This window comes from Felis catus, chromosome D2, assembly GCF_018350175.1.
Source record: "Felis catus isolate Fca126 chromosome D2, F.catus_Fca126_mat1.0, whole genome shotgun sequence".
Lineage (NCBI taxonomy): Eukaryota > Metazoa > Chordata > Mammalia > Carnivora > Felidae > Felis > Felis catus.
The window spans coordinates 23,941,045-24,074,083 of NC_058378.1; the positions used below are offsets into that span (position 1 = coordinate 23,941,045).

Genomic DNA, 133,039 nt, shown 5'->3' on the forward strand with positions numbered 1-133,039 from the left:
CAGTTCTTTTAATGTATAGAAGTTTTAATCACATGACCTTGGCTTCCTTACCAATCACTGGTGTGTGTGTGTGTGTGTGTGTGTGTGTGTGTATATATATATATATATATATATATATATATATATATATATATTATATATCCATATATATAGATAACCATATATATAGATAACCATATATATAGATAACCATAATAGAATATGTCTTAATCCAGATACTTGACCTAAATTTAATTAAAAAGTAAAAATGAGAAGCACCTGGGTGGCTCAGTCCATTGAGCACCCAACTTCGGCTCAGGTCATGATCTTGCAGTTTGTGAGTTTGCGCCCCACATCAGGCTTGCTGCTCTCAGTGCATAATAGCCCCCTTCTGATCTTCTGTCCCCTTCTTCCTCTGTCCCTCCCCAGCTCATGCTCTCTCAAAAATAAATAAAACATAAAAAAATTAATGAAAAATAAAAATTACAGGGGCGCTTGGGTAGCTCAGTGGGTTAAACCTCCTACTCTTGATTTCTGCTCAGGTCATGATCTCACAGTTTTGAGATCAAGTGCCATGTGGGCTCTACGCTGATAGTGTAGGGCCTGCTCAAGATACTCTTTTTCTCTCTCTCTGCCCCTCCCTCGCTTGCACGAGCTCTCACTCAAAATAAATACACTTCAAAAAAATAAAATAAACATTACAAAAATGCCAATTATACAAGCATGTCATAGAAAATAACACACACTACCATATTTTCAAATGAAGTCTTTTAAAACTTCAAAGGTAATACCCTTTCTAGTGTTAACTAAAAATATGCATGATCCCAGATAAACTTTTTCATGACTATTATTAGCAGAGTTACATTAAACATGTAAACATTTAAAAATAGTGATGCTTTTGAAATGCACAAAGTCAACTCTGTCTACTTTATAGTTTAAGACTAATAGATCCCTGTATAAATGGTCATCAGTTAAAGTTTAATTACTGTTCAATAATTCACTCTTTAAAAAGACAAGGATTTTGATAAATTCTGACCACAGGGACAGATATTTTCCTGCCAAAGCATTTCTCTTCTTGTTCATGGTATAGCACTTTATCTAGTACAGTTGCCCCTCATTCATGGTAACACAGGTGATTACATTCAACTGGCATTTAACATAAATTGCATCAAACTGCCCTATAATTTCATTTTGGACTGAATTAATTAACTTCTCAGTAGGTGACTAAGGTGCTGAACATAAGCCTAAGGAAATACTTGACTGCTTAACCTACCTTAGATGAATTGTCTCTAACTCAAGGCAGCTTCCATTTTTAATAAATACTAGAAAAATGTATTTAGTAGGATCTTAAAGGGTAAAGATAAGGCATTTATAATAAATGGAATCAGTTTTCCACATACATGCACATCCATTTAAAAGAAGTCAGGGGGCACTGAAGACAGTTAAGGAGGATTTAACCAAACTCCCCAAGAGTTGGCATGCCTGATATTTTGAAAGACTGTTTACCTTAGGAGGTGTGTGTTTCCAGTAACAAGATGCCTTCTTTGTCCTTGGCAAGATGTTTAAATAAAAAGCTCACCACTTTGTAGCAAGTAAAAATAATACTATTTTAATGCTGTTGTAATTTATATCCCAGAGTTTGAAATGTAAATGTAATTTTCTAAGACATTATCTTCAGATCACCAGAATTATCATAATATCATAAAATATCTATTCTTTTTTCTCTAATTATAATATTATTATCAAGATCTGACAGCTAACTCTTTGTTTTCAAGTTTATGGTCTTCATCTACCAAGAAACAAATTAAAAGGACAAAGAATGTGAAAAGCCAGCTCATAAAAAGCTGAAATGTCTTTCATTACACGGCATATTTTTATATGTCATAAACTTCCGGTTTAGGAAATGCGAAAACAAATACTTCTTTTGACGAACTCCTTGACAAAGTGTTTAAGTATTTTTAGATTTTTTTTAACTGTGGAAGGAAGGAAGGAAGGGAGTAAGATGGAAAGAAGGAAGGGAGGGAGCCCCAACTCTGTATTATACCTTTTGGGGGGAAGTGAATGAACATTTAATGAGCACAACGTTAAAGGAAGTGAAGCTGGAAACTTCAGCCTGAGTGCAAAGGCTGCATAGCGTACAGTGAGACGGGCCCCCAGAAACGGCCTGAATAATTGCGGGAGGGAGGTGGCTCTTGGTCAGGCTTCACATAGGGTTCTAGCAGGAAGGGCTTCAGCCTTGTTTCAAAGTGCCCCACTGAGGGCACAACTGCTACGTAGGTTCTCTAGGAGTACATTCTCTTTCCAGTACACCTTAAATCTTTCTTGATATAATATGCATGAGGAAATGACAAGAATATAATTTGGAAGTTTTAACACCGGTTGTTATAAGGAAGGCTTCCACTAAAAAAAAAAAATGCTTAGATGCCAGTTTCAGAAACAATTTTGCCTGCAGCATCTTCTAGCTCAATAATTTAGTGGCAATGACAGTCACAAATGCTGTCAAAAACAGCAGTGAGGTTTAAAAAATAAACAAAAATTCAAACCATAATATCCTGTAGATTTTTAATATGTCCTTTACTGATTTGGCAACCACAACAGACATTGAGGAGAGCCTCCTAGTTAGAAAAAACAAATTAATCCTACCTTTGCAGGTTTTCATACACGTGACTGTCTCTACACCCTCTAAGGCATGCATACGGGGCTTCCTTCTCATCAAATACTATGTCTGTCCTGGTGTTCGTGGTCACAAGAGACCTTTTGTATCATTACTCCCTCGAGTTGCAATTCTGACTAGGAGGCCCAGGCAAACACAAAAGTAACCTGGTAGTTACATCATTCTCTATAAATGAAAAAAGACTGCTATCTAAAAATAATGAAAGGCTCCATTTAAATTAATGTTATTTTTTGTCAAGTGTTCATTTTACTTTGTAATAATGTAGTTCTGATCCAAATAGAGTTCTCATGAGCTTTAAAAAGATCTCTAGAGATTATACGCAGGCCAGTAATTTAATTCTTGAATTTTTATTTCTTGCAATGACATTTAGGGTTCAGTGTGATTTCACATTTTTTGGTGCTGTTGCTGACACCTTATGGAAACTGTTTTATTTGAAAATTCTGACTTGATTTTTAAAACTGTTCAGTTCTTGTTTAGAGGAATCATTATTATTTAAAAAATGGATTTTTTTGTTCCTTAAGGCATGCATCCTCTTGCTGTTGATTTCATAATCCTGTTTGGGTCACTGTGATTAGTTGCTATGGAAATTACCTCCTATGGAAATGATTCCGATGTCATTGTTGTAAGAATATGACTTTTAATGAATAATATCAATAGCAGACATCAACCCTTACTAGAAAAAAGGAAATTTAATTAAAATGTTTTAAAAGGATTAATTCTGAAAATTATTATCATGGCCAACTTTTCTGATATTTTTCAATCGGCCATCTGCTTTTTAAATAAGCATTAAATGAATTTTAAGGTGTTAATCAGCTACTCACTTCCCCAAATTCCAATGTCACAATGGAAATTAGCACCATGCATAGAAAAGTGGAAATAAAGAACATTTCATTTACCTTTTCTCTAAACTAATAAATGTTATGCTTCACTTTATGAGTTAATGTCAACAGGATTTCAGGGCTCATCAAGGAAACAACTTTGAATAGCACATTATAAATCCCCTTTAAAGATGAAGAATTTAATATTCCAAAATTTATCCCAGGAATTTGAAAGGTCAGTGAGTTAACTAGTGAGTTAAACAATAGATGAGAGCCAGTGAACCATTAGATGAGAATTCCAGAATGCTAAGAAGAAATTTTCTTGGGTGGATTCTATAATTTGTGGTTTGAATAAAACTTTTGAAACATTCCATTAGTATTAAAATTCTCACAATGAGAATATGGCTCAGATTTAACACATTTTAAGTTACTAGACAGTCTCTCCCCAAAGAAATTTTAATGCCTTCTTCTGCCTAGTGCTTGCTCACTGCTGGTACTAATTTAGGAATAAATTAACCCTTCCAACAATTAGGATATTGTCTAGAAACTGCCTCTTGCACTCTACTGGGGAAATCACTTACGTTCTGAAAATCAGAAGTAAAAGAGAAATCCATTTCTTCATTATAAAACATTTTTTATACCTAATAGCTTATTAATTATTGATGTAAATCACTATCATATTTACCAACATAATTATGTATTACTATATCACCAGTGCTTCTGAATTAAGCCTAACAGTTATAGATTTTCTTAAATGTTTTATACATTAAGGGTTTTCTATACTTGTGCTTGCAACCATGATCGAGGATCCAAAATGTCTTTGATAGATTTCTGCCTTGGAGCTGGCACTGGCTTGGCTTCAAAATTGGTTTTAGTGTCTGTGAGTTCGCCATCAGTTAAATTATTTTTCCTGGCAGGGAGAAGTTTTCGAGGAGCAGCCATTGGTTTCTGTAAGTGATGCATTAGGGTTGATAATTTGGTATCCAAAGGCGAGGCCCAAGATACACTTGTTTTTTCCCAGTTGTCCTTAACCAATTGATCTGTGTTGCTCTGTGTTTTTAAGCTGAATGGAGCTTTATCAGAAGGAGGAAGGGGAGCACGTCTCTTTTTCCCTTTCCCGTCATGTAACTGCTTGCTTGCAGGAGATAACACCTTTTTCTGGATAACCACTTCATGATTACCATCAAAGAGGCTGGCCCAAAGAGGTGGTGAGGGTTCTTCATGCTGACCAATAAGAAACTGTCCATTTGTCTCTTCAAGTTTTTTTTGTATGGTCTCAGTTAAACTTTCAAGTTTTATAGGTGAATCAATGCCTGTAATGATTTTGAGAAGAAAATGCATGGGAAAATTCAGAAGCTGTGTGCACTTTGAGTCAGTTATTGTTTTCTAAACCAACATCTATAACGGTCATCAAAACACACTGGATAAGCAAGTGATTTGGAGTTGTTTTTCTTTTTCTTTTTTTTTTAAGCATTTGCTTGTAAAAATAACCCTTCCCCTACCAACAGAACCAAAAACTAAGGAGCTCATTCACTGTGCGCCACACATGCACGCACACGCGTAAATGTTCCTAAATAAACGCGTAAAACTCAGCTTTCAAAGGAGTAGTTACATCAGGATTTTTTTTTCAATTCTGTAGATTAAGTACTTATTAAATAACTTTTCTTGGATTTAAAATCTATTCTGATTTCTAGGTTAGAGTGGATTTCCTTTTTATAAAAGCCTGATATGTAAACTGGGACAAATGTAACTGGATTAGTATCCTTTCCTGTAGACTAGCAAAAGTCTCTGATCATAGAGAAAAAATTCCAAAACCAGAAACCCAAGGAAACATTTTGGTGATAAGGGTTCTGGATGAATTTTTCCTTGGGAAAAATAAGAGAATAGAGATAATGTCTATTAAATGAATCACTGGTATTTTCAAATGTGTAAACCCAAATCTATCATTTTTAATCTAACATTTTAAAGTAAGTGTAAAGTATATATTGGTGGCAAAACAGACTAGAATTTAGTGTTGACCTGTGTTCACAGCACTGTTCACTCAGGCAATCCTACAAAGATAAATAATTACCCTTCAAAGTGTGGGAAAATGGAATATTAATGAGTCCAGAAATTTAAAATTTTCCAAAGCATTAAACTTAACCAAATTTTTGACCTGAGATGAAAGAACACTTCCATTTACTAGTATTCATTTATCAACATTACTTTAAGACAAATTTAATAAAATACAGAAAAAATTATAGAACGTGATTATATTTTAGAATCTGCAAGTTCACATTTTCAGAATTTTCATCAGCTACTCAGCTAATATTTATTTTCAGTGCACCTTTATTCATTTTGAAGCCTTAACATTTTTGTTTGATCTTAAGCATTCAAACTATGAAAAATGTGTATTCATTAATTTTGTATTAATTCATCTATTAAACATGAGTTCCTCAGTCTATAATCATAGTCTTTTTTCATTCGTTTTGACTGCACCCTGAAAATTTTAGCATTTTAATGTCAATAGAATAAGCTGCTTGAGTATGGACAATGTTGTTTTTGTTACCCCGAAGCTTAGAAAAGACAAACCCCACTTACTCATATCATGGTAGACTGAGGTCGCCTCTTTTGTCAAGAACAAAGGTGGTTTCCGTGGTGACATAATCTCAATTTTCATAAGTTCTTCACAACAATGCTTCCATTGGCCTAAGAAAGACAGAAAAAGGCAGGCTAGTTTAAAACATAAATGTGAAGACGTATACTTCATTTTCAATAGATATCAACATATTTTTTTTTGCTGTGAAAAATAACAGTGAATTTATAAAGCATTGCCTTAAGGAAGCCACAAAAACCTAATACTACCAATGATTTTACAGTCCACGTCTCAACACAAAAGTAATCTATTTTAAGAATAAGTTCTGTGCACAGATATAAGAAGCTAAGATCTCTAGGCTATTAAATACTGTACTATTTCACTGGCACAGTAATGATCAATAACTAAAATTTCTATTCATGGCAAAAGTTGGCACAAGTTCTCCTCTGTTAAATATTAAATAAAAATACCCAGTATTTAAGACATTTGAAAGGTAAAAATCAACCAAAATATAGTTAGAAATAATGCTTCTCAAAAATGGCTTTAATTTTGAAAATTCTAAGAAATAAGAATTGTTTATTTAACAATTATTTCTTCAAATGATTATGCTTTTCAAAAATCACATAACTAGAAAAATGCTGCATTTTCAGTCAAGTAAAAGGTATATAAAAGCCCATTACAATAAAAACACATTACTCCAAATTCTAACTGGATCTAATTTATTCAGGAAGGACACTTTAAATAAAGCCAGTAGTTACTAGGAATAAAAAGTACTCTTAAATAAGTTGTTTCAATTTTTAAGTTAAAATTTTGAAGTGTGAGCATTAATTTTTCTTTTAATTATGTTTTATTATTTTCATCTTAAAATTCTCAGATTAATCTCTTCTGAGTGGTGGATATAAACAACTTAACCTTTCCATATTTATTGTGCACCTACGCGCTGGGTAACAGCTGTGCTAGAAACCATGCGTCTCTCTGTTCATATTATAAAAGCAGGTTACTGGGGTTCGCTATGCTTATACTCTATCTTACATCTGTAGAAAAGTAAATGTCATACACGTATGTGTCTTTTTGGAATGATTTATGATCTATATTTCTCTTCCTTTTTATTATATTCTCAATATCCAATTTAGTTATTTTCGATAGCTTAAAAATGAAAGACATTTCACGTTTAGTTAAATTATCTATTCATTTCTTTTGTTTTAAATCTAATATACAGCCACGGCTATATGGTAATACGCATAAATTTTAAATCCATCACTTTAAATAGTTAAGAAACATAAAAAACCTTTTAGTGTGTTTTATTACAATGCTAAGTATAGAATATGGCAAAAATTTCAAAATAGCCCACATAGCATCTCAGAGAGAGAACAAAATCTTGAGTTTGAGGCTTCAAAGGTTGCTCTGCAGAATTTAAATCTAGTAGGATCTGAGATCTGATAACTTATTCCTCCCCTCCACTTCCTTTTTTAGATAAATATATAAAAGCCAGCTTTTCCTTCTTGGGGCAGAAAAAAATTAAGGTCTTATCTACTGGAAAAATAATGAAATACTTTAAGCTAGCAAACATTTCTCTGTCAAATCTTAGGGAAATTACAAAGTGCCGTATTTTCTCTATATTGATAGATTAAAGCTGTTCATTGTTAAAGTGGTAGCAGAATATTAATCATGTTGAAAACTGGAATATAAAGCCATGTTATCCATGTGTAACTGAAGTCAGAGGTACAAGTGTGGAATGTTCACTGGTCAATTTTACAATGGAAACATTTATTTTACCAGTGAATAAATTAGTATGCAAAGTTATACATGATACCAACATGTTAACATAAAAAAAAGGCCCCAGTATGAAATATTAAATGGCTATGTTGTCTTCACATAAAATCTGTCTACTGGAGGTGTTTACCACAATAATATTTGTTATAATGTTCCCAGTCAAATGATCTGTTATGCTAAGCTGCTTATGTTGACTCAATATGTATATTATTAAATACTTGAAACAAATTTATCTTTGACCCACTACTCCTACCCCTTTTGATTATCCAGAACAGTGTCATTCCTTTTACGTGTTTTTCAGCTCTCAAATATTAAAAATTAGCTATCACATCCCCCTTGGCTTCCAACCTCCACTCTTCATTCGTCTCTGTTCTTCTGCAGGCTTAGTGCCATTAATGTTTTCTTGTGATTTTTAATCTCACTCTTTCAATTTTCTACTCTTACACAGAGTCAAATAATTGAAATTTGCTCTAAATATTAAATTACTCTTAGTTTATTCTGCCTTGAATATCCATCCTCTACTATGTTCTACATATCACATTTCACCTAAGATCACAACAGGCTACACTTACCATGAGGAAGATAAAACATTTAAAGTACAAGTCAATCTTTAGGATTTCCATCTTTGCTTCATATCTTCATACACAATGAATTCTTTTTAAAAAATGTTTATGTATTTATTTTGAGAGAGAGAGCAAGAGAGGGAGAGGGAGAGGGAGAGGGAGAGGGAGAGGGAGAGGGAGAGGGAGAGGGAGAGGGAGAGGGAGAGGGAGAGAGAGAGAGAGAGAGAGAGAGAGAGAGAGAATCCCAGGCAGGCTCCATAGTGTCAGCGCAGAGCCTGAAGCCCGATGCAGGGCTTGAACCCACCCATGGAACTGTGAGATCATGACCCGAGCTGAAATCAAGTCAGATGTTCAAGTGACTGAGCCATCCAGGTGCCCCATACACAATGTATTGTAAAATGTGAATCTAATAGAATTTATACTTCAGAAACTAGATAGATTGGCAGATTTTATCCCAAATCATTAAATACTAAAGAAATAGCCAGATCTAAGAATCTAGTTGTCATCGCTTTCTTATTTCGACAGTTGTATCACGAGATTTATATCCCTCCAACTTCCTATTTTAGCATGATAAATTACTTTATGTAATCTGGACAATAAAAACATGAGATCATCTAGTAGTAGTTGATATCCAGACTATAATATTCTGCATTTTTACCTCCTCTTACCCTGTTCCTGTTTTTATACACATAAACATTTTTATAGAATCACTTCTAAAAATAATATAGTCTTTGTAAGACAAACTCTCTAAAGCAGAGCATTTAGGAAAGCAGTTAAAATTTCAGATGTGATCAGCAAACGAAAGGAAGTTGTTGTCTTTTAAGTTACACATCTAAGATCAGCTGAAGTTTAAAAAAAAAATGTAGTGCATGCTGATAAGCATGGAACAAATATTCAAACGCCTATTGAGTGCCTAGGGATAGTACTTAAGGAAAACAAGTCCTAAAGAACTCCAGAAGGCTATAGAGGGAGTCCTCTAGTTTCCTGCAGTAAACCAGACATCTCTTCAGGCCTCAATTTTCTCAACTTAGAGCAGAGGGAAATAATTTCTGCCCTGCTGGGCTGTTGTGAGAAATAAATGAAGCCATATGGTATGTTGAAGGTAATCAATACGTTCAGTTCCCTTTTTGCGTCCTCCCCAACCATCACTATAATACTTGACCAGGCCATGGATCACACTGGTGACAGGAGGTATTAACTCTTTTATAAAGCTCCCCAAAATAGCTCATTAAGAAGTCCTAAAATTTCTGTTGGATTATTTCTAGGGGTTGAAGAAATAACTTTGATTGTTTGGAAATGGCTATCCTTTGTAATTCTATAAAAAAGCATTCTAAAGATATAAAATGCTGGTTGAATCTAACAGTAGGCTTAGTTTGACTAGAAATAGCCCTTATCAATAGTTCACATTTACACAAGTGCCCTCCTTAATACCCATCACCCATCTAGCCCATCCCCCATCTCCCTCCCTCCTATCTCAATATATCATTTCAATATTTTCTTGTTGATAAAATTCCTCCTTAACTTGAGAATACTAGATCACATATTTTACATAGTAAAACTCTTGTTATATTACTATCACATTGTTTTTAAAATCATGGGCTGTACTATTGAAGCTGAAAAACCACATGTATGGTTTAAAAAAATTTTTTGGGTGATGTCCAAAATGATATTATAACGAATCTGGAGTTAACAGAAGGTTACATAAAAATGAATTTCCTTCTGAACATTTCAACATTTTAGAATCATCACTAACCTAGAGAAGTGTTTCACTCCTCAAATGGATTGTTATCCCTTTGATTAAACACACTGCTTTAACCAATTAAAACCTAATATTTTGAAAAAATGTGGTCTAGTTGTTTTAGGGACCAGAGGAACTTAAAAAGTAACAGGTAGAGATACTAGGAATTCAAAGGTATAATAAACTATAGTTAAAGTCAGGCATTGGGGAAAAGTTGAGAGAAAAAGTGATCAATGCATTGATGATATACTATCATTTTATTCAAGAGCATAAAAAAATTCTTGATACAAATTATAACATTATAATTTTAATATTTAGATTGCTTTGTGCATCCTTTCATGATACATATATATAATACTGGCAAATCCAAAAATTAACTTACTAAGATCAAAAAAATGCTGCCAGAAGGCTTCCATCCATTTCTGGAGATCTTCTCTACTGTCCACTGCAAAAATATGAGTTACAGACTGTCCAGCAACAGGGTTGATAACAGAAAAATTATGAATTTTTTTCTTGGCATCCTTATCCATTGCGCGAATTCTGGTTTCCTAAAAATTAAGACAAAATTAATGTTTTACAAGAGAATATTTTTGTAATTAACAAATAAGTATTTTACTGCTCACTACCACACTTAGAGCAGATACATTTATAAATCTTGCTGCTGATCATTTAAAATATGGAACTTTGAGAATTTTCAAAATTCAGACTCAGATCACCGAGTTAAAAAATGCTTTGTAGTAAAAATACTGAACAATGTTTCAAAGCATGCTACATATAGAACTTACATTAAATTACATGAGATTAAAACATAACCTGTTTTGATCCTTTTAAGTAGGAGTATGCTGTCTTTTATATACATCTTAAAATTTGCAATAAAACAAGTATGGCATGTCATAACTGTAATGTGAATTATATTAACTACATTTCCAACAGTAATAAAATAAAAGAATCAGTAAAGAATGTTTGTTATTCTAATATTCAAGCATTACATACGGTGTTATCACTTAAAGCAGTAAAATCATAACTTAGTGTTTACTGCAGCAAAGCAGTTAGGTTTTTCCCATTAACATTTATTTCATGTGTAACATTCATTTACAAAGCTCATAGCTAAAGATCCACGAAGTACTATAACCTTCATGATGGTAACAATTATTTTTTTAAATGCTGAATGCAACACTCTACAACAAAGGCAATGGTTTCATTCATGTTGATAGTCTTAAGCTTTTTTTCTGAGTGGTACTAGGTACGACATTATGGTGCTTACTGTGTCTACATGTAGCAAGTCTGTTCCCAAGTGACACAGGCACCACCATGCCACATGACAAGCTAGCAACTACATGTAGTTTCCAAGGAGTTTTGGGGAAACAATGGGGATTTGGCTGCCTGGATAATGAGTGATATTATTCTAGAGCAGTGCTGTCCTGCACAAGTGAGCCACATCTGGGGTGCCTGGGTGGCTCAGTTGGTTAAGCATCTGACTTTGGCTCAGGTCATGATCTCGTCATGGTTTGTGAGTTCCAGCCCCATGTCGGGCTCTGTGCGGACAGCTCGGAGCCTGGGGCTTGCTTCGGATTCTATGTCTCCCTGTCTCTCTCTGTCCCTCCCCTGCTCACACTCTTTGCCTCTTTCTCTCAAAAGTAAATATTAAAAAAATAAATAAATGAGACACATGTGTAATTGAAGATTTTCTAGTATCACATTAGAAGGTAAAATGAAAACTGGTGAAAATAATTATGTAATAATTATTACAATATTTTGAAATAACGTTTTTATGGGCGCCTGGGTGGTTTAGGCAGCTGAGCATCCAACTCCTGATTTCAGCTCAGGTCATCATGATCTTCCAGTTGGTGGGTTCAAGCCTCAGCACAGAGCCTGCTTGGGATTCTCTCTCCCCCTCTCTCTGCCCCTCACCCGCTCACACTCTCTGTCTCTCTCTAAATAAATAAACACCTTTTTAAAAACTTAAAAACAATAAAATAAAAGGGGCGCCTGGATGGCTCAGTAGGTTGAGCGTCCAACTTCAGCTCAGGTCACGATCTTGCGGTGAGTTCGAGCCCTGCATCAAGCTCTATGCTGACAGCTCAGAGTGTGCAGCCTGCTTTGAATTCTGTGTCTCCCTCTCTCTCTCTCTCAAAAATAAACATTAAAAAAATAATTAAAAAAATAAAATGTTCTTCTGCAACCCAATGCATCCAAAATATTATTTTAATGTGTGATTGAAAAACTTTTTTTTGAGATATTTTACACTTTTTCATTCTAAGTCTCCCAAATCCAGTGTCTATTTTATACTTAAAGCACATCTCCATTTGGACCAGTCACATTATAAGTAACAGCCACTGGTAGCGAGTGTCTACTGTCCTGGGTAGAAGAGTTCTAGAGGAATACGTTTTAAATCTACTGTAGTGTGTGCAGAAGAGGATTTAGTTGGCAGTTTCAAAAGCTGATTAGGAGTGAGAAGAAATTCCTCACTTCTTTCAGTACTGAGTGAAGAGAAATTGCATGTATTCTCACATACCAAAACTAACATATACATATAATGATGTCTATGGACAGGAGCAAAGACTTACAAAGAAAAGCTATACATTCCCTGAAGCATGGGAAAATACAGACAGGTGAGCACCATATAAACACTAGCTCCCCCTTATCCTCAGTCTGCGTTTTCTGCAATTTCAGTTGCCCCAGTCAACTGTGGTCCACAAGCAGATGATGCTCCTCCTGACACGCCATCAGGTCAGCAGAGCCTACTGCTTCTACGTCATCATAATGCCTACGTCACCCACCTCACTGCATCTCATCACACAGGCATCCTATGGTCTCACATCCATCACAAGAAGGGTGAGTGTGGCATAATAAGATATTCTGAGAGGCAGAGAGGCCACATTCATGTAACTTTCATTACAGTACATTGTTATAACTATTCTATTCTACTATTAGTTATTGTTGTTAATCTCTCACTGTGCCTAATTTATAAACCAAATTACCACAGGTATGTATGTATGTATAGGAAAACACAGTATATATAGGGTTAGGTACTGTCCACAGTATCAGGCATCCACTGGGGGTCTTGGAACATATGCCCTGCAGTTAAGAAGGGACTACTGTGGATGACAGAAGTTCTTTCCTGAAGGAAGGAATTCTTATTCAAAAATCACATGAGAAAAAATGTATGCTGCATGAAGTAGCAACCTAACTTTGAAACTCTGGAGTATCACAAAACATAAGGATTAGTAACCATCTTAGAGACACTGTCATTTTTAAAATGTAGGAGTAAGTGTCTTCAGAGGATTATAATGGACTTATGGTCAACATTGTAATTTAACATAATGGTCTTTTTACATTCCTATGCCATGGTAATAAACTTTGTGAGTTAACTCTTTTGAGCAATTATTTATACAATATAAAAACAAAATGGTACCCTAATTGATATCCTTGCAGGCTGAAAATGCATGTAATCAACCTCTTTAAGTATAACGCTTATTATCACCAGCAGAGAATGACTGAAGCTCCAGAAAGAATCTTTAATATGCTCTCAGTAAGACTTACTGAAGGCTGACTCAGTGGGGGAGGAAGGCAGGAGAACCCTCTATTCTCTCAGTATTAAAAAAAAACAATAAAATATGAATTATTCTTGTTGTTGAAATTGTGCTTTTGTCTCCATTCAAATCTATCGGAATACAAATTTCTGACTACCTTTTGTATGTAGGATTAAAATGGATTCAACTTTTAAATATCGAAAGTGTGATTTTTATAGATGAATATGTACATTTTTAATAATACCAAGATATCATTTCAAATGAAAATAGCTATGTAGAAAATCTGATGAACTGGATCATTTATATCTTTCTAAGAGAATATAATGCAATAATATATAAATACTGTACACTATACACTCCATTAGCTCTGAGGACCATAAATACCACTAAATTTTTAAAACATGAGAAGCTTTTAAAAGGTGCAAATGAAACGCAGAATAGATCATTTGAATTAACTTCTATATTTTATCACCCCAAATAATTTAACTAATGGGAATTTTTTCAACCAAAAACTGGATGTCAAAGAAAAAGTCATTAAATAAAGTTTCTGATAATGTCAGAAAGTCCATGCAAGCTGTTTTTCATTCTGGGAAAAGTATCAATAAGAGTTCTTAAAACTTCAATGAGGAATGGATTAGAAAACACAAGGTGAATTTTAGGACTGTTATCATTATGGGCTCACATGACGCTTAGATGAGGGCAGTGTCTCCTCTTAGCAGGGTTTGAAAGCAAGAAACAGGCATTTCTGCTCCCACTATTTCTCCCACCTAAAATACTGCCTGGCACTCACTAAGTGATTGAAAAATATATGAAGAATAAATTAATGAGATAAGAGAAGAACAACTCAGATAATGACAGTTTTAGGTTGACATACGAGGATCGCAGATATAGTCCTAATCCAACACTTTATAGATGAGGAAACTTATGTCCCAAAATAAGTTTTCTATCTAAAATCAGAGTTTCCTGCCTTGCTTTTTGCTAATCTCAAACCATTTAGTTGATTAGGGAGGTTTTACAGTCAACTTTTACTGCTCTGCGGATAAATCTGAGACTTCATTGTGAAATTTTAATCCTTGGCTGGATCTCCTTTTATCAGTCAACACATACTGAACTGGAACCTTCCACTGAATGAGATGGCGGGTACCCAGAGAAGGCCAACTGAAGTCAATAACAGATATAATCTGAGAAGTCAATTTTGTAACAAAATATAATTAACTCTGAAATCAAAGGAAAGTTTCTTTTAGGCTGTTCATTATTTTAAATTAAAACTGTACTTCAACCTATTTCTGTGGTAATGGAAAATTACTAAATTGGGACTAGATTTATGCACTGTTTCTTACCTTACTTTTGACTATACAATCTTTAAAAAATCTACTCCATAACCAGATTATGGGTTCTAAATATTATTTCCTACTAAAAGGAATCAGAGCTCTTTATAGACATGGCTAATTCTTAGCTTGGGCCAGAAAATATATAGGATAATCCCTGAACTTCTTATCCTACCAAAAATCAAAGATTAATAGGATTGTATCAAAAGGACTCGAGAGCCAAACTGAAGAGGCTTCCAGTAGCCAAAGATGGGACTATCTAAATGTCAATAAGAATCCAATGGTAATGGATTAATGCATGAAATGTCTTTAAACCCATAAATTCTTAATGATATTTAAAAATGAACTCATTTGGGGGTAACTGGATAGCTCAGTCAACTAAGCATCCAACTCTTCATTTCGGCTCAGGTCAGGATCTCACGGTTGTGAGATCAAGCCCCGTGTCAGGCTCTGTGCTGAGTGTGGAGCCTGCTTAGGATTCTCTTTCACCCTGTCTGTCTCTCTGTCCCTCCCCCCACTCACTCACTCTCTCAAAATTAAAAAAAAATGGACTCACTTGTCACTTTTGAAGGATGCTAAGGAACCACCTCATTGTTTTGGCAACTAGTTAAATCTTAAAGTCTTTATTCTGTCTTTCCTATAAGAATTGTACCTCAACCAAATAGCTGATAATATAGAGGTATCCCAGCTAATAAATGAAGAAAGAATGTTAAAATACCACCAATTTGCAATCCCTAATGAAATAAAAGATGCAATCAATACTCACCTATGGATGTTAACATGATTAGAAGACCCAGGCAATTAAATGTCTCCCAATAAAAGTACACAATATTTCCTAAGATATATTGTTACTAACCAATCAACCAACAAACAAAAATCTGATCCAAAAATAGGAGAAAAAAAGACAACTCAAAGATGCAATCAGCAAAATTCAGAGTATGGAAAACTCTGTAGGATAAATGACTCAATTTCTTCAATAAATTGTGTGTGTGTGTGTGTGTGTGTGTGTGTGTGTGTGAGAGAGAGAGAGAGTGTGTGTGTGTGCATGAGACCAAGAGACAACTCCAACAGAGTTACAGATTTAAGAGATCAAATCAATTAAATGCAATATATAACCATTATTTTAAAATCCTGATTCAAAAGCTATTTAAAAAATTACAAGGCTGGAAAATTTGAACACTGAATTTTTGATGATATATTGACTATATATATGACTATAAATTTTCGTTAAGTATGATAATTGTAATAATTATAAGTAAAATCATATAGCCTCCAGGATTTGCTTCAAAATAATTTTATGATGGACAATGTACGAGGATACAGACAGGTTTATTTCTATCATTCTCTTTAAAGATTATCTTTAAATGTCCCCTCCCCAAATTAAAAATAAGCTACAAGTACAAAGAACTAAGTGCCTGCTTTCCTACCTATAATGCTGAGATAATATTACTTCACTCACAGCTTCCTCATGAACATGTTGTTAAGAATAAATGAGTTCTTTGAAAGGTGCTGGTCTAAAGTCTTGTTAATCAGGAATGAAGACAAAATGTTGCTGACGAAAAACAAGCTTTAGACCTCATACACACTCTAGTAACAAAGAAAGCATACTTTCACAATATTTGGCAAGGAATGTTGGAAATACATAAACCATAACCATAAATCAAACCAAGCATTAGGAAGGATTAGTATTAGTGTGATATAATTATTTTCAATTTATGTCAATGAAATCAGATGTAAACTCCTAAAGGAAAAGGCTTAAGTAACTATTTTTGCTGTATTTAATAAACGACAATCTAAATAGTTGATAGGATTGAGACATTAAAGGACTAACATAATCAGAAAAAAAATCCCATATGCTTCATAATAATTTTGCTTGTTAGGGTCCATGACAAACATAATGGTTAAAGCAATTTCAAGATAATTTAACAAAGATCTATCAGACCAAGTAGTAATATTGATTTGGTTAGTACAAATTTTATTATTCATTATTGAAATGATGTACAGTATCTAAATCAAGAAAAAACTTTTGATCTCAAAGGCCCACACCACTTTTCCATTCCACTACTCACCCCACTGGCAATGGATAAAACTGGCTAATAAAATGTTTTCTACAATATATAGAAGATTCAATGGCTCTGTTAAGTATCCCTTATTGGGAATGTCTTGCTCAACAACATTAATAGTGAAGTTTTTTGAAGTTGAAGCAATCACTTTGAAGTAAATCATCCTTTCAAATTTGGATTGAAAACAGGAGGGGAATAGCTCAGGCTTTTCTTCCCTTAATGTGACTATTTCCACAGATGGCTCCCTATGAAAATTAATAAACTGACTTAGCTTTACAGGAAATGCCATTTAGAAAAAATTAGAGTTAGAGAACAGATTCTGTGGTCAAAATAACAGAATTATTGTTTATACACCTTAGCAACTGCAAAATTTATGATTTCACATAATTTTTATAGTAGCATTAAGCAAAATTATTATTTTCTAAATCATGAGATGAGAAGAAAGACAGCAAAGAGAAAAGAACTCTGATTTGTACTTAATATTTAACAGTATTAAGCATAAAAAGATGTTAGAGACCCAGAATTGAAAATATACTAAAAACTGAAACAAAACCATTCTTAAAAGTTTTATTTGGGGGCACCTGGGGGACCCAGTCAGTTAAGCGTCTGACTTCAGCTCAGGTCATGATCACATGTTTATGGGTTTGAGTCCGACGTCGGGCTCTGTGCTGACAGCTCAGAGCCTGGAGCCTGCTTCAGATTCTGTGTCTCCCTCTCTCTCTGGCCCTCCCCCTGCTCATGCTCTGTCTCTCTCTCTCCAAAATAAAAAATAAACATTAAAAACAAAATTTTTTTTAAAAAAGGTTTATTTGGTGCTTACCTGCTCTACATATCAGAAAATACCAAGTTGGCATTTATCAAAGATCCTGTTTAGCATGTATCCCATAGAAATTTCCAAAGTCAAACAATTAAAATACCTACCTTATATCTTAAGATCAAGTAATTTAAAGCATTGAATAAATAAAAATCTATGAGTTTACCATTAATCCGGGGGGAACACAATAGACACAACATTCATTTGCTTCTTCTGGAGGGAGTAATGCTGCTCCGATACATACTGCCAATATCAATACAAGACCAAAATACCAACTCCTTACTCTGAAAATTGGTAATTAAAACAGTAAGCTTTTATCCTGCCATTTCAGGAGGGACTGGAATTCATTGTTACTTGATGAGAAAAAGTCCTTCTTTATAAAAGAATGCCAGCTAATACATGTAGAATGAAGGGTATTGTGAGAACAACATATGCAATCTCCAGTGTGATAACCAATTCAGACAAGGGCAATCCGGTCGCTAAAACCATTATGTGAAAGACTACTGGACAACAAAGATATACAAACAGTGCCAAACTATCACCTCACTGATTACTTGCTAATAGTAAAGAGGATGTCTTACCGTTATGCAGGAGAGAGTTAGTGGTCACCACCTTAACCAAGTCATTAAATGTGGCATTGCCAAAATGAGACAACCCAGCATCATGTACCTCTGAACAGAATGCTCTGTAAAGTATTTGTCATTATGCATGAAATATTCTTGTAAATAATGTTTAGAATGAATCTAAGCAAACCTCCAGACCTAATTTACAGTTGAGAAGAATGCACAATCCTTGAATGTTCCTAGATTGAAAGTAAAAGCTAAAAGGACACTTTAGGGGAAATGGGGAAATTTGAATATGGACTGGATATTAGAAGTTATAAGAGAATTATTGTGAGTTTGGCTAGCTGTGACGATGGTATTGTAATTTCATCTACACAACACACTTTTTTTTAGAGGCTCCTATTTTTAAGAGTTGCATGTTGAAGTATTCAGGGATAAAGTATCAATGTTGGAGACTTATGTTCAAATGGTCAGCAAAAAATATAGATAAGAGACTTTACAGACTTATAGCTGTAAGATAAATAAAATCTGAGGGTGACTATAGCTGATAACACTACTGTATGATTAAAATTTACTAAGAGAGTAGAACTTAAATGTTGTCACAAAAAAAGCTTAAAAAAACCTATAATCCAATACTGATTGTAGTAATGATTACACAACTGTATATTATCAAAAATTATCAAATTGTACATTTATAATTGGTGAATTTTATTCTATGTCAACTATACCATCATAAAGCAAATTAAAACTAAATACAAAGAGTTTATGGGGCGCCTGGGTGGTTCAGTCAGTCAAGTGTCTGATTTTGGCTCAGGTCATGTTCTCATGGTTCGTGGTTCGAGCCCTGCATTGGGCTCTGTGCTGACAGCTCAGAGCCTGGAGCCTGCCTCCGATTCGATGTCTCCTTCTCTCTCTGGCCCTCCTCTCTCTCTCTCTCTCTCTCTCTCTCTCTCTCTCTCTCTCTCTTTCTCTCTCTCTCTCTCTCAAAAGTGGATAAACATTAAAAAAAATTTTTTTTAAATACTTTTGTTTTGGGGCACCTGGGTGGCTCAGTCAATTAGGCCTTTGACTTGGGCTTAGGTCAGCATCTCGCAGTTAGTGAGTTTGAGCCCCACGTAGGGCTCTGTGCTGACAGCTCAGAGCCTGGATGCTGCTTCCATTCTGTGTTTCCCTCTCTCTCTGCCCCTCACTTGCTCACACACACTCTCTCTTTCTCTCTCCCTCTCTCAAAAATAAACATTAAAAAAAATTTTTAAAAACATTTAAACTCCCCCCCAAAACAAAAAAAGAGATAAAGCAAAGATGACAACAATGGTAACTGTTAAAGCTAGGTGGTATGAAAGTGTCACTATAGTATTGTTACAACTTTTCTATAAATTTGAATAATTTTCTAAGTTGAGAAAAAAATAAGTAAAAATTACTTTAATAGGAGATGTAATTACATAACGGCCAGGTTTACAGAAGTAACAAATACATTTCTTGACTGAGATAGTCATATTTAAACAAGAAGACCAGGGCATTTACTGTTAAAACTGAAGTTTTCAGGTAAATGGAAGGGTTCAAAAGAAGCCTGAGGTAGAAGTAGGAACTGCAAAGAGAAAAGCTGCTACAGAGAAAGGGCAGGAATCAGTCCTGGAAAAAATTAAGACAGCAATGTCACACAGCTAGAGAATGGAAGACTGTGTTAACAGTTTAATCTTTGAGATCAGCAACTAAATTATATTAATCTTCTCGACCTAACCCTTACCTCATGGTTTAATCTTAAAATTCTCTTTTGTACTTTAGACAAAAGTCATGTGCAATGACAATTTATGTCATCGGTCGTCAGGGTCAAATACAGCCCATACTGCCCCAAGTCTAAGGCTGAGGTTATACAAATTACTAGATTAATCATTTTCCTGTGAATTTGTAATGGTCAATTGTGGAACCACCACTGGGATTTCTAAGTACGGTGATTTTAGTCATCTTAATAATGGAGCTGATTGACTACAGAATCCTATCAGTCACCAGGCCACCAGCTTTTATTACTACACGGAAAAATGAGTCAATTGAAAAAAGATTAATTCAGCCAGACCATGTAAACACTGTTAACTGCTTTTTTGGAATTACACCCTTGTCATCAGACAAGAAAATACACTGGTTACAGTAACAAAGGGGTTCCATTATAACTGCCTCTTAAATTTAAATGGTAAAGATTCAATACGTGTCTAAGCCATTGCCTATAGGTAGGTAGTAACTGTGGCCTCAGACTCAAAACGTCACTTCAGAGCTGTTTTTACTCTCATAACTTATTCAGAGTGGGTACAGAGATGGGAAAAAGTCTAATTTTGCCTTCCAAATCTAGTCTAGCAGTATGTCTGTAAGGAAACAGAAAAACAGTGAGCCATATAATTTTACTTACTAGCTAGACAAGTTCTATCTGATCTGTGAGTCTGTTTCTTCACTTGTAAAACAGAAATAACATACCTACAAAACAGGGCTGACTTACCTGCTCTGTCTACCATAAAGGACTGATAAGGTAAAATGAATACCTTGAAGACTGTTTTCAAATAAAATAAATGAATTTAAAATATCATCTGTCTAGATTACATTTTAATTTGTTGTCTGACTATCCATATTCCATTGCACAACATGTAAGAAAAAAATCGGTAGAATTCCATTTTTTACTACCTAGCTACCTAGTGAAAACCAGGTTAGATAAAATCATCTATGCAGAACTCTTGCCAAAAATATTTACTCGAATCTAGTGAAACAATTAGTCAAAAACAGATTTAGGGACTAGCCTGGATTTTTACAAAATGTCAATACAGTAAAAGACAAAAAAAGAAAAAAGAGGCAATGAGTGATGGGTCCAATTTAGGTAAAAAGGAAACAATCAAATGACCTGGTGACCAGCTGCAGTTTGTGATTCTTGATGGGAGTCTTAAACAATAAAGAAAAATTAGAACATTTTAGGGACAATTTGCTCCCTATATATTAGATAATATTTTATCAACAGTAAATTTCATGACTGTGGTAAATAATATGGTCATGAAGGAAATGTCCTTGTTTTTAGCTGAAACATACTGAAATATTCCAGGGAAGAAATGTTATGCTGTGGGCTACTTACTTTCAAATGGTTCTGAAAAAATTCTCAAACTATGTGAAGAGAAAGCAAATATGGCAACATATTAACAACAGCCAAAGACTCTAGGTGAAAAGTATATAGGTGTTTGTTATTCTATCCTTTCAACTTTTCTGCACATCTGCAATTTTCAAAAGACCAGGCAAAAGTGGACACTGCATAAACAAGACAAGACAAAACAAAATATTGGCAAGTAATGAAAAAATATATCAATTTTCCAATAAAAAATATACTTTTCACAAACCAACCTAATTATCTAAACTAAAATAAATTCACCATGTTTTAATATTGAGGTATATTATTTAAGAGCAACACTAATCTTTCTAAAACACAACACAGATCAATTAAGTGGACCTTAATGTAAAGGGTCTCACTGAAGAAGTTCCTTTAAGAAAAAGCAGTATAATTTCTAAAAGCAGGATAGAAATGGACTAAATGTCATTATTGTAAATGATCACAGAAATTAACTCAAGTCTTTATAGATTAGTAAAACAGTATCCACATGTTTTTCAAGACATACAACTTTATGTTTTTTCAAAAGATAATTTCAAGTCAAGCAGAACATGTACAGTTAACAGATGTGATGGCTCATATTTTACCAGATACTTCAATTCAACCACTCCAAAAGCAAAAACAAGCAAAGTAAAACAACTAGAAACAAGTAAGTATAGTCTATGGACAGAAAACATGATACTCTGCTCTAGAAATGCCAAGAAGTGCCCTAGAGTAGGAATGCCAAAAGGGGAGGAACCCTCTAATAAACACTAGATTTAGGTAACAGATGAAGATAAATTTAAGATCATGCGATAAGAGTGTGTGTGAGTGTGAGTGCACGCGCATGTGTGTGTGTGTGTGTGTGTGTGTGTGTGTGTGTGTGTGAGGGGGGGGGGGCGGAGGGGGAGAGAGAGAATCAGGCTTTCCTTTTCTGACAGAAGGTTGGACAACTGCCCATCAATCCCCTAAGAAATCAGGAAGTACACCCGGGAATATCTTTTTATGGGTTCATTTGAATACTAACTTTCTAGAAAAAGCATCACTGTAACATGAGCTATCAGTTTATGTTTATATTATCTCTTAAATAAATTCATGAAAAATTTAAATATCCTGTTAATGTGGAGTTACATTCTCTGCTTTAAAATCTATTTACTGGTATAGATTTCCAATTACTATGTTTTCTTAGGAAATATACAGTATTTCCTTTACTGGATAAGCACTGTAATAGAAGAAAAAGAGAAGACTAATTTATCTTTGTGAACTAACCTATTTTCAGCAGTCCTTCCCTTTTCTTCATAAGGTGGCAATAATGTGAATTGCATGGAAAAGAACAAACTATAAAATGTTATGTCTTTATTTTCAAAACAGCGTTTTATTTACCTTGTTAATGGACACTACCAAAGTTGGCTCCACTTTGGCTTCAATTTCTTCTGGTGTATAAAAACAATAGAGTTTACCCCCTCTTAAAACACAGTACAACCTTCTCCAACTAATCAGGCTTTCTACCATTTGCTGAAAAAAAATTCAAGAAGCCATCAACCTTAATCATTATTTATCATCTTAACATTAAATTCAACAAAATACTTACATTACCAAAGTTATGTTAGTTTAAAAAAATTTTTTTAATGTGATAGAGTTACCCATTAATTTAATGTACAATAAGTCAATAGTCCAAAATGAAAGAGTAAGTTAATATCACAGAAGAAAGGTTTGGAATTCTCAAAAGCATTAAGCAAATGGAGGTAATGATTACCACATAACTTTTACACATATAGGATCATAAATCAATGCAGTTTTAGAAAAGCTAGTCTATTAAAAATCAGTGCTTCAAATTCCACAGCAATCCATCTAGTAACTCAAAAAAATTATAAAAATAACTCAATACTCAAAATATAATTTTCCCTTACTGTTCTCAGAATACTGGAAAATGTTGACTACCCTGTAAGAATGCAAATTTTCTTTCCTCTTAATGGAATCTTTTTTAAAAAGGTATTGATTCACTGAAGCCCGTAATTAATTATTTACTGCATGTAAATAACTGTGGTTATAAATAAATCAGGAGTAGGTGCCACAGAAGCAACTTTGGAAGCCCAGAGGCCTTAAGTGTGCCAAAAGCTGTCTGCCAGGAAGGCCTTCTCTGAAAGGTGGGGAACAGCCCTAATCTGCTTCCACGAGGGGTCCCTGCTGCTGATTGTCCTGCTACGGCCCTTATGAAGCAGAGGGACCTGGAAGTGGCTCCTTAGCCATCAAGCCTGCATTAGACCCCTCCCCTTCCCACCTTCTCATCCCCATTCTATGCCTAACATTGGGAAAATGGCCATTTAAAGGAACACTTTAAAAATAATACTTTTCATTATCAGAAGACCAAACTGCCAGTATATTAAGATCTAGACTGTAGCTATAATTGTAGGATATTCAAAGTCCTCCAACCTGCTGATGTAGAAATCCTGCAAATGCATCCTTAGCCACGCACGCTGGCTGGGCAACTAGGCGGCAGCACATGTTGCCGTATAAGGGAAGCCAAAATGAAGACTCCTCTAGTTAAACAAGATAGAAAAAAAAGCAAGTTACAAACATGTGTATTTAAGGTCATTATACATTTTCATTTTTTTTTCTATTTTGCAATTTTTTTTTGCTGTGTATAAGAACATATGTAAAGGCTCATCATACTCAAACAGCAATGCCACTGTTAACGAAAAAATCAAATATGAGAAAATAGGACAGGATGATGTTAAACTGATAATGCTTTTACCCAAAACAGACGTGGAGCTTTTAGTCTCTTGATCTCTGGTTTGATCTTAAAGTATTTAACCAATGAAGGTAGTTCAGGGCATATAAGTAAACTCATTTAAAATAAAAAACATTCTAATAAAATGATTTTTATATGTCAAATTCTACTTCGTGTTCTGATTTTCATTGTAATATCTAACAAAGTGATCTGAACATAACATTTCAGAGGACAATTTCAAGATAATGCTTGTATAAGCCTCTTGGCCCTTCTTCTTTCCCTTCCCTTACTGCACAATTCAGTTGTAAGTCACTAGGTAGAGCCCACCCCCACGGGCACCTATGCCAGGTGCTGGAGCCAGGAAGGATGGGGATGGTGAGTAGGAGAGCTGTCAAGCTGTCAAGCTGTCAAGCACCAGGTGTCAGAGCCTGAATGGGCTGAGGAAGATGGACCACGTGGGACACAGCCCATGGGGGATTTCTCCTCAGGGGGTGGCCTGGTGTGGGGAGTCAAGGCCCAAGCAGAGTGATGTCTACATGATGTGGCTGCCCAATGTGAGGTGTCAGAATCCAAAGAGTAAGGAGAGTGTGCACATTTGGCAGGTGACTCAGCCATGGCAGTCGGAGTCTGAGAGCAGCAAGGTCACATTCAGTGACCCAGAAAAGTGTGTCAGAGCCCAGTGAGGGGGGCATCTGAGAACAGAGGCAGTGGGCGTGGGGTGTCAGAGCACAGGCCAGCTGAGGAGGGTGTCCACTTGAGGTAAGGGAGAGGGCAGCCAGGCAAGGGAACTTTAAGCCTGGGGTGGCCAGGCCTGTGTGAGCCTCAGCAAGGTAAGGAGAGTCTACATGGGGCAAGGGGCAGCCTAGAATGAGGAGTCAGAGCTCCAACAAGGAGAAGAGAGTATCTATTCAAGGGAGATAAAAGAATGGTTGCTTTCAGGAAGGCTGATCAAAGAAGAAAATGCATTAAAGGTACAAAAGATGGGTTTCTTTCTGTCAGAAAAAGGAGTTACAAATGTGTAGAATGAACTCTGTGCTGTTAGATTAGAACTGGATGCACTGGCATGGACTCATGATTTCCAACATACAGAGATTAGGAAATACAGGACAAAACACATAAGCATGTGTGCAGCTGTGTCCACTGAGAGCGCCCGTGGAAAGCCACACTCTAACAGTACCACTCTAATATATCTAGAGCCCAGCTCATGTCTTGTAAATGTTATTTCCATTACAAAGAACCAGCATTCCTTGGAGAAATGACCGATTCCATGACTGGGGCAAGGAAAGTACAGGATGAACCTGAAATACCTTGTTATGCCATAAAGCAAGGAAGTACTCATGATGAGAACACTGTCAAAAAGACAACAGAACCCTTCTTGAATGTGTTCCCATTGGCCAGATTGGAGACAACTTGAACCTTAAAACAAGCAATGATATTAACAGATTATGATGCACTGAATAAAACAGGAAAACATAAGTCCATATTGATATAAACAAATGAATAAATTGAAAGACCAGTAAGACATACACTTACATAGTTTCAAGCCACCGCCCTCTTCCACACAAAATACATATTAAAAGTTCTTTCAAAGGGGAAACAAAAGAGTAACTTTACAGTAGAGAAGCTGGGCGGACACCACACTAATCAAGTGATCAAAGTAAAAATTATCAGTATTGAGATGAATCAAAATTACATGCCACTTGACAGAACTCAATAAGAACTCAGGATCATTTCTGTGATATTCCTGCCAAAGATGCATATCCTAAGTCTTATCCCAAGAAAACATCAGACAACCCTAAAGTTAGGTACCTTCTGCAAAGTAACTGACTATGATGTTTAAAAATATCAAGGTTATTGGGCTGCCTGGGGGCTCAGTTGGCTAAGCATCTGACTCTTGATTTCGGCTCAAGTCCTGATGTTGTGGTTCATGGGTTCAAGCCCCATGTCAGGCTCTGCACTGACAGCATGGAGCCTGCTTGGGATTCTCTCTCTCTCTTTCTCTGCCCCTCCTCTGCTCTTTTTATCTCTCTCAAAATAAATAAATAAACATTACATAAAATTTTTTTTAAATGTCAATGTGATGAATGCCAAGAAAAGACAGAAGAAATGGTCCAGTTTGAAAGAAACTAAAAGAAGCATGATAATTAAATGCAATGAATGATTCTGCACGGGATCCTTCTGTCATAAAAGACATTACTGGGACAAGGAGCAATACTTTATTTAATACAGTTTGATGATTAAATGGTAGTAATGTATTAATATTCATTTACTGACTTGGAATAGTGGTAGTGATATAACCGATGTCCTATTAGTAGGAAATATATAATAACATATTTGGAGGCAGTGGAGAATGACGTAAACTTGCTCTCATAAATTCTTTTGGGAAAAAGATCTTGACATTTAACTTGTAACTTTTCTGTAAGTTTGCAATTGTTTAAAAAAGTTCTTTCAAAAAACATGAAGATATTCCCTTAATGTAGTGTGTAGATAGACATACAGCCTTCACATCTGTATGGAAAGAAAGCATTGTGTAATTGATTCCCAATATGTGGCCCTTTGCCCACAATGGACCACACAAAACTGATTTTCAAAGTTTTCAGTGCATCCCTGTTGGTAGTGCCTCTAAAATTGCTAGCCATTGGTTGTTACGATTTTTGACCCCAAAGTCAATAATCTGGAAACTCTGGAAAATAACTCTGGAAAAAAAAACATTTTTTGGTAAAAGTACAATTATATATAGATGCCATGCCAAGGTTTGGTACATCAGTTACATGAAAAAGATGTGCCTAAATAAAGTACACAAAGGAAAACAAAAAAGTTTTTAACAACCTGCCTGCTCATTATTAAGAATAGAGCACAACAAATTGTCTGGGACTATTCAAATCTTTTTTACTAATATCTTGGTAAAGCTGCTACCTTTCAGAAATAAAGGGTTTGGCCTCGGAAAAATAAATGCATAAATAGAACACAGGCAATGATTCCAAAACACAGGCATAAATAAATAGATATAGGAGAAACTCCTTTTCTAAAATAGGCAGGAAATGAAATAAAAATTCGATAAAAGCAGGCATCTGAGTAAAACATCTGAAATCAACTTTGTGATTTATGAATTTAAACTTTGAAAGCAAATTTCTTTATGTAGCAATCCTAGATTTATGGATGGCTTATGTTCTACATATCTGTAGGCTAGTTATTTTTAAGTTAGGATACACTTTGTTAAAAAAATAGAACCATAAATGATGATTAGCTTTTCATACGAGTTCATAAAGTTTGTTCAATCACTAATGTATCCTGGAAACTATACCACTCATAACAAATGTGCTTCTCCAGTAAAAGAAGTTTAGATTTCATAGCATGCAGAGAAAAATAATTTTCTCCTGATTATGGTCCTTGGAAAGCAATATTGGATGTAGAATTCCTTTTTCTGCAGACCCCTTGCCATATACTCTGCAATCACCTATCCCTTCTGACCAGGGTCTCTTCACAGCTGAGGACCACCGTGGATGAAGTGCAGAGTCACAGCTTCTTCTCTCTACTTCTGACAGGAAACATGGCATCCATCTAGTCACTTAACCCAGCTGAGGACCAAGTCTTCATGTTTAAAAATACTACCCATCTTCAGAAGGAGGGCTGTTGTGAAAATCAAATAATGTGGAAATGGCATCTATCATTGTGTCTGTCACATAGCAGCTTCCTGTTATTTCATATCTAGGGCAGTCTCACTCCCCAGACCACGCCCTTTCCATTTTCAGTGCTGCCTCCATCCCTGCACAAATTATCTAATCCAAATGCTTAATTCTTTTTTTCTAACCAAGGGCGACATTAGGACAAAATGAAATGAAACAGGAAGTGAAAAAGCAATTTAACTTTTCACTACTTAAAGATTTTATCTAATTCATTTATATTTTCAAATGGAGAACAAAATGGTATTTAAAAATGACAGCAACAACAAAAACAAAACACAGGCAAGGGAAAGAATCCAGATAACATCTTGGTTCCCTGTGAGTCAATCTTCACAATGTGGTTTCATTGTTTCATAAAAAGAATAAAAATTTCTTGATGATGAAGATACCCTTTTAGCTTTTCCTTTCAATTATCAAGAATAATAAAACTGAGTTATAAATTTTAGAAAATATAGTTATTTCCTCTTGGTTTTACAGACACTGACATAACTTTATTCAGGAAAACCCAATGTATTAACATAGATTTATATTAATGAATAAATTTGAGGGTGGCTTTTTTTCAGTATAAAATTCTGTTTCCTTTAAATTAGAATATTTCTTCTTTTTCCAAATAGGATTGATTTACAAGATTTTAATTCATACACATTCTAGGAATATACCTCCTATGAAGAGTTAGGTATATGGGTTATTGTTTCTTTAACTTTCTTCTGTGGAGTCCACAAACTCCAGTGCCCACAGTTTTGGGTGTTACTGGTTTAAGCACAGTCTCAGACTTCTCACAGTGTGTGAGTCTGTATTGCATTTCTCTAAAAAAAGAGCCATACCACACAGTGCCCATGCTGATCTACCCATGAGTATTTTATTGAACAAGAGTCTAGTAATATCTTACAGAACACTGAAGACAACTGAGGAATCACTGCTAAAATTAATGCTTCCTTTATGAATTGTATTCTTTTCCTCAACTTTTCGGATGATTTGGTTGAAAGAATGGGGCCTTTCATCATCAATTCCATTATTCACACATGGATGGTATTTTGAGTCTTTAGGTGCTTTAATAGTCATCATCCCTGACCAGAAAGCATAGCAGAGAGAGTACAGCCTGTCCTGGATTATTTAAAGTCTGGCTCACCCACTTCCTAGCTACATGACCTAGCATGTTATGTTCTCTAGGCTGCAATTTACCCATCTGTAAAATGTAAATGACAATAAAACGAAGAACTTGTGAAGGTCACAGAACTAGCCAGTGCTAGAACTAGAATATGAGTCCAAGGCTGATTGGTGCCACAGTCCACACCATTAATCACTTCATGGTAATGCTTCTTTATAGACACATCCCACAGACACTAGGAATGAAAATTGCTTAAAAGTGTTTGTTTGTTTCTTTGGTTGTTTGTTTACTTATTTATTTATTTACATTTTATTGTGGTAAAAACACCTAACAGAAGATTTATCCTCTTAAGAGATTTTTTTAAGTTTATTTATTTATTTATTTAGAGAGAGCATGTGTGCCCAAGAGCCGGGGGGGGGACGGGCAGAGGGAGAGGCAGAGAGAATCCCAAGCAGGCTCTGCACTGTCAGCACAGAGTCCAACGTGGCACTCGAACTCACAAACTGTGAGATCATGACCTGAGCCAAAATCAAGAGTCAGACACTCAACCAACTAAGCCAGGCACCCCGCCTCTTAATAGATTTTTAAATGCACAATACAGTATTGTTAACAACAGGCTCTACATCATACAGTGGGTCTCTAGAACCTATTCATCTTGCATAGCTGAAATTTTATACCTGTTAATTAGCAACTCCTTCTTTCCCCTGGTAACTGCCATTCTACTCTTGTGCTTCTTTGAATTTGCCTATTGTAGATACCTCATGTGAGTGGAACCACGCAGTGTCTGTCCTTCTGCGACTGGCTATTCCAGTTAGTGTGATGTTGTCAAGGGGCATTCATGCTGTCACATATTGCAGAATTTCCTTCTTCTTTAAGGCTGAATAATATTTCATAGAACAGTGTCTGATATACAACAGACACTCAACATATGATGGCAATATTGATAATCAGAGAACTGACACAAATGAAATGACAATAAACTTCATCTGCTAGATTTTGTGATAAAATTGATAATGCTAATAATATTGCGGACTTCAAATCTTGGGTAAGAAGGGTAGATTGTGCAGACCAATCTTCCCACTGACAACTATTGAAAATGCTGTATCAAATATATTTCAAATATAGGTAACAAGACCATAAGAAATTACCAGTACAAATTTGATGAGAACCAGTGAGTTAAGTGAGCACAGATGCTGTGTTTGTCCTGAGAGCATTTGCCAATCCCAGCAAGGCTGAGGTTATGATTTAATGATCCTGCAAGATGAGGAAGCAGAACAGAAATCAAAGTCTAGGGCCTGAACTATGTAACTAGGTTAATGGCAGATCCTCCCCATGCTAGGCTGACATCCCAGAGGAACCACCGACAGGGTAGGCAGTGAACCAGAAATAAACCAGCCTTGCTGCCTAGGACTCTCAGTGCCTAGAGATGGGGATACAAGGAGTCCGGAAAAACTCAGACATGATCTTTGAATAAAGTGGGCCCCTAATGATAGTCCCTCCAGGTGCCTGCATCAATTTATTCCTGTACATAAACTTTCGATTTTAATGACAACTATATGAAGATAACTCAATATGCAAGGAATTGAGACATCATGACCTGTAGGAAAAAACAATAGAAATATACCCAGAAAGACGTTATACATCTGAATTATTAGTCACAGGCTATAAAACAGCAATGCATGCTCTTTCACCAAAAACCTAAGAAATAACATTGACAATGCATGCAGGAAACACATCATAAAGGGTAACACACAGAGAGGATAAAGTGAGGACAACTGACACGGGTTTAACAGGCATGCTGGGGGAAAAGAAAGAGAATGGAGGAGCAGAGGCTCTCTGAATGGAAAATTGAGATTTTGTCCAGAACTAATGAAAGACACCAATCAATAATTTAAAGAAGTTAGAGTTCCAAAAGCATCATAAATAAAATTAAATTATGTACTTTATCATAATGAAACTTCAGAAAACCAAAGCTAAAGGGAAAAGAAAGCTACTGTCACAGAAGTGACACACTGACATGATTTTCAGTAGCTGGTAAAAAAAGCCAGAAGACAGAATTATATCTGTAATATTCAAAAAGAAAAAAATGGGAACTACCAAAATTCTGTATCCTATAAAAATATCTTTCAAGAATGAAGCAAAAAACAGTTATCTTCAAACACAAGAACAAAGGTGTATGATATCCGTGGAACATACTAAAAGAAATTCTTAAGGATTATACTTCAAGCATAAGGAAAATGATCCCAGATGTAAGGTATTAGATACAAGTGGTGCACAGAAACTTTAGGTAAACTTAAATAAATATAAAATGTATAAAACATCTTGTGAAATTAAAAATCAAATAGAATTATAATATATAATAATAGCACACAGGTCAGAGAAATGGAGTTTCTGTTCTAAAGTCCTTGCATTGCCTAAAAAAAGGTAAAACTATGTGTTTTTTTAAGTTTATTTATTTATTTTGAGAGATAGAGACAGAGACAGAGACAGAGAGAGAGATGTAGGGCTTGATCCTGTGAACTGTGAGATCATGACCTGAGCCAAAATCAACAGTTGGACACATAATCGACTGAGCCACCCAGGCACCCTGTAAAACTATCTTTTAATTTTAGACTTTAACATATATGATTAATGGCATTTCCAGAAGTAATTTCTAAAAGATGAGAAAAAGAATTACAACTTAAGTTGGAACAAGGAAAAACTGAAATGATGAAACTATCAATCCTTAAAAAGGCAAGAAACAACAGAAAAACGATCATGAAATATATAAAACCAGCAGCAAACACAGGATATGATGGCAGATTTAAACATAAATATTTAATATCATATAATATGGGTTATAAACTATTTGGTATCAAATGCAAAATGACTGCTCCATTAAAAAACACAAAGATTGTCAAACTGGATAAAAATTAAAATCCAGTATATAATCCTGCTTGAAGAGGCATATCTACAATATAAAAATAAGAACAGTTTGAGGCTAAAAGAGTAGAAGAAAGTGCACAATTTAAAAATTGTGTGTATCAAACAGTAAAGGCTCAAATATTATAAAACAAAAATAGACATGGCTATGAGAACCAGAAAAATCCACAATCACAGCAGATTTTATCAGACCTCTCATAGTAATACATAGACTACAACAGTTATTTCTAACAAATAATTAGAATATATAGAACAGACTACTGAATAAAAAAAACTGACAAACCTACTGCAAGAATGATAATAAAAAGACAGAGAACATACAAAAAGCCACTATCAGTTGGAAAGGAGAAACATCACTACAGGTACTGGAGAAATTCAATAAAGCTATTGTGAAGAAGTTAATGCTTATGAACCCAAAATTTTAGAATACACACACATATATAAAAATATAACTTACTGGGGCACCTGGGTGGCTCAGCTGATTAAGTGTCCTACTTCAGCTCAGGTCATGATCTCACGCTCGTGGGTTCGAGCCGTACAACGGGGTCTGTGCTCACAGCTCGGAGCCTGGAGCCTGCTTCTGCTTCTGCATCTCCCTCTCTCTCTCTGCCCCTCCCCCACTCGTGCTCTGTCTGTCTCTGTCTCTCTCTCTCTCAAAAATAAATATTAAAAAAAATTTAAAAATAAAACTTACACTAAAAAATAGAGAAAAGTTCTTAAAATGTAAATGTACAATGTAACAAATAACTATGAGATGAATTTATGCATAACTACTCCCATGTCCAGAAAGAACATTGCCAACATTATTTCTTAATTATTCTAGATGTAAATGTGGCCCAATTTTTATGGTATTCACTTCCTTGCATTTATTTTTGGTTTTACCACCTATGTGTGCTTCTCTAAATAATACAATTTAGTTTTTTTCTGGTTTGAACTTTATATGGATAAAAATCACATTATGTTTTCTTAGTGACTTGGTTTTTGTTCATTCAGTATGTATATATCTTATTGCTTAAAGTATTTCATTGTATGATTATATCAGTATGTAACTTATTTAGTTATTTTTAATAGTTGTAGGGTTCTTTGGGTTTATGGTTTCTTGGATCAGTTTTAGTAAATTGTATATATATTTTTTAATTTTTTTTAATGTTTATTTATTTTTGAGAGAGACAGAAACAGAATGCGAGTGGGTTAAGGGCAGAGAGAGAGGGAGACACAGAAACAGAGGCAGGCTCCAGGCTCTGAGCTGTCAGCACAGAGCCCGACACAGGGCTCGAACTCACGAGCCGCGAGATCATGACCTGAGCCGAAGTTGGACACTCAACCGACTGAGCCACCCAGCCACCCCTAACGTAAGTTTTAGCACAAAACTTAAAAAATATTGTTGTAAAAACATCTATCTCATCAGTACAGAGCCACGCATCCTTACAACAATAAGTACAAGTAGGGTAGTACATAATTTTATATATTCTGCTTCAGAAAATGGACAAGAATAAGTGGCCAAGTTATATTTCCAAACTACTTTACCATCACCACTCTGTATGATTCCTCATAGGTAAAATAATCTGGGAGAATGGAGAATGCTTATGCTAAATTTTATGAACCTTCCTAATTGCTTAAGTCCCTTTTTCACCTTGCTGTATTATTATTATTATTTTTTGGCGGGGGACACACTACAACTACCAATATTATCCAGAGATAAAACAGTTAAGATTAATTTGGTCCTACCTTCCCCAATCCTCTGTTTCTACCAACATAAGTGTTGGCTTCCTCAAATTCAACTTTAAAAATAAGATAGGTGGGTGGGAGGGAGAGGAGGGTGGGTGATGAGTATTGAGGAAGGCACCTTTTGGGATGAGCACTGGGTGTTGTATGGAAACCAATTTGACAATAAATTTCATATTAAAAAAATAAGATAAAATAAAAAAATAAAAATAAGATAGGTCTTTGATTGCAACTAGAAGGGTGTTGAAGTAATCAATTTCAAGTCCAAGACAAGGATTAGGAATACACAAAACCCTTTCTGTTCTCACTGAGCTAGTAGCCTCACAAACAAATCTCTGGCAAATGGCATGAGGGAAACATAACATTTTTTTCTCTTTTGGGGGAGGAGATGGACATATTAGAAAGAACCTACAGAATCATGCATGCCTACATTATTTAAGCCAACATCTGCTTCAGAGGGGCATACTAAAATTAGAAATTACTACTGCCACAATGTTATCTATTGACATAACATACATAGTAAGTAAAATATAGACTGTACTCACCATTTCCATTAATGGACAGATTATGGGTCTTGAAGCTATCCTCAGCACTTTCCAAGGTCAGAGTAGTATAAGCTAGCAAATTATATTTTGTACCCCTAAGAATAGAGAGAAATAAGACATACCTTAAGTATTTTAGTATATTTTCTACTACATAAAATAGTTAGATGTTCAACAACAGAAAATAAACAACCTGACTAAAAACCAGGCAAAGATCTTGAATAGACATTTCTCCAAAGAAGATATACAAATGGCCTATAAAAACATGAAAATATGCTCAAGATCATGAATTATTAGGAAAATGCAAATTAAAACCCACAATGAGATTCCACTTCACATCCATTAGGATATGTTCTATTAAAAATAACAAAACAAAACAGAAAATAGTTAAGTGTTGGGTAGAATGTAGACAAACTGGAACCTTTGTATATTCCTAATGAGAAAGTAAAAATGCTGTAGCCACTATGGAAAATGGTACAGTGTTTCCTCAAAAAATTAGAAATAGAATTACCATATGATTCAGGAATTACACTTCTGGGTATATACCCAAAAGAACTTAAAAGTAGGGACTCAAACGGATATATGTACACCTGTATAAATAGCAGCATTACTCACAATAGCCAAATAGTAGAAGAAGGCCAACTGTCCATTCAAAGGATGAAAGAATAAACAAAATGTGATACATACATTCAATGCAATATTATTCAGCCTTAAAAAGGGAAGGAAATTCTGACACATTCTACAACATGGATTAACCTTAAAGACATTATGCTAAGTGAAATAAGCCAATCACAAAAGGACAAATACTGCTTGATTCCACATGTAAAGCCCATAGAACAGGCCAATTCATAGAAACAAAAAGTAGAGGTGGAGGTTGACAGTGGCTGGATGGAGGGGGGATCAGGGTGTGATTGTTTATTGGGTATAGAATTTCAGTTTGGAAAGATAAAAAGTTCTGGAGATGGATGGTGGGATGGTTGTACAACATTGTGAACACACTTAATGCCATCGAACTACACACTTGAAAATGGTTAAAATGGTAAATTTTATGCTATATATATTTAACCACGATAAAAAATGTAAAATATATATATATTTTTTTAATTTTTTTTCAACGTTTATTTATTTTTTGGGGGGACAGAGAGAGACAGAGCATGAACGGGGGAGGGGCAGAGAGAGAGGGAGACACAGAATTGGAAACAGGCTCCAGGCTCTGAGCCATCAGCCCAGAGCCCGACGCGGGGCTCGAACTCACGGACCGTGAGATCGTGACCTGGCTGAAGTCGGACGCTTAACCGACTGCGCCACCCAGGCGCCCCAAAAATGTAAAATATATTTAGATGTTATAGATGATGGATTATAAACATAAATGAATTATCAACTTGGCATGTTTATCTCTTTACGCTATTTTATCTTATGAAAACCTTCAAGTTATTTGGTTTAACTCACTAATGTTTCTCTGGAAGATCTCCATTCATTCAAAAATATTAACTGAATACCTAATATGTGCCAAGTCCTATGCAAGGTGATGGGACACTAATGGCAAACAGGACTCAGTATTACATTCTGATGCAAGGGGGAGGGGAAAAAAAGAATAAGCAGAGGGATAAATAAGACCTTGGCATTTGTAAGTTATAATGCAACTTTTTCTATGAAACGAAGGGGTAAGAAAACTGAGGGGTCTTTTAAGAAGGAGAAGCAGGAAAGGACTCTCTAAGGGGTAATGGTTATAACCTCATAAAATGATGGATCCAGGCTAAGAATGTGGGAAAACATTCCAAACAGAGAGGGCTGAAAGAAGAGCAGTGTGGCTGAAGCATAAGGAGCCTGCAGGAAACACCACCCTACTTGACCCAAGGTCAGAGGTACAGGCAAGGATTAGATCCCTGGGACTTTGCTGTGAGGCTTGGAGGAAGGGCGGATTTGATTCCAAGTAGAATAGGAAGTCACTGGAGAAGGTTAAGAAGAAGGGAGTGATGGGATTGGATTCGCACTTACTTCCTGGAGTTTGCCAACTTCAAAGATTTGGGGTTTTCACCCATCATATGGGAAAATGGAGGACTTCATTACCAATTCCATTTTGTTTCCATTATAGTTCCCTTTACACTACTTGTGTTAAAATAGCACTCTTGCCAAAGTATCTAAAAATTCTGATGCTAAATTTCATATCCTGGTAACTTGTGGTGATAAAAAGTGAATTTTTATTCAATAATTATATTTTCTGTGCTAGCAATCTTATTTCAAGACTTCTCTTAATTTTATTATTTATTTTCCAAAACAGTAAAACCTCAAAATTCAAAACATCAGAAAGCATGTTAAAATGAGACAGACAGACAGAAATGTACACAAACTTCATAGAAGAGAAACTTCTGATGGGAATTTTTATTGTATCAGGTGATATGTTTCATAAACCTTCTTCATCTCTTACTAAATCTTTAATAGAATCTCTACTACAGAGAAAAAGTATGTATATATGTAGGTGTGTAAAGCATACCCCAAGAACGTTACTCCCTTGGAGAAGAGCTCTTGGTTTATTTTTTGTCCAGTTTTATTGAGAAATAATTGGAATACTTTACTAAGTACAGCATGGCGGCTTGATTTATCTTTATTTTTAATATACAACCACCAAAGACTAGAAATATCTCTCAATATCCAGTGTCTTTTGTCAGTGTTTACAAAAGAAAATTTATGTTTCTGTCTCTAAAACTCAACAAAAATTTTTTAACGAAACGACGCAGGACTACAATTTCAAGGTACATTCTGAATACAATTGGTATGATGTCAGACTCATATGGAAACTCCTGGAAAAGTTCACTAAGCACCAAAAAATCTCCACTGTTGCAAGAGCTAAATGGCACCAGCCTCATACTCAGTGTGGGCCATTCTCTGCTATTACCCACTTAGCCTGGGTTTCTAGTCCTTCCATAGTTAGCTCTTATTTTTCCCTAGTGTTACACAATGAATTCCCCCCCAAAAAAGTTGAGAAAGTATTAAAGAAAACTGTGGAAAGCATTTGAGAAGAGCAGTTACAACGGAAGAGCAAACATTACTATGCACAAATGGCCTACTAACAATCCCTAATTGTCTGGTGATCAGGGTCCAATATATTAAGCATTATCTCAACGTGATAATTTGTCACTGATACAGAAGGTTTACAGAACTGCATTTTAATGACTCCCACCTAGAATAGAGGGAAATAGACTCCCCAGTAGCATTTTAGTGCAGTGTGTTATCTTCAGGAACAGCTGTCAATAAGTAGGTACGTGATGAGAGAGAGAGAGATGCCAGGTGTGACTGGCAAACATGCCCAGAGTGGCTGGAGTAGTGAAGGAGGAGAGGTGATGTCTAAAAGGTAAGTAGGGGGCAGACACTGTACATGACAGTGCTTTGTAGGGCATCAGAAGGACACTGGATTTTATTCTGAGTGAGATGGGAAGCAAATGGTAGGTTTTGAGCAGAGGCATGTGCTATGATCTGACTTGCATTTTGAAATGATCCCTCTGGCTGCTATGTGGAGAACACACCACAGGGGCCAACAGTGAAAATGGAAATGCCAACTAGAACGCTTCTGCAATGGGCCTGATTGGAGGTCAAAAGAGCTGATGCAGGCCTGGAATAGGATGGTAGGGGGTGAGCTGGTGAGAAGTGGCAATATTCTTGATATATTCTTAAAGTTGACCCAATGTGGACATGGGCTGTGAAAGAAAAAAAGAGCTGAAAGCACTTCCAAGGCTTTTGGCCCGAGAACAAAACTGGAACTGTTGGAAACTGCAGTGAGGCTGACTGAGAGAAGACTAGACAAGTAAGAGTTGAGTTGTGGATGAGTCAAGTTTAAAATAGTTTTAGATATCTAGATGGGCTACAAGGTAGGCAGCTGGCTATACAAATCTGGAGTTAGGAGGGAAAAAGGTATTGAAGAATTAAACTTGGGAGTTACCAGTATACAAATGCAATTTAATTAAAGTTAGAAAGTCAAGTGAAGTCCAAGGACTGAATACCGAGACACAGTTCATAATTTCAGATTAAGTTGAAGAGCAATGAACAAAGGAGACAGGTGAGGAACAGTCACAGGTGGAAGAAAAACCAGGGAAATGGTATTCTGGAAGGCAAGTTAACAGAGGTAACATGATGAAAATTGACTACAGTGGTCTAAGGGAGAGTAAGAGGTGAAGAAGTGGAGATAACATATATAGAAAATTCTTTTCTGTAAAGGATAGCTATGAAATGTGGCAGTAGGTACATGTTTGTAGCAATGATGCAGTAAAAGAAAAATTGATAATGTGGGGGAGTGGGCTACATGTGCAGGACCTGACTTCTGAGTGGCTCAGAAGATGGGATCTAGTGTGCAAGAAGGCGGCCTTAGATGAGGGAAAGAATCCCCAAGGAAGGAAAGCAGCAAATAAAGACACAGATGCAGATAGGCTGGTAGATTTGGCAGATAAAGGACATGCAAGTTCTCTCCTGATTGTTTCAGCAGAGTCAGTGACATGTGAGACAAAGTCATCAGCTTTGAATGAGCAGAGAGGAAGGGAATCAGAGGCTTCGGAAGAGAGAGCAATGTGATGGGATATACTTCCCCTGAAGAGAGGCAAAGTGGAAAGGCATGGAAACTTAGTAGGATTGCTCAGTCATACTGAGAACTCACCTAAAGTTACTGATCATGTGTCTAAAGTGAGACCAGCCCTTTGGACTGTTTTTCTCCAGCTTCCTCATCTATTTCTCATGAACGCAGCTGCGGAGGATCTAAAAGGAGATTCAACCAAGGCTGGAGTTTTTCCAACGTAAGTATGACATAAGGAGAAAAAGGCTAAGAAAAAATAAAGTGGTAAATCATGGAGTCTACGCTAAGTTCAAGGCAGAGCACTGAAGGGAACAAGCTGGAAATGTGGGAGGTGGATGCAGCAAGATACTTGCTATGAAGATCACAGAGCATATACAATTATTAGTAACAAGTAACATAGTAACAACAATGGGGTGGACGACTGAAACAGGCAAAAGGACAAGATCACTGCAGGCAGGAGGTCATGGAACTGAGAGGTCAAGGTATTACATGGATAGTCTACATGTCATTTTAAGTCCATCAAGAGAAACATCTGAAATGGTGGGAGGCAGGGAGAGGGAGAGAAAGAGATGAAGATACTTTTTGGGTTTATTTTTCAGAGTGACATTGTAATTTATTCTTACTAACCACTGAAAACATTTGAGTATTCTTCACCTGAGGAACAGCATCATTTCAATACATTGTATAATACAAAATGCTAGTGCTATGAGTGTGCACAGGAAGCAGCTGGGTTATAGGCTGCGCACCTGCACCAGGGCCCTGGAGAGGCAGGAAGCTCAGAAAGCAACCTGTGTAGCACAGTAGGCTGAAATTATGTGATCACCCAAGTATACGTTTATATTTTTTCTCAGGCCTTAAGAAATAATTGTAACTAAGACAACTTTTCCTCAACATAGAACACATCTGCCTCTATTTCCAATGAATGATGCATCTGAAAATAACAATGTGAGAAAGATTGTTGACAACTTCTAAGACTGGTTAAATAAACTAAGAGCCAACTGCTAGATAATGTGGTCATTAAAATGATTATGTGAAGACTCTGTAATGAGCGCAGAAAAAGAGCCAAATGTGTAATTATGAATATCTAAGTATCTCCCAAAGCTAGGTATTTAAAAACCTGAAAATTATCAGTTCAAAATTATAAAAAGTATTTGATTTAGAGTGGCGTGTGAATAACTTTTTTCTCTTCTAGATTCTATTTGATTGTTTTTATAATCAAATAATAAATGTGGTAGTACAATGGAAATCTCCCATAAAAATCAGAGACATGCGAAGAATTATAATAGCACATAGGTACAGCCTAAGGCATTTTGACAAGCAATATCTTTCTAAAGATTCACAGTAACTACTCGAGGTAGGCAGGGCAGATAGTTTGGTCCATATTTTCAGATGAAGAAACTGAAGCTCAGAGAATATCACTGATTTGCCTATACCTAGCAAGTAGTATAATGGAAAGAGAACCCCACTATACTACACTTACTACCTTTATACTTCATTAAGAAATGGTTTAAAATTTTGGTACTTTTTCTGTTAAAACAGATACAAGCGACTATATTTCACCACTGCAAGAATTTTGAGTGCAGGGAGCATGACTCATTGACCTTGGAATCCAATGTGCCATATGTTATAACTGCTGAATAATCATTTCTAAGATGAGTAAATGAAGAAATTACACCCAATGGCTGAGTACTCCTTAATTATGTTTGAACTCTGCATTGTCTTTCAAATGACCAAAACATTAACATCATTGTTCCTCAAAACATAAATAATCCATTTATTCTGGACAAGTGTTAAGATACTTGTTTTACAACTTCAATTTAATTTAAAATGTAGTATAGTGGCTTATTTTAAGTTAATACACCTTTTTGTCAAGTAAATAATCTCTCTCAATTTTACCAGTTTTCACAAAATGATTGTTTAAAACGATGTATATTTATACAGTGACGAATAATGTTCGAAATAGTTCTCAAGGGGCATAAAATAGTGAACTCAGCTATTAGAGACACTGGGAAAATCCAGCTAAAGGAATTTCAGTAAGTGAGATTCCACAAATAAAATGAATAAATGAATCACATCAGGGAGCATGCTAAAAATTACCAAAAATGTTCACTGTCTTCTTTCAGATCAAACAATACTTTATGATGATATTTCAAGTTACTTCATTTTTAAACCATGACTAATTACAACGCCAATGCTTCCAAAACCAACAATGATCTCACTTTTAAAACATTCCTGTCAGGATAACATTTTCTTACTAAAACATTACACTCATTCCTTTTAGCCAACCCTAATATTGAGTTCCCAACAGTTTAATCAGCTATATTTTTTAATCAAATAGACCAATTGTTATAACATTTATGGGGGGGGAGAGATTGGTTCAAAAATGCTATGAAAAAATAAATGACTGGTCTAAATGGTAGTCTAAAAACGCAAAAAGAACAGCTATATTTGGTGGTTATATGCCATATTACTAGAGAAGATCTATACAGCCCAAATTTGATCTTTTATGTCCATTTTGGTTAAAAATTAATAGCCATATTGGGAATCTTCTCATTGAACTAGATTACTATTAAAGAAACAAAACTGATTCCTTTATACATTCTGATCACTAGTGCTAGTCTCAAACTCCTATATGGTGCTCAAGCGGTCAGTTAAGGAATTATCACTTAAGAGTGGTCCTGGGCTATGACTTTAACTAGTATACTCTGGATTCACATCAGAAACTCAGCAGAATACAGGTATTAGCAGAACATGAGTCAGTGAAATGTAAAAGATTTTACTTTTTCTTTGACCAACTTTAATTGGTATAAATAAGCAAATGGCATGCAAGTTACATGGGAGTGTGTTCACAAAGAAAATTAGTGTTTGGATTCAGGTATAAAACAAGTAAAATAACAAATCTAGTAGGAGAATGAACACTTCAAGACAAATAATGTCAGTCACTATTTTAAAAGAACTTAACACCAATCACTCTCAAAACTTCTGCCAGACTTCAAAGAAAAATAGAGGTTAAATGCAAGGTCTAATATCACTTAGGTTATCTTCCATGAAATTATAAACAATGGTTTTAAATTTGAAAGTATCTGTTTACATTTTATAATCCTATGTTGTTTTTAAACTGCAATGCTTCAGCATAAGTTTGAAGAAAATAATTCAGAAAAAGCACTAGTCTCACAACAGTAAAAATAATAATAATGGAAATAGCTACAATTCTTAAATGTTTACTATATTTTTATTTTTTTCAATCATTAATTTTTGAGGAACCTCCATACTGTTTTCCATAATGGTTGCACCAATTTACATTCTCACCAACAGTGCACCAGGGTCCCCATTTTCTCACCAATAGTTATTTCTTATCTTTTTTGATAACAGCTATTCTAACAGGTATGAGGTGATATCTCATTGTGGTTTTGATAAGCATTTCCCTGATGATTTTTGATGTTGAGCATATTTTCATGTGCCTGTTGGCCATTCATGTCTTCTTTGGAAAAGTGTCTATTCGATCCTCTGCCCACATTTTAATTGGATTTTTTTTTTTTTTTTGGCTCTTAAGTTCTAACCCTTAGCAGATACATGATTTGCAAATATCTTGTCTCATTTAGTTGGCTGCCTGTTCACTTTGTTGATGATTACCCTCACTGTGTAGAAGTTTTTGAGTTTAATGTTACAATTCCACTCCTGGGTATTTATCTGAAGAAAATGAAAACAGTAATTCAAAAATGTGTATGCATCCAGATGTTCAATGTAGCGTTATTTAAAATAAGTGGGGCGGGGCGCCTGGGTGGCGCAGTCGGTTAAGCGTCCGACTTCAGCCAGGTCACGATCTTGCGGTCTGTGAGTTCGAGCCCCGCGTCAGGCTCTGGGCTGATGGCTCAGAGCCTGGAGCCTGTTTCCGATTCTGTGTCTCCCTCTCTCTCTGCCCCTCCCCCGTTCATGCTCTGTCTCTCTCTGTCCCAAAAAAATAAATAAATGTTGAAAAAAAAATTAAAAAAAAAATAAAATAAAATAAGTGGGGCACCTAGGTGGCTCAGTCGGTTAAGCGACTGACTTTGGCTCAGGTCATGATCTCATGGCTCGTGAGTTCAAGCCCCACGTTGCGCTCTGTGCTGAAGCTTGGAGACTGGAGCCTGCTTCAGATTTTTGTGTCTCCCCCTCTCTCTGCCCCTCCCCTGCTCGTGCTCTGTCTCTGTCTCTCTCTCTCTCTGAAAAATAGACATTGAAAAAATAATAATAAAAATAAAATAACCAAGATATGGAAGCAACCTAAGTGTCCATCAATGGATGGATAAAGAAGATGCTGTATATTTATATAATGGACGACTACTCAGCCATAAAAAAGAATGAAATCTTGCCCTTTGCAACAACATGGTTGAACCTTGAGGATATTATGCTAGTAAGTCAGACAGAAAAAGACAAACACCATATATACCATATGACTTCACTTCTATGTAGAACTTAAAAACAAAACAAACAGATACAAGAAAACTAATAAATACAGAGAACAGACTGGTGTTTGTGAGAGGACAGGTGTGTTGGCAAATGGGCAAAATGGCTGAAAGGGAGTCAAGAGGTACAAGCTTCCAGTTATAAATAAGTCAAGAGGATATAATTTACAGCATGGTATCTACAGTCAATATTGTTATTATGTTAATATTTGAATTAATATTGTATTTAATTAACATTGTATTAATATTTGTACTATAACACATTTGTATTTGTACTATAATACATTTGTATTTAATATGTTGTATTAAATATAATTAATATATATTAAATATTTAATACAATATAGTATTACTAAATATTACAATACTTTTTAATGACATTTTTATGAGAAAAGACTTACATCTTCTATGACCGTTTTTCAGTGGATAGGACCCATTCACTGAATCATGACATCAATTTATGATTCATAAACAGCATTTTTAAAAAACTAAATATAGAACAGAAAAGTCTGATCACGTTGTTATAAATAGGTAGGGCTAAGTACTGCCTCACGAAATCTATCTGCTTATTCTGCTGTACACTCAGTCATGAGGGTATTTCTTAGCATGGGTCTCAAGCAAAATAGACTGAAAGCTACAATGCTAGAATCCCAAAACACTTTCCATACCTGAAATATTTTGCTTTTTGTAATAATAGTAAAATTATTGACATGCTGAAGAGCCAACTCTACAGAGACATGCAAAGAAATTCTGGGAATATAGACTGATCAACAGTTTTCTCAAGTAACATAAACATAGGGGAGCCTGGGTGACTCAGGCAGTTAAGCATACTGACTCTTGATTTTGGCTCAGGTCATGATCTCACGGTCATGAGATCGAGCCCCACTTCAGGCTGGGTGCTGAGCCTAGAGTCTGCTTGGGATTCTCTCTCTCTCTCTCTCTCTCTCTCTCTCTCTGCCCCTCCCCCACTCATGCTCACTCACTCTCGCTCTCTCTCTCTCTCTCAAAGTAAAATAAACATTTTTTAAAAAGAAAAGAAACATAACATAAAACTGTTTGTGAAGTAATAAACACAATGTTTGAAGAAAGTATCTGAAACAAACCAGGGCTCCTTGAAGAAACCAAGTCTGGGCAGAAAAATACAAGATAAATATCGAACAATTTGTGTCAGAAAAACAAAGAAGCTATCAGAGACTAGGTTGTGTCAAAAGCTGTAGGAGTCGCTGAAGATTTCCCACTTATCAAAGATGGGACAACTTGGCTTCAAAGAGAATAACAACTGTAACAGATTGAAACACAAATATATACAACAATTCAAGAGTTCAAATAAAATCAAACACTGATTACCTCCATGGTTGCTAGGACATCAATTTATTATTCTAAAATTGGGTAAATAAAATAATCAAGTATTTTTTTCTCCCTTTCCTCCATCAATTTTTTGTACTTATACCCAGAGAATTCATGAAGGAAAGTTCTTGAGAAAATTCCAAGTTTAAAAAAAAAGGCATGATAAATTTAGAAAGTCAGCAAATTATAATCCTTAATGAAATAATCAGCAATAGCTGCTAAAACCATTAGATAAAAAATTGATAGGGAACTTTATAAAGGATGGATTAAGCTGGCAACACCTGAACCCACTGGTCAATCTGAACATAACTGTAAGTGGGACAAGTCCTCCTAATGGGAGACAGTAGGAAGTACCTATAATCAATATGAAGTATTATTACCCAGAAAGAACCTGAATCAAATCAGTCCTCTAGATCTAACTACCAAACACAGGGATAGAAAAAGTATTTAAAAAGACCACAAAGATGCAATTAGCTAAATTCAAAATATGGGAAATTCTACAAGATCTGATTTCTTCAATAAACAATGACAAGAAAAAAGTAGACAGGGAATAATCAAAGACTAAAAGAAACTTAATCACTCAAATGGAACATTGTAGAACTTATCTGGATCCTGATTTGCACAAATTATAAGAGGACATTTTCACAACTGGGGCAATTTGAATACAGACTGGATATCAGATGATATTAAGGATTTATTTTTTATTTTGTTAGATGTGATTATGGTAATGAGGTTGTTATCAAGAGATAAAATATTGTTAAAAATCTGTAAGAATGATGCATGACATATATAGAAATCCAGTTAGACTGACACACAGCAAACACTCTGACATAAAGATAGTCCATTTTTGAGAAAAACATTTCAGGGGTGACTGGCTGGCTCAGTAGGCTAGCGTCCAACTCTTGATTTTGGCTCAGGTCACCATTTCAGTTTGTGAAATTGAACCCTGTGTTAGACTCTGCGCTGGCAGCATGGAGCCTGCTTGGAATTCTCTCTCTCTCTCTCTCTCTCTCTCTCTCTCTCTCTCTCTCTCTCTCCCTCTCTCCCTCCCTCCCTCCCTCCCTCTCTCTCTCTCAAGATAAATAAATAAACTTTAAAAAAAGAAAGAAAGAAAAACGTCTCTGCTTTTGTGGTAGATACTGGAATTCCAAATCACTAAAAAACACGGTTACCCAACTTCCTACTTTCAAAGGAAGGTATTAAGGATACCCCAATTGGGTGAGTGTCAGTTTTGTTTCTGCTTCAGGATGTTATTTCCATTTAACATGTAAATTTCTACTCCACATACAATACTTCAAAATGTCACAAATATATAGTAATACTATGTCACTATAAATACTGTACGAAAAAACTTACGAAATAGCACAACTGTAGGACAAGCATGTTTCATGATCTTCTTGAAGCACCGAATTTATTTTCTTCCCTGTAGCTTTACTTATAGATGTCTTCAGCTTCTTAGCTAGTTTCTTTGGTGTGTTGGTTATAGAAGATTCTTCTGTACAGCAGCTATATACTTCTACCTTTATCTGAAAGTCTGGCCCTGCTTCATTACTAAAATCAAGAGCATTCATAATGTTAGAAATTTAACTTGGTAGAAAATAAAATCGTAACACCCTTTGATGTTTTCATAACATTTGAAATCACAATTTGAAGTGAGTTTATGTTAATATATGTTAATGAGGCAGAATCTCCCTGTGTTTATTTAGTATCTAAATGACCTGAGAGAGTCACTGCAACTTCCAGAGCTTCTAAAATAGGACAAAGTTAACTCAATTCAATCTATGTATACAGGCATAGTACTAAAGAAAAAGGATAACAAGCAAGCAAGAAACAGTATAAAGTGCTATACTACAAGGCAGGAACTCCTTGAGGGAGAGTGCTGCCTGGGTAATCTCTGTATTCTTAACTTAGCATAAAAGGTACTCAATGCATTATTATACCCATATGCAAAAATTCTGCAATTTTAGCAAATGCTAAGATTGGCTTTACCCTTTTCCAGACACAGTGAACTACCTTTGCTATAAAAGATTGCAGTGGTGTTACTAACAATAAAATTTACTTAAAACCGCAAGAGAGGGCCATCAGCGGCAGATGTTGCCTTAGATGGAAGATCCATCAGTCTTAGAGAATAAAAATGGCCAATCTATACTTTGGATACACCCAAGGAGTAACTCCCAGATATTTTTATAGTTTACTTGGCAACTTTTAAACATACAGTATTCCTGGTAATGACTAACAAATGTCAATATTTAGAGAAAAACCAGAGACTCATAAATATTGAATACTTATTAAAAGCAATCATAACAAAGGCACATTTTTAAACAACATTTAGAACATTTGTCAGCAGTTATTTTTGGAACAATTTAAAATATTTACAGAATTTTTTTTAAAAATTATAAATCACGTGTTGTCTTCCCAAGTAACTCACATCATTCTTTCAATGAAAAAAATCATAATTTTGCCTTTGTGGTAAAAACAAATAATAACAAAGTGATGTGAAGTAAAGAGATCATTAAAAGGACAATTTTAGTAGAAAAAAATGCACTAGCAAAGTTGATAATGGAAATAAATGTATTTAGATAACTAAGGAAATTTATCCTTTTAGTCTCAATTCTGTAAACATTTGGTGATATTTTGGGGATGCTAAATAAATTCCTTATTCCTTTGGTTCAAAAGAGTTTGTAAGAAGGCCTGCACAACTGCTAATAACTCAGAACAGTACATGTTATTTTTCCATGCTACACAGTTATTTATGGGACACTGGACAGAAGCCACAAAACATGGCTTGCAATAGTTTTTCTAATGTTACGTGAGTGGCAAAACTACTCTCAAATCTCAACTGTTTACCTCCATAGCTGAAAATGGCAAAAGACGTGGACATTCAATTTTACTTAACTATTAGTTAAGTAGCTATTAATATCTAGATACAAAGATGGTGTTCTTGAAACCCTGAAAGAAATACAAATCACACACTGATTTAGGCCAATAGCACCTCTGAAAGGGCCAGGAAAAACTTATATTAGTTAAAAATGATTTCTATGGCTACCTGAGGAGTTCCTTCTGGCTCTGTATTATGACCACAATAAAATGAGCCTGTAAAAGAGCAGGGGCAATAAAAACAACCCTGAGGATCACCCAATCTTTTATTGTTTTGAAGTACATGAAAGGAGCACTCCATAAGAAAAAGAACATCTTGAAATTTTACCAAAGTGCTTTTCCTATGGTACATATTTCAGGACTATCTTATAAGTAAAGTTGTTATAACTATTTTAGTATTGCTATACCTAAACATCCTGTAGGAAATGTAATAACCTGTTTTATGCCCCAAATTCACTCTCTAGAAAATACTGGTATAATGAGACTCCATTGTATTCATAGCTTGGTTAATAATAACACTATAAATATTAATAAAAATTAATAAAAATTTACCATATCCAATGAGTCAAATATTTACTAATACTACATGATTTCCACTTTATTTTATGTTGAAAAGTTTCAAATGCAAAAATGGACTTCTTTTGAATAATTTTCAAAATCAATTTAACATTTAAACATCTTAATGCTTCAAAAATAATCCAAAGACCCAAAAATTTTGTCTTCCTTTAAAGAATTTTAAAATTTTAGAATTTTAGAATTTTATTTTTTTTTTAATTTTTTTTTCAATGTTTATTTATTTTTGGGACAGAGAGAGACAGAGCATGAACGGGGGAGGGGCAGAGAGAGAGAGGGAGACACAGAATCGGAAACAGGCTCCAGCCTCTGAGCCATCAGCCCAGAGCCTGACGCGGGGCTCGAACTCACGGACCGCGAGATCGTGACCTGGCTGAAGTCGGACGCTTAACCGACTGCGCCACCCAGGCGCCCCTTAGAATTTTAGAATTTTAAATTATTCTCATTCTTTGAAGATTGAAATATACTTACAATATAGTTACATTTTCAAAACATATATCTGTGGTTGTTTTATCCACAATCACCATGTCGGTATCAAAAACTTCAGCTCCCATTTTGAATAAACAGAAAATGGCATAGTGCTGTGACCCTAGGGAAAAAACAGTGCCCCATGAGATGTATCATACCTATATTACGTTAAAAGCTCCTTGAAAATGACAGTTATCTCAAATATTTATTAATAGACTCTTATTTTCATACATGGTACACTGTAACCTTAACTTTTTATAGTGACTGCTCTGTCAGTACACGTTAATACCTTACCCAACCAGAACAAAGCAACTAAGCCAGGAAGTATCAAAAATTAAAACCGAAAATATAGGCCTCTCAGCAGCCTACTGTAACCACCACATTCATAAATTTTATTCCTAGAAAACTCTTTAAGCTTTAATTAATAGCAAATTTATTATTGTATATATACTACTACGACCTCTGTCATTTGGCATCCAAGTCTATTTAAGAAGTTCTCTATTGTGAGAGACCAAAAGCAAGCACGTTAACAACAGCAAAACATTTTCCACCAAACTGACAGCAAGGGAGGAAACCACAAAAACAATAAAAAGTAGACATGTGAGTCCAAAAAACATAGCTGCTGAGCCTCTTAATTTGGTGATGTTTTTTAAAAGTATTAGGTGATTAAAGGGCCAAAACCTCATTATTGAGAAAATGTAGCTCTTCAGAAAAACTTATTCTCCATAGTAATCAGAAAGATACGCTTAATCCCCATATGCATTCCATTTTAAAGTAAATTATATTTCCTAATTGAATAACAAATATACTAACCTGATTTTGGATTCTTCATATAAAACTAATTATGCTCAATATGATTCAGTTTTTAAAGTATGAAGAACAAAGCTATCACAATAGACAAGAAAGATAAAGGATTATCATATCTTTTCTGCTTTGCCTCTAACAGCTAGAAATCATTTGAGGTTAATTTCTATGACCTTAGCAATACATGGATTTGTGAAGACTATATAAAGCCATAAAATGCTGAAGGGGGAAAAATCAGATCAAGCTAAAAATCTTTCCCTTTTACATCCTATTAAATAATCTGAAGTAACAAAACAAGGCAGAAAAGATCTCCCAGATTCTGGTCAGATAGAAATGCTGCCTTTACCTTTTCTCCTTAAACATTTTCCGTTGTTACACACTTCTCTTCCCCACAACCTGTTACTGTCCTTGCCTAGGTTCCAATCAACAACTACAAGTACATCAGATAGGCATTATCTTAGTAAGTATCACGCAATTACAACATATTTACTAAAACTAGGAAAAAACACAGTTCAGCAAGATACTGCTTATTCTGTCAAATGACATCAATTTATTTCACCATGGAAGCAGCTCTTCTCTCAATAATCACAAATTTACTATACCCTAAAGAATACATTCCAATTATAAATTAAAATCATACATACGTTCTTTGTTGCTGAAGTGATCAGAGTCTTTCCACATTAGTGGTATTCGAATATCTACAAAGGAAGGGAAAAAGAAATGACAAGTAATAGTCTTGATAAATTTCATTTCTTAGAGTGAAACAAACCTCTGAATTCCATAATAGATTCTGACCATTAAAGCCAATATAAAATTTATTATTTAAATATTCTAACACAGGCAATATTTTCTCAAAAATAGCTTAGACTAGGAATATAAAATCTGTTCTATTTATTTAAATAATTTACTAAAAAATCCTACCAATTATGACTCAAGAAATTAAGTAAGATCTGTAATACGCTTATGCCATAACATTTTCATTTTGTGATTTATGTTTTTGAAATAGTTGAATTTCTCCTTTGGGTAAGCAGTAGCAACAAACATAGCTAAAAACATTTCAAAACCATAAAATAGTAGATAGAAAGAACTTCAGGGCTTCTACTATGCAAACTTGAAAGATGAAAACTCCATGACTTGTCTAAGATCATTGTTTGTGACATACAGACCAAATTCATTCCATTAAGAAGATTTAACCTGTCTACAAAAGAATTTGCAAGATCTTTGTATACTCGTGTTACAAACTACACAAACTACAGCATTTCCCTTAAGAAAACTAAAAAGAGCAATGCATTCCTTCTTTCAGACCAGGAAAAAGGTATATATTCTAAAAGTGATGGAAATACATTTTCTCTCGTTCACACATGCTTCAAATTTGAAAGTAATTGTGTTAATGATCCTTATTTCAGATGTTAATCTAGACCTTTGTCACAGTCAAAATGTTTCCTTCTTAGCTTCCTCCATCCTTCCCTTTACTTTTAATACTCAATTAACAATTTTCCCCTGACATTCCTATGTTATCTATATACCTTCAAAGAGAATCAAAGTTCTACCAAATAGATTAAGATGTATGAATTACAGCATAACACAGGATAGTAGAAAGCTCAATGGTAAAGTGAAATTTGTTTTAATTACTCAGAGTATAAATACCTCAAACCTTTGTGGAAAATTTCTCTGTTTAAGACATTTCCCAATTACACTTAGGACATTTATGTGCATGTTTTTATACCTATTAATTATGCCACTTTCAAATACCTTCAACTCTTTATGAACATAAGCTATTTGGCTACATTTCTGTTGTACTTCACTTTAAATCTTATGATCCTTTGTCCACATTTTCATTTGTTTAGAATTCTTTTTAAGGTTCTTAATGCCTATTTCTAATTTCCTTTCTAGAAAAGCTTTACAATACTCCTTCATCCCTACCCTATCCAACCAGGTAGGTATGTATGAGTGCCCTTACCACTGCTGCCTTAGCAGTTTTAATAAAAAATATTACTTATTGGGCTCTCTCCATGTACCAAGCTAAATACTTTATATACATCTCATCCAACTATAATTTTAAAAATATATTTACTAATTTAATAGTCAATTGATAAGATTTGTTTAGATTTGTATTTTCTTGATTAACAAGAAGAATGTCAACACATTTATTAGTCAGTTCAGTGAATATTTGTATCCGTGACCCACTTTTTTCTTTACATAGTTTATGGTTTATACTTTTAAAAGTTAATTATTTAATCTATATGAAAATATTGGGTATATGTAATAAAAATATAAAGATTCTTCTTATAACAATAATTTTTCCAACTCCATTTATATATCTAATAGGACTTCTCTTCCTTGCTGATTTAATGATTAAATGGCTCTTTATCATATATGCCATTCTGACTAAGTATCTCTTCTTTGGCTATATGCTTTACAGATCTAATTGAATCATTTATTAATTACTGTCTATCCTAGTACCAATACCATACTATTATGACTACTGAATCTTTATAATATACTTTGTCATCGGTTAGAAATATATCCTTCCAAAACATCTTATTCCCAATTGCTAATTTCTTTATGTGAATTTTAGAAATATATTGTCAAAACTCCCCCTCCAAAATGTTTCATTAGAATTCTACTGTCCAAATTAATTTGAGAGCCATTAACTTTATAATATTCTGTCAATATATACAGTAGCATGATACAGTCATCCTTACATTTTTATTAAGGTTATGCTTGGGGTATTTGATGTTTTCGGTTTTTTGCTATTTTTATTGTAAAAGAGACCCTTTTGCCATATTTTCTAACTGGTTATTGCTGGTTTTGAGAGATTACCATTTTTTTGTATATTTATCTTGAATCTAGCCACTTTTACTGAATTCTTTATTAGTTCAAATAGTGTTTCAGTAACTTTCCTTAGATTTTCTAGGTATGCAATTTCTTATTTTAAAATAGTATTCAGTTTCTCTATTTCTTTTTAGTAGTTTCATCTTTCATTCTTGCTATTTTAGCTGCAATTTCTAAAACTGTGTTAAAATTATATTGATATAATAGACATTTTTACTTTGTTCTTCATTTTAATGGGATTGTCTTTATTGTTTTATAATTATGACTTGGCTGCTACCCTGTCAAAGAGCCTGCTTCTTGCTTGACCACAGTTGCTGACTCATTTCATTTCACAACTGTTCTTGTTCACAGCTGTTCTTGTCCTATTAGGGTGGTATTAACCATTTACACTATCTTGGGAGGAACATGAACCCTGACTTTCTCTGCTATACACCAATAGTCTATGGCATATAGCAGTCTTGCCTTTTCCCATGCCTAGCTAAGTCAAATCCTTGAGAGAAGGCACACATTTCTTATCTATTTACCAGGTGGTCTATTTACTGTTCAGATGACAAAGGATGTGTAACCTACCAATATGTGTTTTAATTCAGCTTCAAATAGTAGAAATTCCTTACAGATTCTTGCAAATGTTTGACTCAGTTTTAGTTTACAGTACTCTTGCTTTTGTCTCTTTTTATGTCTTCATTGACACTTGTATTATAAAATGAAAGAGACATATGTAATACAATGGCTAACTTGATGCTATCAAGTCCTAGAAGTCTTTCTTTATTTTTAAAAGTAAAAACTTTTGTTTTTGAACTTTGTGAACTGACTTGGCTTTAGATATTGAATTAGTAGTCAGTGAATAAGCTAAGACAATTGCTACAATACAATTATTTGGTGCTTAGTAGGAATGATCAGGATATACCTGAATTATTCTTTTTAATTTTGTAATGATCTGGCCATGAGTGGTAAAGCTGAAAATGGAAAACCCGGTTTCACCTGGTAATCAGAGAAAACTCAGAACATTATGAAACTTTGTAGCAAGTATTCATTTTGATCAAAACCAAAGTCACATTTTCATCCCAATGTCAAAAGAAAATGTGTTTCGTTTTAAGGTGAATTCGTTTTTAATTTTCTTCATTTATTTTTTTACAAATTTTTTTACAAATATACAGATAAGATATAATTAAGACTAAGCAAAGATGAAAAGAAATTACATATGTAATTTTCTGAGACTTCCAGTTCCTTAAGTTAATTTAAAATTATCTTTTGGAAAGAAGGAACACATGCAGAAATAAGTTTAATTTCTACACTGAAGTATTTGTGGTCAGGAAAATAGTTTTTTTTCTTATTTTAACTGACTTTATTTTATCACTCTTCTAAATGTACAGTAAATGCTATTTTCACAAATTGCTGTAGCCAATAAACTATTATAAGATGTCAATAGATGTTAAGTCTATCATGTCATTTGAATCTTCAAGAGCAATTTAACATATCTCATTTGTGTACTTACTGGCACTAAATCAGAAGCAAGAAATAGAAGATTATGTTTAAAGTATTTTTAGAAAATCTCCCTTAAAGATCAATAATACTTTATTTATTCACATTAAAATGTATTGAACATAGTGCACAACTATGTAAAGGTACTGTGTTTGGCATCAAAAGCATATAAGGAGGTATAAAACATGTTTTATTCCAGTCTTATAATTGGAAAGATGAAAACATGAATATAAATAACCATAAAACAAGCAACAGATTTTTATACAGTTATTTTTCTGAAGAATTTTTGCTGAGGGCAATTCCTATGATTTAGGACAATTACATCCTGTAAAATCCAAATCTATCCTTCCTGCATGAGAATTTTGTTTATCCATAAAGACATTTCTAAAAACAGTTCCTTGGGTGAGAGAGCCTGAAATGCAGCAGCATGTTCCCTGGAGCTAAGAGAACAAGGCTTCGGGCCAATGAAACAAGCTAGTTATTACTCAAGGGGTGATGGAGATCTGCTGTACCCAAAATGTATTGATGAGATAATATTTGTAAAAGGCACATTATCTAACTAGTGTACACGAGTCAGCCTTGTGTTCATTTCAATCTGTGGCATCTCCAAGCCACTGTCTAGTTTCCTTAACACTTTGGAGAAACTGAGACAACAGAGCATTAAGTGCCATCTAGTGGTAAAGGGTCTTCTATCTGCATTAGGAATTCAAAGAAAGAAAACATCATTTCCAGCTGGAATGATAACAGGGAAGGCTTTATAGATGAGCAAACAGATCACGAAGATAATATAGTTATTTCAAGAGCTAATTGGCTGTCAGAAGCAGGCAGTGTATTGATGGAACAGGGAGAGAAATGTCTGGCTAAAGCAGACAGTTTATGTACAGGAGTAGAAGATATGGCTAGAAAAAGAGTTGGGTCAGAAGGGAAAACTCTGGGGAAGAGGGGAGTTTGGTTTTTATCCTATGGAAAACAAGAAACAGTCATCCATCCAATCAACATCAATGAGCAATTACTATGCATAAGCACCATGCTGGCTTCAGGGTATATAGTGATGGGCAAGACAAACATTGTTCCAACCCAGGAGCTTCTAGCCTGGACAAACATTAAAAATATTATTGAAACTTCTGAGCAGAAAAGGAACAGAGAGTCAAAGATTTGAGTTTGCAGTCCAGCTCAATGACTTACAGGAAGTTATTTAATCTTCAAGTCTAAGAAAAGAGAACTATCCTACCTATTTCACAAAACTAGGCTGAACAGAAAACCGCATAATATATGTAGTACATATGGAACAGCTTTTCCAAAACTGTAAAATCTTACACAAAAGTACAGCAAATGATAAAAACAAATTTAGAACAAATATAGATAGAGGTATGCAAAATAAAACGAAAGAAAAGAATGGGCGCAGGGAATTGAAATCCCACCAGTTCTAGGAAGATACTTTATACAATTTATTCAGCAATACGAAAACAACCCATCTACAGCATACCTGATATGGCAATCTTTCCTTTACATGCCGCTCGTTCTTTACTTTCAAAATTCGCATCACTGTCAAAAGGAAAAAAAACCTATTGAAAAAAAGATCTTTTCTAATAAGCAATGTTTTAATAACCTTTCACAAATGCCTAAATATTAAAACCTGACATATATCCACGCATAATAATGACTTCCAGTTAATATAAACTACTTGATTCAAACTTCAAGATGTTTAGTCAACAGCTAGCTGGCTTTAAGAGAAATACATACAGACACTCTCTTTGATTTTTCTTGTAAGCTTTACATTTCCTGATGATTATATACTGGGTTACTCTACAATGAAAGTCTTCTGTGAACATTTATTTATAAGCAAGATGTACAATATTTGGAAGTGTCCTAGGAAGTGTAATACCTTGGATCACCACTTCACAAATTATATTTCTAACTTACTACATTATAGTTGCCTGAAAAAGTTAAAGAGCTTCCCAACCATGAACTTGCTGCTCAGGAGTACTTTATCCTTATAAAAACCTAACAAATATCAAAAAAATTATTCTCCGCTATACATTTATATGCAATAATATCATATATCATTTCCTTGAAATTCAAAAAAACTACATACTAAAACAATAAATTAACTCAGGTGCTAAAGGAAGGGAGTGGCTCTGCAGAGAGAATAAAATGGGGAGAGGAAAACATTATCATGACAATAGAAAAAAATCTTAAGTAAAAAACCTCAAGTAAAAAAATCTCTAGGTATACAAGAAACTCCCAGATCTGACTTTAGAATACACTACTATGATAAAAAAAAAATTTCAAAATAGTTATCTTCTGCTAAATCAAATCAATCCCTTGAATATTTTCTAATTTTCTATTTCCTAATACCCTGCACTTAGAAATTAGCATTCAGGGGCCCCTGGGTGGCTCAGTCAGTTAACCATCCAGCTTTGGTTCAGGTCATGATCTCAAGGTTCTGGGCTCAAGCCCCACATCAGGCTCCGTGCTGACATTGTGGAGCCTGCTTGGGATTCTCCCTCTCTGTCTCTGCCCCTCCCCCACTAGCACTTTCTCGCTTTCTCTCAAAATAAATAAACCTAAAAAAAAAAAAAGAAGAAGAAATTAGCATTCCATTTCTGGGACAATATTTCTAAGAGTATTCTTTGCACATTTTTTTTTTTTTTTTTGGTCTCCACTTAATTTGGCTAGCTAATTAACTACTGGCTAATTTAATTAGGTACTTCAAATATGTGATAAGATAAAAACTTTCCATTTGACTACTGTTTCGTTCTAAGAGAGCTTTTGGAGATTGAGTGGGATTTTGAAGTATAACTAACTTTCAGAAGAGTATGACACCATCTCATTGCATTTCAGTAGGCTTGTTAAAAAGATTGCAAAGATATTCATTATCATATGCCAAAACTTGAAAACAAAATATATAAGTCTACTTCTCTTACTCTGTTACTGAATTAAGCACATAAGCATTTTAGGCAAAATATATTCCAAATGCACTGAAATAATACACTGATGTACTTAAGTTGATAAACTTACATAAGACAAGTATATAATTATTTTTAGAACTACATGAGGTATAACTAAAGTAATGTAGTAGATTTAAAGCCATAAACTCTCAGGATACTATCTAATTACTTTATGGTCACACTAGTATTTAAGTTAAAATAGGGAATCATTAAGTAAAAAAATAAAAGTACTCATTGATTATTTCAAGATAATGTTTCACTGAATCATAAGTTTAAAAAGAATCAAGTTCAGTATTTTATACTCAAGTTTAGTTTGTCACACTGGAGAACATTAGCTTGCTTATTAGTTCATCACAAAGTGAAAAGTTCAATTGAATAAGGCACACTACAAATCAAACACAAATCTCAATTTCCTCAGGTTGGTGTAAGATGTACAATATAAATACAGTTGGCTGGCATTTTTAAGCAATATTTCTAAAAACACCTTCTATATGAGCAATGCATAATATAAATTCCTAAAATACTTATTTCAGTGAGAAAATACAAGAAAGCTCTAATATTGGTAAGTAACTTGAGTATTATAGAATGTAGGTCATAGATTACACTAAAGTTGAGATCCATTAGGTATTTCTAAATTTGATTAAACTTAATGCTTTAGCAGGTAAGTGAAATTCTGAAATATTAGAACCACCAAAAGCAAAATGGCTGAATATTTATCAAAAAAAAAATTTTTCCCCTCCAAACTCTTCAATCACCTGGCAGAGTATAGCTTTCTTCCCTGTAATTACAAATCGCTTACACAGGCATTTCCAGGGCCAACCAACAAAGTTATTACATCAAATATTGTCAAACTATAATATAGATCCATTTAACCATATTCTCTTATAGAAAAATTAAGTCTATGTTTTAAAAAATGAGACAAACTGAAGCAATTAAGCCTCATTTTGCTGAAGCTTGAATTATTTTCAATTCAAATAACTCCTCAAACTGTTATTTAGGGTGCTAAAATGTGATGTTTTTCTAATTAATCCAAATTGACAATAAAATTGTTAAACATTCTCTGTTTAATAATGTGCTACTGTAGCTAATAGTTTGCTACAGTTAAATAAATACTTGTTTGAAAATCTGCAATGTTAATGCCAATTCTAAATGCTACAATTAGAGAGCCAGCTTGAGGGAAAAGCAAATAACCACAAAATTATCTAAACAGAAGCACAGCTAAATAATAGCACACCTTATTCTTATAGACCTAGTTTAGAGCATTATTTTGGTAAGACTTGTAAAAGCTAATTTAAAAGAGATAAAAATATGAAAGACAAACTTTTAACTTTGCTTTATTACTTAATTTCTGCCTGTAGGTAAATAAAATGACCAACAGAGGGTGCCAATCAACCACTTTGTTGCTCAAAAATCTGTATTGAGTAAATACAGATTATCCTATTTTATATTATTCAATATGGGAATTTAAAATAGCATTTATTTGCCAAAGTTAACAAGGTATAATGAGAAATTGATGAAAGTATTTTATATTTTCTTAATGAAGCACTAAAAGAATTCTAACTGGGATTCCATTATTTGGAAGCAGGTTATAAAATCCTTCACCTCTTATGCAAATAAGTGAAAACTAAAATATTCAGAAGTGCTTTATTATGGAATTTTAAACCATCCTAAAATTATGTGGTATAAAATTAATAACTTCATAAGTATCTTAAAATTGGAAAGATGAGGTTTCTATTTCAAACCTTGATATAACAGACTCTTTCAACAGACACCCAAACAATATAAAGTTTAAAAAATAAAATCAGCAATGTCTTTAATATACTATGTTTTATTATAGAAATACCAGAAGTACACAATTTTCATTTGCCACCTATACTTTTTCTTTTTTTTTAGTTATAGTATATAAGTAATAAATTAGGCAACTGGAGTATAAGAAACTGGTTATTGTGGCATTATTAAAATCACAATTATGTTGAATGATATACATAATTAGGTGCTACAAATTGCTTTGACTAATATTGTTTTTACAAAACCAAATAAAGTATTTCAGAATTTAAGAGATATATTGGCAGGTTTGGGTAGGAGGGAATATTATTGCTAAAATGTAAGCTCTGTAAGCATATGGATTTTTTTTGGCCTATTTTGTTCACTGCTGAATCACCAGTACCTTTAAGACACTCAATAAATGTTTAGTGAGTACTAAATGAAGTGAAATATATATGGCCATTTTGATGGAGCAGGGAACATTTAGTAGATTCAGACTGAAGTCTTAGGTTTGAATCTTACCATCAATAAATAACTAGTTATGTGAAAGAATTGCCATTAACCTCTTGGCCTCAGTATCATCATCTGTAAAACAGAAGTATCCATCTACCTCATAGGTACTGAATGAAATAATATTTTCAACGAATATCATTCTTAGAAATGTTACACAAATACAAAGATTACTGAGGATTACTGTGTATTTATATTTTTGGCCTCAGTATTTAACATGGAGCTTACATGGAAGAGGCACTAAAGCATTTGTTAAAGTGATCAGAGTCCAGTTCCAGTTCCTGTAAGATAATGGTAGTTAAATTTGAATTTCTTCAGGTATCTTATAAAAGTTTTCAGATCAACAAGGAAAGCAAATAAAATCACCTATAGCCCATACTTACAGTGTAACTAGAAAACAGAGACTATAAAAAATTTACATTTACATGTAAATAGGAGAAATTAACAACTGAAACCATCAAAGCCAGCTCCTGGAGGCCTTACCCAAGTAGAGTCAGATACCCATTGCAAAACACAATATCAACTTTTGATGTCCCCTAGAAGAAAAGAAAACTGATAAAAGACCTGGTGGATACCATAGCACTGGTTCCTGGGGAGTTGAAAGGGAAGGACTCCAAAAGAATTCTGGTTCCAAAGTCGTTAGTCTTGTGGAGAAGAGAGACACACAATGAGGGAGGTATCCTTTGAAAGTCTGGACATGCCCAAAAAAAAAAAAAAAACACAAAAAAAAAAAAACAGGAAGAAGAAGAAGAAGAAGAAGAAGAAGAAGAAGAAGAAGAAGAAGAAGAAAGCAACTGAAGTTAAAAACCCCAAGAAACAAAATCATACCAAAAAATCAGGAAACCAACTAACCAACATCCCTAAGTCATCATTTATTAAAGAAATTTGTCTTCACAGTTCAAATAATAGAAAACACTCTTGGTCAAAAAAACAAGTAAACCCTTCTGCGCACCTATCATCACTTGGCCCAAGAAAACTCTACATGCTACATATTTAACTAGGGACAAAGAAAAGGACCCAAACATCCATAGAAAGCTACAATAAAACAAAAGTAGGAGTCGTCAAAATGCTTCAACATTCCACAAACCACTCTCCAAAAAATATAAAATAACAAAAATATAATACTCCAAAATGAACTGAGTGCAGTTAAATAAGCTATTGCAAATGTGAAAGAAGTGGGGAATCTGAAATCTAAAGCCTCAGACTAGTAAAGGACAAACAATAGGTAAATATGCAAAAAAAGAAAAAGAAAGAAAATTTAAAAATGAGAGGTAGGAACAGGAAACAAACTGGAAAAAGAAAAATAAAATCATTTCTGAAATGAAGGGTAAAATACAGGGCCCAAGAATGAAGACATAAAACTGAAAGTATATTAAGGGACATAATGGATGAGAATGAAAAGAGCAAAATTAGATAAAGATTTTAAAAATATCAAAGGAAAGTGATAGACATAGAAGACAGGCAAAGAAGATCCAACTTATGTGTAATTGAAGTCCTTAGATTTGAAAAACAAAGTAAGGAGATACTTAGTGCTTTATTCTAGAGGCTTTAACTCCAAGAAAACTGTCTGAAAATAAAAGAACTGAATCTACATACTGAAAGGGTTCTAAGTGAGCCAAAATGGTCAGCCTTTAAACATACTCCACTAAAATTATCAGACTTTGGATAGCAAAAACTATTTTCAGCCTCTAGACAAAAAGACCAAGTCATTTATAAAGCAAGGAAAATTAGACATTAGATTTTTTTATAAGAAAACAGGGATGTGAGGTTTTCAAGAAACTCCAGGAAAGAAAGCATTGGCCAAGGATTTTTGTATACACCCAAGCTGTCCTTTTAAAGACCAACACTAAAGAAAAGCACTTTAAAGGTAAAAGAATATGAAAAAAGCTATACTCACATTGAGAAATCTACTATATCATAAACTTCCCTCAAACAAGATATGATTTTGGAAAGTACAACAAAAGGTCAGGTAGTGAACATTATACATGTTTAAAAGTGGATCAAAGACTAAAACAAAAGTGGAGACACAAGTACAAGATTAGTATGTATTATCTACTCCATCACAGGAGAACTGACCACAACCTAGAAAAAGATAATACTAAACTAAAATAAAATAGAAAGGTACAGAAGGAAAAAATGGAAAAATAAAATGAGTTCATTGATCTCCACGTAGATGAAAAGTGAAAATAAAATGATATCATTCAAAGTAGAAAAACAAAATAGTAGAAGCCTAAGGGGAGGAATAAAAAAGAATTAAAGTGATTATAAAATTACCAGTATATAGTTTTTTAACATAAAGTTCTAGTAACTAATATAACCAATAACTCTTTTTAAATTAAATAAAATTTTAAAAAGCAGAGAAGATAGGTGACATACTGTAAGACAAACCACAATTATAACATACATAAGTTAACATAGCATAAAAGAATATAACAAAGTCAAAGCTAAATATATCAGTAATATAAATGTAAATAGGCTTATTAAATCCCCTAGTTAAAGGATTTTCAGATAGGTTCACAATATAAAACCCAACTCTGGATGAATACAAGAAATACACCTTCAACAAAGTGATTCATAAAGGCTAAAATAAAGAGATGGGCAGAGGTAAACCAAACAAATGCAAACACTAAAAATGCCTGGGATTATGATCTTGTTATCAGGCAACCCCTGAATTGGAGTCTATGTGACAAGCACTATGTGACAACAGTAACAAAAGAACACTTGATAACAATGCTAAAGGCCGCAATTGACAACATGTGTGTAACAAGCACTAAGATACCAAACGTTTCATAAAACGGAAAGTAGGAGATATACAAGGGGTAAGACAGAAAAACTTTAGTAACAAAAATCTCAACCTATCTTTCAGTCCAAGACAGTTCAAGTGGCCCAAAAATAAGCCAGGCTGTAGAAGATTTTAAAAACAATAGCATATATCTTTTGAACATATATGAAAGTTTGTACCCTGATAAAAAGAAATGTGAGAACTTTAAAAGGCTGTGAAAGTTATGAAAATTAACTATATTAAGTCAGAAAGAAATTATATTTCTTAAGATAGAAAAAATAAAAATCTGATCAAGATAAAAAAATGCATTCCTCTTTTGGTATGTCAGAGTAGCTCATATTAGAAAAACTCTACCTCCCCCTCTTATGTTTTCCACAGAAAACAATATAAAGTCTGGAAAAACTACTTAAAAAACAACTCCCTGAAGGGACTGACAAGCAACCAAAAGTAAGAAGAAGTCAGAGAAGAGTCAACACTAGAAGGAAGTATACTCATACAATGGAACACTACTTACCAATAAAGAGGAGAAAATCACTGATACATGCTAGTTACATAATGAATCTCAAAAGTATTATGTATGACAAAGGAAAAAAGAGAGTACATACTGGACAATTGCATTTACATTAAGTTCTAGAATAGGCAAAACCTATGGTGGAAAAAAAAAAAAATCAGTTAACAATGGTTGCCCCTTAGAGTAGGGGCAGAGGTAGGTAATACTAATTGGGAGTTGGGGAAAAAGAAACACAACATATCCAAGAAGTTCAATTTAGTCCAAGGGTAAAAAGGGAAACTCAGATTGAAACACTAGATGACCCTGTTTATGAAACTGAAAGAAAAAGATCACTTTAAGGAACTTTTAATCATAGTCTCCTGTCTATCCACAGGAATGTATACATGGTTGCGCATACATAGACACATGTACAAAAAGAACTTTCTTCGAATTGCATCACAAAAAATAAGATGAACTGATAAACAGATGAATTTAGAATAAAGAAAATATAATTAAAATATTAATTGTAGAATCTAGGTGGTGGGTATATGAGTCTTCATTGTACAAGTCTTTCAATCTTTTTGTATACTGGAAATTTTTTCTAATTTCTGTATGCTGGAAAAAAACTGCAAAGAAATCTTGAACTGGCCTAGGTCAGTAATCATACTGATACTAAAATTATGAAACTACTTTACATAATCACATTATTAAATAAGGAAATAGGATTACTGTTATTATGAATTAAGATTATCAGAATAACAAAGAGACGCAAATATAAAATAATTGAAGAAAACGAAAACCTAAAAATATCAATACACACTCATAATTTTAAAAAAATTTTTAAGTTTATTTATTTTGAGAGAGAGCACACATGCATGAGGTGAGGGGCAGAGAGAGGGAGAGAAAATTCCAAGCAGGCTCCATTGTGACACAGTGCAGAGCCCAACAGGGGGGCTTGAACCCACAAACCATGAGATCATGACCTGAGCCAAGATCAAGACAGATGTTTAACTGACTGAGCTATCCAGGCACCCCACAAACTCCTAATTTTTTAAAAAGTCTCTCCCATAGCTATGTATACTAAAAAAGTCTAAAAGCAGTGATCCCCGGTAGCAATGAGCACACCCAGTGCCCAGATCTTGATTTCAAAATATCATTTACCATTAAAGGGAACCAGAACTCATTAGACAAATGGCTGATTCCAGGTATATGGCACAGAAAATGCAAGACAAGCCTAGGTCATCTTTTTGTGCTAGAAAGTAAGGAAGTTCTTAAAGACTAATAGAGGCAAGTCAAAAGAATAAAGAAGCCATTTTGAAGGAACTTCCATCAAACAAATCTGGGACAATTTATCTATCAAAAAGATTAATGACTATAAATGATATAATACACTGAATAAATAACAATCCATGAAGCAGTGGGAGAGAAAGGAGAGAAATGCCCTTTCTTACAGAAGAGTAGCTAAAAAGTATAGAAAAAATAATAGGGTTAGATAATTACTATCTGCAAACCTCATTGTAATAATGTAGGCAAGGATCATAAATGGATAAAACCGCTAAGTGAAAGCTAGTTAGATAACAGAATATAACAGATAACAGAATATAATGTCCCACAGATTACTTTTGAATTGCAAAGGAAAAACCATTATACCACAAAGGAGAAATCAGGCAACTTCCATCCAAACCAAGGGATCAAACTGCATCACACAGGGTGGTAAAACCAATTATCTCTTCACATTACACTGACAGCATGTATCTTGCTCAATCTGCCCTAAAACAATTCTTGCCCCCAAAATGTTTAACCTGAGTCTTATTAATAAGCCATTAGATGCAAATTCCAGGTACAGCTCAAACAGGAAATAGGATAAAAGGTCAATGATACCATAAGAAACAATTAAATACAAAATGCAGGACATTCATAAAGGATATTTGTTAGAAGTGCAGACTCTTCAAGGCATTAATGGCAAGGAGTCTTTATAAAAAAGTAAAATGATTAAAAGAAATTAAAGAGACATAACCAAATGTATTATATGAACCTTGACTGAATTCTGGTTTTAGAAAAACAACCAGAAAGGATTTTCTTTTAACAACTAGTTGAAAGTGAATTCAGACTGAATGTTAGATTATTACTATGGAATTATTGTTAATAATTTACATGATAATCATATTTTGGTTATGTAGTAGAATGTCCCTCCTTTTAGAACCACTGAGATGTATATGCCATGTTGTTTGCAACTTATTTTCAAATGGACCAATACAAAAAAGGAAAAAGGTATGTGTGTGCATGTAGCACAAAGACAGAGGGTGAGTAGATGAACTATATGGTAAACTATTAATGGTCTGCCAAGGTAGAGAATATACTATTCTTACAATTTTTATCATACTATTCTTATTTTTTTTACATATGAAATTTCATAATAAAAAGTTGATTAAAAAACTGAACAAAGTAGGGAATAAGAAATGAAAATCTGTAACATAGCAAGCATAGAGGACAACAAAAGTCAGAACCTAAGAATATACAAAGAAATTGACAAAAAGAATGTTAGGAAATTAAAACCAAGGTTTATACCTCTTTCAGTTTATAATGTGATATTTATGCACCCTTAGCATACCTGGCACCTAGAAGTCTGTCAGTTAACAACTGTTAACGTGCTAGCTAGCCTTCTAAACTTTCTTGAATCTTGCTATCCCTTTGCTTTTCAACTTTGGCTTCATCTTCAGCCTCAACCAAACACATCTCTTCACTGCTCTTAAATAATAAATGGTCAGGGGTGCCTGGGTGGCTCAGTCGGGTAAGCGTCGGACTTCAGCTCAGGTCATGATCTCACCCTTGTGAGTTCCAGCCCACATCTGGCTCTGTGCTGACAGCTCAGAGCCTGGAGCCTGCTTCAGACTCTGTGTCTCCCTCTCTTTCTCTGTTCCTCCCCTGCTCACACTCTGTCTCTCCCTCTCAAAAATAAATAAACATTAAAAAAAATAATTCATGGTCATCTTTCACCCTGAGCTTTTATTTTGCTATTTTTCTTTCTTGAAATGCTACTTTCTTCCTACTCACCCAACCAAACTAGATCATCCTTCATGATCTCGAAGATCATGAAGACCCAATTCTTCCACTAGATCTTCTTCAATTCTATCATTTCATCCTGATTTGATTCTTCTTTAACAAAGCTAAAAATTATATTAATTTGTTTATATTTTATAGTAAAATTTTAGAGAAGGTAGACTAATGGTAAGCAGTAGACTCATTAAAATGCTATTTTAACTCTGGCAGCAATGTAAAAGCAAACCATTTTTCTACCTCAAAGACTATCAAAACCAAGCTAAGGAACAGACTACTGTACCTCTAAAGGTAAAATGTTTGGCTTCTGAATATACAAATATTCTCATATTTTGACATATTCTGTTCTTTGAATTTGTACACACTAGCACGGTACTTAATAATTGTTCTACAAGTAGTAGATATTTGGTAAATATTTGATTGATTCATCAAATGGCATAATTTACATAACTTCCTTCAAGATACTGAAAAAACTTATCATAAGACTTGCCTTACTATTTAGATCATTTGGGGGCACCTGGGTGGCTCAGTTGTTTAAGCTTCTGACTTTGGCTCAGGTCATGATCCCATAGTTGGTGAGTTCAAGCCCCGTGTAGGGCTCTGTGCTGACAGCTCAGTACCTGGAGCCTGCTTCAGATTATGTCTCCCTCTCTCACTGCCCCTCCCCTGCTCATGCTGTCTCTCTCTCTCTCTCTCTCAAAAATAAATAAATATTTTTTAAAATTTTAAAAATAGAAATAAAAAAATATTTAGGCCATTTTTATGTAATAAGAAGGTAAGTATTATAATTTCCAGTTATATTTATATGATCAGTAACATCAGGTTCTTTCTGCACATAACAATATGGAATTATAAACAAAAGAATTCATAGAGAATATTCAGGTTTCTTTAAAGAAATAATTTTATAATTAAGGGAGACAATTTTTTATAGGAATAATGAATATAAATGTATGTATAGCAGCAAAGCTATTTTCATCTAATGAAGATAATCTCTAAAGAAACTGAAAAACATGCACATTTCCAGTTGAGAGTTTCAGATATTTTTTCCTATCTTTTTTATATAAATCCCATAAGGATTAAGTTTATTTAAGCATTTTTACAAATCAGTAACTTTAGAAAAGTTACACTGCCAAATTAAGAAAATAGTCAATTCACAATTCACTATAAGTATTTAAAGAACATAAATGTGGAGGACAGATATGATTTCCAGAGGAGCATTTCATGTAACTGTGAGAGATGATATAATAGCAAGTGTTTAGTCCCACACTGTACTTCAACCAGTGTTTCTCAAACTCTTCCACTGAAACAGCCCCCTCCTGACCGAATATCCTTAAAAAGGATAAGAGAACATATCTCTCTCTCCATGAGTAGAACAGCCCAAATTATGCCACAATTATAAATTTCTCTTTTCTTAAAAATTCACGGTTAATAAAGAAGGTGTGTCATATTTATTCTATGGCTTTTTATATCTCCTGACACATACTTATGTACTCTTAGTGATTTATATGACCCAGTTTGAGAAGCACTGACTTAAACCAGTGTATGCCCATGTGAAAAATATTTTCCTGAATTATGACGTAAGAATAATTTCATTTTATAACATCAGGGATAAATAATAATGAAAATTATTTGTTATGTGTTGAATAATAAATATGTAAAAAGTATTAAATTAGGTTTTTAATATATATAATCTTAATTTTCAAAATGTAAATATTATCTTACCAACAGTAATTAAGGAACTGAGACACAAAGAGATTAAATAGCTATCCAAAGGCAATACAGCTAATAAATATTACTTTGTACATAAGTCTTTATTATATCACAATCTCATCATTTTATTTTTACAAAATCTCACTTTTCAAGAATTTAATGCAGATGTGCTATGAACAGCACATAGCCACTAATGTATCAAAAGAAACTCTTCACTAGCAGTACAGTTTTCAGACCAATCAATGATGGGTGATGTAAGACCACTTATATTAGAAAAGAAATCCCCATCTAGCCACTAAGTTGAGCTAATTCTTGGGTTCAAGTAAGACCTGGCATTGTATATGTGCTGCCAAAGCGAGCACAAGACTGGGCATTGTAAATAGAATAGGATGTAAATTTCATACACACATTCTAGACCCAATCCAAAATGGCAGCACAGAGTAACATTATTTGGCAAATCCTAAGCAACCTCCTGTTAACTTCTGTCACTAGCCAGTTACAAGTCCTTGAGTTAAGTTGCTTGCCTCCCTAGGATTTATGTTCACCATGTGAAAGGGGTGTGCATTTCAATTTCTATACCTGTTTCCGTTACTCTCAGCTAGTACTTCTTTGTTAGCATTTTTTAAGCAACTCGTTTTTTAAAAAATTCACATTTCTATATACTAATTATCAGTCTTGGTCCTCTTTAAAATATTCCCTCAGTTCTTGATTCTTAACCACTTCATTTTACAATCTGGAACACAACAAAATCGCCTGGTGAAAACTGCTACTTTAATAGTAACTTTACTATGAGCTCTACTATCAAAATGTTTACAGTATCAGAGTCTATTTCAGTGTATTTATTTTTTAAAAAGCTTTGGTGATTTGATATTTGCCATTAAAGTTAACTTATATTGTGTTCTTAATTCAAATACTTCAGTACATTAAAATCCATAGGAAAACTATACTACTAACCATCTTCCAGTTTGATTTGCAACCTGTTCTTCTAATTTCTGTAGCTCCAATGTGTAAGCCATTATTCGAGCATTGCATACCATGAGATTCTTAACTGCATGCAAGATCTGGTCTTTCTGAGTACTCAGAGAAAGGAGTTTCCATATTCCTTCTCGCATTCGAATTTCTAAATCTATTTTTTCTTGAATGCTGCAGTCCTTAAAAAAAAAGAGAAAAGCATTTTTTAAAGATAGCAAAAATCCAAAATTATAACATTTCTTTTTATTAGTAAAAATGTGCTAGTGATTTTATAACATATTGGGAAAGTAACAAAGTTTTGAAGTATGATAGTACAAAAAATATAGCTATTCAAAAATGCTCTTTGCAAAACCTTAATTTCTTGCTTTATTAGGAAGTCTACAATCTAGTGGAAAAACACAACAGAAACAAGGGTGAGAAACATTACATATTCTTTGCATAGCTTCGCAAGTTTGAATAGTGTCGCCCAAATATTCCTGTCCTCTCAGAACCTCAGAATGTGACCTTATTCAGATACAGGGTTTTGTAGATGTAATTAGCTAAGATGAGGTCATACTGGAATAGTGTGGGCCCTAAACCCAATGACTAGTGTCCTTATAGGAAAGCCATGTGAAGACAGAGAGACATACAGAGATAACTCCATGTAAAGACTGAAACAGAGATGAGAGTAATGAGTCTATAAGCCAAGGACTACCAAGCAACCACCAAAAGCTGGAAAAGGCAGGGAAGATTCTTCCTACAGCCTTCAGCAGGAGTATGGGCCTGCAGATACCTTGATTTCGTACTTCTGGACCCCAGAACGATGAGAGAATAAATTTCCATTGTTTTAAGCCACCTAGTTTTGGTAATTTGTTAAGGGACAGTCCAGGAAATGAATACAATAATATGTATAGTAACTAATGTGAATATTATAGCACATGTACATATTATTTAAGTTGTATTGTGGGATAGCAAGATGTGGTTGATGACACTGAATTAACCAAGGAAAAACAGATGTTGGAAAGGAACAGATGCTGGAAAAGGGACTGAGGTTTAGCAGCTATGGTAAACAAAGTCAATAAAATCTCAGAAGCTACAGAGGGAAAGCACTGTGTTAAAAAATGTCCAAAGCTTTAGCTATCAGATGGAACAGAGATGTAGAATATATTTTTGGATTTTTGTTTATTTTAAAGAGTCACCATGAAACTACTAAATCATTTTAGTTCTGAAAGTCTTTTATTCCATACAATGATCTTGTAGTGGCCCGCTCTATATACAAGTTACACATGTAACAATAGAATTCTAGAAGCTGAAACTTACTGTTCTGATTTAATTCACAGTGGCTTTTTAAACAATTATAAATCATTAGATATACTCTTTACTAAACTACAAACACAACAATGCTCTAGTACGTCTATTTTTAAAAGTAAAGTGACCATTATCCTGGCTTCTGTGGTAAAAAAAAAAAAAATGAATGCTATAATTTACCATTTAGTTGAATCAAAATCTATATAAAAAATGTAACTGGAACCTAATAACAAAAGTTCCAGGTATTAAAAAGACAATCTTTTCAAAAAGAAAACCTAAAAGTTAGGAAGTCAATGAAAGTCAATGAAAATTACGCTAAAAGAGAAGCTATAAGGGTGCCTGGGTGGCTCAGTTGGTTAAGAGCCCAACTTCAGCTCGGGTCATAATCTCACAGTTCATGGGTTCGAGACTGGTGTCGGGCTCTGTGCTGTCAGCTCAGAGCCTGGAGTCTCCTTCAGATTCTGTGTCTCCCTCTCTCTCTGCCCCTCCCCGGCTCACACTCTGTCTCTCTGTCTCTCAAAAATAAATAAACATTTAAAAAAAATTTTTTTTAAAGAGAAGCTATAGTAGATGATTTGACTATCCAAATCAATCAAATATACTATTCACATGCAGAAAACAGATCTGTTTAATTACCTTCTGTAATTACATCACATAATTACCACATAAAAACCTTCTTTAGTGGTAGAACTCAAAACTGGTACACTACATAAATGTAGTCATTTGCTAGTTTTCCTTCTTTACACATGGCTGAATCTCAACAACTCCATTTCATCTTTGTATGACTTTGTCAGCCCCAAAGTAAATTCTTCTTTAATGTAATTAATAACGAATTTTAAGAATTATCTATGTGACCCATATGTCTATAAGATTAAGCTCTGTCAAGCTGGTTAGTATTGGGGAGCACACACACATAGGAGGCAACCTGAAGCAAGATGAATAGTTTTACCCCACAACCCAAATATAAACAAATACCATCTAGTGCCATTAAATTCAATTTTGCTTTTTAAATGTTACAGTGAGGCAGCCAGCTGAACCAGCACAGTGGTTCTTAAAGCTGGCTACACATGAGAATCACCTCTGGTAGAGGAAGAGCCTTTTATAAAAGCACCTGAATTTATGACCCACCCCAAAACAATTAGGCTCGCTGGAGGTGGAGCCTGAGGTTTTTTGTTTGGTTTTGTTTTGATTTGTTTTGTTTTTAAGTTCCTCCGGTGACTCAATGTAGAGCCAGGGTAGAGATATGCGGTAGCACTTGAAATTCCACAGTGACCTGGAAAGTTGCAACAACCTTAAGAAACCAGTAGGTGGCCACAAACACATTAAAGAATCAGTTTGGGCTTCTAGGGTTTCCATCTTGTAAATGAAGACTGTCTTCTCTTCATCACTTGATAAAGACTATAAAATTATAGAGGTTTGGGAAATAGTGCAAAAATGAAATGCAAAGTTAAGGCTTGTTTTTTAAATCACCTTATTTGTAAGATTAAATATTCATTAAGGAAATAAGATATATCTAACAGATATTAGTATCAGAATTCTAATAGTGTGGGGGTCAGCAAACTATAGCCTAGCCAATGCCTGTTTTTGTAAATAAAGTTATACAGGGGCACAACCATGCCCATTTGTATTATCTAAGGCTACTTTCAAACTACAATGGCAAAGTTGAGTAATTTCGAGAAAGACCATGTGGCCCACAAAGCTGAAAATGTTTACTATCTGCCTTTTTACAGAAATAGTTTGCTGATCCTTAATTCAGCCAAATTAACATACGTAGTAAACTATGACCTTACCTCCCCTATGCTACAGTGAGCAGATGTGGATCTGGGAGGGCTGACATGAGTGGGGTGAATTGTTAAGCATATGTATGCTTTTGAATGTACTGGGGTTTAAAAAAAAAAGAGGTATGGTGTTACCCGTTTTTTGTTCTCCATGCAACCTCTTTTAGTACACATCTATACTTCACATACAGGGAAACCCATCTGGTCAAGTGATAACTACTGCAGCCAAGAAAGTCTTTTCAGAGTGGAAGAACTTAATTTTAGTTAGTAAGGGGTGCAAAGTGCTCCTGGGGTTAAGAGCTGATGTGCCATGCACAGTGAGAACAATGATCACGTAATGAGGGCATACATAGAGCATTCAGTGATGGTGCTTACTAACCCCAAAGTGGTATGGCAGGGAGCTAAAATCATGACTGCTGCTGCCTCAACCATAATGGCAGAGTAAACACTGACTAGGACCCATGACAAAAGCATGTATTCATCCCTCTTAGAAGTGTCTGAAAGCAAGTCTCCAGAAAGAGCAAATGGGGTGGGGAAGAATGGGGTGGGGGGAAACCTTCCTCTTGCCATTTCTCTTTCAATTTTCTAAATATGAGCTACCTTGTAATCAAGTCAAACAGAAGCCTATGGTACTGTCCTGATCATGTAGATACCTAGTCAGGCTGATAAAAATGGACAGGGCAAGGCTAAAAATGAAACAGGGAAATGACTTAAAAGTGCAAATCTAGATTATGTAGAAAACAGAAAGATACCAGGTTTTAAGAGCATAATGGGACAAAGGAAGTGCAAAAAAAATGGCCTTAATATTTTTTTTAAGTAGGCTCCGCACTGGGCATGGAGCCCAATGCAGGGCTTGAACTCACATTCCTGAGGTCAAGAGTTAAATGTTCAACTGACTAAGCCACCCACACTCCCCTGAAAATGGACTTAATTTTGAAATTAAGCACTGACTTAAAAATAAATGAAGCTAGGCTGCTGCAAGACAACTGTAGTAATCCAGATAGAAAATATCACCCACCTAATGGATATAGTTAAACCGTGTTAGTTAAGAGACCATGGTGAAAGAGAAGACTGCAAAATAGTATATATAGCATACATCCTTCTAAAAGAAATTGTGTGTATTTTAAGAATTGTTTATGTACAGGGGTGCCTGGGTGGCTCAGTCGGTTAAGCTTCTGACTCTTGGTTTCGGCTCAGGTCATGATCTCACGGTTTATGAGTTCAAGCCCCACATTGGGCTCCATGCTGACAATGCAGAGTCTGCTTGGGATTCTATTGCTCCCTCTCTCTCTCTCTGCCCCCCCCCTCAAAAGTAAATAAATAAACTTAAAAAAAAAAACTTTAAAAAAAAAGGAATTGTTTATGTACAGAAAAAGTCTGGAAACTGTTAATAGTAGTTATTCTGTGGAATAGTATTACAGAAAGAATTCTTAAATCCATGTTTCTGTATATGTTTACTACAATGAGATAGTGAGACAGGGAAACTGAAGAACTCCATTAAAATATGCTTTTTGCTCCTTTTCCTGCTTCTATCCTTGCTACAACCTGCCCCTACACTCCACTTTACACATGTCTTATAATGAAAATAGTGTATGTCCTCCTTGTAAGGGACAAGGAGTTAATGATTTGTCTAGAATAGATAACATCTAAGGATGAACCAGATGAGAATGACTGGAAGAAGCTACTTTATGTGTATTCCAGACCACTGGCACTAGACATCTCAATGCCAAGACCCCCTGGCTCCAAGCAATAATACCTGGGCCCTCATCTTTGTTCTAACAGGTTCCTAGATGCCTGAGAGGACACGTACACTAGACCATCGTCCTCAGTAAAAACCCCCAGATCCCGAATGAAGACAAGACTCGTGCTCCTCTCCTTTTGGAGTCTCCTGAACTTTTGTCTGTAACTGCTTTCTCTGTATCTTCAATAAACTCACTTCCTGCTGGCTCACATGTGATTTCCATCCTGCAGGAAGCCAAGAACTGGTCCTGTGGGACCCCTTCTAGATCCCTGAACCAGCCTGCCGGCATCAATGGCATTACTTCTTGAATTTCTTTTTTATTAAGATTTCAAAAGCTTGAAAGTTTGTAAGAAAGGTTAGGTGGCTGCCCCAACAGATGAATGGGACTAAAGATAGTAAGAAAAAGTTTTCCCTCAAGCACATTCTGAGTGTCAGGTACTATGCTAAGTACTTTAAAAAGGTTCTCAACTCCCAGCAACTTTCTAGGATAAGCATTTTACCCATTTTACAACTGTGGAAACCAAGGACTTAGAAAAGACAGGTTAACTTATTTGAGATTGTTCAACAAGCAGAATTGGATTTGACCTTAATCTGACTCCAAAGCCAATGCTTTATGCTGCGAGTACTCACAGCTGACTCCAAGGTTTCAGTAGATGTTTCACTAGTGTTATGACCACCTCAGAATCTTTGGTCCTATCCCTATTAGGTGGCAGTTTCACTAATATCAGAGGAAATACAGCAAATAAGAAATCACTGTTAGTCAAGTATAAAATTCTCTTAGCCTCAATATTCCTGTTAGATTGAAACCTATTACTATTTTGCAATTTTTATCCAAGATCCAAACACAAGCAATTTCCACAACTCAATTACTTGGTTTTCTTACTGCCTATGAAATCATTAAATATTACTGTACCGTCTCACATGTAAATAACCCAGTTCTTATGTATATTTATTTACTTTCATTCCATGTAGCTAAAGTTCTTTCATGACCTTATCTTCTTGTCTCTTTTGTAAAATTCCTAAATATTACTGCTGCACACAGCTAAATAAATATACGGCTACACCAACACCTATGTAATAAATACGAGAACCTCAACAGATTGCCCGTTCACTAGAAATCAAGATTCTGTTATCAGAACAAAGTACTTAACAGATAGGACAGAAAAGCATTTTACATCCAAATGTCTGAAATTTTTGAAAATGCTGGCATTGGCATAAAACAGCATTACTAATAAAGGAGTTGGACTTTGGTTTGCATAATAGTTCTTACTGTCTTGCTTTATTTCCCTCAGTATTATTGAAGAATTTCTAACAATTTTGTATCTGCTGAGGTTTCTAAACAAAATAACAGGTTTCTAAGCAAAGGTTAGAAGGTTAGGTTTATCCAGGTTTCTAATAAAAAAAAATAGGTTGGACCATATAAAAGTGCTAATAGTGTACTAATTTTGACCTACAAAACTGGCATTTTCACATGGTTTAATCTATTTCAGAACTAGGTAAAAGAAGGTGGAGATTAAAGGGAAGATCAAGCATAAAGACATCAGTTTTAAGACTCTAAAGTTAGAGTTCAGGGGAAAATATAACACTTTAATAATTGATTGGTCTCTATTCAGTAAAAAAAAACACATACTTTACATGGCGAAATAGCAAAACATCAAACTTCTCTCTTATCCGATTCGAAAAGAATCCACTATCAAACCAAATTTTTCTAAAGTTCCAAGTTTGCAGTTTGCTTCTCCACCCTGCCCCCATCGAGTTTATGTCGTGTGTGGACATCGCTCCAGTAATTGCGCTTTCCGTCAAATCGAGTAATAAGAAAACCGTCCTCCCTTGGCCTCGGGTGGGCTTCTTGGAAATCCCGGGACCCCCATTTCCCCTGCATCACCTACACTGGGATCCAAACCTTGTGTGTGTGTGTGTGTATGTGTGTGTGTGTCGGGGGGGGGGGGGGGCGGGGAGGTGTGGAAGGAAGCAGCCGGCAGGTGCGCCCGGGAACGCACGGAGGAACTCTGGCATCGCTTCCCCATTCGGGTCTAGTCTCCTCCAAAAGAAATCGGGGGCCGGAGCGGGAGGAGATTTCCTAGCTCCACTGGAGCCTGCAAAGTGCGGTCTCCTAGTCCGTCCCTTTGTTTCTGGACACGGCTGAATACGAGACGCGGAGTGGGGGCTTTCTCGACGACCAGGCAAAACGGTGGCTTGAAGACTTGGAAGTCCGGCCCTTCCTCACTCACCTGCTGGGCGGGAAGGCCCGCCAGGCGGAGCTCGGGACCCCTCACGGTCTGCGCCTCCATCTCAGCACCACTGCCAGGCCCGCCGCCGCTCCTCCTAAGATTTGAAAAGCCCGCCGCTCGCTTGAGCCGCGGAGGACGCCAACCGCCGGCCCGGCCGTACCAAGTCCGGCCGCAGGGGGAGGGGCGCAGGGGGCCTCCAGCCTGAGGGCGCACGCGCAGTGGCAGCGCCCGGGCCTCCCGCACGGAAGCGCGCGGAGACCCGAGCCCTCAGTGCGGCGGCGAAGTGAGTGGGGCGCGGCGGGCAGGTTTAAGGCACTGACTGAGGAGTGGGCGGGCCTGGGACAAGAGTGGGCAGGGCCGTGGGGAGTACATTGGCCACTGAGCGCACCTGGCCGGGCACAGGGTTTAGGCAGGTGGTTTTCGAGGCACGCCCCAGTGCATTTTGCCTGCATCGCCGCCAAGGCCCTTCGCGGCTGCCTGACTCAAGGCTGCCGTCCCTGCGTTCCTGCGGACGACTCAGGGACACGCGGTGTCACCAGGAGCCCGTGGCCTCAGTCCCAGAGAACCAAGGGACACTGCTCCCAAGCGCTCCCACACAGCAGAGCATTGCCACTCGGGGTCACTGGAAGCCCACGGCCCTGTTGATCAAGCTGGAGAGATACTATGTCAGACGTTTCACAAGGTCTTTTCTTTTGTCCCCAGTGTTTCTTTGTAATTCCAGATACCCCCACCGCAAACACGTAAGTAGTCTGTTCTTGCAAAGACTTCTTTCTTGAAAGTAGTCTATTCTTTTCTTGCAAAATACTTCTTCATTACTCTTTCCCATTACTCTTTCCCATTCTGATGTCAGAATAAGGTATTATTTTCCCAAAGCCCCATTTTTTGCTGTCCCTAAAGACCCATACAAAGACTTTTTTGAAGAGTTTTGTTATTAATCATAATGGGAAAGAATGGAATCTTTAAAAATCAAAGTTGAAGTGCTACAGATTTCAGGACCCTGTAAGGTCCTTATAATCCACTATCCTGGCCTATCCTGACTTACCTTTGAAAAGGCAACAGGACACTGCTTTGGCTTCTGACGTTTTTTCTCCTACAGGAAAAATCAACCAAATCAACTCTTGCACCCGCAACCTCACAGAAGAAGGCCTTGGGTGCTTTTCCTTCCATAAATAGGGTGACCATGTTTTTTATTTGCCTGAGACATTCCCTGTTTGGGTTTGTTGTCCCAAAGTCCCACCAATCATGCACTTGTCCAAAGTGGATATTAAGTTGCATGGTCATATTATCCACAAGGCCCTTTTTTAAGCAGTTAGTTTGAAGATTTACTTCTGAAAATATGAAGAGTGCCCTTCCTCTCAAATAAGTAATTTGCCTCTTTGTGGCCCTTTGGACTAGATGATAATAGAAGCTGCCCAGCTAGGAATGACATCCCCTTACAATTACGAATGTATGGGTCATTACAGATGACCCATATCCTTACACACAACTATAAAATATGGAGAGCTGAAAATTACCAACACAATGAGTTCACCTCATTCTCTCCAAACACAGATCTGAATTCCAAAGTCATTAGGTACCCTTCCCCCAATGCACTCCTCTCTCTAATGCTTTACCATTTTGTGGTATAATTATCCCCTACTCACAGTGAGCGGCATGAACCTAGTAGAGTACCTGACTCATAAAAGAAATACACACAGGGAGCTCATCATCAGACGTATATTATTTCTCATGTAACACACACAGCTCTTAGACTCAGACCAAAATACTTACAGAAGCCATCACTTCATGAGAACAGAGGCAAGCCAGCCAATTTAAAATTGGACACTGATGTAGGAATATTTGGTAAATACTAACTGGAGATGCATTTATTTATAATACTGAAGAAAAAGATCTAGGAAAAGTCATATTTAGCGATTGTCTGTAGAATTGACAATTGCTATTAAAGACCTTTCTCTTTGGAGAAGATATGATGTAGTCCTATCTATTATTCATCAAGGGATGTGCCCAGGAAGTTCTTAAGATATAACTATTATATGGTGATTAAAATACCTCAGAGTAGGAATGCTGTTTCCTTATTTATCCCCAGGTCCTTCTGGTAGTTTCATCATAGTTTTCTCTGATGCATGTGATGTACCTAAAAATAGATGGAAACTAAAAAAGGTTAAAGATTTCACAAGCAGTGGTTTGGTTAGAGAATGAATGAATGAATGAATGAATTTTAAAACTCCCAGAAAGTAAGAAGTACTACCCTTTGCCACCTCAACTGTTTGAAAGATAATATTTGAGTATCTCTCATTCAAGAGCTAACATCCCACCTTCCTTGGGCTTCCACAGTTGATGGATCCCCACCTAATTGCCCAAGTGTAAAAGCTTCAGCTGAAGGTTGAATGGGGGCATTTCTGTTCTACCAATATTACTTCCCATAAGTTCAACATTTAAGACTAATTATAAGTATCTCTTATCTCTAATATAATAAACAGATAATATTTAATAATTAATAAATATAAAATCAGTATTTGACATAGGACAGTCAATTTAGATAATATGAATAAATGTTAAAACATATTTTTCTTCTCATTATTCCCTACATTCGCCTTTTTAACTCTCTAAAAGGCCAAAGAACGGAGATAATGAACTTGAAATAAGCTCTCTTACATAATAAACCTATTATTTTTTAAAATGTGATTTGCCCCAGAACAGGTAACTATTGTGGTTCTGATATCCTCCTAGACTTTCTTTAAAAAATCCTATTAAAGAATCCTCTTTGTGCTTCCTTTGTTCATGTGTTATCTTGTAGGTAATGCATTTAAAATGAACTTCATAGACTAGAACTGTATTTTAAATTACACACACACACACAAAAAAAAAGGGAGAAAAGAAACTGAAGTAAAGATGCTAAACAGAGGTGCAGCATTTGTCTAAATGAATAGGCATAATCTACAAATAGCAGAAGCATCATATAATCATAAGAAGGAAATGGAATACAGAATCTGAGGACTCATTAGCTATATGACCTTGGGCAAGCCACTCAGTGTCCTTATCTATAAAACAAGTATAATAATAGGCAGCTAGTTTTTTTTTTTTTTTAGTTTTATTTATTTATTTATTTATTTATTTATTTATTTATTTATTTATTTAGAGAGGGAGAGAAAGCCAGGGGAAGGGCAGAGAGAAGGAGATAGAGAATCTGAGGCAGGCTCCATGCTGTCAGTGCAGAGCCAGACAGGGGTTTCCACCGTGAGAACATGATCTGAGCTAAAATCAAGAGTCAGACCCTTAATCGACTAAGCCAGCCAGGTGCCCCACGCAGCTAGTTTTGTTTTGTTTTGTTTTGTTTTGTTTTGTTTTGTCATTTTATTTTTTTTATTTACATCCAAGTTAGTTAGGATATAGTGCAACAATGATTTCAGAAGTAGATTCCAGTGATTCATCCCCTATGTGTAACACCCAATGCTCATCCCAACAAGTGTCTTCCTTAATGCCCCTTACCCATTTAGCCCATCCCCCCACCTATAAGCCCTCCAGCAACCCTCAGTTTGTTCTCTGTATTTAAGAGTCTCTTATGTTTTGTCCTCCTCCATGTTTTTATATTATTTTTGATTCCCTTTCCTTATGTTCATCTATTTGGTATCTTAAATTCCACATATGAGTGAAGTCATATATTTGTCTTTCTCAGACTGATTAATTTCATTTAACATAATACCCTCTAGTTCCATCCACATTGTTGCAAATGGCAAGATTTCATTCTTTTTGATTGCTGAGTAGTACTCCATTGTATAAATACACCATATCTTCTTTAGCCATTTATCGGTCGATGAGCATCTGGGCTCTTTCCATACTTTGGCTATTGTGAATAATGCTGCTATAAACATTGGGGTTCATGTGCCCCTTCAAAACAGCACACCTGTACCCCTTGGATAAATACCTAGTAGTGCAATTGCTGGGTCGTAGGGTAGTTCTATTTTTAATTTTTCGAGGAACCTCCATACTGTTTTCCAGAGAGACTGTACCAGTTTGCATTCCCACCAGCAGTGCAAAAGAGATCCTCTTTCTCTGTATCCTCGTCAACATCTGTAATTGCCTGAGTTCTTAATTTTAGCCATTCTGACTGGTGTGAGGTGGTATCTCATTGTGGTTTTGATTTGTATTTCCCTAATTATGAGTGATGTTGAGCATTTTTTCATGTATCTGTTAGCCATCTGCATGTCTTCTTTGGAAAAAGTGTCTATTCATGTCTTTTGCCCATTTCCTCACTGGATTATTTAATTTTTGGGTGTTGGGCTTGATAAATTCTTTATAGATTTTGGATAATAACCCTTTATCAGATATGTCATCTACAAATATCTTCTCCCATTCTGTCGGTTGCCTTTTAGTTTTGTTGATTGTTTCCTTTGCTGTGCAAAAGCTTTTTATCTTGAGGAGATCCCAGTAGTTCATTTTTGTCTTTGCTTCCCTTGCCTCCAGAGACATGTCGATTGAGTAGTTGCTGCAACCAAGGTCAAAGAGGTTTTTTCCTGCTTTCTCCTCAAGGATTTTGATGGCTTCCTGTCTTACAGTTAGGTCTTTCATCCATTTTGAGTCTATTTTTGTGTACAGTGTAAGAAAGTGGTCCAGGTTCATTTTTCTGCCTGTCATTGTGTCCAGTTTTCCCAGCACCACTTGCTGAAGAGACTGTCTTTATTCCATTGGATATTCTTTCCTGCTTTGTCAAAGATTAGTTAGCCATACATTTGTGGATCCATTTCTAGGTTCTCTATTTCTGTTCCATTGATCTGAGTGTCTGTTTTTGTGTCAGTACCATACTGTCTTGATGATTACAGCTTTGTAATACATCTTGAAGTCTGGGATTGTGATACCTCCAGCTTTGGTTTTCTTTTTCAGGACTGCTTTGGCGATTCAGGGTCTTTTCTGTTTCCAATACAAATTTTGAGATCATTTGTTCTAGCTCTGTGAAGAATGCTGGTGTTATTTTGATAGGGACTGCATTGAATATGTAGATTGCTTTGGGTAGTATTAACATTTTAACAATATTTGTTCTTCCAATCCATGAGCATGTAATCTTTTTTTACTTTTTTGTATCTTCTTCAATTTCTTTCATAAGCTTTCTATGGTTTTCAGTGTTTTCTATAGTTTTCAGATTTGAGGGTATTAAACCAGCCCTGCATCCCAGGTATAAATCCCACTTGATCATGGTGAATAATTCTTTTAATTTATTGTTGAATCTCGTTGGCTAGTATCTTCTTGAGAATTTTTGCATCCATCATCATCAGGGAAGTTGCTCTATAGTTCTCCTTTTTAGTGGGTCTTTGTCTGGTTTTGGAATCAAGGTAATACTGGCCTCACAAAATGAGTTTGGAAGTTTTCCTTTCATTTCTAATTTTTGGAATAGCTTCAAAACAATAGGTTTTAACTCTTCTTTACATGTTTGGTAGAATTCCCCCAGAAAGCCATCCAGCCCTTGTTTTTTGGGAGATTTTTGATTACTAATTCAATTTCTTTATTGGTTATGAGTCTGTTCAAATTTTCTATTTCTTCTTGTTTCAATTTTGGTAGTTTATATGTATCTAGGAATTTTTCCCTTTCTTCCAGATTGCCCAATTTATTGGCATATAATATTGGCTCATAATATTCTCTTATTATTGTTTGTATTCCTTCATTGTTGTGATCTCTCCTCTTCCATTCTTGATTTTACTTATTTGGGTCCTTTCCTTTTTCTTTTTGATAAAACTCACTAGGGGTCTATCAATTTTGTTAATTCTTTCAAAGAACCAGTTCCTGGTTTCATTGATCTGTTCTACTGTTTTAGTTTTGTTTTCTTTTGTTTTAATTTCAATAGACTTGATTTCTGCTTTAATCCTTATTATTTCCTGTCTTCTGCTGGTTTTGGGTTTATTTGCTATTCTTTTTCCAGCTCTTTAAGGCGTAAGATTAGGTTGTGTATCTGAGATCTTTTTTCCTTCTTTAGGAAGGCCCGGATTGCTATATACCTCCCTCTTATAACTACCTTTGCTGTGTCCCAGAAATTTTGCCCTGTGGTGTTATAATTTTCATTGAATCCCATGTACTTTTTAATTTCCTCTTTAATTTCTTGGTTAACCCATTCATTCTTTAGTAGGATGTTCTTTAGTCTCCAAGTATTTGTTGTCTTTCCAATTTTTTTCTTGTGGTTGATCTCGAGTTTCATAGCATTATGGTCTGAAAATATGCATGGTATGATCTCGATCTGTTTGTACTTGTTGAAGGCTGATTTGTGTCCCAGTATGTGATCTATTCTGGAGAATGTTCCATGTGCACTCAAGAAGAATGTGTATTCTGCTGCTTTAGGATGAAATGTTCTGAATTTATCTGTGACGTTCATCTGGTCCAGTGTATCATTCAAAGCCATTGTTTCCTTGTTGATTTTCTGCTTAGATGATCTATCCATTGTTATAAGTGGAGTGTTGAAGTCCCCTATTATTATGGTATTATTGTCAATGAGTTTCTTTATGTTTGTGATTAATTGATTTATATATTTGGGTGTTGCGCATTGGGAGCATTAACGTTTACAATTGTTGGGTCTTCCTGGTGTTTAGAACCTTTAATTATGATATAATGCCCTTCTTCATCTCTTGTTTCAATCTTTATTTTATAATCTAGATTGTCTGATATCATTATGACTACTCCAGCTTTCTTTTGATGACAATTAGCATGATAGATGGTTCTCCATCCCCTTACTTTCAATCTGAAGGTGTCTTTAGGTCTAAAATGGGTCTCTTGTAAACAGCATATAGATAGATATTGTTTTCTTATGCATTCTGTTACCCTGTGTCTTCTGATTTGAGCATTGAGTCCATTGACGTTTTAGAGTGAGTACTGAAAGATATGAATTTATTGCCATTGTATTGCCTGTAGAGTTGGAGTTTCTGGTGGTGTTCTCTGGTCCTTTCTAGTCTTTGTTGCATTTGGTCTTTTTGTTTTGTTTCATCTTTTCTCCCCTCCGAGAGTCCCCCTTAAAATTTCCTGCAGCACTGGTTTAGTGGTCACAAACTCCTTTAGTTTTTGTTTGTCTGGGAAATTCTGTATCTCTCCTTCTATTTTGAATGACAACCTTGCTATATAAAGAATTCTTGCCTGCATATTTTTCTGATTCAGCACATTGAATTTATCCTGTCACTCCTTTCTGGCATGCCAAATTTCTGCTGTGAGCCTGATCTGTCTTCTCTTGTAGGTTAAGGACTTTTTCTTCCCTTGCTCCTTTCATAATTCTTTCCTTTCTGTATATTTTGTGAATTTGACTATGATATGCCTTGTTGATGGTCGGTTTTTGTTGAATCTAATGAGAGTTTTCTGTGCTTCCTGGATTTTGATGTCTGTGTCTTTCCCCAGGTTAGGAAAGTTTTTCACTGTGATTTGCTCACATATACCTTCTACCTCTTTTTCTCTCTCTTCATCTTCTGGGCCCCCTATGATTCAGATGTTATTCCTTTTTAATGAGTCACTGAGTACTCTAATTCTTATATTGTACTCTTTTGCCTTAATTTCTCTCTTTTTATCTGCTTCATTATTCTCCGTAAGTTTGTCCTCTATAGCACTGATTTGCTGCTCTGCTTCATCCATCCTTGCCACCATGGCAGCCATTTGAGATTGCATCTCAGTTATAGCATTTTTAATTTCATCCTGACAGATTTTACTTCTTTTATCACCACATAAATTGATTCTATGCTCATTTCAACCCCAGCTAGTATTCTTATTATCATGATTCTAAATTCTGGTTCAGACATATTGCTTATTCTGTGTTGATTAAGTCCCTGGCTGTCATTTCTTCCTGTTCTTTCTTTTGGGGTGAATTCCTTCTTTTTGTCATTTAGGAGGAAGAAAAAGAATTAACAAAATAAAAAATTAAAATAAAAAAATTAAAAACAACACAAAAAAAATAAATAAAGGATGCTATATCCTAGGTGTATTGTGGTCTGGCTGTTGAAAGAAGCTTGATAGAATAGAGAAAAAAGGGAAATAAAAGAAGAAAAAAGGGGGAAAAAAGGAAAACATTTAAAATTTTTTTTTAAATGAACACAATAAAATAGAATAAGATTAAATGCTGAAAGTAAAATAGAATTAAAAAATTACAAAAAAATGTAGTAGAAAAAATAAAAATCTTTTTTATAAAAATGGAAAATAAAAATGTTTTTCTCTGTCTGTATTCAAGAATAAGAAAAGAAAAAAATTGAATAGATGAACCAGTGAATAGAGTGAACTATGAATGAAATTACATCCAGTTTCCCCTAAAAGCCAAACTCTTAAGCACTTTATAGTCTGTAAACTAAGCAGATGGAGAGACTTGTGCTCTTCCTCTAGAACTTGGTTGACACAGTTGGACGGGGCTTAGTATAATGGCTCCATTCTCCCCTAGAAGACACTGCTTAGCTTAATGGAGTGGATTATTGTGGTACGTGTACGCATGTATGTGCATGCATGGGAAGGGTGAAAATGGCGTCACCAGCTACCCAGTCTCTAGCATGAGAATTCTGTGCTTTTGCCAAATGGCAATCGAGCACTCCTCCTTTGTCTCCTGCTTCCATCCACTCCCCACTTCTACACTGTCCACCACCAAGCCATCAGCCTGCCAGGTGGAACCTTCCTTCTGAATTTTATCTCAGATGGGGCTGTGTTTCCAAACCCCTCACTTCTTAGGGCCCTGTGGCTTGAGCCTGCTCCAACCCTCTAGGGGAGGATCCACCCAAGCAATGGCCAGGCACTGACCTGTCCCTGGGAATGTTTGCACAACTACACTGCTGCAGATGCCCAGAGACTGTGGTTGGGTGCTAGACCACCCCAGAAAAAGTTTGTGTGATTGTGTAGCAGCAGCATTTCAGGGATTATGGTAAATCACAACACATATCTGGTGCCAGGCTTCAGTGAACCCTTAACGTCCTTGTTCTATTACCAGCAAATGTGGCTGTTCTCTGGGATCAGCTGGGACCTTTGCCTGTGGGGAGGCCACACAGCCTCTACCAAATGTCCTCCCAGTAGGGAAACTGCCTCTCCCCATTCAGCCTGAGGACCCCTCGGACCTCACTGTCTGCTCCTAGGGATTCACCCTTCCTACCAGAGCTCCACCAGATATCAAGCTGTGGGGTTTCAGACTCTGCACTTCCCTGCTTATGGAGTCCTAATGGTATTTATTCCCTCTCCTGACTCTGTGTCCCTGTTTGTAGAGTCCTAATGGTATTGAAACCCTCTCCTTTCTCCTTTCTCCTTTCTCCCTTTTTTGTTCGGTCCCTTATAGGTGTTTTCACTCTTTCTCTTTCTTTCCAGCTGCTTTCAGGGGAGGTGCTTTTCCTGTACTCTTCCCCAGTCTCTGTCCTCTCTCCACAAGCAAAAACAGCCCCCTAACCTCCGCAGTTTCTCTCTCCCCCACTTCACCTCTCCATGCCACGTACCTGCTGAGTTCTATGGCTCAAGTTATGCAGATTGTTGTGTTAATCCTCAGATTAATTTTATAGGTGTGCAAAATGATTTGGTACTGATCTAGCTCCATTTCAGGGACAAGAGAAGCAGAAAACTTCCATGCTGCTCTGCCATCTTGGCCTCTGTCTAGTTTTTTAGAAATTGTTGGGAGACTCAAATGAGATAAGATTTGTGAGAGTGCTTTATAAACTGGTTATCCCACACAAACATGAGGAACTGCTACTCATACGAAGGAAACATCAGCACCTATGGGCAGTTGTACAGGACCCACAGAACACTGAGAACTGAATGAGAAAAGCTTATGTGAGTAGGATTGGCTATAGTCAAGATATATCACCTACCACTGAAAAATAATTAGTACCTATATTAAAAATAAAGAAAAACAAATCAATAAAAATCCTACTGGAAAATGGTCAAAGTTATGGTAGGCATATGTAGGAGATTACACCCAAATGGCAAATAAAATGTGAAAAGTTGCTCAACTTTATTATCAGTTTTAGTCTGTACATTTGCAAATTACCAACTTACAGATTAAGATCCCAATAAGATCTATTAATCTCTTAATCTATTTTGTGGTTACTAGATTGGTAAATAATAAGGAGCTTGATAATACTAAGAACTGGTGAAGTTATAGGTCAAAAGGATATTATACACTGATAGAGGAGATGTAAATTTGCTCAATCACTTTGGAGAAAAATTCAGAGGAACTATTCTGTAAAGTTAAAAATGTATATACCAAGCCATTCCACTTTTATATACAAATATCCTTAGGGAAATTCTTACAGATATGTACCAGCAACATTGTTTGTAATAGCAAAAATATAAAACAATCCAAATGTTCATTTCAGGACAATGAATAAAAAAAATTGTGGTGGTGTACCCAATGAAATATGTCAGTAAAAATGAATAAACCATAGATACACATAACATGATGGCTGAATCTTGGAAATATTGAATGAAGAAAGAAAGTTGCAGAAGAGTATTAGAATATGTAATTTTTATAATGCTGAATAAGAGAGAATCTAAACAACATATTGTTTAGGAACATGTTCATGTGATAAAGCTTATATTTAAAAAGGAAGAGAGTGCTAAAAACAAAACTCAGCATAGTGACTATCTCTGGGAGAAAGGCAAGGGGATGGGATGGAGACAGAGCATGCAGATATAAAACTACTAGTAATGTTTTAATTCTTAAGCTGGGTAATGGGTTCCCAGGTATTTATTTTAATGTTTACTTAAAAACTTACATATATATTGTATATATTCTTTCGTGTGCCTCAAACATGTCATAATAAGAAATCATTATAAGATATTTGAAATATTCTTGTACAGGTTAAACAATGGTGATAATGTACAGTACTTTAGAAGATTCTTACTTGGCAAAATAACAATATATTTTTGGCTTCCAAAATTGGGCTTACATTTGATTCATTTCTAGTACATTCTACTATGTGAAACTCTGAAAGTACAGCTGTAATGCATTGGTTAGTGGCTATGCCCAGTGAGAGATGAGAACTGGCCACATGGATTTATCTGTGAACACTTAAGAGCCACTGCTTGGGAGCTTGGGTGGCAGATAGGAGAGGTAAAATTTGTAGAGGATGAGAGCTTTGTCAGCAGATGGGGACAAAGTGAAGTTCCATTGGCATTCTTACTGTCAATGTGTTACTGCAAATTACACATAGGCCTAAGGACATTCAAATGGCATTAAAATCAGAAGGCTCCTTACTGAGCAAGCAAATCAGTCAGAGGAATTAGTTAATGACTTGAATCAGTGGTCCTCAAGCTGCGGGACACAAAGGCTTTCCAAAGTTTTAATGGGCTTGGGCAGTTTTAAAGCAATCACTGTCAAGATCTTCAACTTACATTCCCCATCCTAAAATTGATTTAAGTAAGGTGTCTGTTGTCTGGGCCTCACATTGATTCCCCTTGCACAACTACCTTCTCCCAAATGACAAAAGAAAGGTCACTGTTAAGCAACCCTACAGCATTGTTCCAGACTATAAAAACTATCTGGGGGCCAAAGGGACAATTAAATTCATTGATGTTGACATTGCTATAAGCAATGAATGAGGAGCTCAGTGCTTGCATGTATAAAAATGAAAAGCAGATGTAGATTTGATGTTGAAAATGGGCTCATTTTGGCATTATTTAACATTTGCCCATGGATACATAAACTGAAGGAAAAAAGCGCTCATCTGTCCCATTATGAGATTCATTTCCAGGAAAATGTTACTTTTGATGTTCGATGTTGATCCATTATCATTTGTAATGTGCTTATTTTGTTATCAATTTTATACTACTACTAATTTTAATATTGCAATCCAAAAAAAAACCCTCTTGACCATTAAGTCTTTCAGTCACATGAAATGCAAAAATGTATAAAATTCCAATTTACATTTATATGCTTGCTGAAGAAAAACATGATAGGATGAGCAATGAAGACCTCAAGCATAACAATATTGTATATAAGCATAAAATTCTGTGAAGAAAGTAGAATACAAATAGAAGTTCAAGTAGGAAAAGGAACAATGTAAAATTTCCAATTTAGAGATAAAGCTGTCATGTATTTTCTAAATGGATGATAGTGGCTGAGTATCCCATCTTTAACATTTTGGATTCTATTAGATAATAAATATTTAAATTTTAAACTGTAATTATTTTCAATATACCAGCAATCACATCCTTTATAACTATTTAAATATATGCTAAAGCATAAGAGATGCCACCTTAAAAATTAAGGGGTAAAAAGTTTTTAACAATTCTTTTAGGAGTGTTGCACAAATATTTTTGCAAACTGCTGATGTAGTATGATGCTATAACATCACACTGCATGACGTGGATGTGTCTATGTCTGACAGAGGCACCCTTGCAAATTCACTTCCTCAAATTTTTCTCTGATGCTGCTCCCTCTGCTTCCCACCATCCCTCACTGTCCCTCTTACCTACTTCAAGTTTCCCAGACAGACTCAGCTCCTTCTCTAGGAAATTTTTTCTTTAGGTGCATGAATACCATCAATTAGATGAAGGACAAATTTTTCTCTTCCTGCTTTGGTTCTAGAAATGGTTTTCTTCGTAAAAGTTCACCATTCTCCTTCTCAAGAGTATCTTGGCTATTACTGGGCCTCTGATCTCTCATGTAAAAGTTTTCATAGATTTTCTCAAGTTCTGAAGAAACAAAAAAGAAGTCTGTTGGAATTTTTATTGTAATTGTGCTGAATTTAACTATTTTTTTTTATTTAGAGAGAGAGCTCGCACATGATCAGGGGATGGGGGGGTGTGGAGATAGAGAGATTGAGTCTCAAGCAGGCTCCATGCTCCCTGGAGCCTGATCCCACGACCTTGGGATCATAACCTGAGCCGAAATCAAGAGTTTAATGCTCGGGGTGCCTGGGTGGCTCAGTCGGTTGAGCATCTGACTTTGACTCACGTCATGATCTCCCAGTTCATGGGTTCGAGCCCCAGGTTTGGCTCTGTGCTGATAGCACAGAGCCTGGATCCCACTTCAAGTTCTTTGTCTTCCTCTCTCTCTGTCCTTCCCCCATGCATTCTCTCTCTCTCTTTCTCTCTCTCCCTCAAGTAAACAAACATTAAAAAAATTTTAAGAGTCTGATGTTCAACCACCTGAGCCACCCAGGTGCCCCTTAACATTGTATTGAATTTAGAAGGAACTTATATGTTTAGGGTATTGAGCATTCCTATCCATGAACATCACAAACACTGCAAATTTAGATCTTCCTCAATGTCTTTCAGTAGGAGTTTTATACTTTTTTCCATATAGGCTCTGCATGTCTTTGTTCCATATTTTTTTTATTTCTTGTATCTCTTCTTACTATTTTAAATAATTGCTTTAAAAATATGTTTTCTGTTTGTGGCTAGTGTATAAAAATAACGCTTTTTTTTTGTTTGTTGGTATTATATCCAAATACCAATTTATCCTTCATAAATTAAATTCTCTCATTAGTTCTAATTAAATGGTAGGCTTGCAGAGGGCAGTGGGCAGGATTCAACTGAGTGTTCATTTTAACATTTTTTTTTGTTTGTTTCTAACTCTTGTTATTCTTTTCCTGACCTATTGCAGTTGCTAGGGCAGGCCACTAATAGAGTGTTAAATAGAAGCATGCTTCTAAGGCATGCTTGTCTTCTTTCTGATTTTAAAAGAAATGTTTCTAACATTTAACAACTTTATTTCACTACCCATGTATCTTGCTACTTTGAATTTATGCCCTTCATCCTTAAGCATTAACTCTTTAAAAATTGCCTCTCCTCTGTTTTCTGTATTCTGTAATTTAGGAACTACAATTAGACATAGGTTAAATCTTATTCTTTTGTCTTTATCTCCTAGCCTTTATTTTATGTTCTCCATTTTCTTTCCTCTTTGTGCTGAATTCTGAGTATGTTTTCCATCTTGCTATTTCTTTATCAGTGTCTAATTTTCTCTTAAATTCAACCACTGAGTTTCTTTATTTCAACAATTACATTTTTCATTTATAACAGTTCCATTTCAGTTATTTTTTGGTATCTTCCTTGTCATGTTGGGTAATCTTTTGTTGCCTATGAATTCCTATGATTCTATTTTAATTTAAATCTTTTTCATAGTTACTCTATATTCTGTATCCAGTCATTCTACTCTTTGTAGCTTTTGAGGATATTAATTTGATGTTTCCACAGACATTTACTCGTGGTGACTTGTTTCCTTGTGTTTTGTAACCTTTAACTGGATGTTCATATGTAGCTAATCTCAACTTTCTTCCAGGGAGGATTTGCATTTGCTATAAGGCTCTCATCACCTGAGACCCGTTAGCCAAGATTCCCAGGTTTAATATAAAAATCTCAGCTGCAGGTCCTTCGACTTGCCACTGACAGAACAAATCCATTTGTGTATGTGCCTGGGAATGTTTCAATTCATGTTTGGTTGGTGGTTTTGTTGTTATTCTATTTTTAGCCCCTTAAAGATATTTCCTCTTTACTGAGATCTCAGCAATGCTACGAAAGTTATACTTCATGAAAAACTTATATTTCACCCAAACTTGTTCAATAGTGAGAGGAATCACTGTTCATGAAATCCACCATACTGCTGATATTGAAGCCCACAGGAAAGGGTATTTTAACACCAAAAATATAAGAAGTCTGTAATATTCTTCACTGAAAAATAAAGAGCAGTCTTAAATTGCACACATCTGGTTTTAAGGGAAAGTTGCCATAGCATCTTTTTTTTCTTCTTCAATTGTAGCTACCTGAAAAAGTTGTTCCGTGTCCCAACAAGGTCACCATTGTTCATCCTTAGACAAAGATGGAATTTTTCAGAAAATATAACAAAGAGCCATGGAGAATAAATGGACTGGAAAGCCCCTTGTAAGTCTAATCAAAGAAACTTTTCTCTCCCTTTGGGATAGAGGATCCTTAAAATATCTGCCCCCTGGAATTTCATACCTGCTAGAGACAACAGTGCTATGTCTCCCATACTCCTCTTTTCTAAATAGGAATAGTTAGTGAAGTTACCCTGAACATGTTTCACCAGTGTGTACTAGATGTTCGGCAAGCAAATGACTTGCCTTTTTGGTTCATAGGTCTTTTGGTTCAAGATGAGCCACACCCAGACATGAAGAACATTTTTCCCTGATGTAGAGACTATACTGTGTCATCCATAGACCCTGCTCATTGTGCTTGTTGTCTTCACTAAATGAAACTTGTGAGTTTTATCCTTCAGGGACAGGTGAGTATATATTGCCTATGGAAGGAGAATGAATTGAATATTCGGAGCCTTGAAGGACTGACTATTGTAATCAGTGACATTCACGAAATATCTCTGGTTTGGTGCACTGCCTCATAGGTTTGCCCATTTGCAGTTAGTCACAACTGTGAGTCATGCTTTGACCAATGAACCATGAACAGAAGTGTTTCTCCCACAACTTTAAGAGCAAGCATGTGATTTCCTAGAATTTTCTCTCGGTGTCCCAGTGACAGGAAACTTTCCAGATAGTGGAGGGTACAATATCCTGGGTTGCAGAGAGAGACAGAAGTAAAGACAGCCCCAGAAATCTTGTGATAGACATGTATTAAGAGCAAGAAATAGGAGAAGCCAAGATGGCGGAACAGCATGGAAGTTTTTTGTGTGTCTCATGGCCATGAAATACAGCCAGACCAACACTAACCCGTCCTACACACCTAGAAAACTGATTGGAAGATTAACACAACAATCTGTACAACCTGAACCACAGAATTCAGAAGAAAGAGAAAAAATTCATTTTTATTTTCAATTTTTATTAAAAACATTTTTCTTTAATTTATATTACTGTATTTTTCTTTTGTGTAAATTTTTTCAAATTCTATTTTACTTCCATCATTTTATTTTAGTCTACTTCAGTGTATTCACCTTTTCAAATTTTCAAACGATTTCCTTGTTTTCTTTTTTTCCTCTTTTTCTTGAATGCAGAAAGTGAAAAACTTCATTTACTTTCAATTTCTATTAAAAATATTTTTCTTTAATTTTTTTACTATATTTTTTTGCTTTTTTGTAATTCTTTTCAAATTCTCCTTAACTTCCATCATTTTATTTTAGTCTACTACAGTGTATTCACTTTTTCAAATTTTCAAATGATTCCTTTTTTCTTTTTTCTTTTTTTACTTCTTTTCTTTTGTTTGAATGCAGAAAGAAAAAATTCATTTAATTTTTAATTTTTATTAAAAATATTTTTCTTTAATTCTTTCTACTATATTCTTTACTTTTGTGTAACTTTTTTCAAATTCTATTGTGCTCCCATCATTTCATTTTAGTCTACTTCAGTGTATTCATTTTTTCAAATTCTCAAACTATTTATTCCCCCCCCCCCTTTTTTTTTCTCTAATCTGCCACACCGCTTTAAACACCCAGACCAAAACCTAGGATCTAGCATCATTTATTAGATTTTGTGTCTGTGTGTGTGTGTGTGTGTGTGTGTGTGTGTGTGTGTGTGTTTAACTTTTTAATTTTAATATTTTTTTAATTTAATTTTTTAATTTAAATTTTTCTACCTCATTAATTTCTTTTCTCCCTTCAAAATGACAAAACAAAGGAATTCACCCCAAAAGAAAGAGCACTAAGAAACAACAGCCAGGGATTTAACCAACACAGATACAAGCAAGATGTCTGAACCAGAATTTAGAATCACGATAATAAGAATACTAGCTGGAGTTGAAAATGGATTAGAATCTCTTTCTGCAGAGATAAAAGAAGAAAAAAATAGAATGAAATTAAAAATGTTATAAGCCATCATGGATGGATGCAGCGGCAGCAAGTATGGATGAGGCAGAACAGAGAATCAGTGATATAGAGGACAAATTTACAGAGAATAATGAAGCAGAAAAAAAGAGGGAGATTAAGGCAAAAGAGCACGATTTAAGAATTAGAGAAATCAGTGATTCATTAAAAAGAAACAACATCAGAATCATAGGGGTCCCAGAAGAGGAAGAGAGGGAAATAGGGGTAGAAGTGTTATGTGAGCAAATCATAGCAGAAAACTTTCCTAACCTGGGGAAAGACACAGACATCAAAGTCCAGGAAGCACAGAGGACCCCCATTAGATTCAACCAAAACAGACCATCAACAAGGCATATCATAGTCAAATTCACAAAATACTCAAGCAGGGAGGGAATCAGGAAAGCAGCAAGGGAAAAAAGGTCCCTAACCTACAAGGGAAGACAGATCAGGTTTGCAGCAGACCTATCCACAGAAACTTGGTAGGCCAAAAGGAGTGGCAAGATATATTCAATGTGTTGAATCAGAAAAATATGCAGCCAAGATTCTTTATCCAGCAAGGCTGTCATTCAAAATAGGAGAGATAAAAAGTTTCCCAGACAAACAAAAATTAAAGGAGTTTGTGACCACTAAACCAGCCCTGCAAGAAATTTTAAGAGGGACGCTTGGAGGGGAGAAAAGATGAAAAGAAAATATGTATATATATTTTTTCATATATGTATATATATGACTTGATTACATATAATCAAAAGCAACAAAGATTAGAAACAACCAGGGAACACTACCAGAAACTCCCAACTCTACAATCATCATAATGGCAACAAATTCATATCTTTCAGTACTCACCCTAAACGTCAATGGACTCAGTACTCCAATCAAAACACATAGGGTAACAGAATGGATAAGAAAACAAGATCCATCTATATGTTGTTTACAAAAGACCCACTTCAGACCTAAAGACACCTTCAGATTGAAAATAAGGGGATGGAGAACCATCTATCATGCTAATGATCAACAAAAGAAAGCCGAAGTAGCCATAATGATATCAGACAATCTAGACTTTAAAACAAAGACTGTACCAAGAGATGCAGAAGGTCATTATATCATAATCAAGGGGTCTATCCACCAAGAAGACCTAACAATTGTAAACATTTATGCACCAAATATGAAAGCACCCAAATATATAAATCAATTAATCACAAACATAAAGAAACTCATCAATAGTAATACCATAATAGTAGGAGACTTCAACACCCCACTCACAGCAATGGACAGATCATCTAATCAAAAAATCAATAAGGAAAAAATGGCTTTGAATGACACAGTGGACCAGATGGACTTAACAGGTATATTCAGAACATTTCATCCTAAAGCAGCAGAATATACATTCTTCTCCAGTGCATATGGAACATTCTCCAGAATAGACCATACACTGGGACACAAACCACCCCTAAGTAAGTACAAAAAGACCGAGATCTTACCATGCATATTTTCAGACCAGAATGCTATGAAACTTGAAATCAACCACAAGAAAAAATTTGGAAAGGTAATAAATACTTGGAGACTGAGGAACATCCTACTAAAGAATGAATGGGCTAACCAAGAAGTTAGAGGAAATTAAAATGTATATGGAAGTCAATGAAAATGATAATACCACAACCCAAAACCTCTGGGATGCAGCAAAGGCGGTCATAAGAGGAAACTATATAGCAATCCAGGCCTTCCTAAAGAAGGAAGAAGGATCTCAGATACACAACCTAACCTTACGCCTTAAAGAGCTGGAAAAAGAGCAGCAAATAAAACCCAAAGCCCGCAGAAGGCAGGAAATAATAAAGATTAGAGCGGAAATTAATGCTATTGAAACCAAAAAAAAAAAAAAAAAAAGAATAAATCAATGAAATCAGAAGCTGGTTCTTTGAAAGAATTAGCACAATTGATAAACCACTAGCCAGTTTGATCAAAAAGAAATAGGAAAGGACCCAAATAAATAAAATCAAGAATGAAAGAGGAGAGATCACAACCAACACAGAAGAAATAAAAAAAAAAAAATAAGAGAATATTATGAGCAATTCTATGCCAATAAAATGGGCAATCTGGAAGAAATTGACAAATTCCTAGAAACATATACATTACCAAAACTGAAACAGGAAGAAATAAAAAATTTGAACAGAACCATAACCAGTAAGGAAATCGAATTAGTAATCAAAAATCTGCTAAAAAACAAGAGTCCAGACCCAGATGGATTTCCAGGGGAATTCCACCAAACATTTGAGTAAGAGTTAACACCTATTCTCTTGAAGCTGTTCCAAAAAATAGAAATGGAAGGAAAACTTCCAAACTCTTTCTATGAAGCCAGCATTACCTTGATTCCAAAACCAGACACAGACCCCACTAAAAAGGAGAACTATAGAACAATTTCCCTGATGAACATGGATGCAAAAATCCTCAACAAGATATTAGCCAAACGGATCCAACAATACATTAAAAAAATTATCCACCATGACCAAGTGGGATTTATACTCGGGATGCAGGGTTCAATATCCGCAAAACAATTAACGTGATTCATCACATCAATTAAAGAAAGGACAAGAACCATATGATCCTCTCTATAGATGCAGAGAAAGCATTTGACAAAATACGGCATCCTTTCTTGATAAAAACTCTCAAGAAAGTAGGGATAGAAGGAGCATACCTCGAGATCATAAAAGCCATATATGAATGACCCAATGCTAATATCATCCTCAATGGGGAAAACCTGACAGCTTTTCCCCTAAGGTCAGGAACAAGGCAGGGATGTCCACTCTCACCACTGTTATTCAACATAGTATTGGAAGTCTTAGCCTCTGTAATCAAACACAAAGAAATAAAAGGCATCCAAATCGGCCAGGAGGAGGTCAAACTTTCACTGTTCGCAGATGACATGGTACTCTATATGGAAAACCCAAAAGATTCCACCAAAAAACTGCTAGAATTGATTCATGAATTCAGCAAAGTTGCAGGATATAAAATCAATGCACAGAAATTGATTGCATTCCTATACACCAACAATGAAGCAACAGAAAGAGAAATCAAGGAATAGATCCTATTTACAGTTGCACCAAAACCCATAAAATACCTAGGAATAAATCTAACCAAAGAGGTGAAAAATCTATATGCTGAAAACTATAGAAAGGTTATGAAAGAAATTGAAGAAGACACAAAAAAATGGAAAAAGAGTCCATGCTCCTGGATAGGAAGAACAAATATTGGTAAAATGTCGATACTACCCAAAGCAATCTACATATTCAATGCAATCCCTAGCTAAATAACATCAGCATTCTTCACAGAGCTAGAACAAATAATCCTAAAATTTGTATGGAAACAGAAATACCCCAAATAGCCAAAGCAATCTTGAAAAAGAAAACCAAAGCAGGAGGCATCACAATCCCGGACTTCAAGATGTATTACAAAGCTGTAATCATGAAGACAGTATGGTACTGACACAAAAACAGACACTCAGATCAATGGAACAGAATAGAGAACCCAGAAATGGACCCACAAACATATGGCCAGCTAATATTTGACAAAGCAGGAAAGAATATCCAATGAAATAAAGACAGTCTCTTCAGCAAGTGGTGCTGGGAACACTGGACAGCGACATGCAGAAGAATGAACCTGGACCACTTTCTTACACCATACACAAAAATAAACTCAAAATGGATGAAAGATCTCAATGTAAGACAGGAAGCCATCAAAATCCTCGAGGAAAAAGCAGGCAAAACCCTCTTTGATCTTGGCCGCAGCAACTTCTTACTCAACACATCTCTGGAGGCAAGGGAAACAAAAGTAAAAATGAACTACTGGGACCTCATCAAGATAAAAAGCTTCTGCACAGTGAAGGAAACAATCAGCAAAACTAAAAGTCAACTGACAGAATGGGAGAAGATATTTGCAAATGACATATCTGATAAAGGGTTAGTATCCAAAATCTATAAAGAACTTATCAAACTCAACACCCAAAAAACAAATAATCCAGTGAAGAAATGGGCAAAAGACATGAATAGACACTTCTCCAAAGAAGACATCCAGATGGCCAAGCAACACATGAAAAAATGCTCAACATCACTCATCATCAGGGAAATACAAATCAAAACCACAATGAGATACCACCTTACACCTGTCAAAATGGCTAACATTAACAACTCAGGCAACAACAGATGTTGGCAAGGGTGCGGAGAAAGAGGATATCTTTTGCATTGTTGGTGAGAATGCAAGCTGGTGCAGGCACTCTGGAAAACAGTATGGAGGTTCCTCAAAAAATTAAAACTAGGACTACCCTACAACCCAGCAATTGCACTACTAGGCATTTATCCAAGGGATACAGGTGTGGTGCTTCGAAGGGACACATGCACCCCCATGTTTATAGCAGCACTATCAACGATAGCCAAAGTATGGTATGGAAAGAGCCCAAATGTCCATCAATGGATGAATGGATAAAGAAGATGTGGTATATATATACAAGGGAGTATTACTCGGCAATCATAAAGAATGAAATCTTGCCATTTGCAACTACGTGGATGGAACTGGAGGGTATTATGCTAAGTGAAATTAGTCAGAGAAAGAAAGATCATATGACTTCACTCATATGAGGACTTTAAGAGACAAAACAGATGAACATAAGGCAAGGGAAACAAAAATATAAAAACAGGGAGGGGGACAAAACAAAAGAGACTCATAAATATGGAGAACAAACTGAGGGTTACTAGAGGGGTTGTGGGAAGGGGAATGGGCTAAATGGGTAAGAGACACTAAGGAATCTACTCCTGAAATCATTGTTGCACTATATACTAACTAATTTGGATACAAATTTTAAAAAATAAAATTTAAAAAATAATAAATAAATTTTTAAAAAGAGCAAGAAATATATCTTTGCTGTTTTGAGCTTCTGGATCTGGAGATTGCTTGTCGCTACAGCATCACATAGGCCATCCTGACTGATGCAAGTACAAAAGTGAGAGGCAGGACTTACAGTGTGGTCTTAACCCTGCCACCTAGTATCCACCTGCCAAGTCAGTTGGTGTCTCTGAACCCAAGTTTCTTCACCTGTGAAGTGGGACTAATAATTCTTCCCCTGTCTGCTTCACTGGCTTGGTTTTGGCACCCAGCAATTGTAAAGGTGTTTGAAAAATGTCAAGGAGGCACAAATATGTACCAGTAGTATCATTAACAGCATTGAATTGGTCTATTCCCATCTATATAATGCCAGTCCCAAGAAGAAAGCATTAAGGAGGTTATGAAAACTTGAGACTTAAATCAGATAATGGTGTAATGAATGACTTGATAATTTCAGCATGAAGCAGTGATACATCCATCTAAAATATCTAAATAATTACACACACCTTCTTTTGTAAACATGCACTTCTTTAAAGAGTCTTAAATACTTTTGAAATGTTATTGTGAGTCAAAGAGTTATAACTGAAAAAAATAAAACCAAAGGTAATTTTGGAAGGAAGAAAGTTGTTTTGGCCTTAAAAATGAAGTTTTGTGCATGTGTGATACCAAGGTGAGCATTGAGTTCGCTTGCTTACCATGAATTCCAGAGCCAAGTTTATGAAACTGCTTTGTTTTCAAATTTAATCAGCCTTTTCTTCACCACAAAATTCTGAGTTCTCAGTAGTTGACCCCTGTCTTCCATTGAGATCACCACACTAGAAAGAATGTCCTAGAGTCTTGTAAGAAATGCCCTTTCTATCATTGTCTGAAAATGTAAAGGCAGCACAGGAAACAGGAAAAAATCCTATGACCACCTTCCAGAATGTGTCAGCCTGTTTAGCAGTTCTGCACTGGTTAACAAAGACCATAAACTGAACACTAAAGCTGTCCATGAGCAGGAACTTTCGGTCTCCAGGATTGTTAGTTTTGGCTTGACATTTGCTGTTATGAATGGCCAGGCAGGTAGGGCGGGCTCCATGTTAATTCTGTAAAGTGCTATGTTGACTGGTGCTATCACAGTAATGATGATGATGTGTGATGAGTAATTATATATGAAAATCTGAGCTCTTTCTCTTTTATAAGACACCTGGATTGGATTATTTATCTCTGTCCTTTCTAGTTTTGCAATGGGAAATCTTAAAGATTTAGGTTTCACTTCGAGCTGTAATAAGCTTAACTGATTAATTATGCTCAAATTAAATGTTAGATAATAGCTAATGCTAAATGAAAGCTTGCTTTTTGCTGATCACTGCTCTAATTTTTTTCCATTTGTTAACTCTGCCATGAAAATAATTTCATTTCTTCAAACCATTTCTTTATTAGTTACAGAAGTCATTCATTTATGAATTTTATTTTTTTAATGTTTATTTATTTTGATGGAGAGAGAGACAGAGCACAAGCAGGGAAGGGGCAGAGAGAGAGGGAGACAAGGAATCCGAAGCAGTCTCCAGACTCTGAGCCGTCAACACAGAGCCCAACGTGAGGCTTGAACTCACAAACTGTGAGATCATGACCTGAGCCTAAGTTGGACACTTAACTGACTGAGCCACCCAGGTGCCCCAGAAATCATTCATTTATAAAACATGCACTAAATTCTTTAGTTGAAGTAAATAAAGTGTAAGATAGTATATAGTATCAATAAGAAACTTTTTGTCACTTGTGACTCAAATAATGTGGCTCTGACTTCTTGAAAGGACATTTGTGTATGTTACAGAATACAGTCATCAGATATACATCTAAATTATTTATGTCCTAATAATATCTTCATCTTTTGGATTTTCATTCCTTTGCTTTGTAGATGTTGTTATAACAATGTCACTTTTTATTCCTAGCATGGTATAAATAAAATCTGAAACTTTATCTGTAGGTTTAATATGTCTTCCTCAATGTGTAACTCTAAATACCTTGAAGAATTCTATATACTAATCATAACACTGGATTCATATTTGAAAAGTGTCTAACCAAAATATTCTTTCAAAATACTGTTGTGCCCAGAGGGATGCCTGGGGTGGCTTAGTCTGTTGATCATCTGACTTCAGCTCAGGTCATGGTCTCATGGTTCATGGGTTTGGGCTCTGCGTTGAGCTCTGTGCTGACAGCTCAGAGCCTGGAGCCTGCTTTGGGTTCTATGTCTCCCTCTCTCTCTGCCCTCCTCCCTCTTGCTCTGTCCCTCTCTCTTTCAAAAATAAATGAACATTAAAATAAAAATATTGTTGTGCCCTGATGAACTGTACTTTGCTTCTTTGCTTAATGGTTTCTTATGTTCAAGCAAATTATAGGAATTACATACAAAATTATATGTATTTTGTTATTTAAAGTGAAATTTGTTTCAACTTTGGACATTACTTATTTACTCAAACTAAATTTGCCTCTATTAACTGTGCTTCAAATTCATAAAATTAATAAAATAAAAAGAAAGACTATGGAAATCTGGATTATCATAAATTACTTTTTAATATAATGCATTAACAAACATGAGTTTTGTAAGTTGAAAATGTCTGTGGAGATGAGCAAAAAATACTTAAAAGTCCTTTGTGTATCTTATTGAATTTTTCTATATCTTAATTCATTATTAGAGGAAATAAATTATTGATTAAGCATTTAACCACCTTTTATTATTCAAAAAAAGATATTATCTCCTGAAAAAAATTTTGATTGTTCCAGAAAATTCATTTTAATAGAAAGACTGGTTAGATATGTTAAATAAATATGTATTTTAAATATGAGAATGGTTTGGTAATTATCACCACGTGTACGAGGCAGATGCTATGCTATGGTTTTCTAAGGTACAGAATAAAATCTATCATGTAACAATGTTAGCACAAAAAGATCTGGGTTGATGTCAATTCTTTATAGCTTAATCAGGTCAGAATTTTTATGACTATTGGCAAAATGTATCGTAGGATTTTCAGAGTAAAGATTCAATCGTAGAATTTTAGAAATTAGAACGGGCTTTAGAGGGTATCTATCCAGCTCTATTCTTATAATTTTGCAGAAGAAAGTAGAAATAATGTAATCATTATAAAACATTATAAAAATAATGAAAAAAATTACTACTTATTAAGTACCTTTAATATACCACTGGGCATCTTGGCAAGCTCTTCCAAAATATCTTAGCAATATGATAAATTGCCAGCTTTAATTTATTATGTACTTATATAAACATTGATATATATTATATGGCATGAGGTACAATTTCAATATATGATTAAAAAAGACATTTCACAGAGTGGTTTTCTGAGATGGTCTTTTCTGTGACAACATTTGCTTAAGGACATGAATTGGTTGTTAATGATAAACTACCACAATACTTTTTCCATCTTTTAAAAATGACTGCTTACAGTATTTGCAAGGGTTTCACCTAGGTAGCGATACATGATTTCCCCAAGGGCCATCTCCTTATGTTCACCTCCCCAGGACTAAAGTAATATGTGCAAGTCTCCTGCTATGGCTTGTCTTTCCAGCTGTGAGCCTAAAGAGCTGTAAGGGCTGTTGGATGTGACAGTTAACTGGAGAGAAAGAGAGAGAATGAGAAAGAAAAGATGCCCACCACTGAAGAGCCTGCCATGATACTTGTTTTCCTGGCTTCCAGATCCAGTTGGCATAGTTTATATCAGACATGACATTAATCATCCAGGAGCTCAATGGCCTTGACAGTTGCGATGTCTTTTAAATAAAATCCTTCCTTGATTGCATTCTGGTACAGCTGCACCCGCCACAGAATAAATACAGTCATTCGTCCACTGAGAAATTCATTTTCTTTCTTCCTTGTAGTAGCAGCAATTTTTCTCTTCAAATATAAAACAAAAGCTAGCTTTTAAGATAGGGTTCTAAAGCCAGAGTAAGCCTCAATGTTGAATTTATTTACAGTTTTTATTGGAGAAAAGTTATAGTTGGAAGTATAACCAAACATAGGATTTCATCTGTTGAATATTAAGTCTTTAATTTTTCAGATGAAAAATACAACAAAGAGCCTTGCCACCTCCACCCTCAGCCTCGTTATTCTCATATACTTTGTAACATTAAATAATTCTTCAGGATCATTATTATTTATTTCTGTGGCTACATATCAAACCTCAAATTAACAAGATTAATATCAAAAGTTTATACAATACTAGGTAAAATGTCAGTCTGATGCCATAGTAATTAATTAAAAAAATGAGACTACAAATTTGAATCTATTATTATGATCATCATATTTATGATGGTATGAATAAAGTTACTCATTCCAGAATGTTAACAAGATATCTTTCATGTATCATTAAAATAACTTATGTCAAATACTTGGCTAAATTATTGAAGTACTTTCAATATTAATAATTTCATACAAATGTCTAGCAAGAATAACCAGTCAAAATTAATTAATGATCAATTAGGATAGATTATTTCTCTTGGCTCTCAATTGCTTTCCTAATAATCAACTTGCTTTTTTTCTAAAATAGGTCAGTTTGCAATGAGTCTTAGTCATTTCACACTTCTATTTTTTACTAAACCAAAACTGTTTACAGAAATAAGTAATTCTCTTGCAAGTTATTAATCCTTATGGATATTATAAATCATGTTTTCATCCCTTAAATTTGATGTGCTCATTTTCTCTTTAATTATTGTATACTAATGTGGTACTACTGTAGTAATTTTATTAGTTCTACTTCTAATACATTTTGTAAAAATTGATTTGTTCTATAATTAATTATATTTGACTTCACAGTACAAACCTTCCTCTCATTTTTACACTATTGATCAGGAGAAAATTATTTTCAAGGTGTTTAGCTAAAGGTATAAAAGGGTACATTAACAGCTTTCGTTTTTTTAATTATTTTGTACCCTGGTTTGGATTTTTGTGACTCTATGTTACACAAATCTCTTATTAATTTAAGCTAAAACCCAAGAGGTTAAGAATTTAACTGTGACTTATCTTTTAGCAAAAGATACATTAGCAAGAATTACCTAGCAAGTTATGGTAAAGAATACAGATCTGAAATGTTGAGTAGGAATTAAATCTTTGAATCTTGGGCAGGTTGAAGAGATGCTGGGTTTCTGACAAAGGTTAAGCTCTTCTATGATTATTATATTTGAGAAAGGTCATTCCCTCTATGTATCCATAGAATTTACCACTTCATTTAGCAATTGCTGAATTATAGATGAATATTAAAATGGAAAAAAAATGTAAAAATAACTGCAGAATAAAGATAAGCAGAATCACTATCCAGAAAACACAATTCTTGATAGTCCTACTAACCAATTATTCTTAATGTTAAGCTTATGATTTAACTTAATTGGGGTCAGTTCCTTTCTTACCTACATTACTGGATAGTAGTATATATTTTCCTAATGGCTTTAATTTCATAGCATACATACCTACTCTTAAATTACTTCTATGGACCTTAGTATGCTAAGTGATGTACTTAGGAAAGCATTCCATTTTCCTGACTGTTTTCTATGCCTTCCAAATATTCTCCCTATTTAAAAATGGGTTTGCAGTCTGTTTGCTTAGATACTAACTTAATCCTTTCAGTAGCCCCATGATAAGTATGAATTGGAGATTTTACACATGATAATAACAGCAGCAGTAGCTAATATTTACTTGGTATTTTTGTTCTGTAGTGATGATACTTGGTGCTTTATATGTTATCTTATTAAATCCTCACTGCCTGAGGAAGGTGAACACAGGAGAAGGGAGGAAGAGTCACAAATTAAGTAACTTGCTTAATTCACACAATAAGTGGCCACCTGGTTGGGACTTAAACCAGATCTTTGATTTTAGAGCCTACTACACTACCTTTCTACTTGGAATAGAATAGAATAGAATAGAATAGAATAGAATAGAATAGAATAGAATACAGTATAATAGGAGAGCCTGGATCTGATAGGGTTAGAACCATATGTTTTCTGCTGTTAAAAAAAAAAAAAAAAACAACAAAGTCAAGACTCTGGTTTCTACCATAGAAACCACTCTCAAACTTGGTAAGATTCAACTGGTTAGGGGAGGTGAAAAGTATGAGGAGAAGCTGGGGCACCTGGGTGGCTTAGTTGGTGAAACATCCCACTCAGTCTCAGCTCAGGTCATCATCTCATGGCTGTAGGATCAAGCCTCGCATCCATGTTAGGATTATCTAGCTCTCTGCCCCTCTCCCTCTCTCCCCCTCTTTCTCTGTCTCTAAAATTAAAAGAAGAAAGAAAGAAAGAAAGAAAGAAAGAAAGAAAGAAAGAAAGAAAGAAAGAAAGAAAGAAAGAAAGAAAGAAAGAAAGGGAGGAAGAAAGGAAGGGAGGAAGAAAGAAAGAAAGAAAAGTATGAGAAGTTAAGAGAGCTTAGAAACTGTGTGTCCCTGGAAAAGAGACACCCAAGACAGGATGGGGGTCCAAGATAAAGAGGATGTGGCCTCACTCCTGGATAGAGACTGGAGAAGCAGTGAGGCCTCAGAGGAGGAAGATTTGTGAGGTGTCTCGGTAGGTAGATGCCCTGGAAAAAGGCTCCAAAGTTTCCCTTGCCTCTTTGTTGGAACAGAGAAGTGTTCCCACACCCAAGGGAAAAGGTTTTTGACAGCCCTCCCAGAGCCCGGCATAGCTTGGGAGCAGCAGGCAGATCCCTGAACATTTTGAGAGGGGCACTGACATTGCAGAGAGAACTGAACCTGAAAGGACCTTGCAGTGAAGGCACATCTCAGCAGCTAGTGGACCTCCAATTAAGGAGAAAGCAAGGCAGGCGCAGCATCAGCAGATGTCACTGAGGGTAGAAGTTGCTGGCTCCAGGAACCCCTCGCAGAGGCAGTCACACCATACAAGATTGTCACACCAGGGAGAGACAACGCTCAATTGACAGATCACCACAAAAAGAAATTTTTGAACATATTAGAAATACGTAGACCCTGTCGACATAAACGAAATCTTTAGAAGCTGAAACAAGGACCGCCATTAATCCCCACTGGTCACCCAAGTGTCACCCTACATGGAAGAATTTACTTGATTTCATTCTTTTGTTATTTAATACATGACATCATCAGTCTGAGGATTTTAAATATTCATTTTGCCAGTTTTGTGGGGAGGGAGATGGTTTCTGATAATTCTCTGTTCGCCCACGGCCATCATCCATTCACACTGCGTTTGCCCTGGGTTGTGCTGTGGAGCCTGACCCCTGCGACCCGCATCTCCAGGCTCCTTTGCTACTGGTTTCTGGTTGGTTCAGCCAGTGGGAGGCACTGGCAGTGGTTGAAGGATGGGGGAAGAGAGGGAGGGGTCTGTGTTTCTTCCTCATTCCCTCCTGCTTTGAGTAGTGGCTGTATGTCTTCCCAGGCTTTGCCTCTACTTCACGGCTCCAGCTGCCATTTCAGGGGTATGTATCACTTCCTCTCTTTACCATTTTAGGCACAGAAGCATCAATGGCCTCCCTGGTTCCTGGACCCTAGGTACCTCACCATGCCTTGTTTCCCTTCACTCAGCTCACATCTCAGAACAGAAGTCCTTCATCAGAAACTCTTGAATCTTCTGAGTTGAATTCTCTTCCCTCCAGGTATCCTGACTGATATATTTAAAATTTTGAATTCAGTGTCTTGGTGAGAACTAATAGAGATTCAGGCAGGAACTAAAGCTTTCATATGCCACAACCTTAGTAACAGTCTGGGCATATGGTTGTGAATAAACCAGATAGGATTCTTGACCCAACAGGGATTCTAGATGGAATGAATTTTCTAACGTATAAGGCCTCATTTCTCAAGATGTGGTCCTGCCTCAGGTGTACCTGGAATGTTCAAAGCTGATGCCCAAGGCTTCATCGGGTGCGCTGACTTTCTTTCCACATGGACATTGATATTCAAACTTCTTGCTGTAGCACAACCATTTTTTCAAAATAGAAACAACTCAGGACTTGATTAGCATAAAATTGTTTTATTATATATACAAACATTTCTATAATAGTACATTGATTAAAAATAACAATAAACAAAATGTTAATATTGGGTATTATGATTGCAAGTTGCAGTCATAAAGTATTTTAAACATTCACATTTTGGAGGCAGGTTACAAAACGCTGAAAAAACTTGGAATCACACAAACAGTAATGGAAATTATACTACTTTTCAACCACTCACCTTGTACTCTTAGGGTGTTCTTCATTCAATAAAACAGTGATGGCAGAAGTAACTTTGCTCTTGGCCTTAGAAAAATTGAATTAACGTGCCCACATGTTAACAAATAGATAGATCTCCCTACTGAGATTTTTTTTAATGACAGTTTTTAAAAGTAATTGGAGAGGCACCTGGATGACTCCGTCGGTTAAGCAATCTGACTTTGGTTCAGGTCATTATCTCACGGTTCATGAGTTTGAGCCCCGCATCAGGGTTCTGCTGTCAGCACACAGCCTGCCTCATATCCTCTGTCCCCTTGTCTGTCTGCCCCTTCCCTGCTCACACTCTCTCTCTCTCTTCTCTCAAAACTAAATAAAAAATATATATATTAAGAGGCGCCTGGGTGGCGCAGTCGTTAAGCGTCCGACTTCAGCCAGGTCACGATCTCGCGGTCCGTGAGTTCGAGCCCCGCGTCGGGCTCTGGGCTGATGGCTCAGAGCCTGGAGCCTGTTTCCGAGTCTGTGTCTCCGTCTCTCTCTGCCCCTCCCCCGTTCATGCTCTGTCTCTCTCTCTCTGTCTCAAAAATAAATATACTTAAAAAAAATGCTTTAAAACTGTTTTAAAAAGATGTCTCTCTCTATATATATATTAATTTAGTCATGAATGTTTTGGTTTATTTATAATTTTTTTTAATGTTTATTCACTTTTGAAGGAGAGAGAAACAGAGCGTGAATGGGGGAGGGGCAGAGAGAGAAGGAGACACAGAATCCCAAGCAGGCTCCAGGCTCTGAGCTGTCAGCACAGAGCCCGCCGTGGGGCTCAAACCCACAAACTGTGAGATCATGACCTGAGCTGAGGTCTGTTGCTTAACTGACTGAGCCACCCAGGCACCCTTATGTTTTTAAATTCTTTGTTATGACACATATTAAACATAATCCTAAGAGAGAGGAGTAATTTCATGAATTCTCATGAACCCATCACTTAGGTCCAACACTATCAAATCATAGTCAATCTTGCTTTATTTAAGTTGCTCCCCTTCTTCCAGCCCCAGCCCTGATTCACTGGAAGCAAATATCAATATACCTCTCACTTCTTCTGAAAGTATTTCAGGAGGCTCTCTAAAAGACAAGATCTCTTTCTAGGAACATAACTGCAGTCCCATAATTTAAACAATTCCTTACTGTCATCAAATATCCAGCCAGTGTGTTCATAGTTCTATTACCATTGCCTAACATTTTTATACTTTTTTTGTATGAATCAGGGTCAAAATATGATCCATACATAGCATTTGGTTGATAGGCCTCTTAAGTCTCTTCTAATCCTTTTTTTTTTCTCTTTCTTACTATTTATTTGTAGAAAAATCCAGGTCATTTGATCTTTATAATTTCCCATACTGTAGGCTTTATTGACTGCATGTCCTGTACCTCTGCCCTCTGAGATTCTTGCAAATTGGTAGTAGGATCTAGAGTAGCAGTTCTCCATCCAGGCGGTTTTGACCCCAGAGGACATTTGTCAATGTCTGGAGACATTTTTGGTTGTCATAGTGAATGGGGGTACTACTGGCATCTAAGGGGAAGAGGCCAGGGATGCTGCTAAACATCCTCCAGCACATGGGACAGCCCCTTTCCCCCAACAAGGATTATCTGGCTCACCTGTCAATGGTGCCAAGGTTGAGAAACTCTAGAGGCAAGGTCACATTCAAGTTTGATTTTTATCCCCAACTTTTCTCAGTGTGTCTATTTTTATCATCTTCATCTTTTAGGTACTAATGGTTTGCACTAAATAAATAGTAATTATTTCTAACACATAAGTTGAAATATACCATAGGTTAAAAAAAAATCAGAATGACTTTAGAGAGAGTTCTAAACTACAGTTAGAATTAGCATTCATTTTGGTTCCCTCAACAGATTATAGTTTTATTCACTAATCTATAGTTATATTCAAAACAGTTTGATATCTCACTACAATTGTAGTTGGGGTACAAAGCTAATTTTTTTAAGTTTATTTGCTTTTTGAGAGAAAGAGAGAGAGAGCTGGGGAGGGGCAGAGAAAGAGGGAGAGAGAGAATCCCAAGCAGGCTCCACACCATCATCACAGAGCCTGGGGTTCCAACTCAAGAATCATGAGATCATGACCTGAACTTAAAGTCAGACGTTTAACTGACTGAGCCACTCTAACACCCCATTCGTTTTTACTTACAATAGTCATTCCAAATTAGTCCAGCTGCCCTGCTGACATGATATCTATTTTCCAGACCCATTATGAAAACTGAGGAAATTTAGTATTTCCTAAATTGTCCAAAATTTTTTGAGAAAATTAATACAAAGGGCAGTAACAATTTTGTTTCCCCTATGTATAGCTATAATTGAATTTGAAAATAAACAAGCCAACTGGTCCTGGCTTTTGAAAAAAATAAAGCAACATCACTTAGAAAAAAAATTGAAAAGAATATCTAATTTACTATGATTCAAGTCTTTAAAAGTTAATCACCAAAAAATGCACTAAAGAAATAAAATTTTCACTGGAAGTAGCCTCGTTTTGCTTTTGGTTGTTTTTTGTTTTTTGTTCATTTGTTTGTTTGCATGTGTGAAGAGAAGAAAATTTTTAAGGTCCAATTCTGCCAGTCGTCTGAGTTAAGCTTTTATGTTTTTATGCTCTCTGGTCTTTTTCTATAAAAAAAATTGTAAGCAATGAACAATGGAATGACAGACATTTACAGAATGTGTGGTAGATAAAAGAACACGGTAATCTTAACCTCTGAAAATATTTTTATCTCAGAGATTGAAAACAAGATAAAGATGAAGAACCCTATGAAATACTAACTGATTTTATGGTGAAATTTTACCAAAGCTCTACTTGTAAGATAATGACTCAGCTATCTTCTCAGTGAGTGCATGAGTGGTCTACTTAATACACATGAATGTTTGGGTCATCTGTCTGAAAATATGGATGGCAAACCCATATTCTAAAAAGAAATAACCTTTATAATTTTTTATTTTTTTGGTAATATTGTACTAATTTATAAGAAATTTCTCTTAAATATTTTAAAATTTATAGCAAAAAGATAAAGTTTTAAAATGATATATTGAAATGAAACATGATTGGTTGCAAAGGACAGAAACTGATTCAAAGTAACTTAAATAAATAAACTATTTTTCGTCAGATACTTGAAAATCCCGTGGAAAATCAACATGGTGGACCCAACTAGTAGTGGCTCTCTTCCCCCATCCCCCACCCCATACCACTTTTTTCCTTTCCGGAAAGGCCTGTCTCTGTGGAAGTGAGAAAAAACAGATCTGCAAGCTTTCCTTGTAGCTAGAGTTTGGCCTATGACCTAATCCTGGCCAATGAGATATAAGAAGAAGTCAAATGGGAACCCTCATAAAAGAATTTTCTTTCCTGTCTTTAGTCATGGTTGTGTGAGATGTGGTGCTGTAGTGGTTAGATGAAGTGTGGGGCCAAAGCTCTAATTTGGTCTACCAAATCAGTGCTGGAACAATCTACCCGTAAATGTTTTGTTATATGAAATGAAATGCTCACATCTAATGGAATGTTTTGTTATTTGCAGCTAAAGCCATTGTAACTGCTATTACTGACTTCTGGTACGGTTAGGTTCAAAGCTTAAAGGATATTATCAAATCTTTATCTGTTTTTCTCACAACTGTTTTTTCCTCACAGTTGGCTTCATTGTCAGGCTCCAGGTAGTGGCCCCAGGTGGTTAAAACTGATCATCAGTTTTAGCTTAAGGAGAATTTCCTCCAAAAGAGTTCCCAAAGCATCCTAGGATTTAGTGAGATCCATATGGCTTGAGTTCCGTACTCTTCCATGGAACAATTTCTCTAGCCAAAGACATAAAACATAGTGATCAGGTCTCCTGAGACCCCTGGAGCTGAGGTCCATCCTACCCAAACACACATAGAATGAGCTATTTCCCAATATTGCTAACTGAAAAATGGAAATGGATGCTATGTAGACAAAACAGATAAGCAACAAAAAATCCAAATGTTTGGTGCAATAATAAAAATAAATGTTTACATTGCCTAAGTATAGAATATATAGAGAAAAAGGTAGCCTTAGAAATAAGGAGACTATAATTCTACTGATTGAATCTTTTAAATACATAGATCATTAAGCTCCTAATATATCCTAATATATGACCATACAGAAAGTCAGACACACAGTATCTGTCCTCACAGTCTAATGAAGGAGATAGAGGGAAATCAGTGATTACAAAATAGCAGATGGATGCCATGTACTGTGCGTCACGGTTTTGCCCAGGAATGTCAGAAGAAGGGTGAGGTGAAGGTTTCCATAAGACTTTCCAAGAGTTCGTAAGATGGCAGCCGAGTTTTAGAAAGTTGAGATGGTGAGAACTTCCTGAGCAAAATCAGGAACTTCCTGAACTTCTGTGCTGCCTGTGGTTGATTCCAGGCTATTTCCAACTCTGCTGGTGGCCTTCCACAAGTTTTCTGGCCTCTATGTTTTCTCATCAGTAAATAAGCAGAAAGTGCTTGAAGTGCAGAAAGTTGAGAAGTAGGGAAAGAGAGGATAGGGGAGGACTTTCCCATGATTCTTTACAGACATAAAATATGATTATTCTGTCTTGTTACAAATATCTCTGTGGATGTGAAAAAAGCCTAAAAACAGTTTTTAATTTTGATCCATCATGAAGTTGACAACTGACCCAGTTTTCTAATTACTGGCAGAAAAAGGCTTTAGTTTAATACTGAGTAACAGATAACCAAAGTCATCATGTTTGGAAAAGGTTCCCCTAAAATTAACTGCCTTATAGTTAACAACCCACTTTCTAGGGATACATTTAACTTTTTTCTTTCAATGAGTTCACCAACAAAGCTCTTTTTAAAGTTAAAAGCTTATTTGGTGCTTTCCTGAGTTGTTTTGTTTTGTTACTATTCATCTCTTTTTTCTTTTTTTTTTTTCTTTTTTCTTGTATTTGGTGTTCATTTGGTGTTCATTTCCTGAGTTGTTTTGTTTTGTCACTATTCATTTCTTTTTTTTTCTTTTTTCTTTTTTCTTATATATATATATATATAGAGAGAGAGAGAGACAGAGACAGAGACAGAGAGACAGAGAGTGTGTGTGCATGCACAAGCTAGGGAGAGGGGCAGAGGGAGACAGATAATCTCAAGCAGGCTCTGACATAGGGCTCGATCCCACAACCCCGGGATCATGACCTGAGGCAAAATCAAGAGTCAGAGGCTCAATCAACTGGGCCACCCAGGTGCCCCAATACTTATTTCTTTTTAGGTTGGAGTTCTCTTGGCCTCCTTTGAGGCTTCAAAGACCCATTCACACACATTTTTCACATGTAATTACTGTGAAAATCTGAAATACTAAACCCCCATTGCACCCCACTGAACAGTATAGTACAGTTCTGAAAATGAAAAGGAGAAAGTAAGGGAACAGAAATTACCTAGGGAGGGTAAAATTGAGAAAAGAAAATTTTTCGTGGGACAGGTCCTATGATAAGAGTGTAAGAAAATCGGAGTCAGATTACTGATCATCCTGAACTTGACACCTATTCTTAAAAAAAAAAAAAAAAAGGCACCACTTTATTTCTTAATATCTTCTGGTCTTTTTTTTAAATAAATACATACTTATTCTCCTTGACTTTTGACTTTATCTATCAAAATAAATCTTCCCCTTTTAAACTTACATAATCCTAAAATGTGTCCTAATGTCCATATTAACTTGAAATGGACCTACATTTATATACATCTTGAACTTCATCTTAGAAAGCATCTTCTCCTACAGAAATGAAGAAGATCCTCAACTCTTTTCCCTCTCCATCTCACTTCTCTAAACCACATCAACAGCAATAGAAAATTCTATCTGTGAAAGCCAACTTCTGAACATGAGAGAGAAGCTAGTATCTGTTAACAAATATCGGAAGATTCCAGACGTGAGGCTTAGCATTTTTAGCGTCCTATATTTCTCACTAGATTCATGAAGTTCTATTCAAGGAAGGAAGCACTTATTATGCTTCTGTTATTCTGACATTAGAATAGAAGGACTAGAAATGAGCCTTGAAAATATTTGAAACCGTATAGATCTATCTTGTGACTATAGACCTGTTTATTTCAAAGTTTGACAGCAAATCTGTAAGAAACCAACAATGTCATACATATTCACCTTGTGGTACATTAGCTTGAAAAAATTCTTTATGACAAGTAATGAGAGTAACAGAATGCTCTATTTGTTTAAGTAATCAGAAAATTCATTTGGAGGAATAATGGGCTTTTCTCTGTGAGTTTGACATAGAAAACTATGGGAGGGCACACCTAGCTTACCTAAACCATGTCTTCATATTTGCTTTTATTGGAAAGCTTCAACCCTTTGTATATGAACCCAAGTAATTATTTTAGAAAACTGTTCTCAGGGAACCTGGGTGGCTCAGTCAGTTAAGCATCCAACTCTTGATTTCAGCTCAGGTCATGATCTCACAGTTTCGTGAGTGCAGAACCTGTTTGGAATTCTCTCTCTCTCTCTCTCTCTCTCTCTCTCTCTCTCTCTCTCTGTCTCTCTCTCAAAATAAATAAATAAATAAACTTAAAAAAAATTAAGACACAGTGTTCTTAGGTTGTATGGAGCTAACTGGATATTCAGCTGGCGGAGCACCCAAGACAGAGAAAAAATACTGCAATTTAATATATATTGGGATAAAAGAACTCACCATAATTTCCCACTCTGAACAAAAGGGATCTCCCATCCTCTGAATTCCACACCATTAAGGGAAGTTCTGTTAAGACTGGTCAGTGCATAAATTTTTCTCCAATCAGTTCTTTGCCATTGTTCGAATATGTAGATATTTAACCAAACGGAATGTACGTCCCCCACAAGTGCCCGTACATACACATGTGCACCCAGGGAACAAAGCAAGGGGTTGGAGACATTCAACTGAATGGTGCCATCACCTTATTCTATGAGAAGATACACATTGTTTCTCCTCAATGGGGCCATCAATCTGTTTATCATCTTAAGACCAAAGGAGTACAAAACACTTTTAGGTTTGTTTTGAAATCCAGTGTTGAAATGGTGATAAAGGCTTGTTTCATCTTACATGAAATTTCAAAAGTAAAGTCCTACTTGCCAAGAGAAAATTGTTTTTATAGAGCACACTATTTCTTTTGAATATTAAATACCCAATTATACCTCAGAAGTTGGTTTATCATGCTGTGGTGAGCCTGATTTTCCATTTAACATAAAGGAACAGATGTTCTGTGCACTCTAGGGATGGGGGGGAAATCTGCCCTCCTTTTTCTTATCTCCCACCCACAACCCCACTGGCTGTTGTCCACATCGTAGATACATCCTCTCTCCAAATTTTGCAATACGGTATTAAGCAGAATGCCACCAATTTCCTGACATTTGATCATCATTTTACTAAAAAACAATTTTAGACTAATAATAGAGGTGATTTGTTCACACAAGTTAGTAACAGCCTGGGGGGGGGGGGGGGAAGGGGGGAGGAGTGGAGGCTGAGGGGTAAAGTTTCGAGCCAGCAAACAATTTGTGAGGGTTAAAACAACAATTTGGAACATGTTATTTTGAATCTAATTACATTTCCAATGTCAATCAATGACCAAGGACTAAAATCTTGATTTGGATCAGTAACAAAGAGCATGAGAGTGTATCTTTCAGAAATTCAACTTAAATAATTTTGAAACTATTTCACTACTAAATGTTTTATTGCCTGTGCCTGCTAATATATTTCGTTTCAATGTATCTAATAGATTTTGTTTCAGTTTTAACTAATATAGTTTTTAGAGTTTATGGTTGGTTTGCTTCTTAGGAATTTATGTTTAAGACAAAAAGAAGAGTGGTTTGTTTGTTTGGGTCCCAATTTCAACAGATTGGAGTGCAGAGAAGGAGCTACTCACAGGGCAGCCCTGGGAACTGGAGACCGTCAGGGTTCAAGGCAGAGAAGGCCAACAGTTAAGAAGGGTCCCAGAAGTGTCATCCAACTCCGAAGGGGAAGGACCAAGGTCACCAGCACTGTAGATAGGGCAGCGCAAAGATGAGCCAGCGAGACAATAGTGTCAGTGCCCAGGAAGTTTTCTAGATACTATAATTTTGGTTTTTTTTTTTTTAATTGGGTGGAACCAAAGATGGTTTTCAATGTTTCAGTTCCCTAAGTAAGAGCCTTGTAGCAGACACTGCCTGTTACCTTCTCAGCAGCATTTTCTTCCCTGCTTAAGTCACACCTGTTCAGAGAGGGAGATCTCTTGCCGTTAGGAAAGGTAGGCCTCACCTTCAGGCCTAAGGGTGAATAATGAGACTCTAGACCATGTGGTCACTCATTCACCCATTGATTCAATATGTCGTCGAACACCTACTATGAACCAGGCACAGTCCTGAGCATTAGGCATACAGCAGTGAACAAAACAAAGCTCCTACCCTCAAGGAACTTCTATTGTAGTGGGAGGAGACACAGCTACTAAATACATAAGCAAATACAGTACATGAAATGGTGAGCTAGGGAGAAAAATTGAGCAAGATGAGAAAAGACGTGATAGGTTGAGGTGGAGGATGGTAGCCTCGGTGAAAGGGGAGCGAGTCGTACTGGCATCTGAGGCAGAGACACTGCAAGCGTGGCAGCCCTGAGGAGACATGCTGGATGTCAAAGAACAGCAAAAAGGCCAGGGCATTTGGAACAGAATGGGTGAGGGAAAAGACCAGAGAGGGAATATAGCGGTGAAAGTCAGACAGCATAGGGTCAGGTAGACTTTGACTTCTACCCTGAGCACAATGGGGAGTCCACTGGAGGTTTGAGCAGTGGCATCACATGATCTGGGATTTGCTTTTACACAGCTCTCTAGCTGTCTTGATGTCCCCTGATGTCCCTTCTCTAGCTGTGTTGATGGTCAGTGACTCATCTAAAGGGTGTTAAGGAACAACTACTAGGCATCTATTGCCAAATTTTTAATAAGCTAAGCATTATGAGCAGAAAGCCCTTCCCTTTATTTTTTCTGCCTGGAATTTGAATGTGATGCCTGGAAATACAGTGGCTGCCTTACTACCATGAATGAGGAGGTTTCCTGGTAAGGATGGTGGAGCAGAGATATAGAAGGGGCCTGGGTCTTTGGTGACACCACTGATCCTTTACAGTAGCTCGTGACTACCTACCTCCAAACTTTTGTTAGACCTATTTTAATGGGTTATTGTTTCTTGCAATTGAATTCCAAGCTGGAATTGACATTGAAAAAAAGAAAGAATAAAGGAGAGAAAGAAAGAAAGAAAGAAAGAAAGAAAGAAAGAAAGAAAGAAAGAAAGAGACAACCATTACACACTTGAAATGACATTTAAGTACCAAAAAGTACCAAAAAAAAAAGTACCAAAAAATGACATTTAAGTCCCAAAAAAGAGTGGGAAGAGCATCATCTCAGAATAGGATATAAATTTTTAAATTCAATCACTTTAGCCTTATCAAGAAAATCTAAGAACTGGATTTTAATTCTTCTTTCTTCCCTATGGACCAGTGAAATCTTCATCACAGGCTAAGCTCTAAAGCAAAGGGGCAGAAGAGCTGGACAGCTCAGCAAACCAGGCCCTGAACCAGCCGTGACCTTGTTGCGCACTATCAAGGTTTGGGTAACACGTCAAGGTCGAGTGACCACATGTCAAGGTTTGCTAAGGACAATCTTGGTTTATGCTTGCTGCCCCTACATAATTATTAACAGCACCTTCTTTCATCCTAAAAAGTGTCCTGATGTGGATAAACTGTAAAATCACACACATACACACTTACATGCGTGTCCCCACATGCTTTACAGGAGTAAATTAATCAAACCTAAGGAACTACACAGGAAGTATTCTCTGGAAATGGCACCAGGTTTTGTGGAAGAGTTATTTTTAATATATTATTTGTTTGAATTTTGTATCAAGTGTGTGTTTTACTTTCAAAATTAAAAAAATCTTACAACATTTAGAGGAGGTACTTACCAAGTTATAAGGGTTCTGAACTTTTTTTCCTATGTAGGAAATAAATCTCAGACAAAAATGTCAGATTCTATTGGAATCGACATCTGAATGAGACAAAAAGCTAATATTTGAGAATAAATGTCAGTTACTCAGCTCTGAGAGTGTGACCCGTTCACAAAGATGGGATCGTAAGTGCTTGGTTCTCGTGCTGGCTGTGCCGTCATTTCCTCAGTGCCACCTGCCGCCTACCCGAAACGTGCTTCCTAACGCCGTTGTAGTTAGGGATTCAAGACAGAATGGAAACAATTCTGTAACTTTGAACAGTCAGCAAGTGTCTTTGGAATGCCTATGTGTGTTTTGTATGCCAGGCATTGGGCTGGGCTCTGGGTAATGAAAACCACCCTCTTCCTGCTCTTGTGGAACTTAGTTTAGTAGGAGAGACAGGCAATAAACAAGCAAATACACACTCATATAGAGAATTACAAATTGTGTAAGTGCGGTGAAACAAATGAGAAAAGCACAGTGCTAGAGAACGAATGAATGAATGAACTAACACATTCATTTTTCTGGAATAACAACAATAACAATTAAAAACCTGAGGGGCGCCTGGTGGCTCAGTCGGTTAAGCGTCCGACTTCGGCTCAGGTCATGATCTCACAGTTTGTGAGTTCGAGCCCGCATCGGGCTCTGTGCTGACAGCTCAGAGCCTGTAGCCTGTTTCGGATTCTGTGTCTCCCCCTCTCTCTGACCCTCCCCCATTCATGCTCTGTCTCTCTCTGTCTCAAAAATAAATAAAAATTAAAAAAAAATAAAAAATAAAAAATAATTAAAAAGCGGAAAGTTTTTATTTCTTCCTTCTACAAGAGAAACTAGTATCCAGGGATGGAAAGGAGATAGGATTCTGTCGGGAAAGTCTACTTCTGGTTCCACCACATAATAATACTATGACTGTAAAAGTGACAAACATTCTAAGCCTCATTTTTTGTGTTGACCTTCTTTTGTCATAATGTTGCTGCGAAAAACAAAACAAAATTAATCAATGTAAGTGAGATGCTGGAAAGTACTATTTATTATCTATTCTGTCAACAAACATTTATTGAGTACTGTCTTTGGGATGGGCTTCTGTATTAACAGCATGATATATAAAGCTTCAAGAAAAAAGGCTGTAGTCAAAAATCTCCCTCTGATTCAGGGAGATAGGTAAATATATGTAACTATGTGTGTGTTTGTGTATGTGTTTGACGTTTATTTTTTTTATTTTTAGGGATGCTTTTTAAACAAATGGAGGTAAAAAGCTCACATACAAGATTTATTTTAAAGGCCTTTTCAAAGTTTTACTCATGCGTTACTAGAGACCCGGCTTGATATTGGTCATCATTTACATTATCATAAACAGTGAGAATAAATGTTTGCAATGTGATACTGAGGCTTAATTTTTGTTGTGCCATGTGAATCATCAATTATTAAATAATCATCAGCATAAATTTGTGTGAGAAGCCCATGCACATATGGTCAATTAATTTACAATGAGGAAATCAAGAATGTGTAATGGGGAAAGGACAGCTTCTTCAATAAATGGTGTTGGAAAAGATGAACAGCACATGCAAAAGAATGAAACTAGACTATTGCCTTACACCATACACAAAAATGAACTCAAAACTGGAAGACTTGAATGTAAGACCTGAAGCCATAAAACTCCTAGAAGAAAACACAGGCATAAGGTCCTTGACATGAGTCTTAGTGACGATTTTTTGGATCTGACTGCACAAGAAAATGCAGAAAAAGCAAAATTAAACAAGCAGAACTACATTAAACTCAAAGGTTTCTTCATAGCAAAGGATATCATCAATGAAATTAAAATTCAATCTACTGAATAGAAGATATTTGCAAATCATATATATGATAAAGCGTTAATATTCAAAACATAGAAAGAATTTATACTACTCCTAGCAGAAAACTAAGAAATTCAATTAAAAATGGGCAGAAGATCTGAGTAGACATTTTTCCAAAGAAGACATACGAGTGGTTAACAGGTACATGAAGAGATGCTCAACATCCTTAATCATCAGGGAAATGCAAATCAAAACCACAGTGAGTTATCACCTCACACCTGTTAAAATGGCTGTTATCAAAAAGACAAGAGATAGCAAGTGTTGGCAAGGGTATGGAGAAAAGGGAACCATCGTGTATTGCTGGCTGGGATTGCAAACTGGTGTAGCCACTATGGAAAACAGTGTGGAGGTTCCTTAAAAAATTAAAAATAGAACTACCATATCCAGCAATTCCACTTTGGGATATTTATTTAAAGAAAAAGAAAATACTAATTCAAAAAGATATACGCACGCCTCTGTTCACTGAAGCATTATTTATAATACCTAAGATATGAAAACAACCTAAGTGTCCATATATGGATGAATGAATAAAGAAGATGTGATATTTATACACAGAGGAATGTATTGTAATACTATTCAGCCATAAAAAATAATGAAATGTTGCCATTTGCGACAATATGGATAGAATTTGAAGGCATTATGCTAAGTGAAATAAGTCAAAGAAAAGCAGATGCTGTATTACCTTGCTTATAGGTGGATTCTAATAAACAAAACAAACAAATTTAAAAAAAACAAGATGATAGATACAGAAAACAGATTGGTGGTTGCCAGGATGAGGGAGGGGAGGAGCAAAATGGGTGATGGTGGTGAAAGGGTACAAACTTTCAGCTATAAAATAAATGAGTTCATGGTCATGTAATGTACTGCATAGTGACTATATTTAATAAGACTGTATTGCAGAGTTGAAAGTTGCTAAGAAAGTAGATCTTAAAAGTCCTCATCATAAAGAAAAAAAAGACAAAATTTTTGTAACTATATACGGTAGACAGATGTTAATTAGACTTCTTGTAATGATCATTTCTTAATGTATACAAATGTCAAATCATTATGTTTCACACCTGAAACTAATGTACTGTTATATGTCAATTATACACCAATAAAAACAAATAAAATAGCAATTTTTAAAAAGAAAAAATACATTTGCGTGAGATATTTTTGTTTCTATTTTATAAATATGAAAACCGATAATTTATATAAACTAAAAAAAAAATCACTCTCTGGAATTTTAGTTTGCAGTAACACACTATGATGTTGATGATGCCAGCAAAATGAACTTTTTCTATTATAAAGGGAAAATACTTTCAGTTTAAGTTGTGGGTTATGCAAAGTAAAAGATTTGTGGATGAAGTGAAGGTGATTTTGCCAAAATTGGAGTCTTTAAAGAAGAAAATGTGTTGGAAAGATTGTTCCTACAACTAGATTTTCTCAAGAGTTCAACCAGAGCCCTTGCCTATTTAAATTAAAATTAAAATACAAAGTTTAAAATATCTCTTTTGCACCTTTAAAAATGAAGAGTCCATGGTGTTAACTTAGTCATTAAGAGTTACTTGGTTCATAAGTTCTATAATGGGTTTGCCTAAAGAGATTGAATTTTTATCAGTCAATTAACGAGATATTTTGATATGTTATCTCTGTACCTGGAGCGGCTCAGAAATTACCGACGTTCACATACCTCTCAAGTGGCCTATTCCTTTTTCAAAGCCGTCTCACATTCCTACTTAAGTTTAGTTTAATCTTTATAGAGCAGGCTATGTAAATGCTACCTGAATCATGTAGTACTTAAAAAAAATTCTTGGAACAATTAAGGACATATTCTCAAACAAAATTGAATAAACAACTCAATGAAGTGGGTAACACTTCTTGAAAATTCATTTTGGTAATTTTATAATGATTTAAAAATTCCAGACTGTCTTGTACTCTTATACACATGGCCCTCTCTGCTTAATTGGGACCCAATTATTACTCTTTCTGGATTATTATAGTTCCCTGCATCCTTCCTTTTCTTTCTCTCACAACTCGGTGTTTTTCCTCAGCAAGATACTAAATGCTACAACTTTTAACATTTCCCTATTGCTGTCTCTTGTTATGAGTAAGATGGTGACAGAAACCAAAGCCATTTACAGAAAAGAGGCTTATGGATTACTGGTTGATAATTCTATCCTGTCAAGTGGTAACCCCATTCTGAGCAATGACCACACCCATCGCGTTCAACACCTCATCTCCACCTGGTATGGGAGCTGGTACCTGACAAGTGTTCAGTTAAATATTAATTGGATAAATGAACTCATCTTAATCTTTGGTCTTGCTAATATTCATGACATAGGCTAATTGTATAATCATGGTAAAATCACTATGATAGGAATAAGAATTTGACTAGCCCATAACTAGATATAATACTGAATAAAATATTTGTTTCTCAGGATATGGCTTTTTATTATTTTATTGAAGTATAACTAACGTACAATGTTATATCAGTTTCAAGCATACAACATATTGATTCAACAATTCCATACATTACTCAGTATTCACCACGATAAGTGTAATCACAAGACTTGGCTTTTTTTTTTAATGTTTAGTTTTTGAGGGAGAGAGAGACAGAGTGCGAGTGGGGTAGGGGCAGAGAGAGAGGGAGACACAGAATCCAAAGCAAGCTCCAGGCTCTGTGCTGTCAGCACAGAGCCCGATGTGGGGCTCGAACCCACGATCTACGAGATCGTGACCTGAGCTGAAGTCGGTCACTTAACCGACTGAGCCACCCAGGCGCCCCAAGACTTGGCTTTTTAATTGTAAAGTGAGAATTTCAGATGAGATCACTACTCTGAAAACTTTTTTGTTTGATAGTTTTAGCAATGAAACATTTTTTAAAGATCTCTTAAGTGGAATATGAGTATGTTTTATACAGCTACTAAAAGCAGAGTAAATTTGGTTTGAAATAGAGCCAGAACCTCCCTTTCTTGGCAATTCTATCCTTGAGTCACCTTTATTGGAACACTAAGGCTCCAGAAAACACAATTTGAAAGCCAATGGACTTAATTGTTTTTAATATTCTACTTTGAAAATTTTATAACCAACATGAAGAGATGCCATAGTGAAGGAAGAACACACAGTTCTCAGGAATCACTGAAATGATGTGCCAGCCCTGCGGCACTGCGTGACATTGTGGCTCAGATTTTTGCCTATGAGATATTCTACTATACTACTATAGTAGATATTCTACTATTCTACTAAATATAGGTGTGCTGACCAGTAACTAGATAATTTAGTTATCTATTGCTATAAAACAAACTTCCCAAAATTTTGGTGGTCAAAATATCATCTCATGATTTTGTGGTTCAGGATTTCAGGCAGAACTTGTCTAGGGAAATTTCTGTTTGCTTGATGGTATTCGGCTAGAAAATGTGGGCTGGTCTGGAGGGTCCAAGTCAGCTTCATTCAGGTGTCTTTAGCAGGGATGCATAGGCTGGGAGCCTGGACTCAGTCAACTGGAATGCCTACTCCAACTTTCCCAGCACGACAGACTCAAGGCAGTCTGATTCTTACATGGCGACTCACGGCTCTAAGAAGAATGTTCCAGCAAAGAAGGCTTCCTCGCATGGCCTTTTATGATCCAGACTTCTAAATCACATAACATTCCTTCTGGCATACTCTCTTGGTCAAAACTGTCACAAGCTTTTCAAATTCAAGGGGAAGGGCTGAGCTCCCATCTCTCAATGGGAGTGTCAAAGAATTTGCAGCCATGTCTTAAAACTGCTGAAGCCTTTCTGCTCTTCAGTATCTGTCTTGTTACTGCAGTCGTCAAGGAAAAGTAGGAGTGAGTAGTACATTTCTCCCCACTGTCATAGGAAGAGAATATGGCAAGGGATTCCATGTATCCTTGAAAATTTTATATTGGGATTAAATGTTCCAAACTTCACCAATGACTACTGGGTTTCTTGAGTTCTATGTTCCAGGCAAGCCTCATTCATACCTGTGCTACAGAATGTTTTTGGCAGAATTCTTTGCCATCACTATCATTCTTTACAAACAAGGCTTCTGTAGTTAGGATACACTAAACCACTCAAAAATTGTTTGGATAATGGAAACATGACATATATATTTGGAGGGCTGCTTTTGGAATTGTGACTCAAAGAGTTCTCAGCCTGTAGGTTTTGTTATGCAATTCAAACCATTTGGATTTTTTCCCCTCTGCCTCCCAGTAATACTAGAAACAAATAAGTTGAAACTATAGAATGTACGTTGTCTGGGGAAACATATTGAATGTACTTTTGGACAAGCTCTTTTTAAAAATTGTATTACAATTGCAGAAAGAGAATGTGAAAGTGTTTCGGAAGTGAAATTACTTATTGTCCTTGATAACAATAAGTGGACTTGGCTGGGCTTTTTCTACACAAATTAAAGGTAACAGGGAGTATCGTTCCACCACCAAAAATGATTTTCTTTTTTACCTCTGTTAATCCACATGTTGCCTGGAGAATTCCTCCCCTAATGTAGAATATGTAACTCAGAATTTCTGAAGACACATATGGGAAGACAATTTCAGGAATCAAGTTACTTTCATGGAGATTTGCCACAGAATTTTTTCACAAAACCAAATATGAGAGTTTTTCTAGTGTCTTCTCATTAGACCCCCTTGTACTCCTGGGTCTGCAGCCAATAAGAACATAACCATCAAAATGTGTCTTTAAATCATCACAGCGGTCTCTAAAACTACCAGTACAGTTTAAGCCCTTTGTTTAAATTAAGGTAATGGGTCAACTAAGCTTCTTGCTACCCTCCCCTCCCAACCCAGAGAGGTAATAATAATTATCTGCCACTCCTTCCACAGGGAAGGTAACTGTGGTCGGAGCAAGGAGAATTGCCAATGTGACAGACCAGAGAGAGACACCACAAAAGTGAATCCCAAGAGGGAGCACACGATACTGTGAGCAAGAGACACAGAAAGAGGAGCTGGGGTGGGGAACAAGACGGAGGGGTTCACCCATGCTGACTGTTGATTATACTGTTTCATATAAGGGTGAGCCTATGTCTGCAAGTGTCCTGGTTAGGAAAATAAAAGAATCTAGCCAACAACTTGGTCATAGTTAACTGAACCTTTATTTGTCAGCCTACCATGATAAAGTGTGGACAAGATTCAACGAAACGGCGTACCTAGCAGTGTGTAGCACACAAGGAGTTCTTGATAAATGAGGGCTGTGTTATTAAGTTCCCAAAAAGAAACAGACATTCCTATTGATTGATTTGAGAAGAGGTTTGGAAAGGAGCTCTTTATAAAGGCGTGGGAAGAATGTAGTGAGACTGCAAGCTGGGTATAACAGGACAGTATGACCACCTGAGGCCTAAATTAACAAGAAAAGGACAGTCGTCAGAACCTGAAGATGAAATAGTTGGAGAGCCCTGCCTGACAGGAGCTGTGACCTTCAGGAGAGAGATGAAGCCAGTTTATGAAAATCCCACACGGAGGGAGCTGGGGGAAAATAATCCAACTAGAGCCAAAGAGTTAGGGAGTCCACTGACAACATCCACATGGGTCAGCCACCCCTGCCCCAGGGGCACAATGCAGGCTGCATGAAGAATGGATTTGGAGGGGCAAATAGAAAAGCGACTCAACATAATATTGTTAATTGTTACCATTATTCTTTTTAAATCTCCATTATTCCAGTATCTGGTAACAGAATACCCAATACTTAATACAGTACCTGGAATCTGGATGCTCAATTATAATCTGTTGAATAAATGAATAAAGGAATGAACAAATTCCTACCCATGATTGTTTCAGTTAGGCATTAAGTTGGGTTGGTATTAAAAGAAACCCAACTGCAGTGGCTTAAAAACACAAGAGTTATTTTCTACATTAAAGAAATCTGAAGGCAGACTTGCCAAGATTTTGAAAGAGGTAGTGTTTTTCTGAGTACATTTTTACCTTAAATAAAATCTGCTATTACTAAGGAACACAGTCAGCATTCTCTTGACCAAACAGATGGACTTCAAACACCACATTTTGAGACCTGAGAAAAGATAGTTATGGAAGAGCCATGTGAGTGATCTTGCCTTATCTGTTTCCTAGGCTGCATTTGAATTAGTCAAATAACTAGTGATTTGAGACAATTTTCTGGATAGTAAAACAGCAACTACAACAACAACAACAATGACTGATGTATTTTGTGTGTGTGTATGTTGTGGTGTGTGTGTGGGGGGGTGTTATCTTCCATTTTTAATTTTCTAAATCCCTCCCCATCTCACCTGTGCAGTTCACAAACTAGTCATTATGCTAAATCAAATCCTAGCTTATCTCCCAAGAAATAGCTCTAAACATGATTCCCAAACATCATTAAACCTAGGGCTCAAATGAATATTTTGTCTTCAAACTAAAGAAGAAGAAGAAGAAGAAGAAGAAGAAGAAGAAGAAGAAGAAAACAAATTCAGGAGAGTACAAAGGATAATACATTAAGTTCTCATGTTCTCTCCAATAATAACAGAAAATTAACATTTAAAAACATTTTCAAAATGAAAATTATAAAACAAAATCCCTCTCTGGGCCAAAGCCAATTGTGTAAGAAAAGTGGAAGGGAATACTAAGGCAGCTGCTCTTGTCCAGGTTCACATTTGGGTCCCTGGGGGACATAGTTTTGCAAGTTTTCCACATACCAACCTGGGAGTAGGCCACATCAATGTCAATTGGGAAGTTCTCTCCATGGTAGATGCAGAGAGAACAGAAGTATAGCTTTCCAGAACTCTTCCAGTTCCTGTGCGCCACTGATTGGGCCCAGGGTTTCCTGAACGTGAAGGTGGGGAATGCGGTAGGGGATAGGGGTCAAATATGAAGATTGCTCCACAGAAGTCGGCAGGCCTGGGCAGGATGGTCTTATGGCAGAGGCTGTGGGATCAGACTTAAGTAGAGCCAGAGGGAGGATATGGGGGAGGCCCGGGAAGTCTTGAGCACCAGCAAGTGCTAAGATAAGACCAAGTCAGCCTGGTAGCACCACTCAGCCAGACCCATTAAGAAAGTACAGACAGTAGAGGACAGCAAATGCCAACTTCAGCTGCAGATGCCAGCAAGGAAAGCATGACCAGGCAGAAAAGAGAGATCACCCGCAGGGATCCAAGTTCCCCTCACTCCACCCCGGGGAGATGACTTCATTTATGCCTAATCAGAGAATTAGGGTAAGTCTGAGGGAACCAGTCTTCTTACCCAGAGTCACACAAAGATACTATTTAAATCACTTTCATAGGTTGGATGTTAATTGCTTTTTAAAATATGCTTCATTTTTATTTTTATTTTTTAAATTTTATTGATTTATTTTTGAGAGGGATGAGGGGCTGAGAGACAGAGGGAGACAGAGAAGCCCAAGCAGGTTCCATGCTGTCAGTGCAGAGCCCAACACAGGGCTTGGCTTGATCCCATGAACCATGAGATCAGGACCTGAGCCAAAACCAAGAGTTAAACGCTTAGCCCACTGAGCCACCCAGGTGCCCCAAAACAGGCCTCATTTTTATAACAGTGTAATTTACATGGTCCATAAACTGATACAATTGTATGGAGACTTACAGGAAAAAGACCTGCTTCCCTCCACCCTATTCCTAGTCCCCCAAGAGCACTCCTTCCGAAGTGCATTATTTTAATTGGCTTCTGATATATCTTTCCAGAGTTTATGCTATTACTAGCAAATGTGAATATATAGTCTTAATCTTGTTTTTCATTTTCTTAAATCAAAGGGAACATAACTATTTTTTTCTCATTTAAAATACATCAGTGGTATTTTCATATCTGTATGGTATATAATGTAGTCACTGCTTTTTGGAAAGTCTTCCATTGTAAGGATGCTTCATAACTTATTCAACTCTTTCCTTATGGATGGACATAGATAAAATTTTGCTATTACAAACAGTAGTGCAATGAATGACCTTGTAAATATGTCAATTTTGTCTGCACGAGATATATCTTTAACAAAAACCTAGGTAATTGAACTTTAAATGAATGTGTAAACTGGATGGAGACATTGTGCCACAGAATACTGGAACATTGCCGAGATGCACCCAGTGATTATCACCTTTTAGGTGATCAGATTAGTTAATGAAGAAATAAAGGAGCCACATATCTTGGTACATCTAAGAATATTGTTAGTAAGTTTGTGACTCTGCTTCATATCCACACATACTTGTAAGCACACATTAAAGATATATACTTGGGCTCATAGTTTATATACTCTTGTAACAGTTGCAAGCTAGGCACCCACTGAGCATAGACCATGTAAAGGGCTTACTGAAATGATTTACAAAGAATGCCGAGGACATTGTCTCGGAAATCTAAGAGCTGGGGTCGGGTAAGGGCACGTCCCGTGTGGAACGAGCTGGAGTAAAGTTCTGTACCCCAAGCAGCTGCCAAGACCTCAGCCCTGGGAGCTGGAGTTTAGTGGCTGCCCTCCATCTCTGTCTTTTTCGCTCTGCTTTCAACCGCTCACTCTTTCAACCACTCTCTCTACTCGTTCTTCATGTCTGCTCCCCCATACTTTCAGCTTCCTACTTCTCACATTGTCTCCTCTAGTGTCCATTTTACCTTATGACCTTTTAACTGAGCCCTCACCCTTATTGCCTCATGATTTTCTGGGGTTTTAGTACAAATTTAAAATTCTGCCCTGCTCATTTTTCCGTCAAGTCCGCACAGAGACTGTGTTGTTGGTAAGTTTACTGTTTGGTTACTCCTTGCATCTGTTACTCCTTATCCAATCAGAGACACTGGAAGGAAGACCACGTGGTCAAACAAGCTCCCCTCCCACTCCCTGCTGTCAGAGGAGAGGGTGGGGCTGTTTCCCTTACTACTGGGTGTGGTCAGGGCGGGCACACTAACATTTCCAATGTCCAGAATCATGGCAGTTTTTTCATGCAATTTAATATCAACTTAATATGTTTATAAATAACTACATAGTTGTCCATTATATGGAAATTCTGAAATTTATATTATGAATCCCTATTACTAAGCATTAGAAAATATAGGGAACAAGGGGAAAAGGATGAAATTGTGATGAGCATTGAAGGAAGGTCAAGAAATTGATCAAAACCTGATCAATATTTCCTCCTTACGCATATGTAGAAAGATATGATATTGATGTATTAACTGGTGTGTGTGTGTGTGTGTGTGTGTGTGTACGCCCCTCCCCCCCATGCCCACCCCCACCATCCTCCTTTGCCTCTTGTGACTCTCCTCACCACCACAGGGGCGGCTTCTTGGACAAGATGACACAAGAGAAAGGAAGAATAAGTAGGCGATTCTCTGTGCTTGAATATTAAAATAGACCTTTGGAATGATAGCAGAAATAACAGTGTTGAAGGAAAGGTGTTTTGAGTTGCCAGAGCCTGGATTCTGAAGGCTTTAGTACAGAATAATGGTTTCAGAAGAAAGTGTTCTCAGTTCAAGACAATGTTCCCATCCTTGCAACCACAGTATCCATAAGAAAGAGGAATCAGAGCACACTTAGACATTTGTTTTCAGGACACCAACCCTGTGCCTTGGTCCCCACTGCTGGGACAGCTCCTCCTGAAGCAAGGAAACGCAGCAAGATTCATGGGTTCCCTTTCAGCATCATGATGGGGGAAGCGATGGAGTAGATGTGGGGGAGGGGTCTTGCATAGAGGAGCCTGAGACTTGCTGACATGGTTCTCCAAACCCAGGAGGACTGGGGGAGCAACAGAATGCTTTCCTGAGAGACCACGTATGGACAAAGGCTGTTGATAGAGCCGGATGCAAGTGACTTTGTGGTGAGGAGTAAATAGAAACCACATGTACCCATGACCTGAGGCCAGATAAAAAAGAGTATATTTCAGAGGATGCCATCCAGGACAGAAGAGGACCAGGGACCAGACCTCTTCCATGAGGCTTTGGGATTCCCGACATCCCCTGGATTAGACACAACCACAGGCAGGAGCAGGCTGCATCAGGTATCAAAGTAATAGGACATAAAATAGAAATTAAGTTAGTTGCAAAAAAATGAAATGCATTTTAAAAATTTGCACTTGTGTCCTGACATTCTTACCTGGTACACATATTTTTCATGGATGCAAATATTTGAGCTTAGACAGCCCCTTTATTGCTCATCAAACACTTGGGGGGAAATGTGACTTAAGAATAAACAGTCCTCTGTTTTGTTAAGTGTTTTTACATTTCATTAATAGTTGAACTGGTGTCTGGCTCCGAAGATATTTTGATAAAAATCTCAGAAATGAACACACAATGTTCACATTTTTTGAGGGGTGATTTTTCAGACTGGGCATACTTTAGCAGTGGAACCGTCTCTTCAAACAAAATATGAACAAGCAGCTAAGAGAGATGTTCTGGTGGGAGATCAGAGTCTCCCCTTCCCTCACTGTCCCCTTTTACCCCCAAGGTGGCCCTAGAGATACCCAGTTGTAACCCTGGTAACTTGTGCACAAGCTGGAAGCCAATGCTTGTTCAGGCTGCTTCAGTCCTAATAGCCTCATAAATAAGAAACAAAATGGCCACATCTCACTTCGGTGGCTAGTCCTCAGTCCCCACGTCTGTTAGGTGAACAGGATGGACTAGCTCAATAGTGTAATTATCATTAAATCTCCCAAGTGGCTTTAAGGATGTCTATGCTGGCTCCCCACACCCTCCCCAACTCCCCACTGAGATTAGTCTGAGTAGGGCACAGAAATCCATATTTTTAAAGCCGCCCCCCCCCCAATATGCAGCCAACGTGAGAACCATCACGGAAGATGATCTTTGAGGACTGCTACCAACAATAAAATTCACATGAATAGGAATTTAGGGAGGAGTACCTTAATTTGACAATCCAGTTAGGACAAGCTCCAGAGGGTAGGAGAGTCTTTTGAGGACTCACAGAAGTAGAAATAATACATTTTCAATTTCAGGGGTGTTAAATCAGACAGTGAAGCAGAACAAATTCTATTCTCTCTTTAAGAAAGCAAGAATTTTTCTCTAGCAAAAACTGTCCTTGAAATAATCGTTTGTCCTTGGCTCCTTGGAAAATCATGGCCTATTGCCAAGTGGTGGGTATAAAAGAAAGACGATTTTGTTCATGTGAATGTCAATATTGCCTTCAGGAGGTAGGAATGTTAAAGACAGTGTTTTAAAATTTTGGAGTCTAGTTACCATATAATTAAACTAAATCTCAGCTAAAATCTTGCCTTCCCTGAGAAGGATATTATCCTATTTTTGTTAAATATTTAAAAATTAACCCATAAGGAAATGAAAATCATCATTTTAATCTTGCCTCATATTTGTTTAATAATCTCAAATGATTAATTTTCTAATTAAGGAAATGGAATTGATTTTGGAAAGTTATCATGTAGTATTCATGGTTGAAGGGTTCAATATTTCATAATGACATTTAGCCCAGTTTAATAAAAATTCTGCCATTTTCTAAAAAAGCATTCCCAAAATGTGTCCTACTGCTGCTGTAAAAGGTTAATGGAAGGCATACACACAAAATATTTCTATATTAAAAGAAGTTTGGGAAGCACAGCCATATGTGTGTGTGTGTGTGTGTGTGTGTGTGTGTGTGTATGGGTTTGAATTTCAATACCTTAAAGTTCTTAGAAATGTCCTTCATAATAGGTACTTTCACCTCAAGACTACTTATAAACATAGACAGATTTTTTTTAAGTTGTTATTCCCAGTCTCATCGCTGCTCACTCAGAAACCACTACAAGGGGGAACCCACTTCTGATTCTTGTTCTGCAAATGGAAATGTTGACAGATTATGTGGTCATTCTAAGCAGTTCTCTGGGACTCAAGCAGATCACAGTGTAAGTAATTAGGTTCCTATCAGAATTCTGAGAAAGAAGCAGATGAAAAGGCACAATTTGGGGGCAAGTTATTGATTTTCACCCCTTCATCAGGGTAAAGTTTGACGTGTGATACAGTAACTGCACTATAGTATGGTAGTCACTAGCCATATAGGGCTATTTAAATTTGAATACAATTTATTAAAATTACACAGAATTTAAAACCCAGCTCCACTAGCCATATTTTTTTATGTTTATTTTTGAGAGAGAGAGGAGAGAGAGAACGAGCATGAGTGGGGTAGGAGAGAGCAGAGAGAGAGGGAGACACAGCATTCGAAGCATGTTCCAGGCTCTGAGCTGTCAGGGTAGATAGAGCCCATTGTGGGGCTGGAATTCACAGACCTTGAGATTGTTACTTCAGCTGAAGTCAGATGCTTAACTGACTGAGCCACCCAGGCACCCCAGTACTAGCCATATTTCAGGTGCCCTATAGCCACAAATCAATGTTTCCATCTGCAATATACAGTCCTAGCAATTGAACTGTAACTCGGGATAGGACTCAGGATAGGAGTTTCGTACTCTCCTATTGGCCTGGGGCCTTCCCCATCCATCTATTCCCAGCACCCTTGTCCTGACAATTGGTTTTCATTTTATATTTCACACGATTTTCTCTCTCCAGGTTCTCTTTTAGTCTCTACTGTGGTTTCAATTATCTATTTAATTTTAATGATTCTGAGAGTTAGCTGAGCTCAGCTGGTGGTTCTTTTCACTTGGCATTAACTAGGATCCCTCCTGTGACTGTGGTCAGCTGGAAGCTGTATGTGACCTGGGGTGTCCAAAATGGCTTTGCCTACAAGCCAGGCACCTCAGCTAGGTGGCCAGCATGGCCAGGAGCAGACTGGGTCGTCTCTCTCTCTCTCTTTTACATTGTGGTTCAACTCTTATTTCATCTGATAAACAAGGGAAGGCAGAAACTTCCAGAGCGCTTAGGGGCTGGCACTAGAACTTGCCCAACGTCGCTTCCTTTACCAGGAGTGAGATGGAAAAAGAAAGAAGCCAAGGTTCTTTTCACTGCCACAGTAAAGAATCGCAGGACAGTGAAACGAAAACAAAGCAGAGCAAAGTGTTATTAAAGTAAGCTTCAAGGGAGGAGCAGGTCTCCAAAAGAGACAAAGGCCCCAGAAAGTCCAGGATGTGGGCTTGAGTCACTTTCTTCTTTTGGGTGGGTCCTTGGGTTGCAACATTTGAGTGACAGGCCTGGATTATATAATAATTAACCAACTACGCATGTCCTTTCCCAAGACGTATTCGAAATGCCTGCAGGGGTAGGAAACCGCAACATTATTTCTATTCTAGAGGCAGAGGTCAGGTAAGGACAAGCGGCTGCTTTCTGCACCGGTGCAACGCTCACAACAAACTTAACTCTTCCGCTGCCAGAATGCTGTAACCACAGACGGGACCGACTGGTAGATGGGTGGAATGGGATGCTCCCTGGGTGGTCCTAGGTTGGGGCTCCCTTTAAGAGTGTCCAAGGTCCATCCTCCTGTCGTTAATGCCTGGCTTCCAGCCTAACACTCCCAATGCATTCTGTAGGTTACAGAAGTCCCAAGATCAACTGGAGGCAAGGGGAAGTAAAACAGTCTTAAGTGCTTGGTGGGAGGGACAGTTATCTTTGCAGACAATCTACTACATTATCTAACCCCCTTTCTGGTCCTCACATAAGAAAGTTCTTGAGGATAAATATAGAACACAACTGTACAATGAATAAGAATAGATAAACTTTTACCTTACAGATTTTATACCCAGTAATATATAGTCATAAATAATATTTCCACAGCATCTAGGACCCAGAGGTGGAGTCATTATAAACTGCTGCGGAGGAGGGGTATGGAATGAAGATTTTCTTTCAAACCCCTCTTCCACCTGGTCTCCTAGGGAGTCATGGTGCACATGAGTGTGCTAAAAAATCTGAGCGGTCCTGCAGAAAAGAAGCTGTCTTGCAAAGGCAATTGGGACTTGTCTCTCTTCATATTTACACATCATGAGATGACTTCCCCACTTTGCTTGGAGGTGCTTAAAAGAAGTTCTTAAAATGGCCAATTCATAAGTAAAGGAAATATGTGATGCTAAAACCCATTCATAATTTAAGGATGCAACTGAAAAACAATATATTTTATGAATTACATTGTCTGTAGTTAGTAACTTTCAGGATGAGAATTTATGTGTGGAAAGGGATGGGACTCAGGGCACTATAAGCTTGTGGAATATACATTTAAACAACTTTTTAGACAGCATTTTGACAATATTATCAAAACTTGAAAGGCATATTATTTAAGTCAGCACTTCCACTTAGAGGAATTTTATCCTCATTCCAATTAGTTTTAATTTTTTTATTTAAGTATAATTAACATACAGTGTTATATCAGTTTCAGGTCTACAATATAATGATTCAGCAAATTTTTTTAAATTTTTTAATGTTTATTTATTTTTGAGAGAGAGAGGGAGTGTGTGTGTGTGGGGGGGGGGGGGTGGGAGCAAGCAAGGGGCAGAGAGAGGGAGACACAGAATCTGAAGCAGTCTCCAGGCTCCAGGCTCTGGGCTGTCAGCACAGAGCCTGACGCGGGGCTCCAACTCGTGAACCCTGAGGTCATGACCTAAGCTGAAGTGACCTAACCGACAGAGCCACCCAGGCACCCCAGTGATTCAACAATTCTATACGTTTCTCGGTGCTCATCAAGATTAAGTGTATTCTTAATCCCCTTTATGTATTTTATCCATCATCCTCCACCTCCCCTTCTGTATTTAAGAGTACATTTTTATTTTTCTTTGTTTGTTCATTTGCTTTGTTTCTTAAACTCCACATGTGAGTAAAATCATATGGTATTTGTCTTTCTCCGACTTATTTTACTTAGCATTATGTCCTCTACGTCCATCCAAATTCCCCTTTTAGCACACTCCCTGTATTTAATGATCTTTTTGTCTCTTGAGAAAAAAGAAATATCGAGTTGTGAGATAAGAACTGTTTGCAAGTAAGTCATATTAGGAGAGGCCATGCTTCCTTCTTAGAAAGAACTTCACATGTTTGCCACAAATTGAATATTCAATGATTATAGAGTTTATGGAAAATCTCTGTTCAAGAAACTAATCCAGCATGCTGTTTAATACAACTTTAACAAATTATCATGTGGGACTTAGGACACCCCAATGATTCTGACCTTAGGAAGGTAATTAGAAGAATGAAAACCTACTTGCCCTTGGAAGGTACCATTCGTCTATAGACAAAACCTTCCGTGATCATCTTGGTAAAACATAGTGAGTCCAGATAGCTCAGATATTTGAAAGAATTCTGCTCACCCAAGCAGACTGAAGCCAATGTAGAAATATCTGAATGTTGAATATGTTGCTTTGAGTGGAAAATAAAGATGTTGTATAGTAACTCTTTTTTAACTCACTGTTGAGTCTCTTGGGTCTCTGAAATTTATGTCCCATTACTTATAACCAAAATTAGGACTGACTTATAGGGTAATCCTTGATTATAATTCAGTTTAAATTCATGTAAGTATGCACAGATATTGGTACAGGACTGATCATTGCAGTATTGTTAGCAATAAAAAGGGGGAAACAGCTCTAATCAGGATTGGTTGCCTGAATGATATACACCCATAAATGGAATGCCAATGTACGTGACCATTAAAACGAAAATGTAGACGTACATACTTGTATGGAAAGATGTGCAAGTTATGTTAAATGAAAAAAGAAAGATTCAGAACAGTATGCAAAATATGGGTTCATCGAAGTAAAAAAAATCTATGTGTGTATATTTGAATACAGGCAGAAATTTTCTGCAATGGACTATGTGAGAAATTTAACAATGGTCACCTCTACAAAGGGCTTGGGGGAGTTTTACTTTTAATTATATTTTTCTTAGTATTTGATCTTTTTTAAAACAATACAAGCAAGCATTGCTTTACTAATGTTTATTTATTTATTTTGGGGAGAGAGAAAACATGTGCGGGAGAGTGCACAAGTGGGGGAGGGGCAGAGAGACAGGGATACAGAGAATTTGAAGGGGGCCCCAGGCTCTGAGCTGTCAGCACAGAGCCCGGCATGGGGTTTGAACTCAGGAACCATGAGATCATGACCTGAGCCGAAGTTGGATGCTTAACCGACTGAGCCACCCAGGCACCCAAGCATTACTCTTTTAGTTTCTAAAAACGAATTTAATGGCAAAGAAATAAAACAATTAGCAAAGAAAACAAAAAAGAGCATTTTAAAGATAATGTGTCCTAAAGCAATCCCATATGAATGTGGTTAAACGATCATTTTAATCTGAAGCGCGTGCAATTGATGACTTTATTATACAGAAGAAAGAACGTAGAGTTTGGAGCCAAACTAAATCCCAGCTACCCAGCACTTAGAGTTTAGCTTTAGGCAGGTCACTTAAGCTTGCAGAAACTCAGTTTTCACATCTGTCTAATGGATATAATCATACATTCCTTACAATTATGTTGATAGAATACTTGGCATTCTGCTTGCCAGTATTTCCCCAGTTAAGGGTTGCTCCCAGGCTGTAATGTCTTAAAGTCTCAACTCTTGTTTCCACATCTGAAAACAGGAAAAGTTAGTACTTATTATATGGGGTATAAAGAGGTGGGCTCAGGCGATTGGAAAATGATACTTTTGGTATCTCTGCCCTAATGTCCTAAATACTGCTTGGGAGTGGTTTCAAACTCATGAAATAGAGGGAAAATATTAGTTTACATTTCATCCATCACATGGTCAGTCTCCAAAAGCCACATCTAGTTGAATGTCCTCCCA

General features: G+C 36.1%; 1 protein-coding gene and 1 long non-coding RNA gene across 4 annotated transcripts; one reads left to right on the forward strand and one right to left on the reverse strand.

Annotated features, from left to right (window-relative positions):
• Window positions 1–2,984: 2,984 nt before the first annotated feature.
• On the reverse strand, window positions 2,985–75,204 carry RTKN2 (rhotekin 2). Of its 3 annotated transcripts, none has more exons than XM_019813154.3 (12): window positions 74,913–75,204; window positions 67,938–68,054; window positions 55,126–55,184; window positions 49,967–50,020; window positions 48,522–48,639; window positions 45,957–46,151; window positions 34,251–34,345; window positions 23,970–24,076; window positions 22,920–23,051; window positions 10,503–10,668; window positions 6,052–6,159; window positions 2,985–4,784 (listed from the first exon to the last, which is right to left on the reverse strand). In XM_019813154.3, the coding sequence occupies exons 2-12, from the start codon at window positions 67,955–67,957 to the stop codon at window positions 4,249–4,251; spliced, it is 1,590 nt and encodes a 529-aa protein (XP_019668713.1). In that variant the 5' UTR covers window positions 67,958–68,054; window positions 74,913–75,204; the 3' UTR covers window positions 2,985–4,248. The 3 variants fall into 3 exon arrangements, with proteins under 3 accessions (XP_019668713.1, XP_011285675.1, XP_019668714.1); XM_011287373.3 differs by having other exon boundaries at window positions 67,858–68,054; XM_019813155.2 differs by lacking the exon at window positions 67,938–68,054.
• LOC109492459 lies at window positions 75,125–90,550 on the forward strand. The gene is made up of 3 exons (XR_006586946.1): window positions 75,125–75,195; window positions 75,615–75,652; window positions 89,593–90,550. It is a non-coding gene; the product is annotated as an uncharacterized LOC109492459 (long non-coding RNA).
• Window positions 90,551–133,039: the final 42,489 nt, after the last annotated feature.

Excerpts from the sequence above, each read along its gene's own strand:
- RTKN2 (XM_011287373.3), bottom strand. The coding sequence starts at position 74,972 with ATGGAGGCGCAGACCGTGAGGGGTCCCGAGCTCCGCCTGGCGGGCCTT. Across the intron at positions 48,640-49,966 it reads TCACTTCAGCAACAAAGAAC|GGTCACAGCACTATGCCATT; the intron begins GTATGTATGATT and ends TTTTTTCCCTAG. Across the intron at positions 4,785-6,051 it reads CTCAGTCTACCATGATATGA|GCATTGATTCACCTATAAAA; the intron begins GTAAGTGGGGTT and ends AAATCATTACAG.